Source organism: Hirundo rustica, chromosome 1 (assembly GCF_015227805.2).
Source record: "Hirundo rustica isolate bHirRus1 chromosome 1, bHirRus1.pri.v3, whole genome shotgun sequence".
NCBI classification, from domain to species: Eukaryota; Metazoa; Chordata; class Aves; order Passeriformes; family Hirundinidae; genus Hirundo; species Hirundo rustica.
The window spans coordinates 98,625,528-98,769,706 of record NC_053450.1 but is presented as its reverse complement, the minus strand read 5'-3'; the positions used below and the strand labels follow the sequence as shown (position 1 = coordinate 98,769,706).

The 144,179-nt window shown below is 43.0% G+C and overlaps 1 pseudogene; it reads right to left on the bottom strand.

Moving 5' to 3' along the window:
* Positions 1-29,574: 29,574 nt before the first annotated feature.
* On the bottom strand, positions 29,575-32,635 carry LOC120758342 (choline/ethanolaminephosphotransferase 1-like; annotated as a pseudogene).
* Positions 32,636-144,179: the final 111,544 nt, after the last annotated feature.

The window sequence follows — 144,179 nt, the reverse complement described above, 5'->3', positions numbered from 1 at the left end:
AAGCAGGCACAATTTTCTGATCCATACTGTTGCCTTCTAGCAATAGACAAAGGCTCTGAAATTTCCACTCTGTACACAGTATTAGTATACATGTAATGTATTATGTCAGAACAGGATGGTCAACTCTAAGTACAGAAAAATTACAAGTCAGCCTCCTTCTTCACAATCTATAGGGTTACAGTGACAAAAAAAATGTTTCTTTAATTTGCCTTTTTTAATGTTGACCTTCTGTATGTTATATTTTACACTTAATCTCTTCAGCTACAATGACAAGACTTACTTGGTTTTAAACAAAATCTGACATTTTCATATAATAGGATGAGTTCATGCAATGAAGTGTAAGAAAAAGCAACATATATCACATGAATTTTATCACAACAGTTGTCAGTGCTTCTGAGCTGTTCACAGCTCTTGCTGATTTGATCCCCCTGAACACAGCCTATTTTATTATATATACAAAGAGATTATAATTGTTTATTTTTTGTTTTTTCTAGGATAAGCCAGTGTAAGTACCCCCATGAACCTTATTTAATAAATCTTATCACTCCATGTGTAAAGAAGCATTAGAATATGGCAGGTAGAAATCCAATATTCAGAAGTGTTCCTCATTTTCTGTCCCACAGAATGATGCCTGGATTTGAATGAGAAGTAACAATACCCATTTTCTTTTTCAAATCCTTCTGAAAAATCTCCATTTCCTTCCTGCTATTTGGACAATGAACAAAATCTTTGGCAGTCTGCCAGGTTAACCTCTTGCCACGTAACAGCCAGGCTAAATGGGAACCCTGAGAGCATGCTGTCTCCTCGTGAGGGTGGAAAAGCCCAAACTTCCCAAGAATCTCTTATTTTAATTGCAGTATATAATCCAAATAATAAGTCTTTTCTCTGAAAAGTTCCCCTCACCCCACCGTACTTCCTTCAAGCTGGAGAAGATCCAACAAGACTCCCTCCAACCTTCTATGTGGCCTTGTGGGGAAAAAAGATCCCTGTTGCTGAGAGGTCATTGGGTAATTTAAACAGTTCTTCATAACTGAATATTTCGGGTTTATTTCCTGTTGCTGATACTAAGTTCCTAGGCTTTGCCTGAAAACATTTTTGCAAAATTTAAAGCATTTGAATGTTGCAGATAAACACTATAGTTTTTAAGAAAACAGCTACTTTACACCTCAATTCTCCCCAAATTACTTTTTAATTATAATACCCTCTTCAAGTGAGCAAGTTTGCAAATCCTAACTAAAATATCATGCAAAATTCAAATGGGAATGTGAGCTGTATATTCTTTAGAAAGCTGATAAGTGGAACATTGATAATACTATGGTTGCTATTAGTAACTTAAATAAGCCTCAGTAATCTGTTAATGTTCTTCCTATAGTATCCTAAATCTTGTTTTGTAAAGCAAGGCTCTGAAGGTGGGGGCAGGAATTTTGACATACTATTCTGTCTCTGAATCTCACTGCCTATTATTCCTGCCTGTCATTCTTAGAGGTGTATCTATCTTCCCTAGCTTACCATACAACTGTCTTAGTACCTGAGAAGCTATAGCTTCTGTCTGTATTCAGTCTGCTCATATTGTTCTTCAGTAATCTTCTTTAATACCCCCAGAGCAAATGCATATAAAGAAATAGTAAGAATTATGGAACAGCTTTACTCCAAAGGATATGGAGCTGTCAGAATGTAGATTCTTATATTCTGTGAGTACATACCTCAATAAGATGTTTGCTGCTTCCTCTTTAGGTATCGCGTACTATACACAAGTGTCGGGAATAAGGACATTGTCTGTGGTCAATGGGCACAGCACAGGAAACAGGAAGGCCCTTGTGTTTCTTCTATACTTAGAGCCAAGAGCTAGTTTCTGCACTAACAACAGGAAATGTTGAGCAATTAAGAGTCTTGCTCCAAAAATGACATTGAAAATTAGATGTTGTAATGCTCCCTTTGAATTATAGAGGAAAGGATTTAGACAAATAGCAAGTGAAACAGTGAACAGAAAATTAGCTAGGAAATAATTTCTATTAGGAAAATAGACAAGTCATTACATTTTTGTGTTTCCCACATAAAACCTTCTCAGGGGACGTCCATCAAATACTTCTGTATTGTGCATTCCAAAGCAATAATTCTTGTCCTTGCATTCTGGTAAATCTCCCTAGAGGATGGTCAGACTAAGCATGCTTACTTTACAAAAGCACAATGTTCAAGATCCAACAGGCTAATTTTTGGCCAATGAGTCAACAAAATTGAATTATTTCTACAACGTAAATCACATTGTGAGCTTGTTATACAATGTACACTAGAGAAAGGAGTAGGTAACATTTTTGTTATTTTGGAATACTTTAACTTATAAGTTAAAGATCAGGCAATGTTGTTTTCACTTCAGAGTGGAGAGAGGATAGGATGCTATTTAATCAGAAGGGAAAGGATTCATAAAACTCCACTGAATTATACTCACTTAGCTATTTAAGTGCTTAAAGATATAATAGACTTGACCCTCTGATTGAACTTAGGAAAAGCTGCTATACTCCAGTAATGAAACTCAGTTTAGTGTCTTCTTTGAGAATATTACTTTAATTAAGAAAGCCAGTTGGCTCCAGACCACCACATGCATTGAAGGGGATTGAAAACACTTGTAATTATTATTTAATAGCATTACAATTTTCTCTTGTAACATGACATGCCAGAAATGAGAGAGAAACCCCAAGCAAAATGGAGAAGAAGAAATAGAAAAAGAAAGGAAGAAGAAACAAAATTAAGAACAACTAGGAACTTAAAAGTGAATTGCTTACTCACACTCAGTAAGTGGGATTGTGACAATAAGGATGGTATTCTTCTGACCAAATGTAGAAAACAGCACTGAGTATGGTAAATGATGAATTACCATTCCTTTATAATCACTGGAGAGAAAGATACACTTCCAGGAAGCAATTTATATCCTGTAAAAGAAAACAACTGAAATAGGTCAAATACAGCTTTTTTCAGCATGTCACTTCGGGTCTGTGTTGTGTCATGTCGCAACAGTGACCGCGTCCAGGGAGGTTACAACCACTGGCAGGGAAACAGACGAGACAAGTCTTTGTTGTAAGCACAAGAATCCATTTATTCTCCCCTACCTGGGCTGGGGAGGGGGTGAGAGCAAAGAGGGGTGAAAATGAAGAGAGCGAGCAGGGGCAGGCTCGTGGGTTTTATCAGGTATTCTAGGGGAGGAGTCTTAGGTTTTGGTCAAAAGGGGGGAGATCAGATTTCAGCCTCCTCTAAACAGGACTCCACAGGTTTAACTTTTGACTATTGAATACACCATATTCACCATTGTAAAATCATGTGAGAAGCCTAGCTGTAAAGACCAAAGTAAACAGTAACATGATTGTTGCCTAAGGAATGCATTATCTCTGTACTTCTGTGCAAAAGTCTCAATAACAATGGTTGGGAAAGGCAGGATTTGAAACTACACATTCATATTCTACCCTATTGACCTTATGAACAAAATCTGTCTTACTTTTCTGGAAGAACTGTATAAGTTATCAGGAAAATAAGGTAGAGAAACTTGGAATTTTAAGTAGTTTATTTACAAGATTCCTCCACATTCTTATATTATGCCCTGCCTCATTTTCCTAAGAAAAACAAAGGGACTAAATACATTACTTGCACATTTCCAGTGCAGCCAAATCTGTCATTCCAAATACAGTTCAATTTAATACCAAGCATGCAACTCACATTTGTAATGCATTCCACAGTCAAGTATTGTAAAATATATTAAACCAAGGTGCAAAATATCTTCTCTTGAGAAAACCTCCTGGTTTAGATTTGAGTGTAATCAAGCATAATATTTATATCATGTTCAGTGTTGGAGTCCAGGGCATTCCTTTGGTTGCCCTGGAGGGTCAGGGACCTGGGCAGGGGGGTCTGGGACCCCAGCCCAGAGCTCAGAGAGACACTGGCTTTGATTTCAGTCCATGGGAAAAACTTCCTACACTGAGAGAAGGTTTACAGGCCACAAGAATGTGAGAAATAGTAGTTTAGCTTATCACAGAATGAGAAAATAATAGTTTTAGGTTCCTAGCATTGAAGTGAATGGGGACAAGACGGAGAATCTGGGGCGTTGTCTCCTTCTCCTTCTTCTTCTTCCCTCGCTCCATTGCGGCATTGATGTGGCACAAAGTAGTTAGTGAGGATTGGGTCAAAGTAAAGATGACCTTTTTAGTAATAGTGATAGACATTGGTAAGAAATAGTAAATAAGAAATACGTAGTAATTAGTATAAAAGATAAGGACAGCCCAGCTCGGGGGGAGACGTGAGGAATCCATGCAGCTGCGAACATCTTGTCGGACTCCGAGAAAATTGTAAGATAAGAAACAATAAACAAAGTATGCAACCTTGAAAAATCTAAACCTGAGAACTCCGTCTCTTCCTTCGGCTCGCCTCGGAGCTGTGCAGGGGAGCAAGGACCCTGAAACCACCTCAATGTTGGGGTAAGTCCCCGACATCTGGCGTCCCTGAGTGGACAGAAACGTCTGGCGTCCCTGAGAGTGGACGGAAACATCTGCCGTCCCTGAGGGTGCAGAAATACCTGGCATTCCTGACTGGCACTCCTGAAAAGGAACGCTGAAAAGGGTCGCAGCAACCTCTGCAGAAACATCAAAAAGCTCCCAGAACATCAAACAGCCAAGCCAACAACTCCGGAGAAGAAACACCTGTCTGGCCAGAACACCAGCTCACTCCAGTTTGTTCCAGACGATGGCTTTCCACTGGGCCCAGGAACCCATCACCCTGATATCTGCTGGACGGAGATCGGGACACCTCTGAAACGAATCGGACCACAGCTGGGGAAAGTTTCATTTTGGTAAGACCTGTGAAATTCAGAACACACCACGCGATGGGGGGAACTAGTTCCCAAGAGAGAACAATAATATTAGAAAATCTAAAAGAATTGATATCAAAATATAATGCAGCACTGAAAGATAAAGAGCTCGAAGCCCTGATGTTATGGGTCAAATGTAATTATTCACAATGTGAGACCCAGTCTCTTTTTGAGCCAGGTTTTTGGCAAGAAGTAAACAGAAATCTTTATGATAAGGCCACACGAAAGCAGAAAATACCCGCAAAGCTTTTATCAGCGGGAAGAATTATGTTAGAAGTTATAACAGAATATAGTAGAGAAAGCTGCAGAGTTGGACAGCAGCCAGGCAAACAAAGGGAGTTCGGCACACAACCAGGACACAGAGCTATCCTAACTCCGAGGTCGGTACCTCCCCCAAGGGAATGGGAAGGGGGAGGGGAAAGAACACAGGTATTTCAAGGTCCAGCAAAAACCTCGTCAGAAACCCCAAAATTAGTGCCAGGAAAACCCAAACTTTTAATACATCCAAGGGAACAGGAGGAATTTGACATGCTTTTCTTTGAAGCAGTCCCAGAACAAACCCCTCATTTGTATAGAGATGGGGAGGGGAGAATAAGTCCACCAAGGAGCCCATTTACTCCTCCGGGGTCACCGCGCCCATGTTCTCCTCATTCGCCGTTGCTCCTTTCCCTTCCCGTGGAAAAACCGGGTGCTGGGGAAGAAAATGGGGGGGGGAAAGAGGCGGGTCAGGCGCCGTTGGAGCAGCGGGGGGGCGAGGCTGCGCGGGGGACGGAGGCTGCGCGAGGGACCGAATCTAACCTATCGTGTCGAAATGCGGCGGGATGCGACGGGGCGCAATCGCAGGGTGCGTCGGGAGATATAGACGCGGGTCGCGAGGAAAAGGAGGCCGCGGGCAGAGATTTTGGAGCTGGGGGGATGAGAACAGAGCAGGCAGCTCAGCGCGCGCTGATGACGCAAGCTACGGGAAGTGAAACAGCTCAAAATATCGCGTCGCGGAGCGCCGGGAGGGACGCGCCGAGAGCGGAAGTGTCGAGCCGAGAACTACAAACCCCAGAAGGCTCAGCGGCCGGTCCAGGCGCATGCGCGGCAAGGGCAGGTAGAAGCCCAGGGCGCGTTTCTATTCGGGGGCAGTCTGATTCCGATGACGAAAATGACGGGGCAGACCTTGAGCGCCAGACAGGATGGGGCATCCCGTTGGATTCCACAGGGCCAGGACTGGCGGGGGCGGAATGGGCGGTGACGGGGCGTGGCCGAGGCGGGGAGAGTCTCGAAGGCACCACCCCCAGGCAGCAGGGGCTGCGGAGCCCGACTCCGCCCACGAGCAGCTATGACCTTGAATCGCCTGCGTGCGGTGAATCAGGGACAGCTGCCGAGGTGTTACGGACGGGCGCGCGTCCAAAAATTTCTCAGATTTTACAGGCTTTTCCAGAACTTAAAAGATACTTGAGAACTCCGAGCCCAAAGAGGACAGCTGCCAGCGTGCCGTCGTCACCAAGAGGCGGGGCAGAGAGGCAGCGAGCACGGAGATCATCAGTTGCATCCACCGAAGGATTGGTATGGGAGGATACGCCCACATTGCATCGTTTTTTTCCAATTTCATACAAAAAATCAACTTCTTCAGAACAGCGATTCAAACAAAAGCCGAGAGAACCTTTGCCAATGGTGAGGGATGATGATGTTATTGATGAGGACCACGAGATGTCAATCACAGATGAAGATATAATCAGAATCACAGCATCAGAAGGGATTCCTGCCAGGAGAGTAAAGGCACTTGAGTTTACACGACAAGCGTCGTCATTTTTATTATCTGAGGACTTTATGAACAAATTTTTTCGAAGGTTCACTGAAACAGCATTTCGCTATGATCCCACGTCTTCCTTCTCTCAGATTTTTCTTCCAGGGAAGGAAGTTTCAAAAAAATTTGAGGATGCTCAGCAAGCTCTGATTCCTGTTCAGCGAGTGAAAGAGAAAGTGAAAGAAAAAGAAACAGAAAAAGAGAAAGAAAAATAAACAGAAAAAGAAACAAAACCCAAGGAAGTGAAGCCTCCAAAACAAGTGGGTCCTGAGAAAGAAGAAGCAGCAGAGAAAGCAAAAACAAAGGAAACAATTTCAGAGGCAGGCACCGCACAGGCTTCTGCCAAGCCAGAATTTTGTCCAACAGACTGGACAGACATAAAGAAATTTGCATTGAAAGGGGATACACTTTCAATGGATCCAAAAGGCATAGCTATGCCAGTGACATATGATGCACATGATGCAAACCCAAAATGGGAGAGATTGGATCGTGAAGTCGTCAGGGATCTGATGAAAGCCGTTCGTGATAATGGATTGGGGTCTCCATACTTCAAACAACTTTTGAAAGGGACATTTAATATTTATGATTTAACACCATTTGACCTCCGATCTCTTGCAACCATGATCCTAAGCGACTCACAATTCATTCTCTGGGAAGCAAAATGGAGAAAAATTTTAAATGATTACAGAATCAAATACCAAGGTGGGGCAAATGCAGGCTTCACAGTGGCACAATTGGCCGGTGATCCACCACTTGACAGTGCAGCTCGTCAAGCCAGCTTTCTTCCTCGAGATGTTCTGACAGACATCAAAGATGCAGCCAGAAAGGCAATGGTGCAGATTCCACCAGCAGGAGTCACAGAAAGTCTTTTTACAGATGTAAAGCAAGGTCCTTCAGAACCCTTCGCTTCATTCATTGATCGTCTCACACAAGCAGTGGACAGGCAAGTCATTGATGAGGGAGTGAAGTCACATATGATCCGGTGTCTTGCATTTGCAAATGCCAATCCAGAATGCAAGCGAGTCATCAGTGCAATGCCAGGCCAACCCACCATGGCAGAAATTCTAGAGGCATGCAGCAAGGTGGGGACACCACAGCACGTTGCAACAATTTTAGGAGATCAAGTGGAAAAAGCTGTCAAAGAAGCATTTGCAAATTTTCAACAAAGACAGTGTTACAAGTGTGGCAAACCAGGGCATTTCAAGAAGGACTGCCCACAAATTACAAACAATGCAGACTCATCAGATCATTGTTTGGCATGCGGGAGAAGGAAGCGTCGTCCTGCGAGAAACAATGCAAGTGGAGGAACTCAGTCGGGAAACTCCAGGAGGAGCGCGGATCGTCAACGCGCAACGACACAAGAGATGGCGATGACTCAAGAGCAAGCTCCGCAAGGGGGACAATCATCGGGGAACAGCATTCTGACGCCCTCAGCAGGACAATTTGTAGGATCCCCAGCGATCCAGAGTTATTACCACCCGGGGCGCAATGCGATTTGGCAACTTCCAAAGTGATATGTTTTTTGGATGACAATTATGCAGTGATACCCACTGGTGTCACTGGATCCTCGTGGAAGAGGCAGGACTTTCTAATTATAGGTAAGGACAGAAGCAGTGTTTTGGGACACGTTATTTACCCTTCTGTCATTTCAGCAGATCGCAATGATGAGTTGACCGTTTTAGCGAAGCCTCATCAGCCACCATTGATCATTCCCCCGAACACCTCAATTGCCAGGGCAATTGCATTGCCACCCCATGCTGCAGAACAAGTCTTGCCAGTGCTCCGGGAACAAGATCCTCCTTCAGGTGAGCACATGGAGGTTCATGCCTCCTGGGTGAAACACATAGGCCGAGACAGACCAATTCTCGTCTGTGAATTGACCCAGGGGGACAAAACAATCGCAGTCAAAGGGATGCTTGACACGGGGGCAGACGTCACAGTAATTTCATATCTTTTTTGGCCCAAGAGTTGGAATTTAATTGCTCCCTTGAGTCCTCTTTCAGGCATAGGGGGGAACACCTTGTGTCTGCAGAGTGAAGATGCGATTGTTGTCTCGGGGCCAGGAGGTAAGACTGCAATCATTCGCCCATTTGTTGTGCAAAGACCCATCACAGTGTGGGGAAGGGACATTTTAGTGCAATGGGGCGTGAGGTTGGAAGTGGATTTTTAGTGGGGGTCACTGCGGCACTCACCACTTTGAAACTGACCTGGAAAACAGACAATCCTGTCTGGGTGGATCAGTGGCCCCTTGAGAGGAAAAAATTGAGTGCTCTCAAAAACTTGGTCAGGGAACAATTGGAAAAGGGACACATTGTACCGACAAACAGTCCCTGGAATTCCCCAGGTTTTGTCGTTCGCAAGAAAGCCCCTGGCTCATGGAGATTGCTTCATGATCTCAGAAAAATCAATGAGGTCATTGAGGAAATGGGACCACTTCAGCTGGGGCTTCCATCTCTCTCAATGATTCCGAGAGATTGGCCGCTGGTGATCATTGATCTCAAAGATTGTTTTTTCAGCATCCCACTTCATCCAGATGATGCTCCTCGATTTGCCTTTTCCATCCCAAGCGTCAACAGGGAGGAGCCTCTGCAGAGATACCATTGGGTTGTTCTTCCTCAAGGTCTCAAGAACTCTCCGACCATCTGCCAATGGTTTGTTGCACGGGCACCGTGTCCAGCTCGAGAGAAACATCCAGGAGCAAAAATCATTCATTACATGGATGATCTGCTCATTGCTGCCCCGACACAACAGGAATTGCAGAGGGCTCGTGACTGTGTGATCACAGAGGTGCAAAATGCAGGTTTGGAAATTTCCACTTCAAAAATCCAGGAAATTGCACCTTGGAAATACCTAGGATGGAAAATCACTGAACAAACAGTGAAACCACAGAAAATTGAAATTAGAACAGAAGTTAACAACTTACAGGATTTGCAACAACTTTTGGGAGAGGTTAACTGGATGAGATCCATCTTGGGGATCACAAATGATGAACTTGCGCCGTTGTTCAATCTTTTGAAAGGGGACAGTAACATCAAATCCCACAGGAGCCTCACTCCTGAGGCTCGGGAAGTCCTTGAGAAAATTGCTGGAGCCCTCCAGCAGAGACAGGCACATCGTTTTGTAACATCTTTACCTTTCTTTCTTGCAGTGTTGGGGGAAAAAATACAGTTATATGGGTTGATTTTTCAGTGGGATTCATCACAAAAAGACCCATTGTTGATTTTGGAGTGGATTTTTTTATCTTACAGGTCTCCGAGGACGATCCTCTCAAGTCTGGAAATGATAGCTCAGATCATCATCAAAGCTAGGACCAGGCTGCAAACAATGGCAGGCAAAGACTTTACAACAATTCACCTGCCTTTGAAAAAAGATTATTTTGATTGGGCATTGCAGAAATCAGAGGACTTGCAGATTGCATTGTTAGATTACTCAGGTGTTTGTACTATTCATTTCCCAAGCCACAAGCTGTTGAAAGCAAAATTAAGTTTCAGAGAAAAGCCAAAAATAAGTGAGGTGCCATTGGATGCAATAACAGTATTTACCGATGGCTCTGGAAAAACTCACAAATCAGTAAGTACATGGCAGGATGACATCACAGGGGAGTGGAAATCAGATATAAGAATAGTACAAGGGTCACCACAAATAGTGGAATTAGCAGCAGTGGTCAGAGCTTTTGAGCTGTTTCAGCAACCTTTTAATTTGATCACAGATTCAGCTTATGTAGCTAATGTGGTCAAAAGACTTGAGGGTTCACTTTTGAGAGAAGTTGACAATGAAAATTTATATTCATATCTATTGTGCATGAGGACATTGTTGCAAAACAGAAAACATAAATATTTTGTCTCGCACATCAGAGCACATTCTTCTCTTCCAGGTTTTTTAGCAGAAGGCAATGCACATGCAGACAAACTGACCATGCCAATTTCAAGGACTTTACCGAACATTTTTGAACAGGCAAAATTGAGTCATACATTCTTTCATCAGAATGCTCAAGCACTAATGGACACTTTTCACATTTCCAAAAGTCAGGCAAAGGAAATCATTAGTGCTTGCCCAGATTGTCAGCTTGTTCAACCTCCTGCTTCCATGGGAGCAGTCAATCCAAGAGGATTGCACAGTTTGCAGTTATGGCAAACTGATGTCACGAAATATCCATCTTTTGGGAAACTCAAAAACATTCATGTTTCAGTTGACACATTTTCAGGTGCAGTCTTCGCATCACTGCACACAGGTGAAACAGCACAACATGCTTGTTGACATTTCTTGCAGGCATTTGCATCTTTGGGCGTGCCACAAGAAATCAAAACAGACAATGGACCAACATATATAGGGAAAGTGCTTGACAAATTCCTGAAGACGTGGGGTGTCCATCATACCTTTGGTATCCCACACTCTCCAACAGGTCAAGCAATCATTGAAAGGACACATCAAACATTAAAATCCCTTTTGGACAGACAAAAAAGAGGGTAAGCAGACGCAACACCATACATGCGCTTGAATAAAGCCTTGTATGTGTTGAATTTTCTAAATTGCTCTTTTGCAGAGCCAACTCCACCAATCATCAGGCATTTTTCAAACAGCACGAGAGCAAAACTGAAGGAAAATCCTTTGGTTTTGGTCAGAAACCCAGAAACAGGACAAATTGAAGGGCCATTCAAATTAATAACTTGGGGCAAGGGATATGCTTGTGTCTCCACAGCAGTTGGACCAAAGTGGCTGGCGGCGAGGCACGTGAAACCGTACCGAGTCCAGACGCAAGCAGAGACAGACCCCAAGACCGAAGGAAGAGAAGTGGGCACGCAGACGTGAGCCGGTGTCAAGACAGCAGACATCCCTTCGTTCTACGTGCAAAAGAGACTTTGGGACTTGTTTTCTTGGGGGCTTGGGTGGTGTTGCATTTCTAGGGATTCCCAGGGAAAAGAAGGCATTGAAAATGAAAGAACTATCCTTGTGCCTCATTCTCTCCTTGGTTGCCTTGAGCAATGCGGCAGTTTTGCCTGTGGCTCAACCAAAAGAGAATGTTTGGGAAACTCTAGCCAATGCATCAGGTTTGGACACCATCTGCCTGACTCACTCAAGACCAGGGAAACCTTTTTCAACTTGTTTAGTGGGGTTGCCAGTGAGCAAATGGCCGATTCCAGAAAACATCCCTCCAAAGATTTCAAAGTCCATTGTAGATCCAGTGGGCCAATGGGATGTTTGGACGAAATTCCTTCCTGCGGCTCCTTTTGAACCTCAGGAACTGGAAATTCTTGAATCGGTCCAAATGCAATTCTGTGTGAAATTTGGCCTTTCTGGAGTGACAAAAAATAGAACTGTAGACGTCACCCCAAACCTCAGTTTTTACAGAAATTCATCATCTTGGTGTAATTACACTAAGATGCTGAAGAAACCATCCAATCATGTTCCAGCTCAGTTGCCGAGGGGAAATTTTTTCATTTGTGGGGACAAAATTTGGCCCGCAATTCCTGCAAATGCCACAGGTGGTCCTTGCAGCATTGGAATGCTTTCATTGCTAACACCCGACATGACATTGATGAGAAAACTAAAACAGAGAGGGAAAAGATCGGTTCAAATGTATGATCCAAATTGTGATGATGATGTTCACACATGGAGCAAGGCTCAGAGAATTGCAGTTGCAATTTTTTCACCACAGGCAGCGTCAGGAGCAGCCTTGACACAATTGGATCACGTGGGTTGTTGGTTGAGCAAACATACCCGAGCTGTCTCTCTTGCACTGAGTGACATGTTGTTAGACATTGATAGTGTAAGATGAGCAAGTCTCCAAAACAGGGCAGCGATTGATTATCTTTTGCTGACCCACAGGCATGGGTGTGAGGAATTTGAGGGAATGTGCTGCATGAATTTGTCGGATCATTCCAAATCCATTCATGAAAACATCAGACAATTGAAGGAGAGTGTCAACAAACTTGGAGAGGTAACTGGGTCATGGATGGATGGTTTGTTCAATTTGTTTGACCTTTCACCATTGTGGAAAGAAATTTTGAAGATAGTTATATATATTTTAGTAGGGCTTGTAATCCTTCTCATGATTTTGCCGTGTTTGTTTCTATGTATACAGCAAGCCATGGACAAGGTGGCCAAGGAGGTGTTTTTGGTTCAAACAGGAGGGGGAGATGTTGGAGTCCAGGGCATTCCTTTGGTTGCCCTGGAGGGTCAGGGACCTGGGCAGGGGGGTCTGGGACCCCAGCCCAGAGCTCAGAGAGACATTGGCTTTGATTTCAGTCCATGGGAAAAACTTCCTGCACTGAGAGAAGGTTTACATGCCACAAGAACGTGAGAAATGGTAGTTTAGCTTATCACAGAATGAGAAAATAATAGTTTTAGGTTCCTAGCATTGAAGTGAATGGGGACAAGACGGAGAATCTGGGGCGTTGTCTCCTTCTCCTTCTCCTTCTTCTTCCCTCACTCCATTGCTGCATTGAGGTGGCACAAAGTAGTTAGTGAGGATTGGGTCAAAGTAAAGATGGCCTTTTTAGTAATAGTGATAGACATTGGTAAGAAATAGTAAATAAGAAATACGTAGTAATTAGTATAAAAGATAAGGACAGCCCAGCTCGGGGGGAGATGTGAGGAATCCATGCAGCTGCGAACATCTTGTCGGACTCCGAGAAAATTGTAAGATAAGAAACAATAAACAAAGTATGCAACCTTGAAAAATCTAAACCTGAGAACTCCGTCTCTTCCTTCGGCTCGCCTCGGAGCTGTGCAGGGGAGCAAGGACCCTGAAACCACCTCAATGTTGGGGTAAGCCCCCGACAGTTGAGAATACTCTTGGAGCCCAGTGTGAGTTTCAGTGTGGTAAGAAGAGATTAGAATTCAGAATATACCAAGAAAAGGGAGAGGCATTTATCTGGCTTTAAAAAAGCTTGCATTTGAAGCTCAGCAAATGTTCTAAGGAGACTTAGTGATATGAGAAGCAATGAAGGTACGTTAATGTTGGGGGTTAAGTTTTCCTGTGGAATTTACCCCCCCCCCCCCCCCCCCGTAAGTTGCTAGGAGACTAAATACTGATAGTTAAAGGGTGCTTAACCCGGACAAAAGGAGTTGATCACTTAGTTTAGGGGGAGGAAAAGGCTCCCAGGAGGTGAGGGTGGGGAGTTCTTTTTTCGGCTCTCGGTTTTCTGGGAGGAGGACAGTTGAGCGACTAGTAGATTCCACAGTTAACGGAGGGATTCAGTCCTGAAAATTCTATCACCTGTTGGAGCGCCCAGGAATTCAGAGTTTTTTCGCCTTCCCTGCTGGATTTTGGGTCAGCCCGGGTCCAGCCACCGTGGCATCTCCAGCACTGCTCACTTCGCCTGCCAGGACACACCCCCTGCCTGCTGGGGACAACCCACCGTTTCCAGCCATCAGCACCGCAGTTTCCACCGTTTCGGTCTGGTGATCTCGGGGTGCCGAGACATCAGACTGCCCGGGACTCATGAGACAAAGCCCCTCATGGTTCTTGGTTCTGTTTATTATTACTACTATTGCTGTTGTTGTTTGTCTGTCCTGTTATATTTACTAGTAAAGGACTGTTATTCCTTTCCCCATAGCTCTGACTGAAAACTTTGTGGTTTTTTTTAATCTTCCAAATTATAATGACACGGAGGGAAGGATTTGAATTCCCCATTCCTAGAGAGGCCTGTCTCTCCCTAGCAGATACCTGTCTTTTCAAACCAAGACAGAATTTGGTGCCCAACGTGGGGCACAAGGGCATTGAGAGAAAAGGAATAACAGTTCTTAAGTGCCTACATTCTTGTGTACTGGCTATCATGTGGTCTGGCTTACCCTGGTTCAGGTGGCATGTGGTGGTGGCAGTATTTCTCCCATTTGCAGGCCCTTATCTAAACATGGGCCCTGTAACTAAGGCTACTATGGCTGTCATCCAGTTTGCTATATGGGTTAACAAGGTGAGGAATTTGTAGATTTTTAATTCCCTCTGGAAGGCAGGCACATGGATTCAGGGCTATCATACACTAACTGTGTGTTTCTGGAGTTACATTAACAATGGTACCTACTGTGAAGAAATGACACCAGGAGAGATATTTTCACCACCCTTCACCCAGCTCTTTGGGCCTACCCCACCAATCTTTGAAGGGTTCAAACCTCTGAATGTTAATGACATCATACAGTGGCTGGTGTTGCTGGTATGCCTGTTCTGTTTAGCATTTAGAGATAAGGGGAGACTGACCTGGATAACCACTCTGATACCTACCCTAGAGAATAAGGATACTGCCCCACAGCCTGACCCCATCCCACAGCCTGCCTGAGGAATAAACCACCCAGTTTGGGTGAAGGAGATACGTGAGATGGGCCAGATGCTGAGGGAATACCTGTCCCCTGTAGTAGCCTCATTAGCCCCAGCTGGTGGGAAACCCTCCCCCTGCCCCGACAAAGGAGAGTCTGATGGTGCAGCAATGGAACCCACAGATGTTACAACCGTCCAGGTTCCAGCTGAACCACAGGGGCAGCCACAGCCAGCAGCAGTTGCCCCTGTGGAAACAAAGAAGTGTAAGGTGAAATCAGAACACCCAGGCAACAAGGATAAGAAAGGAGGACCCTCACAACCCGCAGGGGAGTCAGAGGTTGAGATAATCACTGAGTCCCTGACATATGAAAGTCTCCGTAATCTGCAAAAAGATCTTGCAAGACGGGGACCTGAGGCTTATACAACCTGGTTACTTTGGGTCTGGGACCTTATACATACAGGAGTGCAGCTAGATAGTGGTGAGGCAAGGAATTTGGGACCCTTGACCCAGGACTCAGGTGTGAATCAGGTATTCGAAAGGGAGCAAGGGCCCCTTTCCCTTTGGGAGCAGCTTTTGATGAGTGTACGGGAGAGGTTTGTCCACAGAGACAGAATGCAGGAGCACCAGCATAGAATGTGCTGGAAGACCCTTGAGGAAGGGATCCAACAGCTGAGAGAAGTGGCCGTATTGGAGGTACTCTTTGGAGGGGTGGACAGCATGATAATGACCCCGACAAAGTCAGGTGCACAGGACAAATGCTGTGGAATCTGGCAAATCTAGGACCATCTCAATTCGCCACATTCATTGCAACCTTTAATGCCGATAACAACCAAGAGACAGTGGGTTCTGTAGCCAACAAACCCAGAAATTACGAGAGTATGATCAGTGGCCCAATGCAGGCTCAGGTCTCTGCCATGGCTAAGGAACTCAGAGAGGAGATAAGGGAGAAGATGGAGGAGGTGACAGAGAAGCTGGAGGAGATGAAGGAGGAGATGAGGAGGAACAGTTCCCATGTGGCACCGGTGCGAGTTACAGGCCCCAGAGTCAGAGCTCAACGTCCCCCAGCTAGAGAGAGAGGGTACACCCCACGAGCTGACCTGTGGTTCTTTCTGCGTGACCATGGGGAAGACATGGGAAGGTGGGATGGGAAACCCACTTCTGCCCTGGCAGCATGGGTGCGTGAGCTCAAGGAGAGAAACACTAACCCAGGGGGTTCCACTAAGATGAAAGTGGCCTCGACATCACATGACCAAGCTGCCAGGTATTATAGAAGTGAGGATATGTCAGATCCCTGTGAAGGAACCTCTATCATGTATGCCGAGGAAAGGAATAATGACCGGTGCTAGAGGGAGAGGCATGGGAAAACCGGGTCTATTGGACGGTGTGGATCTGATGGCCTGGCGCATCAGAGCCACAGAAATATGAAGCTTTGGTTGATAATGGTTCGCAGTATACCCTGATACCATCAGAATATGTGCAAACAGAACCTATTTCCATTGCCGGGGTGACGGGGGATCACAGGATTTGACTCCATTGGAAGCCAAGGTGAGCCTGACTGGGAAGGAGTGGCAGAAACATCCAATTGTGACTGGACCAGGGGCACCGCATATTTTAGGCATAGACTTCCTCCGGAATGGCTATTACAAAGACTCTAAAGGACTCAGGTGGGCTTTTGGAATAGCAGCTATGGAGGCAGAGGGCATTAAGAAATTGAATAGCTTGCCTGGACTGTCAGAGAACCCATCTGAGTAGGACTCTTAAAGGTAGAAGAGCAACGAGTTCCAGTTGCCACCTCGACAGTGCACCGCTGACAGTATCAGACAAATCGAGAGGCCGTGATCCCCATTCACAAGATGATCCATAAGCTGGAGACCCAAGGGGTGGTCAGCAAAACCCACTCACCCTTCAACAGCCCCATCTGACCTGTGCACAAGTCTGACAGAGAGTGGAGATTGACTGTAGACTACCGTGCTTTGAACGAAGTGACACCACCATTGAGTGCTGCTGTGCCGGACATGCTGGAACTCCAGTACAAGCTGGAGTCCAAGGCAGCAAAATGGTACGCCACAATTGACATTGCTAACGCATTTTTCTCCATTCCCCTAGCTGCAGAATGCGGGCCTCAGTTTGCTTTCACCTGGAGGGGTGTGCAGTACACCTGGAACCGACTGCCTCAGGGGTGGAAACACAGCCCCACCATCTGCCATGGACTGATCCAGGCTGCACTGGAAAAGGGTGAGGCTCCAAAGCACCTGCAGTATATAGATGACATCATTGTGTGGGGGAACATGGCAATAGAAGTGTTTGAGAAAGGAGAAAAGATCATCCAAATTCTCCTGAAAGCTGGTTTTGCCATCAAGCAGGAGATTGCTCATGCAGTAGTCCTTGGCCCAGTCAGGACAGGACCAGAGGTGAAGAACGTGCTCTACTCTACAGCCAGGAACAATTGGTTTGTCCTGGAGCCTTTGGCAGAAGGTGCCTGGCGAGACTCGGGGCTGACCACTGGGATTCTGGAGCTGAAGCTACAGAGGGTCAGAAGCCAACTACACTCCAACACAGAAGGAAATCTTGGCCGCCTATGAAGGAGTTCAAGCTGCCTCAGAAGTGATTGGCACAGAAGCACAACTCCTGCTGGCACCTCGACTACCAGTGCTGGGGTGGATGTTTCAAGGAAAGGTTCCCTCCACCCATCATGCCACCAACGCCACATGGAGCAAATGAATTGCCCTCATCACTCAGCGCGCCCGCATTGGAAACCCAAATTGCCCTGGGATTTTGGAGATAATTACAAACTGGCTGGAAGGTGAAAACTTTGGTCTCACAGATGAAGAGGAGCAAGAAGAAGTGACACGTGCTGAAGAAGCTCCACCATACAACCAACTGCCAGCAGAAGAAACACGCTATGCTCTTTTCACTGACGGTTCTTGCCGCATTGTAGGGATGAACCAGAAGTGGAAAGCAGCCGTATGGAGCCCCACACGACAGGTTGCACAAGCCACTGAAGGAGAAGGTGGGTCAAGCCAACTTGCTGAACTCAAAGCTGTTTAACTGGCCCTAGACGTTGCTGAAAGAGGGAAGTGGCCAAAGCTCTACCTCTACATTGATTCGTGGATGGTAGCCAATGCTCTGTGGGGTTGGCTGGACAGGTGGAAAAAGGCCAATTGGCAGCATAGGGGAAAACCAATCTGGGCTGCAGATGAGTGGAAGGACATTGCCACTCGGGTAGAGAAGCTACCTGTGAAAGTCTGTTATTTAGATGCCCATGTCCCCAAGAGCTGGGCTAATGAGGAGCACCGAAACAACGAGCAGGTAGATCAAGCTGCAAAGATAGAGGTGTCAAAGATAGACTTAGATTGGCAACACAAGGGAGAATTGTTCCTAGCTCAATGGGCCCATGATGCCTCAGGTCATCAGGGCAGAGATGCCACCTATAGGTGGGCACGAGACCGAGGGGTGGATCTAACTATGGACAGTATTTCTCAGGTTATCCATGACTGTGAGATGTATGCTGCAATCAAGGAAGCCAAGCAGGTGAAGCCCCTATGGTATGGTGGGCGATGGTCCAAATATAAGTACAGGGAAGCCTGGTAGATTGACTACATCACCCTTCCCCAAACCCACCAAGGCAAGCGCTATGTGCTGACCACGGTGGAAGCCACCACTGGATGGTTAGAGACCTACCTTGTGCCCCACGCTATTGCTCGGAACACCATCCTGGGCCTTGAAAAGCAAATCCTGTGGAGACATGGTACCCCTGAGAGGACTGAGTCTGACAACGGGACTCATTTCATGAACAGCCTTATAAACACCTGGGCTAGAGAACATGGCACTGAGTGGGTGTACCATATCCCCTATCATGCGCCAGCAGCCGGAAAAGTTGAACGGTGCAATGGCCTGCTTAAAACCACCTTGAAAGCACTGGGTGGGGGGACTTTCAAGAACTGGGAGATTAATTTAGCAAAGGCCACCTAGTTAGTAAACACTCGAGGTTCCACCAACCGAACAGGCCCCAGCCAATCTGAGCCCCTGAGAACAAGAGATGGAGATAAGGTTCTAGTGGTACACATGAGAGGAATGCTGGGAAAAACTGTTTGGAATAATTCTGCCTCCAGCAAAGACAATCCCAGCTGTGGGGTTGTTTTTGCTCAGGGACCTGGCTGCACATGGTGGGTGATGCAAAAGGATGGACAGACCCGCTGCATACCTCTAGGGGGCCTTGTTTTTCGGTGAACACTGTGACTGTGTCTGTATTCATATTCACATGTATATATATGTATATTATTTAAAGGTTTAAATTCAATATAATATGTTGGTATGGGGAAAAACTTCGGGGTGGATAATGTTGGGGGTTAAGTTTTCCTGTGGAATTTTTCCCCCCCATAAATTGCTAGGAGACTAAATACTGATAGTTAAAGGGTGCTTAACCCGGACAAAAGGAGTTGATCACTTAGTTTAGGGGGAGGAAAAGGCTCCCAGGAGCTGAGGGTGGGGAGTTCTTTTTTTGGCTCTCGGTTTTCTGGGAGAAGGACGGTCGAGCGACTAGTAGCTGCGTGAATTCCACGGTTAACGGAGGGGTTCGGTCCTGAAAATTCTATCACCTGTTGGAGCGCCCAGGAATTCAGAGTTTTTTTGCCTTCCCTGCTGGATTTTGGGTCAGCCCGGGTCCAGCCACCGTGGCATCTCCAGCACTGCTCACTTCGCCTGCCAGGACCCCCCCCTGCCTGCTGGGGACAACCAGCCATTTCCAGCCATCAGCGCCGCAGTTTCCACCATTTCGGTCTGGTGATCTCGGAGTGCCGAGACATCAGACTGCCCAGGACTCGTGAGACAAAGCCCCTCATGGTTCTTGGTTCTGTTTTATTATTATTATAATTGCTGTTGTTGTTTGACTGTCCTGTTATATTTACTAGTAAAGGACTGTAACTCCTTTCCCCATAGCTCTGACTGAAAAGTTTGTGTATTTTTTTAATCTTCCAAATTATAATGACACGGAGGGAAGGATTTGAATTCCCCATTCCTAGAGAGGCCTGTCTCTCCCTAGCAGACACCTGTCTTTTCAAACCAAGACAATTAATCATATTAATATCTCTGTACTTCTTTTGAATATAAGTTGTCAAGCCATCATTTTTCTGTATTCTTTGTCCTTTTTCTATAAAGGAAACTTCCTCTCTTTGGGATAAGGTGGGAAATATTGCATGTAAACTTTAATAAGGGGGTGTAACAGTATTGTGACACCAAGGTCTCTTTCCTGAGTGGTAATTAGGGAATATAGAGCCCATTGTTGGGACTATATAAGTAGGATTATGCTCCTCTTTCAGATTTATCACCAGCAGGTTGTACCTGCCATTCCATTGACTGGTCATTCATTATGACCAGTTTGTTTGACAAGTCTGAATAACTTGCATGACTTGAAAAATTTGGCACCTCACTACTTCAGATTCTGTATGTGCATTTCAAGTATCTGGGTCTCTGGGATATATTTGGGATAATTTTTCACTTTAAAATTAGATATTTTTAATACTATCTTTTATTTCCTGATTTTTCCTTTGTAATTCCACAAAAAACAAAAACAACTCCCCCCATCCAAAAAAAAAACCAAACAAAAACAAAACCAAAACCAAACCAAAACAAAAAAAACTTTCTGTGGTGATTTGGCTCCTTTCAAGTGTGTTTAGAGAAGGACCTTTCCAAAAGTTTTGGAAATCCAAGTACAAATCTTCTAGCAGAATGTTTTTACTTGTTAGAAAATTATTTTGTGTAACTATCAGGTCTTGTTTTCATAAGACACAAATCAAAACTCAAAGGAAAGCTATTTGTTATTCTGATATTTTGTGGAAAGAGGTTGTATAGAATTACTCAGCTTGCCCTCAAAACCTATTTTAAAAAAGAAATTTTAAACAAAATTGGTACATTTAAAACCAAATTAGAACGGTAACAGTGGAGATTTTGAAGAAAATGAAACTCTTAAAGTTACTGGTCCATTAATAAACTGGAAGAGAGCAGCAAGATCAGTTATTAAGTAACTGTGGAAAAGACTGCAAAAAGGCATCAGGGGAGAATCTTACAAATCCTGCTAATGTAGAGCCATTCTCTATACTAGGCACTAGACAATACACACTTGAGACAAACCTTGTAAATGGGGAAAGCATTACTCAGGCTTTTGTTTCATAGGAAACCAAGCTTCCTTAGTGTAGTCCTCAAGGACCTACTTGTTCCTTAAGCCAGGATATGTGTTTATTATCCAGATGATATATGCCTCTGCTTGAGAGCTAAAAAAATTCTAACTAGGAGCTCCTATTTCTCCATTCAGAATGACAACCTCTTGGGCAGATCTTTACGTGAGCTGATAATACTAGAGTTCATTAGATAGAAATCAGACAGTTCCTTATTGTGCGTGCTGCAGTGCTCATTTGGCTTTATTGTTGAAATAGACTGGTTTGTGGGATGCCAAGTCTCATATCAAAACTAGGTGGCCAAAGTTTATTTGAGCATGGTGGAAGCAATAGTTGAAGGCAGCAATAGATTGCCTCACAGATGAGCCTCCTTATCTGGTAGTATCTGCCTGCTACTACTACTCAGAATCCTTAAGTCTTTCAAGATCCTCAAATTCTTCTGTAGAGCAAAAAATCATGAAAGTGCGGTGTTTAGGGAGATGATTCAGTGGTAGACCTGGAAGTGTCAGATTAATGGTTGTACTCAATGTTTAAGTCTTTTCCAACCTTAATGATGTTTCTATGTTTCTTGATATTTTCTTTCTGTTGCCTCAGAGTTTATGCTTCTTCTATGTGGTCTACAATTAAGATATCATGGAATCATTTCGTTAATTAAAACCCCACAGCCTATTTCTAGATAGGTAGGCAGAGATTTTAAACTTTTTTCTTACAGAAGTCCAAAAAAAGTTTAGAATATGAGAAAATTTGACCTTGTCTTTGTATTTAGGCAATACAAATATGCCTGCATCTGGCAGAGAATCTATGGTTAAGAAGCCCACAGACTAAGTGACAGGAGTCTAGTTTCAAAGAATGATCTGGTTTTTGAAAGTCACCTCATGTTGAATATTTTGAATCTGGAGGTATGCAGAAAGATTACTCCTTTTCCAGGAAACACTTTAGCAAACACATAAGTGGTTTACAGATTAAGAAATCCTGTCAATAAGACTGGTTTTCAGTTGTGATGACTTAGAATGGTGAGCCATCACTTTATATTTAAAATTTTGACAGGATTTTAAATTTTAGTGCAAAGTTCCTTACAGTGCTGCTTATTCTGCTCTAAAGAGGTGATTTTTACATAAAGTAAAATTATAGGAAAAAGGATGGAGAGAAAGATCTGAAAACTATTCTGAAGTATAAAAAACCTGTATAACGTGCAACTAAATTGCCTAGGACTGCTCAGGACTGTCAAAGAAAGCACTAATGCTTGATGGAAGAGGTGATTTAAGTGGTGATTTTTCTTAATTTCTTGTAACATTTTCCTGAAGAAGTGAGAAACACCTGTGAAATTGTACAGGTAATATTTAAAATCATATTCCTCACATTATTTATGATAGAGTTTCTTCTTCTTGTCCCAAATGGAAATTGGACAAGGTGGCAAGCATACAAATAAGTCTCCATGGATGCAATGAATTTAATATGAATTTTTAGTCTTGTGACCTAGAAACAGTTCCTAGAAGATGGTGGATCGCCACAAATACCCCTTTTTATAAGTTAATTAAACTACCAGAAATAGTCATGTTGTTATGGTCCAGGATTGCCACCATCCACAGTCAGCTGCAGTATCCTACTTGCCATCATGTGTTCATGTGTTCAGCTCTCTCAGGGCATAGTCACACAATCATTTTGAAAACAGCTGGAGTGGTTTCAGATATTTCTGCCTTTCAGCTATTACTTACTGCACTGTGGCTGGAGCTTTCAGTCCTGACAGAAAGTAGTAGAAGAGGAGAAACTGAACTTCTATCTGCCATGTCACTGGTGTGCCTTAGTAAGTTCAAAGGATGCTATACTGCTCTGTGTTACAAATGTCTGATAAACTATGGCTCAAGCAAGCAGAAGCTCAGAGCAAAGCTTCTGGTCATTTGGGAATTGTTGGTATACTTTAAATAAACTCTAGATTTTAGATGTTGTTCAGGAATAAATCCTGTGGGAAACATAAGATTCGTAACTGTAACTTGTGACTAGTCACCAAACACTCAAGTGTTTGAAGACAACATGTCTTGCACTCGGTTATTTTCCTTTTCCTCCCTCCACTCTTTTGAAAATACATCAACATCACCAGCAGTTAAAGTAGCTCCTCAGACTACTACTCAAATGGGCTGCAGCCACATCAGTCCAGAGATCCCTGTATTCAAAGATCCCAGGAGAACTTTCATCACTACCTGGAAAGACATGCACATGAACATATTTTGAGTCTGAAAAAAATGTGTCTTCACATTACTTTTATATGTTGCAAGGTTTCAGTTTGGTTTCGACTATATACTTTCTTCTGAAAACAAGTAAAGGTGTCCTTATTTCTGCACCTTGACCCCTTACAATCAAAAGCCATCGGTCATCCACATTTCACCCTCTAAGCTGTCCAGCTGAAATGCTAGAAAAAAGAGTGACTACTACTAAGGCACACAGCAAATCTCCTGTCTAAATCTACTGTAATTTATCTTTTTGATGCAATACTATTCCCATCTCTGTCTCTTAATGGAATAGAGCAGAAAAAGTTCTTCCTACTTTCAGACTGAAGAAGCTGCTATATTTTGGATTGTCACTGCTTTCTACCTAGAAGAGGAGCCCTGCTGTTTTTGGAGTGTACTGCTTCTGGAGCATCCTCAGGTGCAAAATTCCACATGTCATCCTTGCACTACAAGCACTGCATAAATGACATAGAAAAGATGAAGAACAGAAAAATTACCGAAATTAATGTGATGCAGCACACTGTAATGGTATACCTTGGCCAGAATCCTGAAATCTGCCATTATTCTGCATGACATCTTTGTCTACACTGGAGAGACAAGGATCTGATCAATCAGGATCACCCACTGAATAAGGAATTAGCTGGATGGTCACACCTGAGAGTTGTGGTCAATGACTCGATGTCATCCAGAGGGACCTTGACAGACTTGAGTGGCGAGTGTATGCCAATCTCACGAAGTTCAGCAAGGCCTAGTATAAAGTCCTGCATTTGGGTCACAGCAATCCCAAGCACAAATACAGGGAATATATTGAGAGAAGGTCTGAGGAGAAAGCCTTCAGGGTGTTGGTTCAGCAGGAACTCCACCTGAGCCAGCAATGTGCGCTGGCAGCCCAGAAAGCCAAACATATTCTGGGCTGCATCAAAAAACATCATGGCCAATGGGTTGAAGGAGGTGATTCTCTCATTCTGGTCTGCTTTTGTGAGACCCTGTCTGGAGTACTGTGTCCAACTCTGTGGTCTGCAGTGTAAGAAGGATGTGGCTCTGCTGGAGCAGGACAAGAGGAGGGCCGTGAAGATGGTCAAGCACCTCTCCCGTGAAGACAGGCTGAGACTTTTGGTGTTTAACCTGGAGAAGAGATAGCTCCACAAAAGACTTCTTAGCAGCCTTCAAGTACCTAAAGAGGATCTACAAAAAAGCTGGAGGAGGAGCTAGGGAATTAGATAAGACATAACATTGTGATAACAGTGAGACACTGGCACCAGGCTGCCCAGAGAAGCTGTGAATGCCCCCTGAATCCCTGAAAATGTTCCAGGCCAGGTGGACAGTGCTTTAAGCTACCTAGTATGGTAGAAGGTGACCCTGCCCATGGCAGAGGGGCTGGAATTGAATGTTCTTTAAGATCCCTTCCAGCCCAACTATTCTATGATTCTATGAAATTGTACTGGAACCACAAATAACACACAAATAGTTAAGAGTGTCCCTTAATGCCTTCCGATGATAGGCAAGCTACAGTTAGTACATTGCTGAACATATATTATAGTTATATAAAACAAAACAATCTTCCTTTGAATTTATAAGTGACTGAAAGTAGAGTAGTATGTAGAAGAGAAGCAAATAAACTTCAGTAAGCAAGCAAAATCAAGGAAACATACATTTTATCTTTTCGGATATGATAAGCTAGCAACAAAAGCAAACAAATTACAACAGTATATTTTTTTCTCTTAACTTCCAAGTTTGAAAATATCTCTAATCTTTTAAGTTACAAAAAGTAAAACAATAAGAGATAACAAATATAGATTTTGAGTGGCAATGTCATACATGTGAAAGTGTCCACTAAAGTACTTTTTTTTAATTCTGTTTTCTTTTAAGTAAAATACTTATGAAATAACTGTAATCCAAAGCCTGTGCACTAGAAAACTTGCTTTGTGTTCTTGCTCTCATTGCCAATAGTTTATTCTTTGAAGGCCTAACCTCAGGTGCCAGCCTGTTAATGCTAGGAGACATCCTCTTGATCAATTTCCAACAATAAAATCCTGCAAAAGAGTTTCTGGGTTTTTTTTAAGATTCAAGTTTCCTTTGGAGCTTGGAGCCAAAGGAATTTGGAAAGAAATAAATTGAAATATTTTTGTTTTTACCCAGCTCAGCACGATCCTTCTTATTTATATAATAATTTAGAGTTTGAACCCTGTTTTATAGTGCTTACAGAAACAAACTGCATTTGGATTTATTTTAAACTTTTTGTTTTACACAAATGAATGTTTATTTCTACCTTTATCCAAAAAGAAAAGTTAAAAGAAAATGGCCTTTTTGCCATTTTCAAAATTATTAAATCATTTACTCTGGATGATTACATAAATCAATTCCCTAACAATGGGTTTCAGTCACTGACAATTTCATGATCAAATGAAGTAAACATCTTAAAATGCAGAATTCAAAAAATATTGCACAAGAATTTTTCACTCCAAAGCATACTTTTGATAGAGAGCTAGACTTCTTTTCCACACATACATAAAGAAATATGTGTGCAAACAAGAATGGTCATGCATATGCAGTCATGCAAAGAAAGGACTCATGGAGTCAGATACATTTTTTATTTTAGTTGCTATTAAAGTATTTTCCTTCAAGTTTCTCTAGGTTCCTAAGCTTCCCCTAAATTCCTTACAGTACATTTGCTTTGTACCCTTGTAAGGAGCTTAAATCAGAATAAATGAGAATTGTCATCTTTACACAGTTTTTTCTTCCCTGTCCTATATATATTTTCATCTCAGAAGCTGCCTTTTTCAGAAATACTCCCTCACCTCAAACTACTAATGTGGGACGAACAATTTCCAAAACTGACATTAAAAAGATGAGGGGTAGAATAATAGATAATAGGGCCAAACCCACCTCCAAACAAACAAACAAAACCCCAAAATAAATATATTCTACCAGTAGAAATGAGTATCCCTATCTTCATAGAGAATTATGTCTTTTAAATCCATTGAAATCATGTGGACTGCATTGATAATAAGCGGTTCAATTTCTAATGCCTGTGGAAGACTACATTTGAAAATGCACGGAGTATATCACATACCTTGTTTATTTCCTACAAAAAAGGGGTATTTAAAAAACTTACAGGCCTCAGTAGAGAAGAGTGGGAAAAAAAATAGAGATCTGAAAGTTCTCCTCTTTCAGTCATACTTGTAGTACATGTAGAACAACGGGAGAATAATCTGAAGAAAACATTAAAAAAAAAAATCAACTTTTTTTTTTTACCACTATGTTACTAAGCCTTTAGAAAGAGCCATGCAGTTTAACACAAAAATTCAGCATTATTTCTTCAATTATGGGAGTACAGGGAATCAGTTCTAGCTCTTTTATGGCCTCTCTAAAAGCAGTGAAAGTTTTGCTGATTTAAAAATCATGACGCTCTTCTATTTAACTTTCCTAGTTGAGAGTTTAAAATAATGAGAGTAAATACATATTTATGATTTAAAGGTAACTAGTAAACTAAAGAAAAAAGATTGATGTTAAGTATGGTCTTTAGTCTAACTGGCTATTTTATTGCACATTAATGTTGCACAAAAGAATATGACATTTAAATATGTTTTCTTAAATCAAAAGAAAGAGAAAATCAATGATGTATCTTAGAATAAGGTACACCGCTAGCTTAAATGAAAGTATTTTTAGCAAAAACAATAATGGAAACTTTCAAGCAAAGTCTCTTCAATTTTCCAGTTCTTTGAACTATGGTTCACACTGGCATGAACATGTATTTTCTGTCCCTTAACAGAACACATGCAGAGAGCTGCATCTTTTTTTATATTTGCACCAGTTAATTGTTTCCATGAATGCTACACATTCATCTACAACTTAACCAGATAGTGCAATTCTGTATAACTTGACTGTAATATTCGAGCCTTCTTCATCAACATCATTATGTCAACAACAGTCTATTACAGTTTCTGGCTTCCTCCTTGAAGAGCCAAAACAAATAAAGAAAAAGCTAAATTGACTTTTTTAAAAATCTTCAGGTTGTTCTGATCTTGCAAATAGTAACCATAAGCTCCAATTTCTTTCGTTTCAGAGTATTTTCCCATACCACTTTCTCTATATTGTCTTTCAATCAAACCCTCTTGTGTAAGTGATCTTCCAGTCTGGTAAATATATCTCAATGACTTACTGATTTCTTATGTGCTGGACTTGGTTACATGGTCCTCAGATTGAGATACATAGCAATTTTTAAGAGAAGTTAGTTTTATCTACAGCATGTTTCTAATAGAAAATTTCACAGAAACAGACGTATAACATTTAAAGTGAAAACATCAGCTGACCATATAAAGTTTTGAGACCAGATTGTAGAAGAATGCATGAAATATCCATAGGCTTTTATACAGCCTCTGCACCTTTTAAAGAAAGTAATTCAGAAAGAAAACAGAGAAATATATAAGCAAGAATTATCACCTTCCTTTCCACTTCTATTGCACACACTATTCAGGCGTATCTTGTTTAATATGCATATCCATGTTTCCTCTTTTCCATGGCATGTGAGATCCTGAGTAAGAACTTCTCAGTCTACCTGGGCTTTCACACAATTCAGAGTGGTTTCCTGAGTGGGTGTAGCTAAAGAAGAAATCATGGGGAGCAGCCGGAGTCAAACATGCTCTTCACAGAAGTAATGGTGAATGTTTGTTTATTAAGGGTACACGGGGTTCTTTTATACATATACCATTCTTGTGCCTAAGCTGTTCACGTGGCATTTTACTACTTGCTATTGGTTAAATCCTAGTGTTCACACGCTCCAAGTGGCTAAACTATCGGCTAGTGTTATCTGCATAAGCATTCCTTTGCGGTTACCTGTTTACAACTTTGCTGAGGGGTTACAGCTCATTCCCAGACTCTTCATCCTTGACAGTGCTAAGATAAACAGAATTTTCCCAGACCTCTCTATGTCCATTTTAAATCCTTCTACAATTCCCCCTTTTTCTTTTTGTGCAAGGCAAGCATTAGATACTGTCTTACGCAACATGTTCTTAACACAAGACATTACACAACTTAGTACTAAAAACCCTACTAATACAAGTAATATTATAACAAACTCTTGTTTAACAACAAACTTCAGCCATCCCGTAAACCCAAGGCTACTTAACCGATCTCCAAATACATCATCACTTTCTTTTAAATCATGTAATTTGTTCTTCATTAATTGCAATTTTTTGTGAATTGATCCAGAATGGTCAGACAGGTTCATGCAACACATTCCTTCAAACTCTTCACACCCATGGTTATGCACTAAAAGCAGAAAATCAATCGCAGCACCGTTTTGCAAAACAGCATGATTAACACTGGTAACATCCCCTGATGATCCCCTGCTCATCCAAAATTTGGCTAGCCAAATTAAATTCTGACTTGGTCCAGCATGCCATCTGTTTCAATGTGGTCATTGCTCTAGCAGCTGTTGCTCCTGGTATAAACATGGATGTTAACACTGTCCTAGCCCAGGACCAGAATTTACTATCTCCCATGTCCTTACAGTCTAACTCATGTATGGCACGTTTTCTCCGAGTGACTTTTGCCAAAGTCATCAATGCGGTTATGTTAAGGTGAAATAGGGCAAGCTTCCCTAAATAGAATGGGCCCCCATGTGGGCTAGCTGGGACTCCATTCCAAGCGCAGTCCCCACATATTAAAAATATTCCTGGTGGAAGGCGTCATGCTGGTTTGCCAGTCAAATTACATTTGGAATAAAGTTGTTGGTATACACTGCCACTCGATAGCCAAGCTGAACTTAAGGTAGCCCATTTCTGGCTATGTATATTTAGACTCTTCTCTGTGGGGGGCTCAAACGACACCCAACCTCCCTCACTTCTATTTGTAGAGCTGGCATTCATACATTCAAGGAAGTCTAATTCTTCAGGTGGTGAAGTAAGCATATCATCAAGTTGCTCTATAATTTTACACTGCCAGCCTCCATCAGCCTGGGCAGCTGTGAAACCTGATAGCCACACTGTGGCATTGCCACAGTAAAATTCAGCATTGCCTCATTTTTCACATAACCTTTAAATTCGTGAGGGCTCCAAAGGGGTGTTCCTATCAAACAAGTCCTAAACAGATCTTGGGGACTGGCCAGGCTAGAATAGAATCCTGTCCAGTCATATTGGCAAATGTCACCCATACATTAGTTCTCTTAGAAAACTGCTGAGCTAGTTGAGAAGATCCTGCAACACTTGTTGACGCCATGAGCAAAAGGCACACAATATGCGAGAATGTCTTACCATGCGGACCTGCCATAGCCCTCTTTTTTTTTTTTTTTTTTTTTTTTGTTCTTTAATGATGTTTATTTAAAAAACAAAATTAATTGACAAAGATACCACACTATTTTGCATGCCGGGCACCCCTTGGCTCACAGGACCCTGTTCAGCATGAAACCGCTTTGTCAGCAATGCACGAGCAAAAACCACCCCAGCCTGGCTCCCACCTGGCAGCTACTGCAGCCACACAACTTAGTAAGATATCTCTGGGTTTTTACCAGCTCAAGTCTTCAGTAAATAAATTCCAAGTGGACAGTAAAAAAGTATTTCGCTAAGAGATGATGAAATATTAAAATTAAAAGTAAGTCAGATTGCAGCTGTAATTATACTACATTAGAAACTCCAGTTGGTGGGGATCCATTCACCATGTAGAGAGGAATTTGTAATCTAGGTAATTACAAAGACAGAGCATTTATTTCCTGCGTGCTTTCCCAGGCTTGGAACCAACAGAGTTTACTACATGGAGAGTTGACTAGGGTGAACTTGGAATTCACTCCCTCAGGCAGGAGACTAGTTAAGGAGTGTTACTGATAACAAAGAAGAAAATGTATAACATTGATTATTATAAATTACTTTGTTCTTATCTGCTATTATTCTTTGTCTACTATAAGTCTTCATCCATTCCTGTAGAAACCCAACTCCTTCTCCATTCCTCTGTGGCAGCTCCCATCCCTAGTGGTGGTTCGAGTGCATGGGGCAGCCCTTGATGCGGAACATGTGGACGTGCAGGTGGGCAGCAATCTGGTTGCACACGCTGACACAGCATTGGAGCAGGTCAAACAAGGACAGGATCAGGGCAATCTAGAGGACAATATACTCATCAATAAAGCTGTTAAAGTACTGGTCAAGTACTGGTCAAGTACTGGTCAAGGAACAGCAATGCTGTGCCTATGAATGTGTCATATAGATACATCTCACTCTTGGTCATGTGGGCAACCACCAGTTTATCTGTGATCTTGGCAGACACAAAGCTAAAAGTCAGGGTGTAGAGGCAAGGGTGCCTCTCAAAGTGCTGCACAGCAGATTTTTTTGTGGATCACTGCAGCTAGAGGCAATCACGGAGCCAAGATGGAGAAAAGGTGAGAGGACACTTGTTCCTGCTATTGTGGATCCATTTTTGCCAATTCCACCCGTGAAGATCACACCAAAGTAGTTTGTACAGGAGAATATGGTCCCTGCCACAGTACAAAGAGCTGGGAGTATTTTCACCTGAATGTTCAGTCTTGGAATCAGAGATTGCTAAAAAGGTGGTCCTCTAATCACTGCCAGTAAATGCATGATTATTATGAAGATTTGTACTTCAGTCACATCAATTATGCTGAAGCTCAGTGTTCCTGAGACGTACATCTGCCAGTACGCACAGTAAAACGTGAATGTTGCAGCAAAACAATAAAAGAACATCCAGTCAGGGTTGGTGCCCAACTGCACAGCAATACAAGTTCCCAAAACCACAAAGACTGTGGACAATGAATCACAGCCAGGATCAAAAAGCTCTCCTAATGGAGTGCTGCTGTTTGTCCTTCTTGCTTGTTTTCCATCTATAGCATCCAGGGACTGGTAGATGAAAAGGCCACAGGCACAAGCACCAGGGAGGTGCCTGCTCTGTAGCTGTTGGGCAGTAACATACTAATAGCAGAGCTGTAAATATATTTATTAACAGTCCAATGATGGTGATCAGACTGGGGGAAATCCAGGCTGGAAAATTGCTATCTGCAGTATGAATCCAATATAACATTGCTCGAGCAGTTTCAGATTTCAAGCTGTGCTCCTTTACTGTATTTTTGCCTGTTGCAAAATTTTCCATTCATGCTGCTCATACACAGGATTACCACCTCTGAATACAACAGGACACGCTACAGGACATGCCATGTGTCCTGCGGGTTCTCACTGTCCTTCTAGTGCAGCATCACGTATAATTCCGAACCACCGAGTCACAGGTGGAGCGGGCGAAGGCGTTGCCTGGGGACTGCTTTCTGCGGTTTGTTCTCGGAATCGTTGCGTTGGAGTTAACTGGGAGCTGAAAGATGTTGGCTCATCCCGACTACTAGCGGTTGCCATGGATAATTCTTGAGCTCTTTCCAGCAGCAGCTCAGCTGCTGCATGCGCTGGCTCGTCCAGGCGTTGCATGATCGCCTGAATTTGCTCAGTCAGCTCTTTTAATCCAATCGTGGCTGGGGAAGGTGGTCAACAGCAGGGACCACCCGTTTCCATTTCCTGGTTGCCTAGTACCTCTTTGGGCACATCTGGTAAAGGGGGGGCACTAGGAGCATGCGTTGTGGCGGCAGCAGGGCTGGGCGACGCCGGGAGCGGCGGACTGTGGGCGGCTCCGGAGGCTTTTTGAAGCATTTCGGCTACCATACTACACTGGGTTGCCGTCAAGCTTTTGATCTCGGGCGGGGGGCGCCTTGCTTCCGAGAAAAGTTCTGAGCCGGTTTATTCAGGTTGATGTGGGTGGTGGCGGCAGTGGTGTGGCAGCAGCGCGCCTGGGCTTGGGCGACGGGGGGGCGGCCCACGAGCCGGGAGCGGCAAGCAAGGCGTCGGCCAGCGGCGGTGCCGGGGCGCCAGGGGTGGCGGGAGGGCATGGCAGGGGCCCTGCCCCCCTGACTTTGCAGCGCCGTGGGGTTGTTAATTGTCTACTTCCCCGCGCCCCGTTAACTAGTGCAGCACTTTTTCTGCTACCGTTTCTCCTCTCTCAGAGAGTATATTAATAAGCAATTTCACTGCAGCAGCAAACACACTCCATGCTTGCCATCTTCTGTGGGGCAGTGAAGGTAGTACTCAGCACCTTCCTCCTTTTTTCAAGAAACTGCCCCCTGCTCCCCTTACCCACACAGCCTCGCAATACGTATTTGCAATGACGACAAGCTCTCACCTCAATGCAGATGCATCTCTTGGTAAATCAGCGTCCCACCGTCCATGCTTGGGCGCCAGATAAAGAAGAAATCACAGGGAGCAGCCGGAGTCAAACATGCTCTTCACAGAAGTAATGGTGAATGTTTTTATTAAGGGTACACGGGGTTCTTTTATACATATATCATTCTTGTGCATAAGCTGTTCAGGTGGCATTTTACTACTTGCTATTGGTTAACCCCTAGTGTTCACGCGCCCGAAGTGGCTAAACTATTGGCTAGTGTTATCTGCATAAGCATTCCTTTGCGGTTACCTGTTTACAACTTTGCTGGGGGTTACAGCTCATTCCCGGACTCTTCGTCCTTGACAGTGCTAAGATAAACAGAATTTTCCCAGCACTGTACGACCTCCCTATGTCCATTTTAAATCCTTCTACATATAGGGGGTTTAGTATTTATTCTCTTCCTGTGGGAGGGAGAGATTAGGAGGAAAAAACAAAGGAGGCTTAAGCCTAGAAGTGAACAAAAAGTAGTTTTATTAACACATACTAAAAGAATGGAAAAAAAAGCTGAGAAAAAGAAAACCTAAACTAAAACAGAATGACACTTTAAAACACGCTTCTCTTACAAACTATTAACTTTCTTATTAAACAACATAGACACAACTTGAGATTTTCAGTCAGTTTCACTATTTAGACATAATCACTCATTACTTTTTAGTAGAAGAGTCTAAGATTTTTCTATGAAGACGTTTGCCACAAGACGAAATAGTCCAGTGCTCCCAATGTCACACATCTGCTGCCGTCCAGAGTTTTCACAGACTGTGATGTTCTATCAGCAAAGTTTCTCAGTGTATCTGGGGTACTATTTATGAATACTTCTTCTAGTCTAAAATCATCTTTGTCTCAAAGGCTGAGACCTCCTCTTCACCCAGGAGCAGGGGCTTTAAAATTCCCAAATAAATCTCAATTACATCAGTCCTCAATTTTGATTAGACTTAGCATTCTACCCAGCAAGACTAAGATGCTACAAAGAACAGTCAATTTCTCCTAGTTTACCTTAGAGAAGTCAGTTTCTCCTAGTTTACCTTAGAGAAGTCCAGTTTAAAATGTCCACTTCTTCAATCCTATTCCAATAATATTATCAGTTCTTTTGCTTCTAATCCACTGATTTCATGCAGTGTATTTTTCTACGTACCTTCTGTTTTCTGTCTTCTCTCTCTCAAGGAGGGGTTGTGCTTATAAAGTTCCATGTTTCTAAGAAAGAGTTAAATCTGTCCAGGCCTGCTGTGGCCATGTGCTCCCTGCCCCGGGTTGCAAGGCTGTAGAAATGCAAAGCGATGCCAATAAGAAAAATTAATGAAGTCCTTTCTTCCACCCCTCGGTCTCGGTAACATTAAGTCCACTTAATGTTACTCAAGATATTTAAAACAACCCTATAAAATAATACAATCCATACTTATAGGTCTACATATAGTAATCCAAAAATATTTTACAGTAGATCAAATATTTTTATTTTCTCTACACATGGCTGACCTTTCATGATAAAATTTAGCAGGATTAAGTTCAGTGTCCATTTCAACTCTGTGTGATGTCTTTGGTTATATACAATACATGTAACTTAGCAGACATGAAATTTACAAAATTAACTTAATAGAACTTAGCCTTGCTCAACTTAACTGAAGGTAACAGAGCATTATATTATTTGACCTTAACTAAACATAACTGCAAATTAGTACCTTTATAAGTTATAGATCTGACAAGATGTAGCTTATTCTACTGTTATTAACAAAAAAAATGAAGAAAATGAACAATACGTAGGAGAAATAACGGCATGATGGTGTTCTGGAAGGATAAAAGTCGTAACAATCATATTAAAGTCATAAGTAATTTAGTTATAAGAAAAATCCATGCCAACTGCAAATTTCATGGAAACAGAAATTTAGTAAGACTTTTTAGAATGCAGGGTTACTGAAAAAAATATAATGTGTAATTTGGGAGACTGCTGAACAGCTGAGTAGCTTCTTATGATTATATTTTGTGTAATTTCATCTGGCAAATTTGTTAACATTCTTGTTAAAGAAATCAGACTATGTTGTAGTCTTTGATAGGTAATCAGGCACTGCATTTATTGCTTTCTATCTCTCCAGCAACTGGAAAACTGTAAAAAATTGGAATTCAGTCAGAAAACAATTTTAACATAAACCTGTATCAACAGGTTTTCAAGGCATACAAACACAATATGTAGAGCTTCATTAAACTAGAGGTAGTCAGAAACCACTCTGCACTGGAGTGGGGCGGGCTATGCTGCCTGTTCTGGAAAAAAAGAGAGAGTCAGAGACTTGCTCTTTTGTATGTTTCTTTATTATCAAGCTTGGCCTTGGCGGATGTTGGAAATGAACTGGGCAGGAGACTGAGTTAACTCCTTCAATGCCTTTATTTCCAGCTCTTTTTGGCGAGGGAGGGCTCAGGGATGCCTACGCCACCGCTGCGCTGACCAGACACCGCTGAGGAGGAGGTCCCTATCGACTTTGCCACGCAGCCGCAGAGTCGGGAGCCTCGCCTCATGGGAGTCCATAGGTCTCGATTCAGGCTCCTTGGGTCTAGGGGGTGTCTCTCCGGGAGGGTCTCCTAAGTTATGGCGAGATTCCCGAAAGTGGTTAGAGGATGTCAGAGGGTACCTGAGCTCTTTCCTCACCCGACGCTGCTTTTTGTTTTCCCGAGGCTTGAATTGGCTCGTCGTTCTCAGGGGTTGTTGGTGTCTGCCGCACTTCCGTCCTGCCTGATCTCCATAATGGGCGGTGCTAGACGCAGGTGAGGAGGGGGCGAAGCCTCTAGGTCGACAGGCAGGCGGGGAGGAGCTGATAACAAAGTAGCAGGCGAGGCAGCGGTGACTTAGGCTACTTAGGGAGTAATGGGGCTCAACTTATAGTAAGGTATAGGGGTGTTAGGACTGTCTGGAACTGGGAAGCAATTGTGGAAGTACACAGAACTGGGGTCTGGGGTACAGAGAACAGTTAACATCAATACATCGAACTGGTAACTTATACATATAACATCAATACGCAGGATCCAAGCAACCAATAATTAACAATAAACAGACTAGACTCATAAAGGTAGCACCTTGGGATCTCTCATTTCTCTCAATCCCCCCTCTTTTTCTTTGATCGTGCTTTAGCTCGCATCAATCTCTTGTTCGTGGTCATACACATCTCTCAGTTCTTGGTATTGGTTATAAATTTGTTCTGCGGTACTAAGTTCTTTTGTGTCAGATGTTAGTTTTAACATATGTGTGGGCTTTTTGCTATTAATTTCAGAAATTTGGAGGCTTGCCTGTACTGCAGAGGTTATGGTTCGGATTAGGCAAGGTAGTATGCAGGGGATGAGGAGGAGACTTGCAAACACACTCAGAGCTATAAACCCTATCTTTTTCCACCAGGCCCCTTTCAATGACCAAAAGTTGTCCCACCAATCCATATTAATTAAAGGGGTCCACTCCTGATTCCCCACATATGCAACTTTTCTGATTTCTCTAGAGATGTTTCGAATCACTTCACTTTTATCATCGATTTCGAGGCAGCACTCCGATGAGTTAAACTTTCCACATATTCCACCCTCGTTTGCTAACAGGTAGTCTACAGCCAATCTTATTTGGTACACCACTGCTCTTGTTTGGGCTAATTGATAACTGATGTGATCTAGGGCCAAGGCTGTTTTATTCGATATTACCTCTAATACTGCTTGCAGCCTGATAATTCGATTTAGCATATAGATGGGAGTCCGATACCCCCATGACCCATCTTGTGCCCAAGTTGCTGGGCCATATGTTTTTATTATTTCCTCAGGTGTCCAGATCTTACCTTTCCAAGTTTGGGAGCTACCCATATCAATTACTTTTCGTTTTGGTCTGTTATGCTTTCTTAGGTTGTCATATAATGGCACTCCTAGATTGTTTCCTGATTCCCATGGTAATAAGAAAAAGGCTGGTTTAATAATACCCACGGTGCAACTACCCGCCCAGTCTCCTGGGAGATGCGTGTAAGCTTTATTCCCACATATCCAAAACAAGTGCTCAGGAGCTCTCCATGATGTGTTCTGAATGTTAAAGGGGTGTTCCCAATATTTGGATATTTCCCTAATTCCCCAAAAGGGGTTAATCCCTCTGTCCGTACATTGATGTAATTGATATCCCTCGTTATAAATACACCCAACCTCCTTTTTTCCAATTGCCTAAGTGTCTGGTTCCCTGGGAATCCATTCTTGGGTGAATTCTTTTATTATCAAAGACCTTTTGCATGCCATCTTCCCCGCTAAGGTTTTGTATCGTTTTCCCGTCCTCGTTATGCACTCTTCTCCTACTACTTTGGATTTCAGATCCCATTGTTCTTTTTCCCTTCCTCTATTACACGGGGGTTCTTGTTTCATCATTTTCCACCTCAGGATGTCTAAAGGTGCTAGACTCATCCCTTCCCAGGGCCACACATCTGACATTTGGGTGCTCCCGCAGATCCAACAATTAGTGATGTTCAATTCATGGCTTATTCTCTCAATTAGGTCAACAAAAAGATTTTTGTTAAGGGGTTCCTCTATTTCAACCTTTCTTATGGTTAATGGCTTTTCTTTCACAAGGTCCACCACTCCTTTCAAGTTATTTATTTCTTCTAAACAAAACCATTCTCTCATAGGGCATTCCCCAGTTAGACGCTGCCTAAATGTGGCAGCATTTCTGGTGATCCAATATTGCTTACCTTCCTCTTGACAGGTGGAAAGCTGGTTGATGTCAAAACAAGTGGGGTTCACATTGGTATGAACTCTGATTAAGGACTGTAGATTTTCCCCATCATAGATGGGAGAGTAGCATTTAGAACAGGCCCCTTCGGTATGTTCACTCATCATCAGGACTATTATCAGTCCTCCCAAGAGTCCAGTGTGAACCTTCCCCATCCTGCCTTGGGGTTCTCCTTGGTCTCACCTGGCCTTGCCTCTTGGGTTTCAGGGCTCTCCAGGTTCTGTCCTCAGAGTTCTTTATCTGCCCTCCCCTCACTTGATTGTTAATTTTTGGTGCTTAGTGTTCCTAAGGAGTGCTCTAGGAGAGAAATTTATATTAATATTTTTTAACCTTTTAACCGTTAATTTAACTATTCGTCTTGACTTTTCCAATAATGTCAATTAGACTCCTATTGCAACAATGTTAACAGTTACTATCAATTCCCGTTACAACACTGACGCTGTAATTTATACCAACATATAAGGTTCAAACAAATTTTTTAACCGCAGTGCTCAAATGTCTTTTGATAGTTTGCTGAATTGCTCTGGTCTTTTACCGAGTCCTTGGTTTTCTCTTGAAAGTTAATCTTAACGAACCTGGATGTGGCGTTACCGTCCACTCAGAAGGGTTAGTTGAATGATCTGGGCTTAATGGCTGGCTTGGGAGTAACACAGGTCCTTTTACTCTGGTGATATGTGTCCAGCCTCTTTCTCGCGTCCGGACTGCAGTGTGGGTAGTGAGAAGTACCTGGAAGGGACCTTCAAATTTTGGGATTAATGGGGTAGTACTCCAGGACTTAATTAATACCCAATCCCCGGGATTAATTTGGTGCACATTCGAATCGAGAGGAGAAGTTTGGGGAATATATCCCTTTTTCCTGAGATCTTCTAATGTTCTGCCAATTGTTTGTAAATATTTCTGGGCTGCGGTTTCTCCTTCTATATAATTCCCAGTACTGTAAGGGGTTAATAAAAAGGGAAGTCCAAACATCATTTCGTAGGGGGAAGCCCCTATATCTGATCTGGGTCTTGTTCTGATTCTTAGGAGAGCTAAAGGTAAGCATTTAAGCCAATTTAATTGTGTCTCTTCAATTAATTTGGTTAATACATTTTTAAGGGTCTTATTCATTCTCTCCACTCTCCCTGAACTCTGGGGATGCCAGGGGGTGTGAAGCCTCCATTTTATCCCCAATGCCTCAACAGTTTTCTGCAAAATTTGGGCGGTAAAATGAGGTCCCCTATCTGAGTCGATGTTGTTTACTAACCCATACCAAGGGATTATGTGTTCGAGAATAATCTTCACTACTACTCCTGCTGTCTCCCTTCTTGTTGGGAATGCTTCCACCCAATGGGTGAGATGATCAATCATCACCAGAAGATGTTTATAGTTTTGGACTTGAGGCATCTCAGTAAAGTCTACCTGAATGCTCTGGAATGGTCTTAGAGCTAATTCCCTCCCTCCAGGTGTGGCTTTTCTCATTATTCGCTGATTGGTCTTTTGACAAATAACGCATCCCTGGGTTACAGCTTTTGCTAGGTCGTACACTCCTATACAAAAATTCTCTCTTAGGAAGTGGTCATACAATCCCTGGGTTCCCCAGTGGGTTAGTTCATGAATTTCGGTTATAACTTTCCTGGCTAAGGGCTTATTCAAAAATTTCCTGCCATCAGGAGTTAACCACTCCCTATGTTCTCCCCGTTGCATCTTCAGCTCTTCAATAACTTTTAACTCTTTTTTATCATATTCTGGTTTTCCCTCTCTTTCCTTTTCCTCTGAAATTTTATTTAACGCTAGGATCTTAATTGGTTCTTCTGAATTTTGAGCTGCTCTTTTCGCTTCTTGGTCTGCTAATTGATTCCCTTTTCCTTCTAAGGTGTTCCCCTTTTGATGTCCCTTCACATGTACTATAGCTATCTCAATGGGCTTCAGTAGAGATGTTAATACTGACTTTATTATTTCTTTGTGTACAAGGTCTTTTCCTTTTGAATTCAGATATCCCCGCTCTTCCCAGATTTTTCCGAAGGTATGGACTATCCCAAAGGCATATTTTGAATCTGTATAAATAGTTCCCCGGTCTTTCTCTAATAAGTCCAATCCCCTTTTTACTGCGTAGATTTCACAGAGCTGAGCTGACCAGCTCGGAGGTAACTTCCCTTTCTCTATGACCTTGATGCTTTCTATAGTTAGTCCTTCCACGATAGCATATCCAGAGGCCCTTTTTCCCTCTATTACCCTTGAGGACCCATCTGTGAACAGTTTCCTCCCATGTGGTAAAGGTATACTCTCCAGGTCTTCCCTCACTGTCGTTTGGAAACTCATAAGTTCTAGACAGTTATGCTCAAGTTCTAGAGGAGGTTCTCCAGAGAGGAACTGTGCTGGATTCAAATTCTTGGAGGTTGTTAGGCTTAAATTTTCAGAGTCCATCAAGGTGATCTCGTATTTAAGTATTCGAGAGTCTGTTACCCATTCTGGGGCCCTCTGACTCAGAACTGTTTTCAAATCATGAGGTGTGTGGACCCGGATTTTCCCTTGTAAAGTCAGCTTCTGGGATTCCTCTATCAGAAGTGCAGTAGCAGCTATGGCTTGCAGGCAGGTGGGCCACCCTCGGGCTACTGGGTCTAATAGCTTAGAAAGGAAAGCTATAGGCTTCCTATAGCCTCCCCACTCTTGAGCCACTACTCCATAGGCCACTCCCCCTTCTACATTTACAAACAGATCAAATCCTTTCTTTAGATCTGGCAAACTCAGGACAGGTGCTGTAGACAGTTTTTCTTTTAATTCTTTTAGCTGGCTTTCATCTTCCTCTGTCCATTCTATGGGCTCCGGATTGGTTAATTTACCATAGAGGAATTTTACACTTTGGGTGTATTTATCTATCCATAGCCTACAATATCCGAAGAGGCCTAGGAGTTTTCTGACATCCTTTCTTGTTTTTGGAGCAGGTATCGACAATATTCCTGTAATTCTTTCAGGGCTTAATTTTTTGTATCCTTTTCCAATTAGGTGCCCTAAATAAGTTACTTCGGATTTAACAAATTGCAGTTTCTTTTGGGACACCTTTAGCCCCTTTCTTCCTAGAAAATTTAGGAGTTGTATACTTGCGGCTCTCACTTCATTTTAATATCTCTGGATATTAATAGGTCATCTACATACTGTAGAATCTGCACCTGTCCCTCGGGGGCGAATTGTTCCAACAATTCCTCTAAGGCCTGTCCAAACAGGTTCGGTGACTCCGTGAACCCTTGTGGTAGGCATGTCCACCTCAGCTGTTGTTTCCTCTTTGTCTCAGGGTGGTCCCATTCAAAAGCAAACCAGTCCCGGCTCTCTTTCGCTAAGGGGCATGCCCAAAATGCGTCTTTTAAGTCTATGATGGTAAACCACGCATGCTCTCGGGGGATTTGGCTTAAAAGAGTATATGGGTTAGGAACCACAGGATATCTGGTAACTGTTCTTTTACTAATTTCTCGTAAGTCCTGAACTAGTCGATATTTCCCTTCGGCCTTTTTCACAGCCAGGATGGGGGTATTATGGGGGGACATGCAGGGCTCTAAAATGCCTTCCTTTAGCAGTTGTTCAATTATAAGAGCTAGCCCCTTCTTCCGTTCTAGAGATATTGGATACTGCTTTACTTGGATAGGAGGGGTTCCTGGCTGCATTTCTATCTTTATAGGTGGGATGTCAAGTAGGCCGCTTTTTCCCCCTTCTGCCCATACCTCTGGGTTGATCTCTTTTAAATCTTCAGTGGTTAATTTCATAATTCTCACTTTCATCCTACCTTTTTCGGGGAAAATCCCCACTCCCAATTGGACTTGTAAGTCCCTTCCTAGTAGATTACTCTCTAGGTCCGGTAAGTAGATGAAATCAGTTATTATCTGTCGCGAGTTTCCTCTTACTTCCACCCCTTCTATGATTGACGCTGTGAATGGTTTCCCTTCTGCTCCTATTACTTCACATGTTCTATTTCCCATATTGACTCCTACTGGGAGCTTCTTAATACTGGATTGGTCCGCTCCAGTATCTACTAAAAATTCAAACTCTTCATGTTGGGGACCTATTTCAAAATTTACTATGGGCTCTTCTTGGTGGTACATTAGGTCCCCTAGTGTATAGAGCCCATGACACCCCTAATCCTCATTACCTTCCCCCTTCAACAGCTTTTCTAGGGCATCTTGCTCCTTCGTAATTGCTTCATCAAAGGTTAACTTTTGACAGTCTTTCTTCAGATGTCCCGCTTCCCTGCAATAGAAACATTTCCGATCCTCTCCTGGTCTCTTAGGAGTTCCCCAGGGTGGTAAAGTCCCTATTTTTCCCAGCCTCAGGTTTCTCCTGTTTGGGGGACCTTGATTAGGTATTGCCCCTATGCTTTCTCGGGCTACCACTACCATTATTTTTGCTTTTCTTTTGGCTTTTTCCTCTTCTCTCCTTAAATAAACTCTCAGGGCTTCCCTTAACGATTCGTTTATTCCTTTTTCTTGACAATCTTCCATCTTCTCTAATTGTCTCCTAATGTCGGGCCATGACTTAGTGACAAACTGGGTCTTCAATAATACTTGACCCTTGGAGCTGTCAGGATCCATGCTTGAGTATAGCTGAAAATTTCTTTTTAGCCTATTCAGCCAGGCAGCGGGGGTCTCATCTTTCCCTTGCATGTTATCGAAAGCTAGCCTCGTATTGCTGCTGCGGGGAACTGACTCTTTGATGCCTCTTACCATCAAGCTTCGGTAATCTTCCATACCTCTCCTATCCTCTTCCCTGTTTGGGTTCCACCTTGGATCTACTATTGGCAGTTTGTAATCACCTGGGGGACCCATTCTATTTTCCCTCTCCCAGATTCTCATTCCCGCTGTTCGGATCATCCTCACTTCTTCTGGGCTGAACAAGATTTTCAAGATGGAATTCAGCTCTTCCCAGGTATATGTATTGGGGCCTAAGAATTGGTCTATTTGATCGGATACCCCTACTGGATCTTCTACTAGGTTCCCCAGTTCTTTCTTAAAATTCCTAACTTCTGAAGCCGTCAGGGGAGCATTTACGAACCCGACTCCTCCAGCCACTCCACCCATCGGGACTTCCCTTAGGGGAAAAATTTTAGTTCTCGACCTAGTATATGGCCCTTCTGGGGTTTCTACCGCTTGGGGTGCAATCATTTCGGAACAGGGGTCGCTTTTTGGAGAGGCCTCTGTGTTGGAATGGGATAAGTTAAGTCCCCAGTTGGGTGGTGGGATTGGGACTACAGATGGTGAGGGAGAGGAAATCTGACTAACATTAGAGGAGGCTGGAAGTGCTGCTGTAGTATGGAAGGGGTTAGTACTAAAATGAGGGGGTGTAACAGGTGTACTGATTAAGGGCGAGCTTACTGAGGGGTTGATTGGAGAGGAAATGGAGGTTACGGGTTGCAAAGGGTGAGACTGGTTTACGGGAAGGGCTGGCAGGTTAGAGGAAGAAGTTAGAGGAATAGGGGTTACGGTCCGGGGAAGTTGGGAAGGATCAACAGGTGGAACTTGAGGATTCTGAGGGATAACCTGGGGTATATCAGGGTAAACAGGGGGAGGAGGTAAATGATCTAGGGGATCCCAGGTAGGGTTTGCCTCTTCCCTCTCTTTTTCACTTTTCTTTTTTTGTTCCTGAAGCTTGCATATCTTTATCTTTTCAGCTTCAGAGCTTAAACTCAACCAACAGGCAGCGTATTGTATCTGTTCTGTTTCTACTTCCCCTTGGGCTCTTAAATACTGATTTAATTGGGAACACATCCAGTGATCAGTGGTCCCATACCATGGCCACTTCCCAGGTAGACTTAAGGTTGGCCAAACTTCCACACAGTAATGGATCATTTTTATTTTACTTAAGGTCTTAGTTATTTCTTTATTATCCCACTGTTCTAACATTTTCCCAAGGGGGCTGCCCGGAGGGATGTTGGTTACTCTCCCTTCCTCCTGCTCTCTATCTTGCTTGGTTTTACTTACACACGAACCCTTTCTTACTTGGTGAACTAAAACTTCTTACGGTGCCCTTACCCGAACGGAAAGCTCAATACAGGGCAACACAAACTCAGATTATTTGACCTTCTTTTCAACTAAACTTCCTTAAGGTGCCCCTACACGAAAGTAAATCTAAGGACGGGCAACTCAAATCTTAATTCCTCATTCACTCCACAAGCACCCGAAAGTAGCCCTAGCCTACTCCTGCATGTCCCACCCCCGCAATGTGGGCTTGGCAGGTCCCACCCCCGCAATGTGGGCTCTTTGGCCGGTCCCACCCCCGCAATGTGGGAACCTCGGCGCTACTCCTGCCAGTGCTTGAAGTGCCCGAGTTGTAGTCTGGTGACTCGCCCTTAGGGCCTCAGCCACTACTCTCTAGCCAGCACTTTTCCCTCTCCCATACGTCAGGCAAATCCCCGTAGGCAGCCGGTCAACCAGGGCCCAGGGTTCCAGGTGCTACCTACTGCCAGGATTAGGACATACGGTGTGTGACTCACTCATACACCCTATTGCTGAGTCCCTCGCACTTTGGAACTCCCCTAACTTTCACACTCCTGCACCCGGGACAGCGTCCTGTCCTCCCGCCAGTGCAGACTGCACCCGGACAGCGTAGGCACCCCCGACCAGTGTTACCTACCCCCGACCAATGCAGGTCCCCTGTACCCGGTAGTGTGCCTCTCTGCACCCCCGACCAGTACAAAGCCCTCACTCACTCTGGCCCTACCCCGCACCCGGATGGCGTACCGCTCCCAGGCACCCCCGACCAGTGCAGCAACTCCCCAACTAGACAGTCTGTAGGCCCGCCCTCAGGACCCCAGCCACTAGCCTAGCCTGTGGACCCTCTTACCCCTACACCCGGATAGGAACAAATCCCCCGCCCAATGCAGGTCCCACACCCGGATAATATGCTCTCCTGGGGCCACCCCGACCAGTGTGGGAATCAAGGGCCACACCCTCTACTCCTCTTTTCGTGGGGGGGGGGTCCCAGTGGGGCCTTCCTCTCTACCACCCTATGACGTGCCACACACACCCTAAGAAACCTCCGCACGTCCGGAGGGGGGCCCGCTATGCCCCTAGAGGCGCCTCGCTCACTCGATCTTTCTCTCGCTTCCCCCGTTCCCGGCCGGCCCCCCTCACGGGAGTCCGGAACTGCGATACTAAGGGGTCCGCACTCACTTCGGGGGTCTGAGCTGCCGGCCTCCGTCTCACTCACACCTCACTCGCACGCCTCTATTCCCGCCACCGGCTTTACTTACTGGTGCTCCCCGGCGATGTTTTCCGGCGGCGTCCCTCGCTGGGTCTGGAGTCGCCAGCTGTCCCAGGAGTCCAAGGTCGGGCGGCGCCTTCCTTTCGTGGGTCCTCTTCTGGGCGTGGCAATCCCGGACGAGCCCCAAAATTGTTGGAAATGAACTGGGCAGGAGACTGAGTTAACTCCTTCAATGCCTTTATTTCCAGCTCTTTTTGGCGAGGGAGGGCTCAGGGATGCCTACGCCACCGCTGCGCTGACCAGACACCGCTGAGGAGGAGGTCCCTATCGACTTTGCCACGCAGCCGCAGAGTCGGGAGCCTCGCCTCATGGGAGTCCATAGGTCTCGATTCAGGCTCCTTGGGTCTAGGGGGTGTCTCTCCGGGAGGGTCTCCTAAGTTATGGCGAGATTCCCGAAAGTGGTTAGAGGATGTCAGAGGGTACCTGAGCTCTTTCCTCACCCAACACTGCTTTTTGTTTTCCCGAGGCTTGAGTTGGCTCGTTGTTCTCAGGGGTTGTTGGTGTCTGCCGCACTTCCGTCCTGCCTGATCTCCATAATGGGCGGTGCTAGACGCAGGTGAGGAGGGGGCGAAGCCTCTAGGTCGACAGGCAGGCGGGGAGGAGCTGATAACAAAGTAGCAGGCGAGGCAGCGGTGGCTTAGGCTACTTAGGGAGTAATGGGGCTCAACTTATAGTAAGGTGTAGGGGTGTTAGGACTGTCTGGAACTGGGAAGCAGTTGTGGAAGTACACAGAACTGGGGTCTGGGGTACAGAGAACAGTTAACATCAATACATCGAACTGGTAACTTATACATATAACATCAATACGCAGGATCCAAGCAACCAATAATTAACAATAAACAGACTAGACTCATAAAGGTAGCACCTTGGGATCTCTCATTTCTCTCAGCGGAGAGCTTACTTGCTCCCTTGGCAACGCGGAGGAGGAGGTACACACAGCTTCGCTTCACAGCAAAGCTGGGGACTCCCACCCCCCTTCACGGGCTTTCTTCCCTTGCCGAGGAGTCCATTTTGCTTTGCTGATCAGGGGTCATCCAGTGATGGGGGACTCCTTCTCAGGTCACGGCGACTAAATAAAGCTGCTTCGGCAGATCCCCGTACCCCTTGCACTAGTCTGAAGTGCGACTTCAGTCTTGGATTCTATTTTGGTTCCCTGCTTTTCAGAGTCTCTTGTTCTTGAGTTGTTCCCAGAATCCCAGTGTTCTTTTTATTTGCATATTCAGACGCTATCTGACGAATGGGAGCAGAGATACAGGTAATAAGGTGAATTCTTAATTAACAAACAAGTAAGTAAGGTGATTAATCAATATTAAAACAGGAATAAGGCAAATTCTTTATACAGAACTAGCATTAACAATCTTAATGGAATTCCTTAACAATTAAGTAACTAAAACATAGATTATTTGAATACAACTTATTTATAACACTGCCCGCAGGGAAAAAGGGAGAGTGGGGGGAAAGAGAAAGAAAACTGTTGTTTGTTGTTGTTGTTTTTTCCGGGCAGTAGCCGAAGGTGGTAAATTCAGGCCACTCTGGGGCTGGGCCAGGATCTCGGGGGTTGGCTACTTTCAGTTTCAGCTGTGGGGTCACCCTTCACGGTGGCAGAGCGGCCCCCGGAGGGGTAGAAGTGGCTAGGATCTCAGCAGCAGCACGGGGCTGGGGCGTTCCCCGCTTCCCCTGCCCAGAAAGAGGGGGAGGGGGGCGTGGCTTAGTGGCAGGATGTTAGCAGCCGCTGGGGGCCCAATCCGACCGGGACGGGGCCTTCTCTCCCTCCCCATACCTGTGCCAGGCCCCTGGGCTATGCGGCGCGAGCGGGGCCAACCCCGCCAGTGCCGGGTTACACCTTTAACGTGCGTGGAGTGAAACACTGAACACAAATAGGATTTATTTGTAAATGCCAACTACTTTGCTATATAAATTTGCTCTTCACTTCATGGGTCATTAACTTCTGACAACTGAAAGCATTGAATTAAAGTCGCTTTAAAGCTATTATGCATATCATGTCATGTTAGAAAGTAAACTTACCAATTAGAGTTTTTTCCAAGTAGTTTCAACAAACAGCATTGCACAAGAACACAAATATACAAGGGTTCTGTGTTGCATTTTCCAAAGACAATTGCAAGCAGCTAATTTTTAATTGTCAAAAAGGCTCAGCCAAAGTCAGCTGAAATATATACAAATTTTTTACCCCTCTTTCATGGCATAATGCTCAACTGTAGGAGATTATTTTAGATTGAGCAATGGCAGAAGATGAATACCACTAAATAGGGTCCTTTTCCAAATAACAGAATAAAGATTTTGAGAAACAAGTACTTTAAAGTTGTACTACACCTTACTTGACTTGTACAGCAAATAGCTTCATTGATTTTGAAAATCAGCAGGTTTATGGATGCAGCAAGATATACAGAGCCCAACAGCCCTGATACACCATATTACCAAATGCATGGACAAACCTGTACCTCAGGAACTCAGGACTGTTTTCACTACCCGTAAGTATTGCACTACAGAAGAACCTCTGCAGTAAATGCATACCATAATTTAAAATAGTCTTACACAAAGTTTTTTAAAAGAAGTAGTATTAGTAATTTAAAATCATGAAAGAGTTAATCCCGTAAATGTAAATGTTCAGAAAATCCAAAGATCTGATTAAGAAGCCTATAGTAATAGCTGAGGATTTTACATTTTATTTGCTTTAATAGTAGAAATTTGAAGAAAAATGCAGTAATGACACCCCTGGGATTAGAGATGGGTTTTTTTCCCCTAGGAAGAATTCATAACTGCATGGAAGTGGAAAGACAGTGTTAATATTGGCAAAGCTACAAGAGTCTTGATTTTAAGAAGCATGATTATCTGCACTGATGGATCAGGAACACTGTTTTCCAGCAAGTGGCAGTAGCAGCCAGCATGAAGAAGTACACACTCAGGCAAAATCATTCAGTCAGAATTCAGTGATACACCGAATTTAAAAAAAAAAACAAAAAAACAAAAAAACAAAAAAACCCACAACACCAACCACACACAAAAAAACCCCAAAACAAACAAACAAACAAAAAAACCCCACCAAACAACACCTTTTTAAAACTCTGAATAAAATTATGCAAGAATCAGATCTTTGGCTGCTATAAATTACACTCCACATGGAGCAATGTGTTCAAATTTGAGACCTTCAAAATAAGTATGTGGACCTCCTGGAATGAGTCCACAGGAGGCCACAAAGATGATCAGAGGGCTGAAACACCTGTGAAGACAGGCTAAGACAGTTGGGGTAGTTTAGCCTGGAGAAGAGAAGGTGCCAGGGAGACCTCGAAGGATTTTCCAGTGCCTGAAGGCACCCTACAAGAAAGCTGAAAAGTGAATTTTTACAAGTGCATGTAGTGATAAGATAGGAGGTAATGGCTTCAAACTGAAAGAGGATAAGTTTATATAAGATATTAGGAAGAAATTCTTTACTGTGAGTATGGTGAGGCACTTAAACAGGTTGTCCAGAGAAGTTATGGATGTTCCATCCCTGTCAGTGTTCAAGGCCAGGCTGGATGGGATTTTGACCAACCAGGTCTGGTGGAATGTGTGTCTGCCTGTGGCAGGGGGTTTGGAACTAGATGAGCCATAAGGTTCCTTCCAAGTCATACCATTCTATGATTATATGACTTCTAGGCAGATCTTGGAATTATGTGAAGGTATCCCAGCTGAATATGTGATGCAAACTAGAATCAACTCCATATGCTCCATTGATTGAATTTCAGGTGGTGGAATTAGCAAGAGTGTGTGATGAAGTAACAAAATAATTGGTTTTTCCTTGTTATGACTATCATATGATTTAAAGCATTATTGAAGATATCTAAGGATCTTGCACTTTTCTGAAACTGAGCTGGAAACAGACCTGTAATATAAACTCAAGTTCTGTGACATCATGTGTTTGTTTTTAGTAAATAGACAGTATGCAGTGGAATTTCCATAAAATAATTTATTTGATAATGAATAATTTATTTGACAATCAAATAAATTTTTTGATTTATGGCTCATGGTACCAGTCTTCTGATTTAACCGGAGTTACACAGGTAAATGAGAACCTGATCTAAGACATTGTCAATGGCAATTTTCCCATGGACTTAAATAGGATCACATCAAACCTGAACATTTTTTTCAGGGAACTAGGTTGGTAGCTCTATTCTGAAAAAAAAAAAAAAAAAAAAAAAAAAAAAAAAAAAAAAAAAAAAAAAATTTGTTCTTGGTGCAAAGCACAAGTCATAGTCACTTCAAGTTGATGGAAAGACATCCCCCCAAGATGATTAGAACCAGGTTGATATAAGTGTGATTGCAAACATGCTGCATTATTTCAGAATCCCATCGGTTTGGGCAGGTATACAATATTCTCTTCATTTTTATGCACTGCTTAAAATGCTCAGCTGAGAGATGAGTATATGATGAGCAAGCAAAAAAAATAGATTATCATTTCATTTGAAATTGAAATGGCACCATATACTTGGCTTTTGACATGGATACTGGCTTTAAAAGGTTTTATTAAATAAACAGAAGTTCTAAGTGCAAGCCTAACCTCCCTGTCTCCCTCCCCACTCACATCAGTTTTAAAAAGCTATTAAGTTACATTTGGTACTAATATTTAAGTACTGGCTTTCTTGGGAAGCAAAAAAACCCTGTATGCCAAGTTGTGCTGTGCCAAACTGCTGCCCTTTTCAAGTGATAGCAGTACCTCCTATTCTGCTCTCAATCAGCTTTCCACATTGGCAGTCTGCTGCTAAATTCCATGGAATTAGGCAGGAATAGACAGATAAAATTATCTTGTGGGCTCTGAATCGCACCAACGTGTTAGTGATTAAACAAATTCTTACTGTGCTTAGCTGTGCATTTTTCTCTTATTTGAGGATTTCATAATTAAAGTCCATAACATATGTGCAAGTCACTTTGCTTCTCTGTGCCATAGCTTTTGAGTTGTAACATTGGGATAGAAGGCTTACCTACCAGCATGCACATCTTAAATTTCTCAGGTGCTTAAATATCAGAAGAATGGAAGTCATATGTGTGCAAAGAGACAGAGATCAATTTTCAATATACACAGACATTGCTGGAGTTTTCGTCAGTAATCCTTACTCTTCCTCTTTCACATGTACATGAACATACGTGTGTGTGTGTGTGTTCATGCTTCCATTCAATTGACAGTTACAAATCAAAAGTTAATTTCTTAAGAAGCAAAGTGATAAGAATTTCCAAGGCAACAGAAGACGGAGGTATGTTGTGTTCCTCTGAGGAATGGTTTTTCCCCTCAAAATCCCCCTGAAGCCTGTGCTATGTAGTTTAAGCCTTTTTCCCTATCATACCTACTCCTGACCCTATTGGCTCAGGGCCAATATCTTCCCCTGGCCCAAAACTAGATAAACCCCTGTCTCTTCCTGCTTCTCTCTCTCTCTTCTTGGGCTCCTGGAACATAACATTGAGAATAAAGCTTGGACTGGAGCTGGGGTGAGAACCACTCTTTTGAAATCTTTATTCTGTCTCTCTGAAATATATTTCCCTAAAACCCATGAATAACTGAGCTAGCGAGAGCCAGGGGGGTGGCTAGAGGGAAGTATATTTTCAGAGGTAGTATTATTTTTAAATCTTTAAATCTAAGAGACACTATCTACAGTTGTCTGTATGCTACATCAGATAACGTTATTCTACTTTGTGAAGTATAGTGGTTCCAGGCTTTATAGTAAAGAACAATAGTAAAGAGCTGTTCTGTGGAACAGCAAGGTATTAAAATGGCACTTTTCCTGCCTGCTTCATTAGGAAAATTGAGAAGCCTTTAGCTGTGAATTTATAAAAAAATGACAGTTGATAAAAATACCTTTGAGGCATCTGAATTGTCGGCATATTTATTTCAAGATAAAGTTAGGACAGTACAATTTCAGAGAATCTGTGGTCATTCTGCGCTTAATGTATGCTTTTTGTCATATAGCATTTAGTAAAATACAATCTGACTAAGGCCTAATTTCAGCCAACGAAAATTTGTTTTGACATTCAACTGATAACTACTTCACTGAGAAAAGCAGCACACTGTTTTGGATCTTGATCCGTCAATATATTCATTATGTCTCTTTCACCAACACCATAAGTTTTTTTATTTAATTTAGATGGTTTCAGTCTTTGGCAAGAGGAGCTCTTAAAATTCTCTTTTTCTTTTGGCTTACCTTTTTGGACCTTAAGTACTTGTTGTAAATTTTCAATCCTTTTCAATTTGCCATCAGTCACCCAGATTTTTCATCGGCTAATTAAAACAAATACCATGACAACAAAATTTATTAAAGCTTATCTGTTCATTAAAACTATATCAAATATTATGTCAGACATTAGGAGTAAACATGAAAATAATGTTTCAGTTGCACATTTTAGGAAAAAATCAAAACATAGAAATAGTCTTATTTCATCTTCTCAAGGGTCTTCACAGTCCTTACCATCATCCCAAGTTTATTCCTCCTGCATTGCACCCAGTCCAACTGCTATGGTAGCTGTTGTTGTAAAGCAAAATGCAGTACAACAATTTGCACTGGTAACCCTGAAAAAAAAGAAGCAAAAATTTACTCAGGTGAGCAGAAGCTATTATTCAGAGTAGGCATGATGTACTCAGCTATTTTTAGCCTTAATACAGAGAAGCAATGAAGATAGATCTAGCAAAACAGATATTGTATGATGGTTAAAGTGATCAGCAACTCCAAAGAGCAGAAGCACAAAAATTTTCATGTTAACAAAGGGAAATTCCAGTTCAGCCTAGGAGGAACAGAGAGGAAGAAGTGAAACACAAGAAGTTAGTATTATTTATTGTGTGGTAAAACAGCGTTCCCCCCCCCCAAAAAAAAAAAAAAAAATTTGGAATTATGAAGTATCTTGGTTTTTGGTTTGACAGGATGTGATGTCCCATCTTCAGGGGAACTCCCTTCCCCTTAATGGTGTGTCATCACACAAGAGATGGCTTAATCTTCATTATCTAATTGCTAAAAAAAAAAATAGACAACTACTCATAAATAAACAGAAAATGAAGCTGTGAAAGACAAAATCTATTGTTATGCTAGAGTTTTAAAAGTAATATAAATATTCCTCTTCAGGGAAACATTGTCCAGTGATGAAGCTATCAGCCAGGCACACAAAGTGTATCTGTAGGCATGAAATGCAGGAGTGTGATTTGGGTAATGTGATCTGCACTGGGATTTGTCCAGCTCCCAAAAATATCTTTCAGTGACTTAGTTTTGTCTATATGACTAATAGCAGATTGCATGCTTTAAATTTTGTATCTGGGGATCTCAATTAAACCATTTTTAACTATAGGCAATTGAGAATATACATAGGAGAAGATAGAAGTTTGGCTGCATTCCAAGCTTCTTATTTGGGCTAGCTACTGTGCTAAAAAACCACTATTTGATTCTAGAATACTTAAGAACCCCAGAGCAAAAATTACAAATACAACTCCCCTGCTGTTCCTCTTACACATGTATAAGCACCTTGTTTGGTGACCACCTTGTGTGGTCCCTCTCTGAGTTCTGTCTCAGATGACCTTCATAAGAGTTAAGCCAAACATTCCAGAGGAGACTGGCAATTGGAAGCATACAAGTCCAGGTCTCTGGCTCGCTTAAATATCCACGTCTTCCTTCTAACAAGGAACAGTTCTCATATGTTAGAAAATAGAAGGCAGCTCAGTATAAACAGGTAATGATGATAAAGTATCAAATAACTAGCAAAACAAAAAATGCAACTACCTCTCCTTGCTACATAAAGGCCACCGAAAACCAGACTGAGCTACTGTCCTAACTTGCTACTTGTAAAATCCCTACCAAACTGCCTCTGAATAGACAAGAAATACATTCATGCTACCTCAGTACAGACCTAATTTGCTGTGTGCCTCTTTTTGGCTTGCAGACACAGTAGCCAATGTATGGGGGAAACAAAAAAACAACAAAACCTGACAAACAAAGCAAGAGGAGAAAAAAAGAAAGGGAAAAACCCACCAAAACCCTTCCTTTCAGCTTGGAAAAAGTGCACTGTAATTTCTGAAAACACTTTTCTAGCTTGTTTTATAGTCCTCAATCTTTTGACACTGTAGCTAATGCTTTTTTTTCTTTTTTTTTTTGCAACGTATGAAGAAAACAATATGTTAAGTATCACCTGTTTTGTACCGTTTATTTCTGTGGTCTGAAATATGACCTATAATATTTATTTTTTAAATTCAAATGAATTATTTCATATTTACATACATTAAAATTTTGATTCAAAAAACAATTATAGCACTTTTTCCAGTACTATGTGATTGCTTTGGCATTTGATGGGGCCTCTTTTATACCAAACAATTATGGGCTAACTTGTTATTCATAAAGAAACATCTCAAAGATCCAATTTTTCTTTGATGCTCCCATAAATTAAAACATGGACTTCCTGAATTGTGGAGACCCCTGAGCCTGTCAGGGAAATTTCTATGCCAATGCCTTGGAAGAATCTGCCATAGGCTTAATGAAAGCCTCATAGCTTAGGGTGAGCAAAAATGCTTCTCCCATGGTGATCTACAACACTATGTCAATCTGCCTCAGTTTTGCTCTCCCCATTGGTCTGTGGGCTTTGCCTACCTCTATTGTTCATGTATGTCCCTAGTTCTCAAGGTTTCTCCCTTCCCTGTTTCCCCATTGGTTGTGGTATCTCTGATGGTCTGCCCCCATGCCCCCTATAGGTCATTGCCCTTTGCCCTGCCCCTTGCCCTCAGACCATTGGTTCCTGACCCCATACTTAACCCTGGGCACTCCTCTGATCTAGGTCTTTTGTCCCTGATCCCTTCAGTGTCATAGACATAATAAACCTCCACTGGAATTTTTCATACAGAAGGCCCTTCCTGTCTTTCCTTTGCTGAGCTATTGTGGCATGTGTGTGTGCATAGACTTGGAATGATTGTTCCTGTGGCCTACTCCAAGTGGGATGTTAATTTTGAGGAACTAAGGATTTTTAGGAAAGTTAAGATAATAAGTTGCTGAATTAGCTGAAGTAGATAAGTAATCTTTGTTCGCAGTTAACAGAAGCCAGATCTTAGATAAACTACCCCGGATTTAGTAACTCCCTGCTTGTCACCTTATGTTTATGTAGCTTTGCCTGTAACGAAAAAACAAGATGCGGTAAATAAGATATAAGATAACTGCAGACTTCCTGCTTAAAGGACCTATTCAACGCAGGAAACTATAAGTTCTCCCAAGGATTCATTTGTCATGAATGCATTGAAAAGGTAGAAAGGTCAGGACGAGGAAGACTCATCTTACTTCCTCATTTTGGGTGATCCCTCCCCAGAAGAGACCCCCGACTCATTTCAAGAAACAAAGTATGCATGCTTAATAGCCTTTTTGCCAATTAGCATACGAAGCAAGGAATGGGAGGTGACAGGGGTATGAATATGCATTTGTATTTTGGGTATTCAACACTTTTGTAAAGAAAAGGCTTTGTAATTACCTGTGAATTTCGCAGTGCAAATTAGAGAAATATCCCGCTGTGCTGCCTGGCCGTAATACACATACACATTCTAACTTTAAACTGTTAGAGAGTAATACACATACACATTCTAACTTTAAACTGTTAGAGAGTTTTTGTCCGTCACAGTTGGGTATCGATACTAGATCAATACCCATATTTCTTTAATAAGTCACAAGCAGCTTCTGAAGGAGATGCTCTGAGGAAGGTACCGGCATTTCACCATCCTGCCACGGTGCTACACTGAATATTACTGGCCTTCAATTTACCCTTCAGTATTTAGTTAAAGTACCATATAGAACCAAAAACTCTACACCTACTTTGCTAATTCAGTCTTTGTGTCTTTATGGAAACAAAAATAAAAATTAATTGCATCTCATATGCCCTTGGAATTTAAGTTAAGCTAAACTTCCGCTGTCATTTTCTGATAGGGTGGTGCTTATTTAATGCAGTTGCACTAAGTTATAATGGAAAACAGACCATAATAAATAGATCCATTTTGAAAATTGATCTATTTTTTGAGAATAGATAAATCTTTTGAGAATTGCATGAGTTTCACACAAAAATATAGCTAACTTTATCTTTGCAGATGTCTGTGAAAGTAAGGTCTATTTGAAATCCTGCAAGATGGTATGACTGAGTTTATACTTGAACCATATAGCTGAACCTTGAATACAGGAATATAAACCTTATCTGCTCAGCTACATTCTTCGCAGCCATACCCTACCATCTAAATTAATACCTACTAAAAATTACTTAAATATTCTTTTGCAGATTGACTTGACATCTTCAGGTAGCAAAGTGCAAAAACCTATCATTGAGAAGTAAAACAGCTAAGGAAAGAAGAGACTGAATATAAAAAACCTTTTATAGAATGATGTTTGTAATTTAGAAATTCACAGTAAAGCAACAGTTTATGCTTTGGTCAGACACTCATTCTGCAAATGAGTCATTAAGACACTAAATCTTTCCAAAAGAAGGGGAGGCTTGTTTAGTTTATTTTATTTGTGGTTCTGGGGCTTTGGGTTTTTGTTGTTTTGGGTGGTTTTTTGTTTTTGCGTTGTTGTTGTTGTTGTTTGGTAGGGGTTAAGTAGAGGGTTGTAGAGATTTGGAAAAGTTGACTGTAAACCATTTAGTAGCTTGAAGTACAATTGTGCCTATAAAAAATTATTCTAGAGACAGAAACTTGAGTAACATATGTGTTTAGACTTTCAGGTTTTCTCCAGGCCAGTAGTTGCACTCTGAAGAGCTATTTCTATGAATAAAGTTCAAAGAATTAAGCTCTGACTTCCTCAATATTCAAATGTGTTTTCTGTGCAAAAGCAAATCCTAAAAATCTGGAAAGCATACATATACTTTACTGGCACTGATGAAGTTATTTCTTCTTCCTATATTACAAGACCCGCATTTTTTTTCTCATATCTTGCAACATTATATAATATATTCCCCAATGGGAAAACTGACCCCTAAATTAATTTTCACATTACTTGAAGAAATTCTTAACAATTGATCCTAAGTCAAAAATTCCAAAGCACTGACATATTATTATTTTTTTTAAGAATTTTGAAGGTCAGGAATATGTAAACAAACTTAAAACATTTAATTAACTTAAAACATTTCTTAGTCCTGACATTCCCACAATTCTTTAATGGATTATACAGTAAATATACTTTGCCTAGGTCACCATCCTCAAACACCTTAAAGTTTTTCTAAAATCTTGCAATGCTCACCATTTCTGGCAGTACTGCATGCAGAAAGATGCAAGCATGAGTTGCATGTCAAATATATATAAAGTGCAAGCATAGAACATATATCAAAGTGTAAGAATGATAGTAAAGACATCTTGTTAGATATAATTTACTTGAATTATTATCATGCATCACACAGCCCTTAACTGTACATATTGTGTGAAGAAAATAGAAGTAAGTAAATTCCCAGCCTTGTTACTAATAGGTCAGATTCAAACTTAAACAGACGACCCAGCCAATCTCTTTGAACCATAGATGTACCCATATCATTGGCCAGCAAGCTGGGCGGAATTAAGACCTTTAGCCAATCATTTTTGTAAGCACAGGAAATTTGAAGCCACAACAAACTTCAGCTATTGCTGCATGATCTCAGTGTGTTCTTGTCACATTCCTGACTCCGTCATCAGCGACAATTGGTGATCCTGATGCGATCCAACAAGCCACTGTGGGTAGAGTGGGGAGACAGAGAGGCAGGGGGGAATTGCTGCCTGCAGCGTGGAGAGCTGCAATGAGCAGCATGTAGAGCCATGGAATCCTGGCGGGCCAGCATGAAGAGCTACTAGCAGTGTGGACAGCTGCTAAGAATGGCGTGGGGAGCTGTGGTTTAGTCCAGATCCCTTTGAGAATTAGAGATGCTGCTGGGATGGGTGCATGGGCTTCGGTACAGGAAGACCCCGTCACCAAGGTAAGATCTCTTCTTTTTTTAATGTTATAAATCCCTGGAAACTTTTATCAAACTTGCTAAGATAGTTGGGGGGGGCTTGAAGGGGAGGAGAGTGGGCAGTCACAGCATGTCACAAAACCACTGCACAGAGCCACAAAGCATCCCCAAGTGGGGGCAACCTGCCCACAGAGTGCCCTGCTGCTGTCTGGAAACATGCCACCGCCCCCTGTCAGTGCACGTTTTCACTGAAGCACACCATAAGCAAATAAAGCGGCGAAGGCACCCTGCCCTACTGGCCTGCGTTAAATGAGGATTCTGCTGCTTCTCCATGCCCTGCCACACTGCCCGAGACTTCTGGAACCGCAATTGTCCATTCTGCTGCCACTCTATGCTTTGCCACGCTGCCCAAAACCCCTGTGACATTACCACCCAGCTGCATCGTTGTAATGGAGGGGAAAAGAACCCCACAACTAATAATAGTTGTTAGAGCAGTGTGTATTTTAACTGACATTAAAAGGGTTAACTTGAGTAGACCACCCTTTTTTGCACTCTATATGGTCTACCACACAGCATTTTAAAGGGGCTAAGCTTTTCTTTACCTCTGGGTTGGTTTGAATTCTTAGTAGTGCTAGTGGGAGAGATTGGGGCTAGGGTAAATTAACTTCTTGACCTAATCTCACAGTTTGTTGCTTAATTAAATGGTTAATCTTCTTCACTTGTCTACTTGACTGAGAGTGGTATGAAGTGTGGATTTCTTAATCTATGCTTAGGTGACGACTAAATTGTTGCACTACCTTTGAAATGAAGTGCAGTCCTCTGAGGATATTGTGGCCGGAACTCTAAAGAGTGGCAGTATTTCTTATAACAATACTTTAGTTACTTCCCAGGTTTTTACAGTTCTTGTGGGCAAGGCTTCTGGCTATCCTGAAAAGGTATCTGTTAATACTAATACTTGTACCCCCCTTTTCTTGACAATTCTGTAAAATCAGTTTGCTATTGTTCCCTAGGCCCTTGGCCTCTTCTAATTTGACCTAGTTTTGGTTTAGAAATATTTTTGGGAGTGGTCTGGAGGCAAAGGTTGCATTACTGAGATACGTGAGTGACAGTGGAGTATAAATTCTTAGCCACTATTCTTTTAATTAGGTAGTTTCATAGGGTGTCTACTTTCTAATGTGTCTTTCAATGTTCTTCTCTTACTAATGACTATTACAAATGAGAAGGGATGACTACTTTATTGTCTTCTGTAATTATTCACCCCTCTTTGTTATATGTTTCTTTTTTGGTTTTCAATATTTTTTTAATTTTTTTGTCATATATTGTCTTTCCTTTAAGGGGAATTTGTCTGTCTGGAACTAAAGCCCCTTCTGTTGTTACTTCACCTTTTGCTACTTCTTTTGCTTTCCTATCTGCCGGTTCATTTTCTTTTTTTAATTCTGAGCTCACCATTTTATGTGCTTTGACATACACGATTGCTTCTCCTTTGGTTAATTGGACTGCTTTTAATAGACACGGTAGTTCTGCTGCATGTTTGATGTTTTTTCTCTATGAGTTCAGTAGTCCCTTTTCTTTCCAAATGGCTCCGTGTGTGTGCGCTACCTCAAAAGCATACTTTGAGCCTGTATAAATGTTTATTTTCTTTTTTTTTTTGCCATTTCTAGAGCATGGGTTAACACGATTATCTTAGCTTTTTGCGCAGAGGAGTTTGCTGGTAAGGGTCCAGATTCGATGACCTCTCTGCAGATAGTGACTGTATATCTAGCATGTCATTTTCCACTGACAACATAGCTGCTTCTATCAGTAAACTACATTTTTGCATCTGCAAGAGGAATATTCTTTAGATCCGGGCGGCTGGAGTAGGTGGCTTTGATAGTTTTTATGCAATCATGCTCTACCAGTTCCCCTTGGTTCCCACGAAGGAAAGAAGCTGGATTGACGATGATGTTAGTCACAACTATTTCTACATCATCTTGCTCTACTATAATGGCTTAGTATCTCAGGAACTTTTGTGGGGAGAGCCAGTGTTCAGTTTTGACTTTTAGCACTGCTGACACTGTGTAGGACACTAGCACAAATATTTCTGGCTTAATGTGAGTTTGAGTGCCTCTTGGATGTTTAATTTGACTACTGCAATGGTCCTGAGGCACTGAGGCCATCCTTTAGCTCTTGCATCTAGTTGCTTTGAAAAATAAGCAACTGCCCTTCCATATGGGCCTAGGTCTAATATCTCTAATGGGCTAATATCTCTAGAGCAATCTTCTGTTTTTCATGAGAAAACAGAAAGAATGGCTTACTTATATCCGGAAGTCCTAAGGCTGGAGTTGACTTAAGAGCCTCCTTCAGTTGTTTGTAGGCCCTGTTGGCCTTTTTTGTCTACTGGAGGTCTTTATTCTTATTTGCAATAAGTGCATATAGAGGTTTAATGAGCAGTCCATAGTTGTAGATCCATAATCTACGCTATCTTGTTATTCCTAAAATGGTTCACAGTTCTTTTGTTGTCTGAGGCTTGGGGGTCTGACAAATTGCTTCTTTATGGCTCTGTCCAGAGTCCGTTGTCTAGCATTAATCTCATAACCTAGGTAGATTGCCTTCTGTTTTACTACTTGGGCCTTCTTCTTTGACATCTGGTACTCCTGGAGTCCTAGAAAGTTCAAGAGGTTTACCGTCTAGGCCACACATGCCTCCTTTGCTCTGGCAGCTATTAGGAGGTCAGCCTAAGACGTTAATTTTGAGGAACTAAGGATTTTTAGGAAAGTTAAGATAATAAGTTGCTGAATTAGCTGAAGTAAATAGGTAATCTTTGTTAGCAGTTAACAGAAGCCAGATCTTAGATAAACTACCCCGGATTTAGTAACTCCCTGCTTGTCAGGTTTATGTTTATGTAGCTGTGCTTGTAATGAAAAACAAAATGTGGTAAATAGGACATAAGATAGCTGCAGATTTCCTGCTTAAAGGACCCATTGAACACAGGAAACAATAAGTTCTCCCAAGGATTCATTTGTCATGAATGCATTGAAAAGGTAGAAAGGTCAGGACGAGGAAGACCCATCTTACTTCCTCATTTTGGGTGACCCCTCCCCAGAATAGACCCCCAACTCATTTTAAGAAACAAAGTACGCATGCATAATAGCCTTTTTGCCAATTAGCATACGAAGCGAGGAATGGGAGCTGACAGGGGTATGAATATGCATTTGTATTTTGGGTATTCAACACTTTTGTAAAGAAAAGGCTTTGTAATTACTTGTGAATTTCACAGTGCAAATTAGGGAAATATCCCGCTGTGCTGCCTGGCCGTAATAAACATACACTTTCTAACTTTAAACTGTTAGAGAGTTTTTGTCCGTCACAGTTGGGTATCGATACTAGATCAATACCCATATTTCTTTAATAAGTCAAGCCACATACTGTAGTAGACTTCTTTTCTCCGGTGGGGCTTTTCAGGACTCCAGATCTTCTGCAAGTTGTTCTCTAAATAAGGTAGGAGAATTCTTAAATATTTGTGGAGTACTGTTCACGTGAGTTGAGTTTTGTGCCTACTTTTCAGGCTGTCTCATTTAAATGCAAAAATTTCCTGACTGGCTTTGTGGACAGGAATGCAAAAGAGGGCATCTTTTAAATCCAGAATGGTAAACTAAATTAATTCTGGTGTTAGGCACATTAACAATGTATATGGGTTGGCTATTACAGGATAGAGATCTTCAATTATCTTGTTCACCATCTGTAATTCTTGTACTAGCCAATAGGACCTCTCTGGTTTTTGAACAGGTAGTATGGGGATATTAAAGTTGGATTGACACTCTTTTCTGTAATCTCAACATTAGAAATCAGTCTAATACTGGGCTAACTCCTTCATTATGTCCCTTTCTCAAGGGGTACTGCTTAATCCTGACTGGTTGTTTTCTTTCTTTAAGCTTAATTTCTATAGGAGTAGCATTCTTTGCCTTTCTTGGCACATCAGAGGCCCATACTCCAGGGAATACTCTATTTAGTATTTTTTTGTCACTTTCCCCTTTGGCCTTGATTTCTGTTAGCATTAGACTTAACACTTTTACATATTGTTCTTTGTTTACTCCTAGAACAATTTCTTCTTTCTTAAATTTAATGGTTACTTGTAACAGTTCTAGCAAATCCCTTCCCAGAAGGGGTTTAGGGGAGTTTGGAAGTGTTGGGGATTAGGTTTGTTCCTTTTTGTCTGAAAGAATTTTTCCCCATAAGTTACTAGGAAACAAAGTGCTGGTACTTAGAGGGTACTTGACTAACACAAAAGACATTGCCAGAAGGGAGAAGATCACACAAAGTTTGGGGGAGGGAAAAGGACAAGGATGGGGGAGCTGAGGGTTCTTTCTGGCTCTCAGCATCGGAGAAGACAGTCAGGCTGCTGCCTGCTGCGGGAGGAGTCCACTGTCAACATAAAGTCTGGTCCTGGGAAATCTACCATCATCCATTATCTGCTCATGTGCCCAGGAATTCAGAGCCCCCTTCGCCTGCCCTGCTGGAACTGGGCCAGCCCCCTCCAGCTGTTGTGGCTTCTTCAGTACTGTTCACTTTCCTGGGACACCCCCCTTGCCTGCCGGGACATCCCGCCTCTGCCTGCTGGGGACATTCTCCCTGCCTACTGGGGACACCCTGCCGTTCCAGCCACCAGCCCCAGAGTTTTCCACCATTCCAGCTTGGTGCTCTTGGGGTCCCAAGGGATCAGACTGCCCTGGGGTTTGTGAAACAAAGCCCCTCAAGGTTCCTGGTTCTGTCTATTATTAATCCTGCAGTTATTGTTGTTTGTTTGCCTTGTTATACTTCCTAGTAAAGAACTGTTATTCCTTTCCCCATAGCTCTGCCTGAAAAGCCTCTTTAATTTTCTAAATTATAATAACTTGGAGGGAAGGGATTGGAATTCCCCATTCCTAGAGAGGCCCCTGCCCCTTCCTAGCAGATACCTTCCTTTCAAACCAAGACAGGAAGATACAAGAATTTATGAATACTCTATTGCTTCTTTAATTTGTACTTCAATAGTTTGCAAAAATATTCCCTTTCAGATTGGCTGGTCGTTCCTACTACCATAACATAATCATCTCTTAAAGGTACTAAAGCTTTATTCAAAGCAGAATACATTGCTCAAGTGTTAACTAAAACCTTCTTTTTTCTCCTCTTCCCCTAGCTTCACTTTTTTAACCAGTGGGTCTGCTGGGGTAGACACTCGTAATCCCCTTCAGTCATTTTGTATATGTGCTTTTACCCCCTCTTTTCTTTGTCTCCTCTGTCCACCTCATCTTTGTTCTGGACACTCATTTTTCCAGTGGCCAAATTTTTTACAGTTTGCACACTGGTCTCTGCCCAGTGTCTGGCTGGCTGTGGCTGGCTTCATTTGGGTGGTCGCTGCTTGGGTCTGCATTTTCTTTTTCTTTCTTCTTGTACTGCTGCCACAAACTTTCTCATTCCTTGCTTGTACCCTTCTTCTCAATTGCTAAAAACTTTCTATGTTTCCCCCAACAGGACTTCTAAGTTCTTCCCATTTGGCTCCTCGAGTTTTTGGAGTTTGCGTCTGATATCACCTGTGGTTTGCCCTAGGAATATGTCCACTAGCTGTTTTATCCCTATCTCAGATGCTGGATCTAGTGGTGTGGCAGCACGTTGCATCTCTTAGACGGTCTAGGAATTCGGTGTTTCTGAGGGACCTTGTTTTACTGCATATAAAGCTGACTAATTTATAGTCTTGGGTATAGCTCTCTCCACTCTCCTTGCTATCTGCTCCTGGTAGTTTAACAACTTTTCCTTACTTATCATCTTGTTTGGGTCCCAGCCGGGATTCTGAAAAAGAAAACAGGATGCTTTTACATCTGTTTGTCTTTGTCATGACCTTAAATTATCTTCTACCATATTTAAAATCAATTGTTTCTCAGCCTTAGTGAATCCATCAAATACATATATAATATGTATAATATATAATTTATATAATATAATACATCCAATGCATCACATAATATTCCAGTCAGACCTATGTTGTTTTATTGCATATCACAAGCATTTGGCTTTGTTTACTGGGTCACTTCAATAATTCTTTGTGACCTTTTCTTATGACTCTAAGTCAATATTGGGAAAAGGTACTTTGATTATTACTGGTCAAACTGGGTCCACTACTTCTTGTAGAAGTACTTATATCACTTGCTCTCCGGTTCAAGATGCAATAGGGCCACCCAGGGCTGTTGGGACTGATGCTCCTTATAGAGCATCAGACATCTGGAGCAGGAGGAAATTAGTCTTTGTCTTCCTCTTCCTGATTTTTAAATGGATGGCTGAGCATATCAGTTTGTTCTTGCTCTTGGGTTATTGCCTGATAAACCTTATCTAATTTGATGCATCTTTGGCTGATGCTACAGGCCAAACAACACTGCTCTAGCTTTATTAGCCTTATTGTCTCTCTCAAGGACTAACACCAAGGGATTGGAGGGGGTTCTAATACCACAATCTCTTTCCATTCAGGATTATTTTGGAGGGTGAAAAACATGTTACAATATGAAATTTCTTCCAACTTCTCCTCACATCCTAAAAAAAGCATTAACTGTAGCAAGCTGTAATGGTTTTAATTCAACATAAACCGGGTGGAAACACCAATTAATGCAGTGGTTTCACATTCACTAAATTTTGGTTACTAAATTTAGTGTAGTGGTCTTAGTGTTTATTATTTTTTGGGGGGGGGGGAGAAAGATTAGGAGAAAAAGCAAAGCAGACTTAAGCTTAAAAATTAACAAATAATTTTATTAACACACACTAAAAGAATGGAAAAAAAGAAAGTTGGGAAAAAAATAAAACAAACAGAATGAAACTCCAAAAACACTCTTCCCTCCCCCTGCAAACTGTTAACTTTCCTACAAAACAGCATAGAGAGACACAACCTGTGATTTTCAGTCAGTTTCACCATTTAAACATAATCCTTCATCACTTTGGGAGAGGAGTCTAGTCTAGAGTACCATGGAGACACTTGCCATAAGACTACAACAGTCTAGTGGCTCCCAATGTCACAAATCTGCAACCGCCTGGAATTTTTGCAGATTGTGCTGTTCCACCCATTAGCAGCCTTCCCCCTGGCTACTTATGGGCCTCTCAGTGTATCTGGTTTACTGTTTAAGAATGCTTCCTCTAGTACAAAACAAAGATTCTCTTCTTCTATCTCTAAAATCATCTCTATCTCAAAAGATACAAAGACCTCCTTTTAACCCAGGAACTGAGGACTTCAAATCACTTGCTCTCTAAAATCATCTTTGTCTCAAAGGTTGAGATGTCCTTTTAACCCAGGAGCGAGGGCTTTGAGATTCTCACTTAAATCTCAATCATATCAGTCTCCAATTTTGATTAAAACCAGCATTCTCCCAAACAACATTAAGACGTTACAAGGAACAGTCCATTCCTTCATAGTTTACCCCAGAGAAGTCCAGTTAAAAATATCCACTTCCTCGATCCCATTGTCCATAGTGCATTAATTGGGTTTATATTTTATTTCATTTTATATTGGGTTTTGTAATGTTTCTTCTGTACCACCCTGTTCCCCTGGAAAATGTATCACAAGGTTTGTCCCTGCTTGGCCCCGCCCATCCCCCATGCTGGAATGTAGCCCAACTCTATTCCACTCCCACTTTGTCCCTGATTGGGTAGTGGCTTGTCCCTGCCTCTAGCCCCTTCTCTCTTGGGTAAAAGCCCTTGGGATCATGTGGGGCTCGCTCTTGCACGGGGACGGGGACCAGACTGAACTCCAGACTCTGCAGGGGCAGGACCCCTGAATAAAACTGTGATCCCCCGCAGACAAAGAGCAGACTCTTTCCTTTTGCCATTGACAGACGCCTGCTCTCTCTAAATGAAAAGGTTTGTAACCTCTGGGTAGCTTCTAGGACCCTGAAGGAAAATTCCTTCTGGCGTGGTTTCTCTCTCAAGCTAACCAAGGATAAAATGGAGCACAGGCTCCGAGGTGAGAGAGAGAGCCTCTTCAAATAATACTATCAGTTCCTTTGCTCTTCATCCACTGACTTCATGCAGTGTCTTTTCTATATCCACTCTGTCTCTTTCTTTTCTTTCTCAAGAAAAGGTTAGACCTTGGAAGATTCATGTGCCAGGAAAGGGTTAAATCTGCCCAGGCCTGCATTGGCCATGTGCTCAATGCCCTGGGCTGCAGAGACTCAAAGTCATGCTTTTGTGGGAGTGGGGGAAGCCCGTGAATGTAGTCCTCTCCACACCCTGGTCTCATCCAGGGTGGCCCGACTCAGAGTTGCCACAAAGCTGCAAGATTTCTTTCTCCCCTTCCAGTGGCCAAGCTGGGCCATGGCCTGGCCCCCTGGCACGTGGCCAGCACTGCCAAGCTGCAGCCCCCCCCCCCCCCCCTCCCCCGCTGGCAGCCAGGGGAAAGGGGGTTCAGCTGTCCTCAGCTGTTCCCCGTGTGGGCAGCGGCTCCCAGAGACCTGGCCAGGCCAGGGCCAGCTGCCCAAGGGCTGTGGGGCCTGAGCTGGGCCCTCCTCTGCTGTCCACGATATTACTTAGTGACTGACCCAAAAGCAAGAGAGTGACCTGCAGGAGATCAGGTTTTTTTATCTGGGTACTTCCCAAAGTCGCATTTGGCATTCTCAGTGGTCAAAACAAATGCCAATATATCAGACTAGCCTTCTGATAGGTCCCTGTCCTTTCTAAAGCAATTCCCAGGTCTTGACCTGGAAAATCATTCCACATTCCTCTATAACTAAAAAACTAAACTGTGCTAACCCATGACATAAGCTATTATAATCTAGTGTGCCATTAGGGGGCCACGTAGCCCTATTATCTCAGTGACATGAGCGCCACTATTGCATACAATACTTGATAAAACTTTTTTTGTTTTCTGTGTCCCCAGTGCCTACAATATCTTTCTAGTGTGCTAAAACACATCCTAATGGGCTGGACCTGGGTATCCCTTTGGGTTTTTTTATCTCATTATTCTCTCTTTCTTGTTTTGTTTCGCTTCCATTCAAACTTTCCTTCACACTTTTGCGCGGTCCTTTCCTACTCCTCTTCCCTTATGCTCTAAATTTCTGGGATTAAGTAATATTTTTCCACACAAAATTCTAAAATTTCTGGCTCACGGTCTCTTTGGTTAAGTTGCTAGCACTGGGAACACGTGTCCTGCCTTCTGTCAGAGGAGTAATACTAATGCCTCCCCCAGGTCTCACACTTTACACTAGATGCTGCCCTTTCTTAGAAAAGCAAGGTATTCTTCTACTTGTCTGGATGTTCAGGTTCTTTGGGCTAGGTTGCTCTCAATCAAGAGCCACTAGTTCCCTTCTTTTATCCAGTTATTTACTGGATTAAAAACTCCCAGAGGTCAAGTCCAAACCACGAGGGAGGGGGGTCTTTTTTTCCTGTTTCACTACATTTACGCCCCAGGGACAAGCAGGAGACCACTCCGCTCCTTTTCTGTAGTTAATTTGTGGAAGGGGGAGGTAGCCGTAGAAGAGTAGAAGAAAAGAGGAAAAAGGCTACACTAGTATGATTAATACAGAAAAATAGAAGGGTATTATTTTGTTGCAGTTACCGCTTTTAGGCACAGGAGGATGGTATTACTACAGAAATGCATTTGAGATGCACTCGATGGACAGGCACACGGCACGTGGTGTGAAGCAGGAGAAGGTTCAGTGAGCCGTCAGTCAGTAGTGCTGACCAGACAACATACGGGCACACGGCGCGAAGTAGGGGGGGAGGTGCGGTGAGCCAGCAAAGTAAGCACCCCTTGTTTGTCTTAGTAGCGCTGGAATGTGGCACTGAAAGAGGCAGCTTTTCACTTTTTGGCTTCTCTGGAGCAGGGTGCTGGGTACCAGGTAGGCAGAGCAAGGAAGTAGGGAGTGCTCCTGCTGTGTCAGAAAGGTGCTGGGGACGCCAGAGAAAAAATGGGGCAGAGAAGCAGAGCACAGGGGATAGTCCCCTTCACTGCCAGCAGTACCAAGGAGCAGTACAGAGGAGCAGCCCCTGCCCTACTGACTTGGAGAGTTAGTGACGGCTCAGCTTCACTCTCTCAGAGGTGGCTTAGCCTGTGGTGCAGGGAAGCGAGCATTCCACCGGCTCTGCACGACTCCTTGGCCTCACTGGTACGGGAAGAAATCGGTCTGCTTGGCCACCTTCCTGTGGTGTCCCATACTTTGTTCACTCGCACACCCCACCTGGAAGTGAAATGCATCCCTCAGTTCCCTTCAGCTCCCTTTCTTCCCTTCTCACCTGGGAGTGATTGATAGGAATCTTAGGAATTACACAATACACAGCTTTCCTTACAGTAAACAGTCCAAATGCACAATACAAAACACACAAAACTAACACAGCACTTGCCCTGAGTTTTTCTAGACACTTCAGCAACCAAAAACAAAGCCTCTTAATCCCTAAAACACAATACACATACACAACCAGAACAAATACGTCGGAACACTACACTCGTCTATAAATTAGCGGCACTTAAGACAAAGGTTCACTCAAATTACGTTTAGGACACCTGGGGAATGAGGATTCTCTCCTTTCTTCAGCACTACACTTCCCAGCGTGCCTCACTCACACTATTCACTACTTCCTCCCAGCCATCTCAAGCACACATGCAATCAATAACAATCAACAAAGTCCGGACTATACAATCACAAAATCACCAAAACAGGGATTCTCTAGGCCTACCCTGAAGGCCTCTAGTGGGTCATCGTACCCTCAATTTGGGAAGTCCTTTTACTGGCTCCCATGAGGTCTCAGCTGGTATCCCTCCACCAGCTGATATCCTTCCGCCAGGGGTGGCTTGCAAGCTAACCCCCCCAGGGCGCAACACCGCCTGCATGGATGTCTCTCAAGTGTTTTACCGGGGCCCTATCTTAGTGTACACTTTTCCTTCTAGTTTAAGACATACTTTTTTCTATGATGGCACAGCAGATCCTTCTGTCCCCATGGGTGAGTGCACGAGTAAGACATTCCTACAGGGAAGTTCCTGGGGTCGCCCGGGGAGTCCCAGCTTGCTGCCGCTCCCCACAGCCAGACAGAGGGCTTTTCTACCTGGCTCACCAACTGAAACAGGACAGAAAAGAACTCCACAACTAATAATAGTTGTTAGAGCAGTATGTATTTCAATTGACATTAAGATATGTGGGGAATAACTTCACCAAAGACATGTACAAACACTAGAGGGCTTGCCCCACCTATTATTCCTTGATGTCTTACATATGCATGGCATTGCAAAGTCCGCTTCATACATATTGATTCTCTGGCCTTGCTTGTCCTTGCCTTGTATGGTAATTAACTCCACGCCCATCTCGGCATGCTCAGTTCATCATGGTGGTCTCAGGGTCTTCAGAAGATGAAGGAAAAGGAGTCTTCTGTAGCAAACTTTTCACTTTTATCTCTCTTGCATGTGTGTCCTAGGGTGACTGTGTATCCCCCAGTCGTCTATTGGGTGCAAAGGGGAGGGGAAGCGCAGTTTGTTTTTCCCCAGGAAAACTCTGCTTCTCGGAGTGACCTTGAAGCGGGGGAGTTGGAACACTGCAAGACTAAAGAAACTCTGTTGTTTTTCCCCGGCAGTTAGTTAGTTAGTTTAGTGCTAGCATAGTTAGACGCTGTAGAATAGCTGAAGCTTTTTGCCTTTTTTCTTTCTTCCTTTTTTTCTTTTTTTTTCCCTCTTCTCGGAACTGTTCCAACCTCTCCGGACTAAGGACCTAGGGGAAGCACCGGGGGGCCTCCACAGGGGACCCACCCCACCAAGACCAGCCCTGCACATGTCCTTTTCTCTCAGTGCCAGCAGAGACGGAGCGGTGGAGCACAGTGACTGTCTTCAAGAGGAGACTTTCTCTTTTTAAGTTCGTTATCCCTCTGTAAGCGGCACGAAGCTCTTGTCATCAGGTATTGTGCTGGGAGTGCTTTGCCTGTTTAATAAACAGGTTTTTTCCACTTCTTTCAGAGGAAGTCTTTTCCCAAACTGGTTGTAGGAGGGGAGGGGAGGGGGGCCCGCGGGAGGGTTTCTCCCAAAATCTGCCTGAAACCACAACAAACTTCCTGGCACCCAACGTGGGGCATGAGAGAGTGGAAAAACCCTGTACTGATTGGTATTTAGCAGTCAGTAACTATGCTGCTTGAATTCATATCTCTTGGGGTGGGGGCCTTGATGTGTTTTGGATCCTTAGGCTTCTTTGAGGTCTTAATACCTTTGTGTCCTTAGGTTTATTTGCATATCCAGAGATAGCCCCAATATTGTCACTAATACACAGTTTTTACAGTAGAGGGACACGGATTAGAGTAGCTATTGGCCTTGGTTTAATGATAATAATTTGTAGGAAGTTTATAAAGGTGCTGAGATCTTTTCCTAGTATGTATGGGTCATGGTTATGGTTATTCACCCTGTTTGTGGGAGGAGGAGCAGAGGATGAAGCATTGCAGTCTTCCGTTTCCTTCTTCTCCTCTGAATCAGTTAAAACATTGTTGGAGAATGTTCAGTTTCCCCTGAGTGTTAAAGAGACCATCTTTCTGGTATGTCATCTGGTAAGCCTGCTCTATACAGTCTGCAGCTTCTCTAGAATATGGGCTGAGATTTCTAGAGGGGCTGATGAAGCTCCTGACCCAGGTAGAGGAAATCCTGAGTGGTGTGGAGAATGGGAGGATATGGGCCAGCTCCTCAAGGAATTCTCTGACCCTGTAGTCTGGGATTTTCCATGGGAACAAATTCAGAATCCAGTGGAGCTGGGGAAATACCTGAAAGTGAGGTACCATGATGGCTGTAAGGGGGAAAAGATCGCTGCAGTAAGCTGGGCCCTAGCATATGCTTATCGCACATTGCTAGATACTGTAGGGCAGCAGACAGAGGCGGGGGGAAGGGATACAAATCAACAGCTACCCCAGTCACTCAAGCTGCAGCCAACACCCCAGTTATGAAACCAGCAGCTAAACTAGAACCTGAGCCTGAGTTGGCAGCTAAACCAGACAGTAAGCCTAAGCCCCTGGCAGTTGCTCCGGCAGAGAAGCACACACTCAAAACCGATCGACCAGTGGACGATGACAACCCAAGAGAAGGACCTTCACCAAAATCAGAAGCCAAAGCTTCTAGCACAGGATCAGAAGCCAATATTGATTCCTTTTCCCTGAAGGACCTTTGGGGCCTAAGAAAGGATTACCGGCGACAACCTGATGAATCTATAATTAGTTGGTTAGTCCATCTTTGGGATGCTGCAGGCGAGGCTACAATTCTGGATGGCACTGAAGCGAGAAATGTGGGATCCCTGTCATATGATCCAGTCATCGACCAAGAGATGATGAGAGCGGCTAGTCCTTGCAGTCTCTGTGTACAGGTCCTAGGAAGTGTGGCAGAAAGATATTTGTGTGCAGATGATCTCTATATGCAGCAAACCCCATGGAAGACCATAGAACAAGGGATTCAACGCTTGAGAGAAATGGCAGTGGCAGAGATTGTCTTCTCAGATGATATAAACACTAGGAACCCAGACTTGGTATCATGTACATCTGTGATGTGGCAAAAACTTACAGGACTAGGGCCATTAGAATACGCTTCTGCTTTAGCAGTAATGAAGCGGGAGGACATGGAGGAGACTGTGCTTGATATGGCGAAGAAGCTCCGAGCATATGGAGATGCTGTGCATGGCCCAACACACACCAGAATCACAGCTGTAGAAACATGTCTACAGAAACTAGAGGATAAGATAGATGAGAATCATAAGAAACTCAGGGAGGGGATTAGAGAGGACCTTCTCCAAATCTCAGCAGTACAGATCAGAGGTTCTGGTACCCAGCGTAGACACTCCCCGGGTAGGGAGAGAGGGTACACTCCATGTGCTGAGCTGTGGTTCTTCCTGCGGGATTGCGGAGAAAATATGAACAGATGGGATGGAAAATCTACGGCTGCCCTGGCACAATGGGTGTGTGAATTGAAGGAAGGCAAGGCTCAAAGAGGGAGTTCCACCAAAAGGGAAGCGGCTCCAGTTTCCCGTAGCCGAACTGCCAGGTATGATGATGATGACATGTCCAATCCCCTTGAAGGAACCTCTAAGACATATGCTCAAGGAAAGAAGGATAACCAGTCTTACAGGGGCCCTGCTTCTAGCCAGGTAGAGACTAGGGAAAACCGCGTATTTTGGACTGTGTGGATTCGTTGGCCTGGCACATCTGAACCACAAGACTATGAGGCCTTGGTTGATACTGGTGTGCAGTGCACATTAATGCCATCAAGACATGTAGGGGCAGAATCTATCTCTATCACCGGTGTGACGGGAGGATCACAAGATTGTACTTTGGTGGAAGCAGATGTGAGCCTAACTGGAAATGAGTGGAAGAAACACCCTATTGTGACTGGGCCAGAGGCCCCATGCATTTAGGGCATAGATTACCTCTGAAGTGGGTATTTCAAAGACCTGAAACTACTCAGGTGGGCATTCGGGATAGCAGCTGTAGTGACAGAGGGCATCCAGCAATTGAACACCTTGCCTGGACTGTCAGAGAATCCATCTGCAGTAAGACTCCTGAAAGTACAAGAGCAATGGGTACCAATTGCCACTTCTACAGTGCACCGCCGACAGTATAGAACAACTTGAGATGCTGTGATTCCCATCCATAAGATGATTCAAGAGCTGGAGAGCCAAGGGGTGGTTAGTAAAACCCACGCACCCTTCAACAGCCCCATTTGGCCTGTGCACAAATCTGAAGGAGAATGGAGATTGACTGTGGATTACCGTGCATTGAATGAGGTGACACCACCACTGAGCACTGCCATGCCAGACATGTTGGAGCTCCAGTACGAGCTGGAGTCCAAGGCAGCAAAATGGTATGCCACAACTGACATTGCCAATGCACTTTTCTCCATTCCTTTGGCAGCAGAGTGCAGGCCTCAGTTTGCCTTCACATGGAGGGGAGTGCAGTACACCTGGAACCGACTGCCCCAGGGATGGAAGCACAGTCCCACCATCTGCCATGGGCTGATCCAGACTGCACTAGAAAAGGGTGATGCTCCGGAACATCTACAGTATATTGATGACATCATTGTGTGGGGGAACACAGCAGCAGAAGTGTTTGAGAAAGGAAAGGAAATCATCCAGATCCTCCTGGAGGCCAGTTTCGCTATCAAGAAGAGTAAAGTTAAGGGACCAGCTCGTGAGATCCAGTTCCTGGGAGTAAAGTGGCAAGATGGACAGCAGCAGATTCCTACTGATGTCATCAACAAGATTACAGCGATGTCTCCACCAACCAATAAGAAGGAGACACAAGCTTTCCTAGGTGCTATAGGTTTCTGGAGGATACATATTCCCGAGTATAGTCAGATTGTGAGCCCTCTTTACCTGGTCACCCAAAAAAAGAACGATTTCCACTGTGGCCCTGAGCAGCAACAAGCTTTTGCCCAGATCAAGCAGGAGATCACTCATGCAGTGGCCCTTGGCCCAGTGAGGACGGGACCAGAGGTGAAGAACGTGCTCTACTCTGCAGCTGGGAGCCATGGCCTGTCCTGGAGCCTTTGGCAGAAGGTACCTGGGGAGACTCGAGGTCGGCCACTAGGATTTTGGAGTCGAAGCTACAGAGGGTCTGAAGCCAATTACACCCCAACTGAGAAGGAAATCTTAGCAGCAGCAGAAGGAGTTCAAGCCGCCTCGGAGGTGATTGGCACAGAGGCGCAACTCCTCCTGGCACCCCGACTGCCTGTGCTAGGGTGGATGTTCAAAGGGAAGGTCCCCTCCACCCATCATGCCACTGATGCCACATGGAGCAAGTGGATTGCTCTTATTACACAGTGTGCCCGTATGGGTAAACTGAATCGCCCTAGGATTTTAGAAATAATTACCAATTGGCCTGAGGGTGAAAATTTTGGTCTCACAGATGAAGAACAAGAGCAAGTGACACGGGCTGAAGAGGCTCCACCATACAACCAATTGCCAGCAGAGGAGATGCATTATGCCCTTTTCACTGATGGTTCCTGTCGTATTGTAGGGATGAACCGGAAGTGGAAAGCAGCCATGTGGAGCCCCACACGACAGGTTGCTGAGGCCTGCTGAAAGAGAGGGGTGGCCGAGGCCCTACCTCTATATCGATTCATGGATGATAGCCAATGCTCTGTGGGGATGGCTGAAGAGGTAGAAAGAGGCTAATTGGCAGCGTGGAGGGAAACCAGTTTGGGCTGCTGAGGAGTGGAAAGACATTGCTACCAGGGTAGGGAGACTACCTGTGAAAGTCCGCCAAGTAGATGCGCACAGCCCCAAGAGTAGAGCTAATGAGGAGCATCGAAACAACGAGCAGGTAGATCGGGCAGCAAAAATAGAGGTGTCAAAGATTGATTTAGATTGGGAACACAAGGGAGAGTTGTTTTTAGCTCGATGGGCCCATGATGCCTCAGGCCGTCAGGGCAGAGATGACACCTATAAGTGGGCCTGAGACTGAGGGGTGGATCTAACCGTGGACAGTATTTCTCAGGTTATCCACGACTGTGAGACATGTGCTGCAATCAGGCAGGCCAAGCGGGTAAAGCCCCTATGGTATGGTGGACGGTGGTCTAAATATAAGTATGGAGAAGCCTGGCAGATTGAATATATTGCCCTACCCCAGATACGTCACGGTAAGCGCTACGTGCTCACAATGGTGGAAGCCACCACGGGGTGGCTGGAGACCTACCCTGTGCCCCATGCTACTGCCTGGAACACCATCCTGGGCCTAGAGAGGCAAGTCCTGTGGAGGCATGGTACCCCTGAGAGAATTGAGTCAGACAACGGGACTCATTTCAAGAACAGCCTTATTAACACCTGGGCTAGGGAACATGGCATTGAGTGGGTGTGCCATATTCCCTACCATGCACCTGCTGCAGGCAAAATGGAGAGACACAATGCATTGTTAAAAACCCAGTTGAGAGCATTGGGTGGGGGATCTTTCAAGAATTGGGAGCAGCATTTGGCAAAGGCCACCTGGTTGGTCAACACCCAAGGCTCCACCAACTGAGCAGGCCCCACCCAGGCTGAGCCTTTGCATACAGAAGATGGAGATAGAGTCCCAGTGGTGCATGTCAGAGGTCTGTTAGGGAAGACAGTGTGAATCAAGTCTGCCTCAAGTACAGACAAACCCATTTGTGGGCTTGTCTTTGCTCAGGGACCAGGTTGCACATGGTGGATAATGCAGAAAGATGGAACAACACGATGTGTACCTCAGGGAGACCTGATTGTTGGGTGAGAATCATTTGTAAACATCCCTGTCTGCTGGATGCTATTGCCATTGTCTGTCCATTAAACCACGCAGAATGAAATAGAAGGAAATGTGTGAGAGGGTATGTGTTAAGTGTTGAAGGTATGAGCAAGTGTTAAAGGTATGAGTAAGTGAGAGAGGAATCCTGCTGCTCTGCAGCCTGGGGCCTGGATTCAGTGGCTTAGTGTGGAACGTGACAGGAGCATGATGGATATTGCTTGTATTTTATTTTTGTGGGGAGAACGGATGGAATTTTTATGTGGATAAATACATGATGTGGAATATATGTTGGTTTTGTCCATAAGTCGACGATATGGGGATAAGGGGTGGAAAATTTCCTAGGGTGACTGTGTATCCCCCAGTCGTCTATTGGGTGCAAAGGGGAGGGGAAGCGCAGTTTTTTTTTCCCCAGGAAAACTCTGCTTCTTGGAGTGACCTTGAAGCAGGGGAGTTGGAACACTGCAAGACTAAAGAAACTCTGTTGTTTTTCCCCGGCAGTTAGTTAGTTAGTTTAGTGCTAGCGTAGTTCCAACCTCTCCGGACTAAGGACCTGGGGGATGCACTGGGGGGCCTCCACAGGGGACCCACCCCACCAAGACCAGCCCTGCACATGTCCTTTTCTCCCAGCACCAGCAGAGACGGAGCGGCGGAGCACAGTGACTATCTTCAAGAGGAGACTTTCTCTTTTTAAGTTCGTTATCCCTCCATAAGCAGCATGAAGCTCTTGTCATCAGGTATTGTGCTGGGAGTGTTTTGCCTGTTTAATAAACAGGTTTTTTCCACTTCTCTCTGAGGAAGTCTTTTCCCGAACTGGTTGGGGGAGGGGAGGGGGGCCCCATGGGAGGGTTTCTCCCAAAATCTGACTGAAACCACAACAATGTGTTTTGACCCTTTTGGTACTTTTATAAGGCAAGAAATCAGTTTCTGCTGGCTAAGAGTCTGTGTTTTTCTCTTAATCTGCATTCTTAGCTTTGTTACCTTGTTGTCTTTAGGTTAGTCTTCCTTCTTGTCACTTAGGGGCCCTAGATGCTTGTACTGCTTTAAAATATATAAAGGGTAACAGGCACAGTGCTCGATATTTACTAAGTGGCATTTAAAATGTCATTTTCTAGGCACTGTTTAAAATACATCTTAAAATACAGTGTATGCTTTTAAATTTACTCTAAAGATCAGCTAGAATTTCTAAACTTCTGTCTCAATGTCATACCCAGAAGCAACAGCAGGTCAGGGGTTCCCACAGCTGCTGCCACCACCACGCAGCGCTCACCACCACTGCAGGAGCTGGGACTTTCCCTGGATTATACACCAGTAAGGTACTCAACATACATGGGAGATGACACCTTCACCACTGCTGAATCAGCATGGCACTGTAGTTTTCCATTTGACCCAGGCAGATTCAGCCACTCCAAAACCGCCACCTTAGGAAGCCCTGAACAAGCTGCCACTATGCCAGGACTGGGAGAGCCTGGTTCACTTCCTACTTATGCTGGCTTGAAGGCAAAACCAGCGAGAAACTCCAGGTCAGAAAAAACAATTTAATAGGAGAGAAAGAAAAAAGGTAAAATAAAATAAAATAAAACACATGCAATAGTACAAAAGATCACTGACAGAGTCAGAATACAACCTGAAACCATGGTGGTAGCAGTCCAAATGAAGTGGTCTTGTTGAAGCAGTGTTCCCGCAGAAAGGTCTGGTAGCTCTTGTCCTCTGGGAATCCAATGGGTAAGGCTAGCTGTGCTGTCCCAAATCCCAGATTATATCTAGATGGGAATTCTTGGCTCCTCCCCCTGGGCGGAGCATCTCACAATGGGCTGATCTCATTTTATCAGTCTTGCAATGGGTCCTTGATTGCCCATTAAACAGAGATAGCTCCTGGAAGGAGTTATCTATGAGTCATGCAGCAGGGCATTGATGGGTCATTAACAGAAGATAGTGTGCAGGGAGGGGGCAAGGGAAACGCTGCCCAACCTAGTTTCAACATCTCATGTAGATGATGATAGAATACGTACTTTGGGCACGTCTTACATTGTAACCTAGGACACCGCTGCTGGCAGCCTGCGCCATGGCCATGGTCTCCATCCCGGCTGACGCCTCTGACATAGCAACCCAGGGCCAGTGGGTCCTCCGACAGCTACCAAAAATCCCATTTCTGTCTCCTGCAGCAGCAGGGGGCGGCAATAGCAGAGCCAAGCCCCTTTAAATGGAGCAAAGCCATGCTCCCACTGTGACTCAAACCGGGTACCACCATCAACAGACTACATTGCCTAGGAACCACGGCTGCAGTCTCTGTCCCTAACACAACCTCTGAGCCAGCCATGATCTCAGCTTTGGAGTACTTATGACCTACACAACTGTAATGAAAGTCTGTTTTGTGGAATTGTTGCTATCTCCCTTGGACTTTTTATATCTCTTTATGTGGCTACACTGCATGAAAATCTGGTTTTCCAGTATCAAGAGAAATTTAATAATTTAATTCAGAACCAGGTGTGGACTTTATTATTCCTATTGCAAACAGATGATTCAGGCTGCTTCCATGCAGCAAGGTTTCCATGGTTTAATATATGACAATTTCTATACAGGATTCTTCCAATACAGTAATACCTAGCGTCTGCTTATTTTATATCTACACTTTGTTTGGATGTGTAGTGGTTTCATGTTTACTAAAATTTGGTCTTGGTACTTATTCTTTCTGTGAGAGAGAGACTAGGAGAAAAACAAAGCAGGCTTAACTTTAGAATTAACAATTAGTTTATTAACATACACTAAAAGAATAGAAAAAAAGAAAGTTGAAAAAAAAAAACCCTAAAACAGAATGAAACTTTAAAAACACTCTTTCTTCCCCTTACAAACTTCACTTTCTTACAAAACAACATAAAGAGACAAAACTTGTAGTTTTCAGTCAGTTTCACTATCTGACAATAGTCTTTCATCAGTTCATAAGTGGAAGAGTATCTTTTAGTCATGGATTCCACTGACAACTTAGAACAGTTCTCTTGTGGGTTTTAAACTGTCACAAAAACAACCGCCTGGAGAAACTTGCTTTTGTGACCCTCCCAGGAGCAGTTTCCTAAGCTGCTTATGGGTCATGGGTCTTAGACTTTTGCATACTGGGGTGTCACTTTTTAAAAATGAATAACTCTAAAGCAAAGGATTCTTCACCTCAAGGTACAGAGATATCTTCTCACTTCTTCACTGGAGCAGGGGGCTTCTTATTTTTATCTCTGTTCAAGCATCTTATAGGATATTACTTAGTTCATTACAAACACTTTTGCTCAAATCTACACACAAATTAAAACAATCATCTCCCCAAATGCATATTTTTCCTATGATTTAAAGGAATGATCTAAATATAGAGTTCATTTCTATGGCTCAAGTAAGAATAAAACAGCCAACTTTTCAACTCTCTGTCCCAGTAGTCTTTTCACTCTTGCTCTACTGACTTCATCCTGTTGTTCTTTATGTTCACTCTGTCTTTCCTTACTCTCTCAGAGAAAGGCTAAGCTCTGGAAGCTTCATGTTACTAAGAAAGAGTTAAATCTGCTTGGAGTCTTTGTCTCTCCCTCTGTAGCTCGTGGTGTTAGATGTTCAATGCCGAGCTGATGAGGGAGGAAGAACTCACAGAAACATCAGAGATTGGAGTATTCAGGCAGTCCGGAATCACAAAAACCAGGCAGGATCATAAATGCTTTCTCAGCCCAGCCCTCGGTGTAAATTGGGGTGCCTTCAGCCCAAATGGTGCCTATAGCTCTTATCAGGGGCCTAGCAGAGATTTCTCCCTGCTCCAGAGAAGTCTGAAGAAAGTAGCTGTTGCAAAACAGCAACCTCTCCTTTCCCCTGCCTTTCACCTGGGAGCCGATGGAATCTAGCCAGGCCTCAGACCAGCTCCGTCCCCAAAAGGGGGAGCAGCAGGCCCAAGTCGATGTTACCTGTCTCTCTCAGGCCAAAGGAAGAAGAAAAATGACTCACCTACAGGAAATTCATGGGGTTTTATATGGTACTTCCCAAAGTCACAGCTAACAATTTCAGTGCTCAGAATAGATGCCAATATTTGTTGGGGAGGAGGAAGCCAAAAAACCCTATAAATATGATTGCCTATATTCTGAGAATGAGAAACCTGTAGGTGAGATAGAATTGAAAGTAAGTTTTGATGTTTGAGATGTATTAGATACTGGATGTCTGGGAAAATAGTTATGTGACCATCTGAAGGTTACCTGCAGCCAGACCCAGGTCAAATGGAATGTTCTGTCTCACCTCAATGTATGGTTCATCCCACACCTGTAACCCTCCCCCGAAGTATCAGGTATCTGTAACCCCATTGGCCCAAGCCCTGTTCCAGCCCACCTTGAAGACCCCTGATAAGGGGTCCTAAGGGGGCTGGATGCGCTCTTTGCTCTTTGCTTGCACCCTTTCCCGAGGACTTTCCTCTCTTGGAATTTCCTCTCCCTACGTCTCCCTTCCCCCACCTTCCTAGGCCTTGCCAGAAGCTGCAGCCTGGCAGCTCAGAGCAAGGCCTCACATCCCTTACAATAAACCTCATCTTCTAAAACCTAACTTCAGAGATCTCTTGTCTACATTTATCTACACCGTCCTGGAGTCCTCAACAGCAGGAGGAAGCAATTTCTACAAATATTCCAACTAACTCTCTGATAGGTCTCTGTCTCTTCCAAAGCAATTCCCAGGTCCTACCTGGAGAATTATTCTACATTCTTTTATAACTAAAAAGCCAAACTGTACTAACCTATGACAGGATGTCAGATAGTTTATGCCATTGCTCTATGTATAACAAGCTGGCTTCTTGGTGGAACATAGTTCTCAGGATTATTGTCAGCTTACTGGTATATTATAAACAGTTGGTGAAGCTGAAGTGTGTTGTCTGAGGTACAGGAGCAGAGGATAACTTGCAAAACCTTGATAATAATTTATTTTCAGGTTTATAACAATTATAATCTCTTTTCTCAATCTGTTTTATAGCTCTAAAATTTATTTTTAATCTATAGCTATTACCCAATACTGACTCTTACAAAATGAAGCTTAAGTACTACAGCATTTAAAAGGAAACAAAAACCCAAACCAAAAGGAATGCTTTGTATTCACTTGTCTAATGAGGTACCATCAGGTGAAGTAGACTGAAACCAAGATCTGTGATTTTTTCTACCAGATATTATTGTCCATATTGAATTAAGCCAGCATTGTGCTCACCACCTATGCAAATAACAAAGATTATGTTGTATTGACGATTGATAGAGAGTCAGGAAGACTCATTTGGTGATCAAATTTTTGGTGAGAAAAAAGGAACCCCTTTTATCTTATCCCCTTTTTGTCCTTTCTTAAGATTGTTCAAGGACCAGCCAAATAGAAGACACTCAGTTGTTTTGTCTGCACTCCACTTTGCAAATATGGCTATTTTCGGATTTCCTCAAAACTTCCCTCCTGAGAATAGGGAGGTGTGGACTATCCTTTTCTTGTGGCTTGTTATAATTAAAAATTCAATGACTTTATACCTTATTTACACTACACTTTTGCCAAAAGGGCTCTGTGATATCACCAATTTTCATACCCTTTATACTGACATAAAACCCAAAGTTCACAGTTTCCTTTACAGGTAGGACAAAAAATGTCATCAGCTGTAGTCTGGCTGGGGTTCCTCCTCTTCCTCCTCTCCTGTGGGCTTGGTGGCATCAGCTGCTGGTAGGGGTTCTTAGAATGGCTTTACATTCTTTGCAGGAATCCAGTGAGGTCCTCATTCTGAGGAGATACAAGCAAAGCCCCTCCCCCAAGTGATCAAAGGGTAAGGGTCACGGATTTAACAGATTCTGAGTCACGGATTAGTACTGGTGGTTTTTCCTTGCAGGAAAGTGATGTGGATTGAAGGTGATTTTTGAAAAGAAAAAAAAAAAAACAAAATGGAAACAAAAACACAGGGAACAGCCAGAGTCAAACACCTTCTTCACAGAAGTAGTGGTGAATGCTCAGTTTATTGAGGGTACACAGGGTTCTTTTTTACATATATCATTCTTGTGCATAAGCTGTTCACATGGCATTTTACTACTCACTATTGGCTAGTGTTATCTGCATAAGCATTCCTTTGTAGTTACCTGTTTACACTTTGTTGAGGGAAAAAGCTGGTTCTCAGGCTCAGTGTCCTGGTTCTCAGGCTCATCGTCCTTGACAGTGCTAAAACAACAGAATTTTCCCAGCATTGTCAGGCCTCTCTGTGTCTGTCTCCAAAAATCCTGCTACAGTGGATGATGCAAAATGCCTAGTCATAAGGGGATTCAAGTTTGTCATTAAACAGTTCAAGAAATTAAAAACATACAGGGCTTTGCATAGCCTTTCAGCTGGTGTGTCTCAGCTCCCCCCTTCTGTGGTACCAGAAGATGTTTGAGGGAGCCATGGGCACGCTCCATAATGGACTGCCCTGTGGGTGAGTGTGGTATGCCTTTTTTGTGGGTGATACCACATAAGGAGAAAAAATCTGCAACTCTATGGGAAATGTATGCAGGTCCATTGTCTGTCTTAATCTGTTGTGGAATTCCTAATGTGGCAAAGGCAGCAGCGAAATGTCGAAATGTCAGCAAGCATCCTTTGCTGTCTCTCCCACATGAGCTGAGGCAAACAGAGCACCCAAATATGTATCAATAGAAGCACGCACAAATTTCAAGTAGCCGAATTCAAGAAAGTGTGTTACATCTGTTTACCAAATTTGTAGGCTCTGTAAACCTCTCGGGTTGACTCCTGTGTTCACATTAGGAAGGGAGCAACACTTACAATCAGGACATGTAGTAATGATGTTAGAAGCTTGTGCTGGAGTTAATTCAAAAAGTCTCACAAAAGCCCCAGCGTTCTGGTGAAAAAAGGAGTGGCTCAGCCTAGTTTGTGTTATTTTCTTAGGCAAGACATGCTGCACTGATAAGATTAACAAGTCTGCCTTGGGGTTACCTTCAGTCAGAAAGCCTGCTAGATTGGAATGTGAGGTAATATGCATCACAAAGTAAGGAGCCATCCTTTTGTCTAACAAAGTAATCAGCAGTTTCAACCCAGAAAAACTTCTAACATTTTTCAAGACAGAATTCTCTGCTCTATGCACAATACCTGAAACATATGCGGAATCAGTAACCAGATTAAAAGATGTGTTGAATTTTTGCAGCACTCTGACCACAGCAGCTCATTCTACGATTTGTGGAGACCCTTCAACAACAGCAATATCAGATTGCCAGGTTCCAGTTTCAGAATCCTTACATACAAACACTGATTTATGGGATTTCAAGAACCATCTGTGAATATTGTCTTAGCTCACAAAGGAGTCTCCCTTCTCTTTGGCTTGGGTAGTGTGAAAAGTGCATATTATATGGCTCTATGCAAGATATTTACTATACGTGTTATGTTGTATTGATTGTTAATGTTGTATTAATATTTTGATAGTATGGTAAATGTAGTTTTGTAGTTAAAATGTAGTTTTTATATACCAACCACAGAAAAACATAAATCTTTCAGAGAAAAAGAATTTCCTACTTCCTTATCAGAAGAGACCAACTTCTCCTGCCTTGCTCAGCCCTCAAGACACCATAGAGATTAAAGGAAAAAAAGTGATACTAACCAGAGACAATTCTTTGTTTGAATGGAATTTATGCATCATGTATGAAATGTATGAATATTCAACAGGCTATTGCTTTTAAGAGATAATCCTTTGTTAACGGGGGTCCTTCTTCGGAGCTTTTTTGCTCTGGGAGGCACCCAGACGTCTGTAACTTTGTTTTTATTGTCTCATATTGTCCTAACCCTAATTGTTCAGGTTTTTTACTCTAATTCTACTTTTATAACCATCTTATTTACTATTAAACTTTTAAATTTTTAAAAACAAGTGATTGGCGTTTTTCACAGGGAGTAAATTAAAAGAAGAGCTTAAGCATTTGTGTTTAGGTGGATGGATAGATATCTGCCCTGGGTAATATGCTAAAGCAATTTGCAATTTTTCAGGCATCTCTAGCAACCAATTCAAATAAGACATCGTGAGATCAAAATCTTTCCCAGCCAAGGAGGTCAGTCTTTGATGAGCTTTGACAATCAACATGGCCATAAGTTCATCTTGCATGGAAGTAGTCTTGGGCAAAAAGACCCATTTGATAATTAACAGAGGGTCTGCTTTTGTGAGTCCCACTGAAATATTAAGGCATGAAGTTGCCTGCTGGGGTTTAAAATGATTAGCCACAGTGGCAGTTCTTGAGCCCACCGAGCTGATTGCCTCTGAGAGATAGCATCTGCCACTTTCTGAAGCCCAATCTGCGCTTCTTTGTTAAATATCTAGGTGACAAAAGGTCAGGCTCTCCCCTCAGGAGGGCAAACAATGGCTCCAAATCTGCATTTGAAATCCCAAGCAAGGGACAAACCCTAATTCTTGCTTCCAGCAATTTCTGTGTATCATGTAAAGTTCTGATTTCAGTTGAAATTTGCAAGAGTTGTGCCAAAATAGGATGCATGCCTATTCACCAGCCCAAATATTTCCAGGGAGAGGTCTTTTAAACCTTTTCAGAAGCAATGGTCAGGCCCACTGATGTAACAGCCTGGCAGACAGTCTGCACTGCTTCTTCCTCTTGAACCATAGTTTCTGCAGAGATAAGGATATCATCCATGTAATGATACAACAGAACATCGGGCATTCTTTCCCAGACCGGACTCAGAGTTTTTGCCACATACCACAGGCATGTGGTAGCACTGTCTCGCATTCCTTGAGGCAATACTAACCAATGATAGTGTCTTAGTGGTGCTTGCATATTAATGCTCAGCACAGAAAAGTTAAATTTGGGCACATCGTCTGGATGCAGTGGAATATATATATATATAAAAAAACTCCTTTAAATCAATTACTGTTAGATGCCAATTATGCATCCCCCAGTTATAGGGATCCCCCAGTTATAGGGATCATGGAAGGGGAAGAAAGCCCCCGTTATAGGGGTCCCATTCCCTCAATTGCCTTGTTTATTTTCCTCAAGTCATGCAACAGCCTCCACCCTCCAGACTGCTTTTTAATTACAAACACAGGTGAATTCCAAGGGCTATTAGATGGTATTATACGTCCTTTTTTCAGCTGTTCTTGTACAAGTTGTTGTAATACGCGCAGTTTTTCTAAGGACATGGGCCATTGGTCTACCTAAAATGTATCAGAGGTTTTCCAAGTCAGTTTGGGGGTGTCATGTGCCCCAATGACCCTTATACAAAATTCGACTGCATGAAAATTCCCGACTGAGATAGAACATCTCTCCCCCACAAAATCAGTGGCTCAGACAGCACAAAAGGCCTGACAGTAGCTACCCTTCCCTCAGGCACTGTAATTTGCACCAGGTGTTGGCTCTGATAGCTTTGACTGTTACCGCCCACCCCTGAAAGGACCTGGGGGACAGGCATTAATGGCCAATCATTAGGCCATTGACATCAGTAGATAAGACTAGTATCTTCACCTGGTATCAATGAGCTGGGTTAGAATTAACTCCTTGCCTTTCAGAGACAATTTGCATTGGCATGTGGGACACTGAGAAGTGATGCATTGCGTCCAGAAAATTTGTGGCACCCCTGTTGAACCAAACCCGCCTCCCCTCTGTGTAGCTACTGGGGGTGCAGATAAGGGGGCTGCCGAGAAAAGTACAAGCTGAGCAATTTTGCTGCCTGCCAGGACCACACAGGGAGGCTGTGGAGTCCAAGCCATGATTTTTATTTCCCCAACCATGTCAGAGTCAATAACTCCCAGTTAAACAAACACTCCTGTTACTGAGGTAGAAGATCTACCTAAAAGCAAAGCATGGTAACCCAGTGGTAAAGGTCCACAAATCCCTGTGGGGAGACAACATACTGAGCTATCAGTCAACATTACTGTGTTACTGGTTGATACATCCAATCCTGCGCTTCCTGGAGTGGCTGCACGTAGGTCTATGATTGACCAGGTGGTGAGGGCAGGGCTGTCTGGAAGCTGAAGGTTGGCTCTTGCAGCTGCCGCTGAGTAGGCTGTGGGACTTGGGTCTTCATGCGTTGCCATCCTGCGCTGCAAGATGAGCTTCCTTGCAAAGGCTGGCCATTTTTGTGAAATTCAGAGTGACAGGAATTAGCAAAGTGAGGACCTTTCTGGCAGTGAGGGCATACACTCTGTGTCTTTGGTTTTTGCACCTTTCGGCAGTCTTTTTTAACATGCCCGGGCCACTCACAGCCAAAACAAACTGACTGCTTTCCGGGTATTATTTTCAAAGTGGCAAAAGCATCAGCTATGCCTTGGCCAACGGCTTGGTATGTTACTGCTGTAGTGTGCTGCAATGTCCCCAGGTGGTTGCAAGCTTCAGTCATTTGAAGCAGTGTGGGCTAAGGGTTTTCGAGAGGCATTTACAGTCATCGTTAGCATTTTCTACAGCCAGTTTGAGGAGCACGATTTCCCTTGTCCATTATCAATCTGTCTTTCCAGTGTTTGTTTTAATCTGTCCACAAACTGCATATAGGGTTCTTGGGGAGCCTGTTTAACATTTATGAAGGATCTTTGTGGGTTTTTGGCATCAGACACTTTAAGAAATGCAGAAAAAGCTGCCTCCGTGATCCCTTCCAGGGCTTTTCTCAGTAAGGCAGCCTGGCCATTAAGATCGGTATGCATCCCCTCCCCTACTAAGTGGTCAATAGTTAAGGCAACCAGGGCTTGGTTTACGTGCCCTGCATATGTTATTATTAAGTTCTCCAGTCTTCTTTTCCATTGTGCCATGAATATTGCATATTGCATTGGGGTGAGCAAATGATTTGCCAAGAATTTAACGCCATGAGGAGTCATGAGGTGAATAGCAAAAGTTGCTTTTAATAAATTACTGAAGAAAGGGGACCCCAGACCATATTCTGCTGCAGTACAGCGCAGTTCCTTAATTTCTGAGTGGTTCTAGGACTCCCATTGTGGATTCCCCCTCCTTGGGCCTAGTCATATGGGGGCTACAAAAATTTCTGCTGCAGCATCAAAGTCTCTGTCCTTAAGGGCTTTCTTTTTTATCTATAATTAATTGTTATGCATATTTGAAGGGAATAAGTCCTGATCTTTTTTGGGGCTGGGGTCAAACGGCTCATCATCACTGCTAGAGTCAGAGTCTGCATAAGCAATTAGCATTCGGCAGCTCTGGGGTTGCTGGTGGGATAGCAGTATGGCTGTAGGTGGCGACTGCGCTCTATCCCTGGCATTTGTGGGGGATGGGGATGTGGATGGGGGACAGGGAGCAGGACCTGGGAAGATCTTGGTTTAGCACGGCCATGGGGGCCATCTCCGTGGTAGCCTCACAGGTTGCCTCACTCCTCCACTCTTTTTTAATTGCGTCCATGACTGCCCTCCCAGCAGGGAGCAAACATAGCTCTGGCTCATGGCCAGGCAGTGTAGCCAGGTCATAGAGTTTTACAGTGACCGTGTCCCAGTAGTGGAAAGTAAAAATAGAAGAAGGGGTAATATTGGGGAACATGCATGACACCTATCATAGGACCAACTTAAGATCCCGTTTAAGGATGGGGGATCACTGCTTGCTCAGGAGGCGTAGCATGGTTTCATAGACATCTCTCTCATCGAACATTCCCTGTCCCTGTTCCCCTGGCTCACCTGTCACATTGCAGCGTACAGGCGATTGTGGACTCAGTTCCAGAGGCATCATCAATTGCTCTCAGCTAGATGGTCATTCTCCATTCACACAGAGCACCAATTATTGATGATTGATAGAGAGACAGGAAGACTGATTCAGTGATCAGAATTCGATTTTACTCAGGTTTTCTGAAAGCTTATATAACATTTCAAGAAGGTTAATAATTTTCCACTACAATCATCAGGTTAAAAGATCATACAGACAACTCATACATTCACAATGTGTTTTGCTTGCAGAGGGTTGATTGAATCTCTTCTCTTCCCGTAAGGCAGGTTTAATCCCATAACCTGTAATCTTCAAAGCTCTGTTTGTTCCTTCCATGGCATCTTGGTTATCAAACCAGCCATGGTTAAGTCTGTTTTACTCTCTGTCTTGTGTATTCCCACAATGTTGAATCAATATCAACTCTTCTAACTTCCAAAAACCCCCTTGAAAATCACATATTATAAGGACATTACTAATACAAAGACGTGACGCTTTTGATCATATGCCAGGATATGACCTGTAAAACCTAACCAAAACAAGGAGATGTTTCCTTTAATATTTTTGAATTGGTTTGATAAATGGTACTTTCAAAAACAGTTGTATACCTCACTAAACACAAAATTATTCCTACAGCTATGGGTGTGTTACACCACACCGGTATTCCCCATTCGGTAATAAGACAGGCCATCCTAGAGCCTGCACACAGCACTTTAAAACTTATTTTTTTAAAACAGAAAAAGTGGGAATGCCTAGTGCTACCTATACTCTAAATCACTAACCACTATTAGAAGGATTTTATATATTTAAAGAGATGACAACTAAACATTTTTTTCTGTTTAAAGAGATTAATCATAGACCTAACCTAAGACAGATTGTTTTCTGTGTTGGCTGGTTTTCCCACGATTCCAAGGTTGAAATGTTTCCTGTTTGTAGAGTTAAGTTCTAAGTTTGTTGTTTCTAAGTAATGAGACTTTGGCATACCATTTTAAGAACTTGTATTGTTGGTAATCCTGCCTGACAGCTCATTGGAATGAATGTTACAACTTCAGTGGTATATAGGATACATCACTGACTGAGAGGGGCTGGGCTTATCAAGCTGGGAGGAATCATCTGTATCATCTTACTGTCTTTGTCATCCTATCTGAAAGGAGCTCCACAGAAGGTGACAAAGAACACTTTGCATTTTTTAAACAGAAAAGGGGAAAATGTGACAGCTATAGCTGGTCTATAGCTGCACAGATAATTTGACTTAACAGACACCAACTGAACCAGCCTAGCTGGTTAGAAGACAGAAGTAAACAAATTCACAGGCATGTTACTGATAGGTCAGATTCAAACTTAAACAGGGGACCCCAGCCAATCCCTTTGAACCATAGACGTACCCATATAATTGGCGAGTGAACTGGGCAGAGTTAAGACCTTAAGACAATCATGTTTGTAAGCACAGGAAATTTGAAGCCCCTATAAAATAGGATGCTCAACAATAAGCTTTGGCTATTGCTGCATGATCTCAGTGCATTCTTGTCACATTTCTGTCTCCGTCATCAGTGATACCTCTCAAATTTTTCACAGAAGAAAATCAAAACTTGAGCTAGTTTCACATCAATTTGCTAATAACACTAATTCTTGATCTCACCTATGTTTCACAGATAAAAATCAGAGCTTCCTTCCATGTTGTCAGTAAAGGTCAGTGTGAGGAGCTAATCTGATTTGTCTCGACACTGATTGTCAGAGGCCTGTGAGGGTAGGGGGTGCACACATGCCATTTGCAGGAGGCAGCTAGAAGACGATGGACTTGTCTCTGGGGGGATTTTGCCTGACAACAATTACATGTCTCACATGGGGGACAGGCAGTCAGCAGGGGAACACCAAAGACACTGTACCCTCCAGAGCAGCTTCTCCAGTCAAATGATGAAAGGTCTCCACTAATGGACTGCAGTGGAAGGTCGGACTGGGCCAATGGTCTCCTGTCAGCAGGGAAGATTTTGGGAGCAGCCAGGGGACACAAATATTAACTGTGTCAAAAGCTCTTGGTTCAGAGACTTGGTTTTTTACAGCTTGGTGACATGAGCTTTTTTGAGTCTTGTCTTTTGGGCTTTTGGGGTCTGGGGGCCTTTTGGGTCTTATGTTTTTGCTCCAGCCTGCTGAGGGGCTTCTTTGCCCTGGCCTTAGCCTGCCTTTGGTCTTTTTACCTGGCTCCAACTTGCCTTTTGACTCTCCTGCCCCAGCTGGTGCTTGCTTACGCTAACATACTCGCTTTTCTTCCATCTCGGTACTTGGCAGGACACCAGCTGACCTCTGAGCCTTGTGTGTAGCCTGTATGCTGCCTACCACTTCACCTTTCCCAGCCACCACATATCCTGCCTCCTTGTGTCCCTGACTGCCTCCCTGCCACTTCATCCCTGCGTCCCTGCCTGAGCCACCTGTGTCCAACACCACCTGCCTCTGATCCAGCCCACTGCTGTGATCCTTGCCACAACGCTGCTCTTGACCTCCTGCCCAAGCACCCCCTGACTCACTACATGTCTGGCCACCCATCCCTGCAGTAGCTGTGCCTGTGGAGCCATACTCCTCTGAGAGCACAGGCTCCCCCATAGGCAGAGTGCACACACCAAGACAGAATGTTGTTGATGTCCTGTCATGTGGACATCAAAGCACTCCCTGATCCACTGGTGGTAATGCCCACTTTTTCTCTCTTTCTCCTCTCTCTGCCAGCCTCCCCCCCCTGCCCCCCCCCCAAATTCCTTTTCCATTTTTCTTCCTCCTTTTCTGTCTTTTCTAGACCCCTTTAGTGGGGCAGCTCTTTTTTTTTTTTTTTTTTTTTTTTTTTCCTATCCTTTTTTTCTAATTTTTTTTTTTTTTTCATTAGCAGTAAACAATTCTCAGATGCAAGGTTGTCTTAGCTGACTTAATTTCATTCTAGATCATCTATTTTAGAAGAACTCCTTGTAATTTCCCGTAGTGGAACATGATAGTCAGATCTAAGAAATCACATCTGTACAATCATCTATTCCATATTTTCAAATACATGTTTTGTTCTTTTTATTTTAACTAGTAATACATTTACTTTTCCTAGACTTAAAAGCTGGGAGTATAATTTTTATAATTTTGTATTATTTTGTATCATGTTGTTTTTCCTTCATGTTCCTCGGGGATATTTTGAGGGTATAAAGTGGGTACTACGACTAAAGATCCTTTTTAAAAAAGAGATCACATAATTAACCAAGTGAGTTAGAGGACTGAGTTTTTCAAATTTCTTACTGTACATATTGTGGAATGGCTGATACAATTACATAAACCAACAATGGGTTAACCAACATCTTCATGTTATTTGCATGCAATGGGTACATTCCATAAGCCATATTCTATGTATTTTAAGCTATCAAAATACTGACCTCATCTAAGTTTGGCTCAAAACTGAGTAGTAGTATTCCTCTTACCATCTTTTCACTAAGCACCACTGTCAATGCAGAACTTCAGCAATTTTTCATGTTTCTGTGCAAATCACAGGACATGCTAGTGCAGACCCAAAGCAGTAAGTGGTTTCAACAGTTACCTGAAATCTAAAGATGAAATATGAGCTCACCTTTTATAACTAACTTTCAGGTATGATGAAGACTTCTAGATTTTTGGAGTTTTGAATTACTCTTTATTCATTTTCCACAATTATGAAAAACATATATCTTCCTTAAAGAGATTTTGCTTAATCTGTGACAAGACATGACAAGACAAAGAAATCATAGACAAAGTAGTTGCAAAACAAATACTAGAGATTCTAAAAGGGGATCTGTTAGATTATGCATAGTATGTAATGTATTTACCTAATTAAAACAATAATAAATTACATTTGCCAATTTGTGGATCTAAGATTCCTTTTTAAAAATTCCTTTCATGCTGTACTAAAACCTGGTACTGTTCAACAGTTATAGAAATGTCTACAAATTTATGTTTCATTCCTTTCTCCTGTCTGATCTTTATTTAGTTTTTTTTATTCTTTTCTTTGTCTCAGTCAAGTTATGAACTCTACAGATAGAGGCCTAAGACAGATGTTTCTGAAAAAGAAATCTTTCCCACCATACACTTGCAAGGCAAAATTGAGTAGAGTCATACCTTACAAAACCTGTAACAGGCACTGTTTTATGATTTTGGGACAGATTTAAGAGTTCATCTTATTTTTGGCAAACTTAATGGAAAAGACTAGTAAATGTCAATATCCTAAGATTTTTAAAAATCAGAACTGATTTAATTGCTGAAAATCACTCATATTTTGCAGTGTCCTTTTGTAGTTATTCAAATGGAACTAAAATGACACTATAATAGTAAATTCCCATAAGAAATCAGAATCTACCCCCTAAGTAGTTTACACTATTCATGTAGGAAACTTTGCCCATTAACCCAGTTTACTAGGAGGGTTGCTTGGTTTCCAAATTTAATAATTTTTCAGTCTTTGACAGTTTTCTAGTACAGAATTACTTCCTTGTTATAGACGTATGTAAAAGAGCCACCATGATATTACAATATTTTATACTACCTTTTTACCTTTCCCAGCATTTGTTATGGTGCTCTGCAAAAAACAAAAGGAAAATGGTTATTTCTTAATACCTCTGGACCCATGCAGATTCTGCAGTTCCCCAAGTAGCATTATTCTAACCTTTTTCACATTAAAAAGACCACAAAAGGAAGTAGATTTCCCAATACTTTCTTAATGTAGCCAATCATTTCTTTCTGAGAAAATAGGAGTACATGGAAGGAAAATCACGAGTTCCTAGTTTTATCATTTAAAAAAATCTTTAAAATTAAAATAAAAGTATATATATGTCCTGGTTTAGGGCAAATTTGGGAGAAAACCTCCAAAAGGGTTCCTCTAGAAAGCAGATTCAAACGGCACCTTCCCCAACTGGTTTGGGAAAGGACTTCCTTGGACAAAAGGGGGAAAAAGCTGTTTATTTAACAAGCAAAGCATTCACTAACATTAAAAATGCATAATAGTAAACAATAAAACCTCTTGCCGTAGAGATGGCAAGTTCAGGAAGTCCTTGCATGAGGTGTAGCTTGGCTCACTCAGTCTCTTATAAGTCCTTCTGGCACTGGAGTATCCTCTTGTGTCCTAGCCCGAGTGGGCCACAGGTGTAAACTCCCAGTGCTTTTCTGGGTTTTTCAGTCCAGCGCAGGTTTGAACAGTTCCAAGAAAAAGTCACAGTCCAGGTAACTTCTCTGCCTCAGCTAGCTAAAAAAATCTCTCTAAAATCAAAGGAGAGCTCTCTCTGGCTGTCTATCTGTGCTGTAAACAAACACAGTCTGTGTGAAGGATGCAGGGGAGCAAGTGCAGTTTCTGATAACAAATTCCATGCTTCCTTTTCCCCCCTTCATGCTCGGAACCAGTCTTAAAGGTGCAGAACTTAATATCCAACATAAACAGAACAGATTATTGGGGATACAAGCATTATAAAGTCACCTCAGGGCATTCCAGCCCTTTTCCCCATACCATCAGCTTACTACTAAAATGAATATATATTCTAACTCTGCAAATATATACATTTATACATACATACAAACATACATACATACTTTATTTATTTATATATACAGTATACAGCTATATACAGACAATGGCAATTTCAGCAAACAGTGATATTTACACATAGTTCTCACCTAATAATCAGATCTCCCTGAGGTACATATCATGTTGTCTGATCTTTCTGCATTATACACCATGTGCAACCTGGTCCCTGAGCAAAGACAGACCCATGGATGGGTTCATCTGTACTCAATGCAGATTTGATCCAAACTGTCTTCCCGAACAATCTTCTCACATGTACTACTAGGACTTTGTCTCAATCTACTGTATGCAGATTGGGCAGGGCCTGCTTGGCTGGTGGAATCTCTGGCAGGTGTTAACTAACAAAGTGGCCTTTGCTAGATGCTGCTTCCAATTTTCGAAAGATCCCCCACGGTCACAAGAAAGGAGCCGAGTATCAAACGGACATCAATATGATTAGGTTTGATCTCTATTATTCTAAAAAGCCTGTATTTATGTGGTTAAAGGCTAAAGCAAGTACTGCTAAACAATAGCTGATAGGTTAAAAGCTCATGTTCACACACTTCAAATGATTGTCCATTAGTCCACGTCTTTTGGCTGCATGGTCAGTTTGTTCTGTCTTGCGATCAGTATTTCTGTCTTCAGCATCCATGAGAAGGACCAACAAGTTGTTACATGTCCTCAGCATCCATGAGAAGGACCAACAAGTTGTTACATTTGCTCTTTTCTTGCTAATTCAGGCAGTGCAGGAACAGCACAGGAACAGTACAAGGTCTCATACTTTTCCATTGTTCAAACCTCCTATCACAAGATTGTGGCCTTGCTCTTCTAAAAACTCTTCTACAATTCCCCCTTTTTCTTTTTGAACAATCCATGCTTGATTCGCTACCTTCTCTAAACCTTTCTTCACACAAGATAGTGCCAGGCAGAACAATCCACGCTTGATTCACTACGTTCTCTAAACCCTTCTTCACACAAGATAGTACCAGGCATCCAACAAGAACAAATACTAGCAAATATCCACAAAATTGTAGGCCTTCTTTAATTACTTCTTTCGGCCAAACCAATTGGTCAACCAGCTATCTAACAGGCCTTGTTCTTGTTGGATACTCTGAATGTGCTGTCGTAAATACTGCAATTTCTTATGAATGGATTCACTGTGATCACTCAAATTCATACAGCACATTTCTTCAAAATCCTCACATCCATGTCCCTGTGCCAACAACAAAAAATCAGTAGCAGCTCTATTTTGTAAAATTGCATGCTTTAAGCTATTTTGATCCATTAACAGTTGTTCTATCACCATGGTAGTTGTATTTGCTTGCTTTTCAGCCCAACAAGCTAAGCGTGTTAAATTCTTCAAAGCATTTCCAGTAGCTGCACCTGGTGTAAATATGGCTAATAGGGTTCTAGCTGTAACACTCATCAAATTGCCTTTATCATTACATTTTGGTGCTAATCCTAATAATTTCTTCTTCCTTTGCACATGATAGGCCATGGTCATGTTAAGCCATTGTCTCATAGAAGGGGCTAACAGTGTTAGTTTCCCCAAGTAATGTGGACCTCCAAACACATTTGAGGGAATTCCCTGCCAAGCGCAGTCTCCACAAATTAAAAACACATTTGAGGGAAGAGCCTTGGAAGTGCCATTGTTCCAAAGACTCTTCTGACTTTTGATAGTTTCCATTCCAAGGCATCCAAAACCCTGAGGTAATTTGGAGGTAGTGTTACTTCCACAATAGCTATTTGTGCCTTTGAATGTGTACCACGGTGACGTGGAAGTCACATTTGTCCATCCTGGCCATTTATGTGACTTACCAAATTGAACACCTGCAAATGTAGACCTGCCAAATCCAAAACCTGTTTGTGAACAATTTTTTGATGAATTGCCAATGGGTTGAGACCCTAAAAGGTCTAATTCTTGTGGGTCTCGTGGCAATGGTTTTGTTAATTTAGAAATCAATTCAGCCATACAACAAGCATCTCTTTTTTACAATTGCCTGTACTATAATTTCTGAACTCTGACACATTTATCCCAGAAATCCCTATCAGACAAGTTCTAAAAGGGTTTCTTGCAAAAGTCATGGATAAACAGAAAGAACTTTGGCCTGTCTCATTTGCTCATGTAACCCACATGTTCTGAAGCACATCTGGTTGGTGGAGGTTGCAACTTGTTCTGCACCACAATAGACACATGACCATCCCAAAATGAAGTGCGCAAGCTTGCTTCTACAATAGCACAAGCTTTGTCAAGTTCCCATTTTAAATAAGCTAGAATGATCTCTATTTTCTGGCATACAATTTCTCAAATTCTGCTGGCCACCAAGCCCTATATAATCTCTACAATGTTGCTCAAATGTCTCCTGACTAAAAACTTCATGATAATCAAAACAAATACAATGAGATCAAAAGAAGTGATGTGCTATGTCTTTGAAAGGTATTCCAACAGCGACCACAGTGCAGAATTAAAGTTACTACACAGCAACAGTGACTACAACCTAAAGGACAACTGTCGGGGGCTCTTTTTGTGGGAGTTGAAATTCCCCGGTATTCAGGTGGTTTTAGCGTCTTTTTTGCCCTCTGCAAAGCTCTGAGCCAAACAGATGAAAGAGCCGGAGTCTTCAAGGTTGCATGCTTCGTATTTATTGTTTCTTATCTCACAATTTTTTCAGTGTCCAGCAAGATGTTTGCCGCGGCTCGGACATCTGGTGACTCCTCCTGTCTCTGAGCTGTCCTTATCTTTTATACTAATTGCTACGTATTCTCTATTTACTATTTCTTACTAATGTCTATCACTATTACTAAAAAGGTTTTTACTCTGACCCAGTCTTCACTAACTACTTTGTGCCAACGTTACTGCAGAAATGGAGTGAGGGAACAAGAAGGAAGAAGAAGGAGACAATGCCCCAGAATCTCCATCTTGCCCCATTCACTGCAATGCCAAAAATCCCAAACCCACTGTTTTTTCACTCTGTGATATACTAAACTTCTATTTTTCACACTTTTGTGGCCTGTAAACCCTCTTGCAGTGCAAGAAGCCTCTCCCATGGAATGAAATCAAAGCTAGTGTCTCTCTGAGCTCTGGGCTGGGGTCCCAGACCCCCCTGCCCAAGTCTCTTGACTCTCCAGGGCAACTAAAGAAATGCCCTAGACTCTAACAGACAACACTCTCTTAATTCTGCTGTTAATGCTCTCCTTCCAAATGACTCCTTGTTAAACATTCATTTTGCTATGTTTTCAGGAGACAATTTTTGGTACTGCAACAAGTTGATCAGTCATGCAACTGATTCAGCGAGACACAGTCTTCTTCTCCACTGTTGTCTGGTTTCGGCTTCAGCCAAGCAGGTCATGTAAATCTGCTGGGCACCCACAATGGGCTTTTACCTGTGGAGACACACATTATCCACAGCTATTAAAAAGAACTGGTGCAGGACCTTCCCAGATCCCCATCTTAGGGTTCTGGTAGGTTACAACCAAATCAGGAATACTTCGTGGCCATCCACTTTTTACAGTACAGTGATGAATAACAGGGAGTTCTTCACGTCCTTCTATTAGACATAGAAAGTTCATTGTGAACAAGACTTTGTTCAGTCTCTGGTGAGGATCTTTTTCTTCTCCTTTCTGCTTCAGCAAATAGCTTTTCAGGACCTGATGGGTGCACTCAATGACAGCTTGACCAGTAGGAGAGTGTGGTATACCAGTGATTTGTTTCACACCCCATCGCCACCTTGACAGTTTCACTGATATAAGCAGGACCATTGTCTGTCTTTATAGTTTCTGGAACGCCTATAACAGTGAAACAGGCAGTGAGGTGCTTACATACATGCTTTCCTTTTTTACCTGCTTGAGCAGTGGCCCACACCATTTTTGAACATGTGTCTACAGATACATATAAATACTTCACCCTGCCAAACTCTGCTATATATGTAACATCCATTTGCCAGATCTCTAATGCTTTGAGACCTTTGGGGTTGACACCCAGACCAAGGCCTGGTCCATGATGACAACATTGTGGGCAGGCATGAACAATTCCTTGTGCCTCAGCATGCGGAAGTCCAAACTGTCTTCACAAATCTCTTGCATTCTGATGGAATACATCATGACTGTTTCGTGCTTGACCAAACTGATCTTGAGGAGGCATGTGCCTTACTGTGCTCACAAGTGCATCAGAGCGAGCATTTCCCTCTCTTAGACCTTGATCCCACGGATGACTTTGAATGTGGATGATACAATATAGTTCTGTGCTAAGTTTGACTGAATTTCTGAGCTGCATAAACAACTGCCCTAATCTTGCGGTTTTCATCTCTCTTAGCAGAGCATCTTCAATTCATTGTGCTACTCCAACAGCATAAAGAGAATCAGACACCACATTCAAAGGTTCTTGATGCCAGGTAGACATGGCCCAACACACTGTTGAGAGTTCCAAGGTCTGAAGTGAATCTCCAACACGTCCTTGGAAATATTGAGATCTCCAGACATCTCCTTCCTTCCAAACACACACTGCTTTGTGCAAGGTTTTTCCAGCATCAGTAAATACAGTTCTTCCTTTTACAGGTTGTTGCACACTCTTTGGCCGTTCAATCCACTGATTTTTCTTGATTTTCAGCCATAGAGATCCTTTTGGTTGTTCAGAGTGAACCACACCCGAATACTCTTAACAGTGCTTCTTGCAATGGATGTGCGTGTTGAAGCTGCCATGTGAGGTCTTCTGCCTGGACAGGTATACTGATGTCTGCAGGCTCTGTCCCAGAGATCTCAACAATTCTATTCCGCCCTTTTCGAATGACAGCTCCGATAGCTTCTGTTTGAGTTAAAATACTGACAGGTGGCGAGGTGGGCAGAAAAATCCATTCCAAAATGAAAAATTCAGGTTCACATCTGAATTCTTTCTTCTTACTTTGCTTCTTGCAGTCAATGTCAATGGCATCAATGGCATCTGATCCTGGGTCACATTCCCCCTTTTTCTTTTGTCATTGACAGATGACTGCAAAAGGACTATTTTCTGAATTGACAGTCAAGAGAGACAAAGGTACTTCTGGAAGTCATTGAGAGGTCCAACCTGTCTGGAGCTTTCGGCTTAACATCAACGGGCACTCTCACTGTTGAACAGGTAGTTGACAAGATTGAACAGCATCATGATCTCTCAAAAGAGGCAGCAATGGGTGAAGGTCTTTATTAGTAATTCCCACAATGGTCCGCACCCATTGCAAATCTCCTAAAAGCTGTTGAGCATCTCTCAGAGTGGAAATGTTTGTGGAGAGAACAGTTTTCTGTGGATATATCTGAGAGTCAGAAATGCTCCACCCCAAATACTTCCATGGTGCAGTTTGCTGAATTCTCAGGAGCTACAAGCAGTCCTTTGTTTGCCAATAAGGCGCAAATGTCTTTGAGCTTTTGACTGCTAAATGTCTGCTGTCATGCAAATAAGATTTCATCCATGTAATGATAAATGATGGCATCATGAAAACACTGACAAACTATTTTCAGGACCCAAGCGAAATAAAGTTGATCAAGCGTGGGCAAGCTTTTCATGCCTTGCGGGAGGACCACCCACTCAAATCACTGTGCTGGTTCTTCTTTGTTCACAGATGGCACAGTGAAGGCAAACCATTAAGTATCTTGAGAACAAAGTGGAATAGTGAAAAAACAGTCTTTCAAATCAATATTTAATAAACACCATTTTTGTGGCAACATGACTGGAGATGGTAAACCTGGTTGCAAAGTTCCCATTGCTTGCGTCTGTGAATTGACTTGTCGCAAGTCATGCAACAGTCTCCCCTTGCCTGACTTCTTGGGAATCACAAAAATGGGTGGGTTCCGTGGGCTAACTGATGGTTTTATATGTCCAGCAGCTAGTTGTTCTGCTTCTAATTGCTGTGCAATTTGCAGCCTCTCAGTTGTCACTGGCCACTGATCCACCCAAACTGTTTTTTCTGTGAGCCATTTGAGGGGTGGAGTTGGAGGCTGCTCTTCAGTGGACTGTTCTAAAAAGGCTGAAGTGGTGCAGTTGTGATGACAACTCCAATTTGTGACAATACATCTCATCCAATCAATCCTTCTAAATTTCGTGGCAAAGGCATCACATATGTCGTAAAACTACTGTTTGTCCTTCAGCAAAATAAAACATTATTGAATGCACGCTGAGTTGAGGAGCAGTTGCACCACCCACGCCTAACACTTGTCCTGGTGGTGTCTGGATTGGCCATTCATCAGGCCATTTCTGCTTACTTAGAATGGTTATATTTGCTTCCGTGTCAAGCATCACTGTAATTTTCTTTGTGTTTCCCATACATGTGATGGTAAGAGTCTGTATGGGTCTATGTAACACTGACAGTGTAAAACAAACTGCTGGTCCTATGGAACCAAATCCTATAGTTCCTCGCCATTTTTTCCAAAAGTCTTCTTCATATTTTTGACTGGTACAGTGTGGTTGATTGTTAAAGATTGCAATTATTTGAGTTATATTACTTCCTTTGGGTACAAACATCCGTAGATTTAAAGTATAAGCCCTGATACATATTTGTCCTTCAAAATTGCAATCAATGACACTTGGAATTACAATGAGTCCTTTTTTACTAGCTGATGACCTTCCTACTAGGATTCCACCAAGAATACTGTCTCGACTAGATAAAGGGCCTTTAGCATTTGATGGAATTTTCTGGACTGCAGTATTGGTTAAGGTGGCGTCTACTGTGGTTTCCACATCCACTCTGAGGCTCCCTCTGGTGGCTGGCCGTTGTGGGTGTAAAAATCCCAGATGGGCTAGTGCTGTCTTCGTGCGGCCTCCTTTCTTGCTCTTGGCTCCATTTCCAGATTTTCGACAGGCTATTGTAGCATGATTATTGACTTTACATTTGTCACACCAGACAGTCTGATTGCAAGCCATCCGTAAATGTCCTGACTGTCCACATCGATAGCATAGTCCTATAATTCCTCCTTGTCTCTTCTTGGGACAAACAGTTGTTGAGCATCATTCTCCTGTTTTCAAAGTGGCTGCTATTAACTTGGTCTGTGATCGCATTGCTTCTTTCACTACTTCTGCTATCGTAGCAGTCTGTGATTGTTGCTTTGCTCTGCTGACATGTAAGATCAACAGGTGATCCTTGCAGTAAATTCACTAAGACGGACTTCACTTTGCTGTTGACATTGTCAAATGCAAGCACTTGAAAGAGATGATCTTTCATTTCAGTTGGCAAGTCTGGATTATCTTTAATTGATTCCCACAGACGATTAACAAAATGAGAGAAATTTTCGTTGATTCCTTGTTTCACATTGGAGAAAATTGGAGCTTTTTTATCTTGTGTTATACTAAACAAAGCATCTTGAGCAAGTTGAGCAGCCTAATGATGCAGAGCTAAAGGATATGACAGTTGAGTTGATGTAGATGCATAATTTCCTCTGCCTGTGATCATGTCTGCAGTAATTCCATAAAAATCGACCTTGAGGCTGCTGTTTGTTGGCCTCTATTTTTGTCTTTCTGTACCATTCAGTTTCCCACATTAAAAATTCAGATGGAGTCAACAGCAATCTTACTAAATTCTGACAGTACGAGGGGCCATAACATCTGCTGTGAAGATCCATGACAAAATTGATTTTGCAGCTTCAGATTTCAATCCATGCTGAGTGACTGTTTTGCTTGTTGCAGAATCTTCCAATCATGTGATCTCCATTCAGCTACTTGATTTACATGATCTATTATAACTGACAAGTGATTGCTGCAGCAGCTTGCCATTCCCCTTCAAGTATAGCATCACAAATGACTCCTGACCATTGAGAAGATGAATTTTTTTGTGCTTGCATTGAATTTGACTGTGGTGCATATGGTTGAGGTCAACTTTCCAAATCCAAGCCTCTTAGTTCCATTACATTTTGATATTACTCTGTGCAGGCTGTCCAAGAAGGAGCTGTTGGTTTTTCTTGATGCTTGTCCTGTCCTTGTCGCTCCACAGCAAGGTTTTTTTTAATTTTTCTAAAACTTTTTTCATCGTAGCTTCTGTTGATCCTTCTTCAGGCTGACGTGAGACTGCCGGAGTTTGTGAGCCTGATTCATTTGGTGACTGACTTGAACTGCTGGATCCACTAGATAGCAGTCATGGATAATTTTTCCGAGAATCACAGCTTACTCATTCTCCCCGGCTTTTCTGCTTCTCTGGAAAAAAAACTCTCAGCAGCTCATTCCTCTTTTTGCTCAGTCTCTGTCGGCATCAGTGCAGACACTTCCTCCTTTTCTTTTATATGGTGTTGTACATCAAGAACTGCACGACTGGGTACTGCAGCCATGCCCCTTATAGGTTGCATATGGCCAGAACCAAAAAAGTTGCAAGTCCAGGTTTTTTCTTCTCAGCAGCCATGGAGGGTTCCGGGCTTAATGTTTGTGCAGCAGTCTTAGCTACCTGCTGCTCTGTTTTCATTTCACTCGGTGTTTCAGTCACTAACTTCCAAATGCTCCGGTAAGTTTGAGCTTCTTTCCCTGCTTTTCCACCAGCTATTACCATCTCCTATATACATTCCCCCACTCCTTGCTATGCTGCAAGGCTAAACAGCAAAGGCATCTCTTTTAATTGCCCTTGCTTCTGTGCCCACTTCACTAAAGCATGAAGGTTCTTAGCTTTTGCTAAGAGCTTCTGCTAGAGAGAATGCTTTCCAGCAGCTGAACTGCAGCCTCAAGTTCCATGATTGCAGTTCTTACCACGCAGAAGTTTGAGGTGCACTTCTCAGAATCCAGCTCCCACTTTTCCTCGGTGAGGCCACTTCTGTGTCTCCTTTCTCGCAGCTCCCATCTCTGTCATCCAGAGTTTGAAGCTTCACTGCCAATCCTTCATCATGTCATGGTTACCATTTTATCACAAGAAAGGAGCCGAGTATTAAATGGAACTCAATATGATTAGGTTTGATCTCTCTTTATTATTCTAAAAAGCTTTTATTTATGTGGTTAAAGGCTAAAGCAAGCACTGCTAAACAATAGCTGATAGGTTAAAAGCTCATGTTCACACACTTCAAATGATTGTCCATTGGTCCACGTCTTTTGGCTGCATGGTCAGTTTGTTCTGTCTTGCAATCAATATTTCTGTCTTCAGCATCCATGAGAAGGACCAACAAGTTGTTACTCCTTTCTTGTTAATTCAGGCAGTGCAGGAACCGCACAGGAACAGTACAAGGTCTCATACTGTTCCATGACAGCAAGGATTGTTCAAACCTCCTATTACAAGATCGTGGCCTCGCTCTTCTAAAAACTCCTCTACACCCCACCCAAAGTTTCAAGGTGGTTTTGAACAGTCCATTGTACCTCTCTACTTTGCCTGCAGCTGCTGCATGATAGGGGATATGGTACACCCACTCAATGCCATATTCCCCTAGCCCAGTTTTTGTTAAGACTGTTCTCGAAATAGGTCCCATTGTCTGACTCAATCCTCTCAGGGGTACCGTGCCTCCAAAGAACTTGCTTTTCAAGACCTAGGGTGGTGCTACAGGCTGTAGCATGAGGCACAGGGTAGGTCTCCAACCATCCAGTGGTGGCTTCTATCATTGTCAGCAGGTAGTGCTTATGTTGCTGCATCTGGGGCAGTGTGGTGTAATCAACCTGCCAAGCCTCCCCTAACTTGTATTTGGACCACCACCCACCATACCATAGGGGCTTCACCTGCTTAGCATATTTGATCGCAGCACACATCTCACAGTCATGAATAACCTGAGAAATACTGTCCATGGTTAAACCTACCCCTCAGTTTCATGCCCACTTATAGGTGGCATCTCTACCCTGATGCCCATAGGCCAATTAAGCTAGGATGAACTCTAAAAGCCCTCCCTTGTGTTGCCAATCTAAACCTATCTTTGACACCTCTGTCTTTGTAGCCTGATCTACCTGCTTGTGGTTTCAGTGCTCCTCATTAGCTCTACTCTTAGGTACATGGACATCTACACGGTAGACTTTCACAGAGTTTCTGTACCCTGGTAGCGATGTCTTTCCCCTCTTCAGCAGCCCTAATTGGTTTTCCCCTGTGCTGCCAATTAGCTTTTTTCCACTTCTCCAGCCACCCCCACAGGGCTTTGGTTACCATCCATGACACATTGCAGAGTTAGAGCTTTGGCCACTTCCCTCTTTCAGCAATGTCTAGGGCCAGTTAAACAGCTTTGAGTTCAGCAAGTTGGCTTGATCCACTTCTTCCTTCAGTAGCTTCTGCAACCTGTCATGTTGGGCTTCATATGGCTGCTTTCCACTCTCATTTGATCGCTATGATATGACAAGAACCATCAGTAAAAAGAGTGTAATGTGTTTCTTCTGCTGGCAGTAGGTTGTATGGTAGAGCTTCTTCACCACATGTCACTTGCTGTTGTTCCTCTTCATCAGTGAGACCAAAATTTTCACCTTCAGGCCAATTTGTAATTATCTCCAAGATCTTGGGGCAATTTAGTTTTCCAATACGGGCACACTGTGTGATGAGAGCAATCCACTTGCTCCATGTGGCATTAGTGTCATGGTGGGTAGAGGGAACCTTTGCTTTGAACATTCAACCTGGCAGTGGTAGTTAGGGTGTCAGGAAGAGTTGTGTTTCGGTGCCTATTAGCTCTGAGGCAGCTTGAACTCCTTCATAGGCTGCTAAAATTTCCTTCTCTGTTGAAGTGTAGTTGGTTTCTGACCCTCTGTAGCTTCGACTCCAAAACCCTAGTGGTCAGCCTTGAGTCCCCCCAGGCACCTTCTGCCAAAAACTCCAAGACAGATCATAGCTCACAGCTGCAGAGTAGAGCACATTCTTCACATCTGGTCCTGTTCTGACTGGACCAAGAGCTACCACATGAGCAATCTCCTGCTTAATCTGGGCAAAGGCTTGTTGCTGTCCAGGACTCCACAGGAAACTGTTCTTGTTGTGAGTGACCAGGTAGAGAAAGCTCACCATTTGGCTGTACTCAGGAATATGCATTGTACAAAAGCCTATGGCACTTAAGAAAGCTTGTATTTCCTTATTGTTAGTCAGTGGAGACATTGCTGTGATCTTGTTGATAACATTGGTGGGAATCTGATGCAGTTCATCTTGCCACTTCACTCCCAGGAACTGGATCTCTTGAGCAGGTCCCTTAATTTTGCTCTTCTTGATGGCAAAACTGGCTTTCAGGAGAAACTGGATGATTTTCACTCCTTTCACATACATTTCTGCTGCCGTGTTCCCCATCAAATGATGTCATCAATGCACTGTAGATGTTCCGCAGCCTCACTCTTTTCTAGTGCAGTCTGAATCAGTCCATGGCAGATGGTAGGACTGTGCTTCCATCCCTGGGACAATTGGTTCCAGGTGTACTGCACACCCCTCCACGTGAAGGCAAACTGAGGCCTGCATTCTGCTGCCAAAGGAATGGAGAAAAATGCATTGGCAATGTCACTTGAGGCATACCACTTTGCTGCCTTGGACTCCAGCTCATATTGGAGCTCCAGCATGTCTAGCACAGTAGTGCTCAATGGTGGTCACTTCATTCAAGGCACGATAATCCACAGTCAATCTCCATTCTCCTTCAGATTTTCACACAGGCGAAATGGGACTGTTGAAGGGTGAGTGTGTTTTGCTGACCACCCCTTCGTCTCCAGCTCACGGATCATCTTGTGGATGGGAATCACAGCATCTCAAGATGTTCTATACTGTTGGTGGTGCACCGTCAAGGTGGCCGTTGGTACTTGTTGCTCTTCCCCCTACAGAAGTCCTACTGCAGATGGGTTTTCTAATAGTCCAGGAAACATATTCAATTGTTTGACAACCTCTGTCTCTACAGCTACTACCCCAAATGCCCACCTGAGTCCCTTTCAGTCTTTGAAATACCCACTTTGAAGGAAGTCTAAGTCCAAAATGCATGGGGCCTCTGGCCCAGTCACAATAGGGTGTTTCTTCCACTTATTTCCAGTAAGATCACATCAACTTCCACCAAAGTAAAATCCTGTGGGCACCAGTGTCGACCAAGGCCTCATATTTTTGTGGTTCTGAAGTGCCAGGCCAATGAATCCACACAGTCCAAAAAACATGGTTTTCCCTAGTCTCTACCTGGCTAGAGCCAAGTCCCCCTCTCAGCCTGGTTATCCCTCTTTCCCTGGGATTTGTCTTGGAGGTTCCTTCAAGGGGATCAGACATGTCATCATCATCATACCTGGCAGTTCAGCTGCAGGCTAGTGGAGCTGCTTCCTTTCTGCTGGAACTTCGTCTCTGAGTTTTGCCTTCCTTCATGCACCCATTGTACCAGAGCAGCAGTAAATTTTCCATCCTACCTCTTCATGTTTTCTCCACAATCACGCAGCAAGAACCACAGTTTAGCTCGTGGGGTGTACCTTCTCTGTCTAGTTGGGGGATGTCTACGTTTGGCACCAGAACCTCTAATCTATACTGCGAAGACTTGGAGAAAGCCCTCTTCCATCTCTTCTCTGAGCTTCTTGTGATTTTCCTCTATCTTATCTTCTAATTTCTGCAGATGAGTTTTCACAGCTGCGATTCTTGCATGTGTTGAGCCATGCAAGGCATCTACATATGCTCGGAGCTTCTTCACCATATCAAGCATGGTCTCCTTCCTGTCATCCCACTTCATTATTGCTAAAGCAGAAGCGTATTCTTGTGGCCCAAGTTGTACAAGTTTCTCCCCATCATGGATGTACACAGTAACAAGTCTGGGTTCCTAGTGTTTAGATCATCTGAGAAGACAATCTCTGCCACTGCCATTTCTCTCAAGTGTTGAATCCCTTGTTCTATGACCTTCCACAGGGCTTGCTGCATATAGGGATCGTCTGCACACAGATATCATTGTGCCACACTTCCCAGCATCCATGCCCAGAGACTGTGAGGGTTAGTCCCCCTCATCATTCCTTGGTCCATAATTGGATCATGTGACAAGGATCCCAAATGTCTTGCTTCAGTACCACCCCAGAATAGTAGCCTTGTCTGCAACATCCCAAAGATAGACTAACAAACTAATTATAGATTCATCCAGTTGTTGAGTATAATCCTTTCTTAGGCCATGAAGGTCCTTCAAGGAAAAGGACTCAATAGTGACTTCTGATCTTGTGTCAGTTGCTCTGACTTCTGATTTTGTATCAGGAGTTTTGACTTCTGATTTTCTGTCATGAACTGGTTTTGAGGGTCCTTTCCCCAGATCATATTCATCCACTAGTTGATCAGTTTTGGCTGTGTGCTTCTTTCCCACTCCAACTGCCAGTGGCTTAGGCTCACTGTCTGGTTTAGCTACAACCTGAGTGACTGGGGTAGCTGCTGATTTATCTCCCTGCCCCCAGCCTCTGTCTGCTGCCCTACAGCATCTAGCAGCACTCAATAAGCATATGCCAGGGCCCAGCTTATTGCAGTGAGCTTTTTCTCATTAGAATCATCATGGCAGTTTTCTTCTAGGTATTTCCCCACTTCATCTGGGTTCTGAATTTGTTCACATGAAAATTCCCAGGCTAGGGGATCAAAAAATTCCTTCAGGGTTCAGCCCATTCCCTCCCATTCTCCACACTGCTCAGGATTTTCCACACCTCGGTCTGCTCCTCAGTCAGGTGCCTACATCAGCTCCTCTGGAACTCTCAGCCCTCATTCTAGACAAGCTGCAGACCATGTAGAGGAAGCTACCCAGAGTAAATACCAGGGAGGTGGTCTCTTTACCACTCAGGGGAAATTGAACATTGTCCAAAAGAATAACAGATGAAAAGGAAAAGGAAAAGGAAAAGGAAAAGGAAAAGGAAAAGGAAAAGGAAAAGGAAAAGGAAAAGGAAAAGGAAAAGGAAAAAGGAAAAGGAAAAGGAAAAGGAAAAGGAAAGGAAAAGGAAAAGGGAAGGGGAGGGAAGGGAAGGGGAAGGGGAAGGGAAGGGGAAGGGGAAGGGGAAGGGGAAGGGGAAGGGGAAGGGGAAGGGGAAGGGGAAGGGGAAGGGGAAGGGGAAGGAAGGAAGGAAGGAAAGGAAAGGAAAGGAAAGGAAAGGAAAGGAAAGGAAAGGAAAGGAAAGGAAAGGAAAGGAAAGGAAAGGAAAGGAAAGGAAGGAAAGGAAAGGAAGGAAAGGAAGGAAAGGAAAGGAAAGGAAAGGAAAGGAAAGGAAAGGAAAGGAAAAAGGAAAGGAAAGGAAAGGAAAGGAAAGGAAAGGAAAGGAAAGGAAAGGGAAAAAGGGGAAGGGGAAAGGGAAGGGGAAGGGGAAAGAAGAGAAAGAAACCAGTTTCCTGTGGTTGCTAATCCTTATACCTTATTGAGCCAGATATCCCCAGAATACACTTGGTATAGCATATTGACCTAAAAGATGCCTTTTGGGCCTGTCCTTTAGATGAGAATAGTCAGGACTATTTTGCTTTTGATTGGGAAAACCCAGAAACAAGGAGAAAACAGCAGTTGCAATGGACGGTTCTTCCTCAGGGATTCACAGAATCTCCCAACCTGTTTGGACAGGCTTTAGAAAAATTATTGCTAGAATCTGACTTGCTGGGTGAAGTGAAATCAATACAGTATGTAGATAACTTGCTGATTGCAGGGAAAGATTTGGAGAGGGTAAGGATTGCTACAATCAGGCTCCTTAATAATTTAAGATCAAAATAACTGAAGGTTTCCAAATCTAAACTGCAGTTTAAAGAACCTGAAGTAAAGTATTTGGGCCACTGGCTAAGTCAAGTAACAAAAAGACTAGATCCAGACAGAGTCAATGGAATATTAAATTTACCTCCACCAAGCACTAAGAGGGAAGTGAGGCAGCTGCTGGGACTCTTGGGGTATTGTAGACAATGGATACAGCAAGAAAGTAAAATTTTTATATGAAAAGCTAGCAGCAAAAATGGGAAAATGGGAAACAGGAGATGATGAGAAATTAGAAAAATTGAAGGATGTTTTGATCCAGGCACCAGTATTGAGTTTACCTAATTCAGACTAGCCCTTTCAATTATTTGTAAATTGTGGAGATTAAACAGCGTATGGGGTGCTCACCCAAGGGGCGGGGTGGGGGGGGTGTGTGACAGGAAACCAGTGGGATACTATTCAAAATTATTAGGCCCTGTGAGCAGGGGATGGCCCATATGCTTACAGGTGATAGTGGCTACTGCCTTATTAGTGGAAGAAGCTAGGAAAGTAACTTTTGGGGCACCATTTACTGTGTACACTCTGCATAATATACAAGGAGTCATGTGCCGAAAGTAGATAACCAAATTCTGAAATATGAGGCCATCCTAATCCATTTGCCAGAATTAGATTTGAAAGCAACTACTGCCCTGAATCCAGCTCAATTTTTGTATGGGATAGGTAGTGGGGAGGAGATAACACACAGCTGTGTAGAATTAATAGACCTACAAACAAAGGTGAGTCCAGATTTGAGTGATGTAAAATTACCATCAGGAGAACAGTATTTTATAGATGGCTCATCCCAGGTGATGGAGGGGAAACGAAAATCAGGCTATGCCATAACAAATGTCAGTTCTGGAGGTAGGAAAGTTGAGCTGCAGCTGGTCAGCTCAGGCATGTGAATTATATGCTTTACTTAAGGCACTAGAATTGTTAAAAGGGAAGGTAGGAACTATTTATACAGACTCCAAATACGCCTTTGAAATTGTACACACTTTTGGGGAAATTTGGAAAGAGAGAGGGTTAGTAAGTACTCAGGGAAAAGGGCTCATTCACCAAGAATTAATTTCCAGAGTACTGGAGGTCCTGAAAGAGCCGAATGAGATAGCTGTAGTGCCTGTGAAGGGACATCAAAAAGGGCTAAGCTACCATGCTAGGGGAAATAACAAAGCAGACCTAGAAGACAAAAATATTGCTTCTACCTCAGGAGAGGTTAAGTCATTAAACATGTTGAAAGAAACTGAAAGAGAGAAAGTTCCAAATAAATATAGCATACAAGAGGAAGAGGTTGTACAGAAATTAGGGGCAAAACAAGACCAAGGAAGGTAGGTTTCACCAGAGGGTGGAGAAGTTTGGCCTAAAGCCTATGCATGACAAATTTTAGGTCAGCTACACCAACACACTCATTGGGAGACTAGAGCCTTGTGTGATAACTTTTTAAAGTATTTTGGTTGCATAGGTGTATTTGAGCTAGCTAAGCAGGTCGCACATGGCTGTCTTACCTGTCAGAAGGTTAACAAAATGGTTATGAGGCAGACTCCAGGAGGAGGAAGGAAGATAGCCTATAGACCTTTTGAGAGATTACAGGCAGATTACACCCAAAAAACAGTAGATGGAAATACTTGTTGGTAGTAATAGATCACCTTACCCACTGGGTAGAAGCATATCCAGATACGAGGGCAACTGCTAAGTTTGTAGTAAAAGTACTGTTAGAGCATATCATTCTCAGTATGGGATGATACGGGCAATAGACTCAGATCAAGGGTCCCATTTTACCACAAAGGTGGTTAAGGATTTGGCAGGGGCACTGGGTATCTCTTGGGAAAACCATACTCCATGGCACCCCTACAGTTCTGGTAGAGTAGAACGAATGAACCAAACATCAAAGCAACAGCTTACCAAATTAATGCTGGAGACCCAGTTGTCTTGGGTCAAATGCCTACCATTGACCCTACTGAACATCAGAACTCTTCCAAACGCAGATATGAGACTTTCAGCTTATGATGAAAGATGATATATGATGAGAGATGACATATGGTATGCCCTATTCTCAAGAGATGCCTCTAACCGCAGAAGCAGTAGAAGATATAACCAAACAATAATATATCCAGACCATGGGGTGGCATGTCACCAAGTTAAGGGAAAGAGGAATTCTAGCCTAAACGGGACCACTAGGGTTCAAAATTCATAAGACACAACCAGGAGACTGGGTAATAATTAAAAGCTGGAAAGAAGACACTTTAATGCCAAAATGGGAAGGTCTGTATTTGACTCTCTTAACAACAGAAACGTCAGTGAGAACAATGGAGAAAGGGTGGACTTACACATCAAGAGTCAAAGAACCAGTAGAACCACCAACATGGCAGTGGAAAATCACCTCACAGCTTGGGATCTACCAATAACATTGGAGAAGAAGAGAAAGTGAATGTCAAGGAGACACCATAGGAAGAATCACCTAGGACCAAGGGAAGAGGAATGTGCTACCCCAAATTGTGACTGCAACCCTTGGGGCTATTTCAGATGCATAATATGTAAAGAGTTGTGGTATGTCCATTTATGGTGAGCCAGGGTTCCAAGAGTCTTTGTTTAAATTGCATAAGTAAGATCCAGAAGGAAACAGATTGGGCCTTGAAGATATTAGTGACAACATGTCAAATACTCCTGGATGGTAGGGAATGGTGAGAGCTATGGGTGAACGGGACTAGAAACATTTTGCAGGCAAAAGCAGATCTTGAAGGAGTGGAATGCGACCTCGACAACTGGGTGCCAGAAACCTACCAGGTAATGACAAAGAATTGGGAGAGAGTCAAGTGGGCAAGGAAAACCAAAACGCAACAGAAGGGGGCAAGACCAGATTACCCCTGCCCTTCCTGTGAAGAAGATGCAGACCCCAACTGTTGGTGGCAATTCAATAGGTTGGTGGAACAGAAGGGTACTGTACCCCTACTCATAATTTTTGCCTTAAGACTAAACTCAGCCTGGGCAGGGCCAGGCACCCAGTGTTACCAAACAGTCCAATATGGATGAGGAGTTACATCCATCATGGTAGCACACGCTCATATAAATGCAAAATGTTATGACCAGAAGTTGCAAAGTTGTACTGAGGATGGACAGGAATTTTGGATGGGCTAAAACAAGGGAAGAGAAGGATCAATAAATGGCTATGTATGTCCCAAGGGAAAGGAATATATATGTTTCACCAAATCAGGTATGTGGGGATAGACTGGTGGGGGGGGAGTGCAGGATCAGTATAAAGAAAATTTAGTTCAAAAGGCAATAGAAACTGTAAAAAAAAAAAAAAAAAAACCAACATGACCTGAAAAACCAGGTTCTAACTTGTGTAAGAACCAGAAGAAGAAGAGGTCCAAGTTAAATTTGCCCAGCTTAGGTCATAATTCATTCCTAGACTTAATGCAGCAAATAGCAACAGAATTAAATGTTTCTGGTTGCTGGATTTCTGGAAGTTTCCATATGACAGAACAGTGGCCATGGAGGGGTGAAGGGCTAGATGTTGAGCTCTTGGGTTTGTTCCTTTTTGTCTTAAAGACTTTTTCCCCATAAGTTACTAGGAAACAAAGTACGGATACTTAGAGGGTACTTGACTAACACAAAGACCTGGCCTGGACGATCACACAAAGTTTGGGGGAGGGAAAAAGACAGGGCTGGGGAGAGCGGGGTTTTTCTTTTTTTTTTTTTCTTCCCTGCTCTTGGCATCATAGAGGCACAGTTGGGCGGCTGTTGCTCTGTGAAGAGTCCACTGTTAACGGAGGGTCCGGTCCTGGGAATTCTACCACCATCCATCATCTGCTGGAGTGCCCAGGAATTCTGAGCTCCTTCGCCTGCCCTGCTGGAGCTGGGCCAGTCCTGCCCAGCCATCGCAGCTTCTTCAGCACAGCTCACTTTGCCGGGACATTCCCCCCTTGCCTGCCAGGATATTCCCCCCTGCCTGCCAGGACACCACACCCACCCCCACTCCCCTCCTCCCCCCACCTGCTGGGGACCCTCGCCATTCCAGCTACCATTCTGGGAGTTTCCTACCATTCCAGCTTGGTTCTCTCGGGGTCCCAAGGGATGAGACTGCCCCAGGTTTTGTGAAACAAAGCCCCTCGAGGTTCCTGGTTCTGTTTATTATTAATCTTGTAGTTGTTTTTGTTTGTTTGCCTTGTTATACTTACTAGTTAAGAACTGTAATTCCTTTCCCCATTGCTCTGATTGAAAATCAGAGTCTTTAATCTTCTAAATTATAATAACTATGAGGGAAGGGATTGGAATTCCCCATTCTTAGAGAGGCCCTGCCTGTCCCTAGCAGATACTTGTCTATAATAAATGATCAAGCCTAATTTAGTGAATCAAAATATAAAGTTTTATTTTGAGACTTAAACTCAGTCTCTAACAGCCACAATTAAAAGGAACAGTGTTGAACCCCGGGTTTCAGCGCTGGGTGAACACAGAAATGGACTCTATCGCTCCAAATCCACCCTGTTCACATAGTATGTCTCAAGCTGCTGGTTTATATACAGTCCTTCGCTAAGGATGAGTAGTTACCCTACTCCTCATGCCCCTTCTGCTTCATCAGATATTCATGTCCATGTCTCCGGTCAGTTGAGTAGATTTCCTGAGGTGGAACAATGTCTTGATTGCTTTCTCCGGAGTGGTGTTTAGAAATGTAAAACTCAGCTGGAACAGATAAGATAACTATCTGGTGTTGATCGCTGCGTCATTAGCAGGTTCATCTCTGGGGGGAACACGTCTTATCTGGTCACTCCTTCTATTCACTGAGTAAATGAGTCTTCTGATGGTTTCCTGGCAGAAACCCCCCCTGTTTCTGAATCCTCCGTGTCCCCCTTACATTCCGCTTTTCAAATCCCAAGTACATTTTATATTTTACAAAGTTTAATTCAGACCGAACGCCAATTAGCTTTATATTACATATCACACTGTCTTTCAAACCAAGACATGAGCTAATTCTAAAATGGAATAAAAGTGAAACTACCAAACCAGAGGACCATCCTGAAGGATGGGTACTAACAGCTTCAGCAGTAGGGAACAAATGTCTGTCCGGAAGAGGAAAGGATACATTTAAAACAAAAGTAGGAGAGACTCCCTGTAAGAGGGTATATACCACAAACTCTACAGTCAATTGGTGGTGGCGAAAGACACCCGAAGGATATCTGAGACCAACTAATAACCATAATTGTACAGCAAAGAATCAAGGTTATTTTGATGCAATAGGAGCACTGGAAATCCTTTCCAGGGAGTAGAAAATCTAAAAAAAAAAAATTTGGGAAAACCTCCAAAGCATCACAATAGATTGGGACAGTCCAGAAAGTATGTTTTGGATTTGTGGAAATGGGCCTATAGTAGGTTACCTAAGGACTGGAGAGGCACCCATACAATTGGGATAATACAACCAGGGTTCTTTTTGTTACCAAAAACACAACACAGGACATTGGGAAAACCAATATATGAGCAGATACACCGAAAATGGAAATGAGATCTAGCAGGAGGGACTCAAGCTTGGAGAGATGAAGAATGGCCACCAGAAAGAATTATTGAGTACTATGGGCCCGCTACCTGGGCTCAGGATGGAAGCTAGGGATACCGAACCCCTGTATATATGTTAATCCATATTATTAAATTACAAGCAGTTGTAGAAATAATTGCTAATAAAGCAGCAAGAGCCCTAGAACTACTAGCAAAGCAATTATCTCAAACCAGGGCAGCAGTACATCAGAACAGGCTGGCCTTAGATTATTTATTAGCTGAAGAGGGAGGAGTATGTGGAAAATTCAATGCATGTTGTTTGGAAATTGATGACAATGGGGAGATTGTTTCCAAAACTGCTGAAGACATTAAGTGAATTGCACATGTGCCTGTCCAGACCTGAAATTCAATCCTCCAAGATGACTGGTGGAATCAGTTATTTCGAGGAACATTGTGGAAAAAGGTAGGGTTTATGATACTGTGTTCACTATTGGGATTATTATTTCTACCCTGTCTCATCCCATGCTTTATTAGACTCACATATCCTGTCATTCAAGGCATGCAAATACCAGCCATGCCTGTAGATCTAGATTTAGCCCTTCCAGGGAAGGCACACAAACTGATTATTTTAACCAAGAAAATAAGGAGAAAGCTCCAATCCAGAAAGTGCTTTGTGAATGTTCCCAGCCCTGAGTTGTTACTTTATCCTGTCTTCATCAGTGAATGAGTTTAGGGACTCTCAGATCCCCATTCAGGGTGTGGTGGTCTTCTCTGCAGCTTCCGTAGTGCAGTTTTAAAAGCCCTTCATGAAAATGTTTAAGTCATAAACTATAATATTTCAGTCTCTGACAGAAGGAATTCCCCAACTGTTTCAATAGCCAAACTTTTTGAACAGTATAGAGTTTCAATACTTTTCATTTCTGTGAGTAGAGCATGGTGGTGGACAGGGTTAAACATAAAAAAAATTGAAATAACCAGATGAATCTGAAGTGAATTTACAGAACCTTGAAAAGTCCTGCAGAAAGAACTAAACAAATTACACAAACAATAAAAACTATCTATTCCAAGTATAGAAAGCATCCTGTAGAAGATTCAAATTGATTCATTCAATAGGGCTGATACTGTTGTCTATTCATAGCACTTAGCATACATTTCTTTATTTCCTGTATTTCCTTATATTATGTATCATTTCTATGAACTTCTCAATCGCTAATAAAGCATTCCTCAATGGGCTAAGAAGATTGGAAAAGTAATCAGATATATACTGTCATGCTCTGCTTACAAAGCTGGAGAAAAAAAAGATGGGACTTTTATGGACTCTACCTTCCCAAGTAACTGCTATGTGTGATGAAGTCTTAATTTCCAAGCAAAGACTAAAGTCTGTCTGTAGATGGGAAGTACTAAAGTAACTTTTTGGTTCTGCTTTAGCACACAGCTTCTGCTTTACCTATTAAGACATCTAATCTCAAGCCGTAATTTTTCCTACTTTTGTACTCTCACTGTGGGGAAATGAGTCAGTGGCTGTATGGGGCTCAACTGTGTGTCAGGGTTAGGCCATAACAGCTGGGTTAGCAATGTGATGCTCCTAAATAAATGTATGTTGCAGTCATGAAACAATTACAGTGCCTCTAGTATGGATGTTCTAGGACTACACTACCTTGTGTAAGTCTAAATGTACTTAACAAGGAGAAAAAGCAAAACCATGAAGATTTGCTCAGTCTCACACTCTTAACACATTTTGTTGCTTAATTTTCATGCTTATCCCTCATTCCAAAGGTTTAGATCTGGTCCTAGAGAATCATGAACTATCAATAATGTCAAAAATGTCTCAACTGAGGTATGCTGGGGAAAAAAAAGTGAAGAATTTACACTATTTCTTTCACTGTATGGTAGCAGGGACAGATATTTATTTTTAAGGCTATAAATCATCTTTCGTGGTCACTGGTCTTCCTAAAAATAAGCACACTAACATACACCTGTGAATAGATCATCTTTCTTTTTTTCTATTCTTCTCAGATATTCAAAGCAGAGAAGACCATGTGGAATAAGTACATAAACATTAATGACAAACTACCTAAGAAAATAATAGTAAATTAAAAAGATACGGATAAACTCTTTCTTCTCCTTCTGTTAGTTATTCTGCAGGAAGGCTAACTCCTATTTCCCACCAGATACCTCAAATTTAAAGAATCTCACAGTTATTTATTCCCCTCCAAAATATACAGTATACATGGTCTAAGTGAGAAGTCCCCTTGGCAGTGATGACATTCTGTGAAATTCCAACACAGAACAGGGCTTTCCATATATGACTTAAGGCTTCATTTTAGTGCATTTCATTTTTATGCATTTTGTGCTGTACAATAAATCCTAATATAACATATTAGGATTTTAATCTCAAATTTTGACTCCAATACTGGTTCAGGCTAAAGCGGCATTCTTGGTTTTGGTCAAAAATTCCTGCTCACTGTCTAAGAAATTTCATATTGTCTAAGGTTCTTATAGTCACATGCCATTAACATAACTTTACTATTCACCTCACCCTAATATAAGTGAAATGTCCAAAGGCAGGCAAAGTAGAAACAGAGGCCAGTAAAGATATTGTATCATTTTTTCTTTTATTGTATGTGTATCTTCTATAATTTTTAAAGAAACCTGTATACAGTAATACAATACAATAATCTCTTTTGACTTCCTTCCTACCTGCTGGCTGATAGGTACAACGCTCCTAATCTGTGGGTTAGAATAAAAGAGTCAGTCAAGATTTATAAATTTTGCCTTGTTAGTCACTCTACAGGCTTTCAAATAGACAAAATTGTCTTTAGAGTAGGTGCAAGATGTTGGCAGCAGGAGAGCTGCAATGATAGGGCTCTAGCAGGAAACTAGAGTGTCTGAGAAAGGGGTAAGGAAAGGTGTTATTTTTAAATTTGTCTTTATTTCTCAGTACTCCAACTACTGATTGTTTTTAATTGGCAATGAAGTATTAAGGGTTGGCACAATTTTGTTTTCTATAGAAAAATTTGAGATGTTTTTCCCTGCCCAGACCATGCAGTGGTTTGGGGGGAGGGAAGACAGGGACCTATCAAAAAGCTGGCCAGGATATTGGCAGCTAAATTGACCAATGAGAAATGTTGATGCAACTTTGGAAGGGACATTTAAAACTAATCTGCTGCTGATTGGCGCTCTCTCACTTTGGAATCAGCTATGAGGTAACATCGTGGGCGGCCAGGCCAGGCCCTGGTTGGGCCCTGCTGCCCATTTGGGCAGCTGGGCTGGGCCCAGCCGGGCCTCTGAGGGCCGCTTCCCGCACAGGGAGGGCCTGGGCTGGCTTAGCCCCTTTCCCCTACTTGCTGGCAGGGAAGAGGGGCGGCTGCAGTTTGGCAGTGCTGGCCACGTGCTCGGGACAGCGGCAGAAGGAGCCAAACCATGGCCCAGCTTTATCACCGCTGGCAGCAGAGAAAGAAAACCTGCAGCTTCGTAACAACTCCAAGCCGCGCTGCCCTGGATAAGACTGAGGAGTGGAAAAACAGGACATCTACCAGCTTCTTCCATCAGCACAGCTTTGAATTTTCTTCAGCTCCTGCAGCCTCAGTGCTTGCATGTGGCCCCTGAAGGCCTGGGTGGATGCAACCCTTTCCTAGCAATATGGAACTTTTAAAGCACAATTCTTCCTTAAGAGAAAGAAGAAAACAGAGGGGTACATATGGAACAGACACAGAATGAAGTCAGTTAGATCAGAAGTGAAAGAACTAATAATATTGGAATAGGATTGAAGAAGTGGACATTTTTAACTGGACTTCTCTAAGGTAAATTACGGAGAAATGAACTGTTCTTTGCAGCATCTTCGTGTCATTGGGTAGAATGCTATTCTAATCAAAATTGAGGACTGATGTAATTGAGATTTATTTGGGAACTTTAAAGCCCCCGCTCCTGGGTTAAAAGGAGGTCTCAGCCTTTGAGACAAAGATGATTTTAGACTAGAAAAAGTATTCGTAAATAGTACCCCAGGTACACGGAGAAGCTTTGCTGGTAGAACATCACAGTCTGCGAAAACTCTGGACGGCAGCAGATGTGTGACATTGGGAGCACTGGACTATTTTGTCTTGTAGCAAATGTCTTCATAAAATTTTAGAGAGGCTCTTGTCCTAAAAAGTGATGAGTGATTATGTCTAAATAATGAAACTGACTGAAAATCTCAAGTTGTGTCTTTCTATGTTGTTCAATAAGAAAGTTAATCGTTTGTAAGAGGAGAGAAGCGTGTTTTAAAGTGTCATTCTGTTTTAATTTGTTCTCTTTTTCTCGTTTTTTTTTTCCTTCTTTTAGCATATATATATGTTAATAAAACTATTTTTTGTTCATTTTTAAGCTTAAGCCTGCTTTATTTTTGGGTTTTTTTCTCTTAATCTCTCCCTCCCACAAAAAGAAAATAAATACTAAAACTCCTACATTAATTGGTGTTTCTGCCCGGTTTTATTAAATTAAAACCATTACATGAAGTCATTTTACTCACAAAAAGCCTTTTTTGCCCACAAAAAAGACTGGTAAGCCTGTCTTTATGCATACCCTCAAGCCTTCTCATTCCTGCTCTTTTTATATTCTGCCCCATCCTGGAGAAAAGACGGGATGAGCTAGCAGCTGGCTGGGATTTTGCCTGTTAGCTGAGGCTAAGCCACAGTATAAGAAGTCATAAAAATATTTGGCTTCACTTAGATGTTTGCAAAATATCTTTTCTGCTCTTAGGAAGAGGAAACCATACTGGGCTACTCTGTACATCAAAACTTCAGTCCTTGTCATCATTATAGTCACTCCCCTGAAATATAATAACTAACTAACTAAATAGATAAGAATGTTACCAAACAAGTTCTATTTCTTTAAAAGGGGCCCTAATCAACAGTGGAGGAAAATGTTGGGATTTAATCAACAAGAAGGGTGATTTATTCCATGAAAGAGATAGCAGTTAACAAGCAAGCTCTGGGTGATATCCATGTGTTAGAAAAATGTTTAGGGTCTGTCATGCTTCAGTGCTCTCAAACCTGGGAGAGGAAATTAAAAAGTCCTAGAAGTGAAATTTATTGTTGAGACCTGGGTACCAAGGATGCAGAATTCATAAACCACAACGACAAGTTACAGAAACCAGACATGAAGAGGAAACTAACTAAGACAATTACTGGGATTTTTCATATCTGGTAAAAGTTAATAAAAAGACAAAACATGTGGAGTAATTGGCATGAGAAGCAAGAAATCAATTACCAATAGAAGACAGAATACTAATTAATGAAGAAAACTACGTAACTTGTTAGCCAATGAACACTAATACCTTTGTTCGCTAATATCTATAATTAGTTAAAACCTTTGATAATTAATGTACATGATTTGTGGAGGGATCCCCATATAGCTCTGAACACTGAATAAAGTTGACTTTCTAAGCTAACAAACTAGTTAGAGACTTAATTTCCCAGTTCTCAGTGGCAGTACTATATGTTCTACCCAGCCTGAACATGAGGTTCCTTTGTATGCACTGGATTATGCTAATGTTGAAGAAACTTTCTTGTCTGCCTCTTTGGCAGTCATGCTCTCACCACTTAAAACTGTTACTACTGGGACTGAAGCCCCATCACAAGTGCCTCCAGTAAGGCAGTGGGTGCCCTGCTTGACTCCCTACACATTCCACTCACACGGACAGACAGGTTTCCCTCACCCATTCAGCCCCAGGTTTCCTGTAGCAGTCACAGATGTCTGGTTCCTTTAAGTTATGATTGAGCCTTTTATTGTGGTGTATCAGCACAACAACAGGCTTGTGCTGGTGCTGCCTGGGAGGGACCCCAAAGAGAGAAATCTCTGAGCTTTTGTTTCCTTACAGTCTGTGCACATGTTCCAATGGTGATTTTGGGATCTGGAATCTTCATTTGTTGCCAGAGTCCCTAAGTGATAGACCAGCTTGCCCCCAAAGTCCCTGTGTGTGCACCCTCAGCTGTGCAAAGGGCTGGTGACAGCTCATTGCTGGGGCCTCCAGCCATTTCCACTCACCCAGGGCACAACCTGCAACTTGCACTGCAGCTGATCACTGAGCTGCCTGCGCTGGGTGTAGTCTTCAACCATATGCAGATAAAATGGGTCACTATCTTAGACATAAGAGCTGCTACCTAAAACAGAAAGACACTTTTCCCCATCTCAGGCCACAATCCCCACTAAGATGTGTAAAACTTTAAAAATTATTTTACCCAAATACTACAATTGTAGTATTGGCAATTCTACTCTATTTTTTTCTTAATTTTTTTTTTTTTTTTTTTTTTTTTCATGGAGTCACAGTCTTTGACTGCATTAGGAAGCGGTACAGCACAATAAATGTAGTTTTGTACAGCACAGCACCTGGTGCTGATTACTTCATGTCCACAACACATGCAGTTGGAGCCTTTATTTTGGAGTAGCTTTAATGTGACCACAGGGACTGAGCACCTGTTAGTTAGTGATCAATGTGCTTTAGATGTACTTTTGGAGCACATTTTCTGATGTAACTTGAGGGGGCAGGGGGATGGAGCAGGAGGGAAGAAGGAAATAAGTAGTTCCTGCACTCCAAGACTGTTTCAGGATATGAACCAAAATATTGCAAGATAAAGTGCATTCTTGATGGAGCCTTAAACAGTACTGTGTGTTAGTTATTCAAAGAAAGTGAAAAGAATTTCAAGAAAAAATATGTGCAGCAAAATAGGAATGTTGTTCCATTTCTATTTCTTCATATGCAATTCCACTAAAGTCAACTTTAGTAAATATGTCAGATAAGGCATGGTAAAAAATCCTTTCCCTTTTATTCTGTATGCCACATATTTGATGCTTAAAGTCATGAGACCCAGTATAGTTTGTAGATTGGATCCCCTATATTTCCTGGCATATCCAAGCTCCCCATTAAAATAGGTATGTAGTTATTTGAGTGACATGATGTCCAAAAATAACAATTTTTCTACAGTAGGAAATTGAAGAAATTACTACAATATAATGCAAATTATTTAAATAATTATATCTTAACAGATATATAAGTTTCTGGATAGTTTAGTCCTCCTATAACCTGGTACTACTGATTTCTCCAAATATTTTTAAACCACAATCTTTCAGGCAAAGAACAAATAAATACCTGTATTATGCAGCAAGATGAAATAATGGACATTCTGTACTCAAAGTAAAGGGGACACTTAGGAGCATGGCTATTTCTTCTTTCTTAAAAGGTTGCCACTTCATTGGTAATAGAAGATTAGTATAGTCATTGTACACCAAGATGTACTATGGTATCCATCATTTGTATGTGTCAACAGATGTGTTACACAAAAGCCTGCTAAGGTAATTACTCCATTTTCAAAAATATCTTACCTTGGAGTCACTGACAGGCCTGGGAACCATAGCTTTAAACAAATGTGGACTACAAATTGATTTATTTTTGTCTTGTGCAACATCACCACCAAGTAAAATTTAGCATCTGTAAATAGCCTCTGTGTCTAAGTGAATGGACTCAACTTGAGTGGAGAATTATAGCTGGCCCCTCTCCAGAGTCTGAGGCTTCAGGCTACATTCCTAGGATTTGCTGTGCAGGGACTCTTTTTTGCTGTGACTAGTTAGTTCTCTGTTAGAACTCATGGCAGAAAATCAATGTCCTTTTCATATTACTTGCTGTGTTTTCTTAACCTCTCAGACCTCAAAACCCAGAGAGGCCATATTTCATTCCAGCTATATATCATACTGGCAATTTCCTGTTGATTAACAAATATGCTACTAATGTTTACTAGTGGTCCTACCCTAATCCTCATGTGCATTCACCACTTCCTGACTGGCAGAGATAACAATGTGATCTGTCCAGGGAATAGACCAGACACGTGTTCCTGGCTCAGCTAACTTGGCAACTGTGAGACATAAATAAAATATAAAAATATCATCATGTTGGGAAAAGGCTAAGAAAATTGTTCTAACACTTTCTTTAGGATCGAGTAGTAGAAAAGAAAAGATGAGGGTAGGGGAACTCTGATCCTTTCTTCTTTTTCCTCCTCTGGTCTGAGTAGAAAACAAGATTGCTACTACAAATTCAGTAGGACAGTGGTGGTGGTACCACACCTACATTTTATCCTCCAAAATGACACATACAAATGTGTGATTCGACCCTCTGAACAAGAAGATGTATTACTGTTGGTAATGCTGCTTGATACTTGGTTAGGAAAGTGCAGACTTGGAAAGTGTTAGGACCTGATCCTAATAAGTTTTTTACAAATCCTCCATGTCTTAGTCTTATAGGGGAGTGAGGTAGACATGATCATTGCAATCCCAGTTCCCAGCAGTTTTTTCTCCAGAAATCCCAGTTCCCAGCAGTTCAACCAAGGCAGCAGCAGCCTTATCTCTCTGTCAACTTATCTCTCTAAGCACCCATGCACTATTACCTAAAGATCACTGAAGAATTGAGGGTTTATTTTGCTGTTGTGGTTTGTGTTGTGTCATGTTGTGTCAGTCCATGATTCAGGATGGCTTCCTAAAATTATGAAGAAAATATAACTAAAATATTGACAGCTTATTTTCCAATAAAAGGCTGGTAGAAAATCAAAATCTGAAGCATGTAGTACACAGCTGTGATCTACCACTCAGAATAGCAATTTTTTTTTAAGACACTTTTCAATGCTAGAAAAAGAATCTTCTGTTCTTCTAGTTATTTTGCCATCCCCAAATCAGTAAGACATTGATTTGGATTGCTGTACTATGAAAATAGCTACAGGGAGAACAGATTGTTACCCTAATGGTTTTGTGAGGCCTTTGCAATCAGGCACTCAATAAGATTACAAGGGACAGAACTTCTTAAAGACCATTTTCTTTTGTCTCACTGATTTTTTCTGCTGTGCCTAGCTGCTCTAGTGTAGATTACCAATATATGAAGTACAGTCACTTTTCCTAATTTCCTGGTTATTACTGAATGGGGAAGTGAGGTGCACATGGTGCAGATTCCAGGCCAGAGCAAGAAGACCTCCTTCTTCACTTTCTGTATTGGAAGCACAGACTTGTGGGTCAGCCAGAAGAAGATTGTCATTATTGATTCCATTTAGCCACATATTCTTTATTTCCCCAATGCATGGCTTAAAGTAGATCTCCTGATTACTTTCTAATGCAATGATTCCCAGTCTATAACAAATTAGCTACATCTAGATACCCAGAAACAAATGCTGAAGCATCATTGCAGTGTGCTGTCCATGTGGTTAACTGAAGATGTGTTCTTGATCTGAGGTTATTTGAATCAAGCAGCTTCATAGGAAGCTTGTCCTTCAAGCTCAAGGACATCCATATTCTTTAACTACAATTAAAACATATTACTCAAACATTCCTATTCTTCTAAAATTATTCCTAGAAACCATAGCTTCCCATACATCCTAGACCATTCCTAGCTCAATCCAGTCATCATGGCATTTGCAGTTCACTCATGCTATTGCAGTTCTTTTTCCTGCTCCCTGCACTTACAGTAAAAATGTATAGCTTTTAAGTATTAAATTTATAAAGAAAAAAAAAAAACAACAAATGGTTGAAAGACAGCTGGGTACCCTTTAGCAAGCACAATTACTTCTTCTATCCTAAAAACATTAGGTTTTGCCAGAAGCACAGCTGCCAATAGCAAGCCAAACACATAAGTGCCTCTGTTTCTTACACCATCAAGCCTTCACCTAATTTCTCCAGCACCACCTGGAAATGTTAAAGCTGGCTGAGGTAAGAGAAATAATAGTCTTTCAATAGGACACTGAGAAGATAAGGGTTTTGTTTGAAAAACAAAGGAAGTATATACAAAAAATTATTTTTAAGCTGTTGCCAGGTGACCATTCATCAGAGAAGCCTTGCTCAAACCACATCAGAATTATCTAACAGCTGTGAATCACCATCATGCCAGTTCCCCTGCCTTTTCTTGCTACAATGCTTCCAATTGTTTTAGGTCAGATTGAACTAGAGTCAGAATGGGAGCTATCTCTTGTCAAAATTCCTTACTTTCAAAGTCCAGTAATATACAGTATAGTAATTTGCGCCTTATTTTAAATGGGCAAATGATAAGGCAGGTAATTGTTTTTTAAGCTTTTTTTCTTCATTTATCTACAGTCTAGCAGTAGAAAATACTTTTAAGATTCTTTATGAATGAGGGACACCTATTGGACAAAATACACCATTAAAAAATCCACATTTCCCTGGAGTTCCATAACCATTTACTCCAGAACACTGAAGTTAAAACCAACCACAGCTTCCTAAAAAAAAAAAAAAAAAAAAAAAAAAAAAAAAAAAAAAAAAAAGGCGGGGGGGGAGTGTTTAAGAAAAGGCAAACAATACATGGTTTTTGCCTTCAAAGTCCTCAGTCAAATCAAAGTGAAGTTTTTACTGAAAACAAGTGAGTTATCAGAAAATTAGTCTCATTTTCCTGTCTTGAGAAGTAGTCAACAGAGAAGTGAGCAAAGACAGGAATTATTTTTCATTCAAATATAGTTTAATTTCATTTTTAGACTTACTGTATCAAAGCTCTCTTAGAAAGGAGCTTCATCTCCAGTTGATTTCCAGTTCATGTTGGTGTGGGGTTGTAAGGCCCCACCAAGTTGTAAGACTCGGTTGCCAAGATTTTTAACATGGCTTACAATTGTTCATGTACTCTGACTTAGACATATGGTAGAAATACTGACAAGCTATACTCAAGATGCCAAAACAACAAAAAAGAACTATACTGGCAATTTTAGAAAATCAAGAAAACTTTGGCAAAAGGTTTAGTGCAATATTGTCTTGGTTTGAATGACAGGTATCTGCTAGGGAGGGGCAGGGGAATGGGGAATTCCAATCCCCTCCCTCCAAGTTATTATAATTTAGAAAATTAAAGGGGCTTTTCAGGCAGAGGTATGGGGAAAGGAATAACAGTTCTTTACTAGTAAGTATAACAAGGCAAACAAACAACAACAGCTACAGCATTAATAATAAACAGAACCAGGAACCTCAAGGGATTTATTTCACAAAGACTGGGGCAGTGTCATGGGTTAGTACAGTTTAGTTTTTTAGTTATAGAGGAATGTAGAATGATTTTCTGGGTCAGGACCTGGGAATAACTTTAGAAAGGACAGGGACCTATCAGAGAGTTAGTTGGAATATTGGTATCTGTTTTGACCACTGAAAATTGTCAGCTACGGCTTTGGGAACTACCATATAAAACCTCTTAATTTCCTGTAGGTGGACATTTTCCTTCTTCCTTTGGCCAGAGAGAGACAGGTAACATCGAGTTAGGCCTGCTGTTCCCTCCCCGCCCCATTTTGGGGGGGAGCTGGCCTGAGGCCTGGCCAGATTCTATCGGCTCCCGGTTCGGGGAGGGGAAGGGGAGTTTGCTGCTTTACAACAACTACTTTCTCCAAACTTCCCTGGAGCAGGGAGAGATCTCTGCTGGGCCCCTGATAAAAGCTATGGGCACAATTTAGGCCAAGGCCGCCCTGATTTACACTGAGGGGTGGGCTGAAAAGGCAGTTATGATCCTGCCTACGTTTTTTTTTGTGATTCCAGGCTGCCCGGATGGTCTGATCTCTGATGTTTCTTCATGAGTTCTTCCTCCCAAAAAACTCTGGGCAAATTTAACCCTTTCCTGGCAACATGAAGCTTCCAGAGCTTAGCCCTTCTCTGAGAGATAAAAGAAGGGGACAGAGTGAACATAAAGAAGAAACAGCATGAAGTCAGTAGAGCGAGAGTGAAAAGACTATTAGGACAGAGGGTTGAAGAGTTAGTTGTTCCATTCTTACTTGAGCCATGGAAATGAACTCTAAATGATTCCTTTAAATCATAGGAAAGATATGAATTTGGGGAGATGATTGGTTAGATTTGTGTGTGGATTTGAGCGAAGGTGTTTGTGATGGACTAAGTAATATTAATCCTATAAGATGCTTGAACATCTTAGAGATGAGAAGTGAAGAAGTAAGAAGATATATCTGTACTTTAAGATGAAGAATCTTTTGCCTTTAATTATTCATCTTTAAAAGCTGACACCCCAATATGCAAAAGTCTAAGACCCATGACCCATAAGCAGCTTGGGAACCTGCTAATAGGAGAGGCCACAAAGGCAGGTTTCCCCAGGTAGCTGTTTTTGTGACAGTTAAAAAAACCACAAGAAAACTGTTCTAAATTATCAGTAGGATCCATGACTCTAAGAGAGACTCTTCTCCTAAAGAATTGATGAAAGACTCTTGTCAAATGGTAAAACTGACTGAAAATTACAAGTTTTGTCTCTTTATGTTGTTTTGTAGGAAAGTTAACAGTTTGTAAAGGGAAGGAAGAATGTTTTTAGAGTTTCATTCTGTTTTGGTTTAGGTTTTTTCCCAACTTTCTTTTTCCATTCTTTTAGTGTGTGTTAATAAAACTATTTGTTCATTTTTAAGGTTAAGCCAGCTTTGCTCTTCTCCTAGTCTCTCTCCCACAGAAAAAGAGTGAGTACTAAGACCAGAATTTAGTAAATGTGAAACCACTACATTAATTACTGTTTCCACCCAGTTTTCAAAATTAAAACCATTACAGGCAGTCTGATCTCTTGGGGCTCCAAGAGCACCAAGCTGGAACAGTGGAAACTCCTGGGCTGGTGGCTGGAAAAGCAGGATGTCCCCAGCGGGCAGGGGTGATGTCCCGGCAGGCAGGGGGGTGCAGGCCTACAGCATAGCAAAATGAGCAGTGCTGAAGAAACCGTGGTGGCCAGACAGGGCTGGCCCAGATCCAGCAGGGCAGGTGAAGGAGCTCAGAATTCCTGGACACACGAGCAGATGATGGTAGATTTCCCAGGACCAGACTTTCTGATGACAGTGGACTCCTCCCACAGCCAGCAGCAGCCTGGCCGTCATCTCCGATGCCCAGAGCAAGAAGAGCCCCCAGCTCTTCCAGCCCTGTCCTTTTCCTGCCCCAAAACTCTGTGATCTTCCCCCTTCCTGGCCACCTCCTTTGTGTTGGTCAAGCACCATCTAAGCACCAGTACTTAGTCTATTAGCAACTTCTGGGGAAAAAATCCATAAGAAAAAAAAGGAACAACCCTAACCCCCAACATTATCCACCCCGAATTTTTCCCATACCAACAAATTATATTGAATTTAAACCTTTAAATTATATACATATGTACATGCAGATATGTATACAGACACAGCCACAGTGTTCACCGAAAAACAAAGTCCCTTTGAGGTATGCATTGGGTCTCTCCATCCTTTTGCACCACCCACCACGTGCAACCAGGTGCCTGAGCAAAAACAACCCCACAGGAGGGATTGTCTTTGCTGGAGGCAGAATTAATCCAAACAGTTTTTCTCAGCATTCCTCTCATGTGTACCACTAGAACCTTATCTCCATCTCTTGTTCTCAAGGGCTTGGATTGGACAGGGCCTACTCAGTTAGTGGAACCTCGAGTGTTCACTAACTAGGTGGCCATTGCTAAATTAGTCTCCCAGCTCTTGAAGGTCTATCCACGCATTTCCTTCAAGATGGCTTTAAGCAGGCCATTGCACCGTTCAACTTTCCCGGCTGCTGGCACATGATAGGGAATATGGTACACCCACTCAATGCCATGTTCTCTAGCCCAGGTGTTTATAAGGCTATTCTTGAAATGAGTACCACTGTTGGATTCAATTCTCTCAGGGGTACCATGCCTCCACAGGATCTGCTTTTCAAGGCCCAGGATGGTGTTCCAGGCAGTAGCGTGGTGCACAAGGTAGGTCTCTAACCATCTGGTGGTAGATTCCACCATGGTCAGCACATAGCGCTTGCCTTGGCGGGTTTGGGGAAGGGTGATGAAGTCAATCTGCCAGGCCTCCCCATATTTATACTTGGACTTCACCCACTTGGCCTGCTTGATTGCAGCACATGTCTCACAGTCATGGATAACCTGAGAAATACTGCCCATGGTGATCCACCCCTCGGTCTCGTGCCCACTTATAGGTGGCATCTCTGCCCTGATGACCTGAGGCATCATGGGCCCGTAGAGCTAGGAACAATTCTCCCTTTTGTTGCCAATCTAAGTCTATCTTTGACACCTCTGTCTTCACAGCCTGATCTACCTGCTTGTTTTGGTGCTCCTGATTAGCCTAGCTCTTGGGGACATGGGCCTCTACATGGTGGACTTTTTACAGGTAGCTTCTCTTCCTGAGTGGCAATGTCTTTCTACTCATCTGCAGCCTAGATTGGTTTCCCTTACGCTGCCAGTTGGCCTTTTTCCACCTGTCCAGCCAACCCCACAGAACATTGGCTACCATCCACGAATCAGTGTAGAGGTAGAGCTTTGGCCACTTCTCTCTTTCAGCAATGTCCAGGGCCAGTTGAACCACTTTGAGTTCAGCAAGTTGGCTTGACCCACCTTCTCCTTCAGTGGCTTGTGCAACCTGTCATGTGGGGCTCCATACAGCTGCTTTCCACTTCCGGTTCATCCCTACAATGTGGCAGGAACTGTCAGTGAAAAGAGCATAGAGTGTTTCTTCTGCTGGCAGTTGGTTGTATGGTGGAGCTTCTTCAGCACATGTCACTTGTTCCTGCTCCTCTTCATCCATGAAGCCAAAGTTTTCACCTTCCAGCCAGTTTGTAATTATCTCCAAAATCCCAGGGCTATTCATGTTTCCAATACAGGCGCGCTGTGTAATGAGGGAAATCCATTTGCTCCATGTGGCATTGGTGGCATGATGGGTGGAGAGAACCTTTCCTTTAAGCATCCACCCCAGCACCGGTAGTTGGGGTGCCAAGAGGAGTTGTGTTTCTGTGCCAATCACCTCTGAGGCAGCTTGGACTCCTTCATAGGCAGCCAAGATTTCCTTTTCTGTGGGTGTGTAGTTGGCTTCTGACCCTCTGTAACTTCAGCTCCAGAATCCCAGTGGTCGGCCCCGAGTCTCGCCAGGCACCTTCTGCCAAAGGCTCCAGGACAAACCAATTGTTCCTGGCTGCAGAGTAGAGCACGTTCTTCACCTCTGGTCCCATCCTGACTGGGACAAGGGCTACTGCATGAGCGATCTCCTGCTGGATCTGGGCAAAGGCTTGTTCCTGTTCAGGGCCCCAGTGGAAATTGTTCTTGCAGGTAACCAGGTAGAGAGGGCTCACAATCTGGCTTTTCTAAGGAATGTACATTCTCCAAAAACCTATGGCACCTAGGAAAGCTTACATTTCCTTCTTGCTGGTTGGTGGAGACATTGCAGTGATCTTATTGATGACCTCAGTGGGAATCTGACGCCACCCAACTTGCCACTTACTCCCAGGAACTGGATCTCTCAGGCAGGTCCCTTGACACTGATCTTCTTTATGGCAAAACCGGCTTCCAGGAGAATCTGGATGATCTTCTCTCCTTTCTCAAACACTTCCATTGCCATGTTTGCCCACACAATGATGTCATCGATGTACTGTAGATGTTCCGGAGCCTCACCCTTTTCCAGTGCAGCCTGGATCAGTCCATGGCAGATGGTGGGGCTGTGTTTCCACTTCTGGGGCAGTCTGTTCCAGGTGTACTGCATGCCTCTCCACCTGAAAGCAAACTGAGGCCTGCATTCTACAGCCAGAGAAATGAGAAAAATGCATTAGCAATGTCAATTGTTGCATTCCATTTTGCTGCCTTGGACTCCAGCTTGTACTGGAGTTCCAGCACGTCCGGCACAGCAGCACTCAATGGTGGAGTCACTTCGTTCAAGGCATGGTAGTCCACAGTCAAGCTCCACTCTCTGTCAGACTTGTGCACAGGCCATATGGGGCTGTTGAAGGGTGAGTGGGTTTTGCTGACCATCCCTTGGGTCTCTGCTCACAGATCATCTGGTGGATGGGTATCACGGCATCTCAATTTGTCTGATACTGTCGGCGGTGCACCATTGAGGTGGCAACTGGAACTCGTTGCTCTTCCACCTTTAAGAGTTCTACTGCAGATGGGTTCTCCAACAGCCCAGGTAAGCTATTCAATTACTTAATGCCCTCTACCTCCACAGCAGCTATTCTAAAAGCCTACCCAAGTCCCTTGAGGTCTTTGTAATAGCCATTCCGGAGGAAGTCTATGCCTAAAATATGCGGGGCCCTTGGGCCAGTCACAATTGGATGTTTCTGCCACTCCTTCCCAGTCAGGCTCACCTCTGCTTCCAAGAGAGTCAATTGCTGTGATCCCCCTGTCACCCTGGCAATTGAAATAGGTTCTGTCCCCACATGTTCCGATGGCATCAGGGTACACTGCTAACAGGTATCAACCAAAGCTTCATATTCCTGTGGCTCAGATGTGCCAGGCCATCGGATCCACACCATCCAATAGACTCAATTTTCCCGTGCCTCTCCCTGGCTGGAGGCAGGGCCCCTCTAGCACTGGTCATTATTCCCTTTCTGGCCACACATAGTAGAGGTTCCTTCACAGAGATCTGACATATCATCCTCACTTCTATAATACCTGGCAGCTTGGTCATGGGATGTTGAGGCTACCTTCATCTTAATGGGACCCCCTCGGTTAGTGTTTCTCTCCTTGAGCTCACGCACCTGTGCTGCCAGGACAGAAGTGGGTTTCCTATCCCACCTTTCCCACCTTCCCATGTCTTCCCCATGGTCACGCAGAAAGAACCACAGGTCAGCTCGTGGGGTGTACCCTCTCTCTCTAGCTGGGGGACGTTGAGCTCTGACTCTGGGGCCTGTAACTCGCACCGGTGCTACATGGGAACTGTTCCTCCTCATCTCCTCCCTCATCTCCTCCATCTTCCCCCTCATCTCCTCTCTGAGTTCCTTAACCATGGCAGAGACCTGAGCCTGCATTGGGCCACTGATCATACTCTCATAATTTCTGGGTTTGTTGGCTACAGAACCCACTGTCTCTTGGTTGTTATCGGCATTAAAGGTTGCAATGAATGTGGCGAATTGAGATGGTCCTAGATCTGCCAGATTCCACAGCATTTGTCCTGTGCACCTGACTTTGTCGGGGTCATTATCATGCTGTCCACCCCTCCCAAAGAATACCTCCAATACTGCCACTTCTCTCAGCTTTTGGATCCCCTCCTCAAGGGTCTTCCAGTGCATTCTGTGATGGTGCTCCTGCATTCTGTGGACAAACCTCTCCCGTACACTCATCAAAAGCTGCTCCCAAAGGGAAAGGGGCCCTGGCTCCCTTACGAATACCTGATTCACACCTGAGTCCTGGATCAAGGGTCCCAAATTCCTTGCCTCACCACTCTCTAGTTGCACACATATACCTATAAGGGCCCAGACCCGAAGTAACCAGGTTGTGTAAACCTCACGTCCCCATCGTGCAATATATTTTTGCAGATTTCAGAGACTTTCGTATGTCAGGGACTCAGTGATGATCTCAACCTCTGACTCCCCTGTGGGTTGTGAGGGCCCTCCTTTCTCATCCTTGTTACCTGGGTGCTCTGATTTCATCTTATACTTCTTTGTTTCCACAGGAGCAACTGCTGCTGGCTGGGACTGCCCTTGTGGTTCAGCTGGAACCTGGACGGTTGTAACGTCTGTGTGTTCCATTGCTGCACCATCAGACTCTCCTTTGTCGGGGCAGGGGGAGGGTTTCCCACCAGCTGGGGCTAATGAGGATACTACAGGGGAAAGGTACTCCCTCAGCATCTGGCCCATCTAACATATCTCCTTCACCCAATCTGGGTGGTTTATTTCTGAGGCAGGCTGTGGGACAGTATCCTTATTCTCTAGGGTAGGTATCAGGGTGGTTATCCAGGTCAGTCTCCCCTTATCTCTAAATGCTGAACAGAACAGGCATACCAGCAACACCAGCCACTGTATGATATAATTAGCATTCAGAGATTTGAACCCTTCAAAAACTGGTGGGGTAGACCCAAAGAGCTGGGTGAAGGGTTGGGAAAAAATTTCCCCCAATGTCATTTCTTCACAGTAGGTAGTGTTGTTAAAGTAACCCCAAAAACACACAGTTAGTGTATGATAGCCCTGAATCCATCTGCCTGCCATCTAGAGGAAATTAAAAATCCACGAATTCCTCACCTTGTTAACCCATATAGCAAACTGGATGACAGCCACAGTAGCCTTAGTTATAGGGCCCATGTTTAGATAAGGGCCCACAAATGGGAGAAATACTGCCACCACCACATGCCACCCAAACCAGGGTATGCCAGACCGCATGATATCCAGTACACAAGAATGTAGGCACTTAAGAACTGTTATTCCTTTTTCTCTCAGTGCCCTCATGCCCCACTATTGGGTTCCAAATTCTGTCTGGGTTTGAAAAGACAGGTATCTGCTAGGGAGAGGCGGGGCCTCTCTAGGAATGGGGAATTCCAATCCCTTCCCTCATAGTTATTATAATTTAGAAGATTAAAAAGGCTTTTCAGTCAGAGCTATAGGGAAAGAAATAACAGTCCTTTACTAGTAAATATAACGACAAACAAACAACAACAGCAATAGTAGTAATAATAAACAGAACCAAGAACCCTTAGAGGCTTTGTCTCACAAGCCCCGGGCAGTCTGATCTCTTGGGACCCCGAGAGCACCAAGACAAAACAGTGGAAAAACTCCAGGGCTGATGACTGGAAACAGTGGAATGTGCCAGCAGGCAGGGGGGTGTCCCAGCAAGCAAAGTGAGCAGTGCTGAAGAAGCCGCAACGGCTGGACAGGGCTGACCCGGCTCCAGCAGGGCAGACGAAGGGCTCCAAATTCCCGGGCGCTCCAGCAGATGATAGAATTCCCAGGACCGGACCCTCCTTCAACAGTGGACTCCTCACGCAGCCAGCAGTCACCCGACTGTCCCCTCCAAAACCAAGAGCAGAAAGAAACCACCCTCAGCTCCCGGAGCCCCCGAGCCTTTCCCTACCCCCTAAACTAAGTGATCTACTTCTTTGTGTGGATCAAGTGCCCTTTAAGCATCAGTATTTAATCTCTTAGCAACTTATGGGGGGGAAAAATTCTATAGGAAAACTTAACCCCCAACATACGGTATTTGACAAGCATCATGGTGAACGTTTTTTCTCTCTAACTTCCTTGTTGCAACTTTCATCTACTGCTTCTTGTACTATCAACGCACACTCTTGAGAATAATCTTTCTATCTTCTTTGCAGGTAGGTATGGACACCAATAAGATCTGTCTTTAACCTTCTCTTCCTAAGGCTGAAGGCATTTTGATATCTTAGACTCCTTTACCATATGCTGGCAACCATCTACTTTGATGTGCTCCATCAAAGCTGGAGTTTTTCCCTGCCTGTCTTTTGACCTGAATTTGTGCACAGTACTCCACATACAATCTCACAAGTATCACAGAGAGGTAAAACCACTTCCCTCAATCATGAGCACATTACTGACTTGTTGCCGTATTCTATTAACCTTCTGTAAATGTTTACATTTTGTAGTGGAATCTTCTCACACCTGTAACATAAACAAGAGTTGTTTTTTGCATTCCTTTCTGATGAAGGACAACTGATGGACTTCTAGCCTGGCCAGTGGGATGGAGAGGTGGTAACCTTGTTCTCCAATCCCTGGTCATTGTCCAGAATCTATATAAAGTAGGTAATCAAAATAAAGTTCTCTTCTTTGTTCTGAACAGCTTGAGCATGAGTATCATTCTTTCTTCGTGTCCTCTAGCAACACTGACTTGTGTTCAATATATCTTCCACCAGTAGTCCCGATTCTGCAAAGCCTCTTTCCAGCAGTCTGGCCTGTACTAGTGCATAGGTTTATTCCATCCCAGACAAAGGATTTTTGTACCTTCCTTTATTGAACAAACTCAAATCTGTCTTACCTGCCTCTGCTGCACATAACAAGTAGCAACTTTATTGATAGAGACCAAGGTGGTCTTTATTTATGCCTTAACATATGTTACACACATGAGGTGAAAGATTCCTATAAAGACTGCTAGCATCCCCATCCCTGGAGAGGCTTCACCTGGCAACCAATAAGAGTAGAGAAAGCCTCCACAATAGGGCAAATATCCAGATGCCTGCAAAGAATGCCTGGATGGCTGGGAAATCAAGCTGTGGGAGGAACCTTAGCACATTAGAGCAGCTAAGTAAGACAGAATTAGAGCAATTTTGCTTTGGGTGTTTTGGAGGGAGAGGGGGCTTGTTTGTAGGGCCCATTTGCCCCCCCTCCCCCACCTTGCCTTTTCCTCCCCGTGGTCTTGCTTCATCATTCCTGTAAATCATCTTATCATAGTGATGACCTTGTGCTCCGCTGCCTCCCCGATGGAGTGGGTGCTGCTGCAGCCCATTGCCCCCACCATGCTTCCCAGGCACAGCTGCTGTCACCACCAGCCTGCATGCAGCCGAGTCTGCAGCACGAGCCCTCTTGCAATCACACCACGACTGCTGCTGCCACCACGTTTCCTGCGCTGCCTGCCACACCAGCCTGCCATAGCACTAGCCCATAGCAACCAGCCTGCCACCACCACCTCTACTCGATCGTGCTTGCAGCTGCCACACATCTACCCTGGGAGCTTGCAGATGGTCCAGGACTATGCTTGTAGCCATGACAGCCTGTTTCCCACCAACTGAAGGAACGTACAGCTGCCTGTTGTTTGGAAATCACACCTTGCAAGCCACGGGAGCTACACAAACACACTGCAGTTCGCAGCATGCACGCTCTTCCTGCTAAACTGCTGCCAACTAAGAGCTGGGGTTCTTGTGGTAACGCTGTACCCTGCCATCTGTTTCTTTCCCCATATCTCTCTTTCCTCTGTCTCTGCTCCTTTTCCTATCCCCCTTTAATAGGAATACTTAACCCTTTTTTTCCTTTAATCAATAAATAGTTCTCAAATAAAATATTGCTGTGTTTGTGCTTTATTTTTGTCTGAGAAATCTATCAAAAGTATCCTCCCTGACTCCCACTTTTATAGCAGAACGGGATACTTATTCATTCTGTATCATCATGGTGAGACAATTACTGTTCTTATAAAGCATGTTTTGCTGTCCTAAATTCTTTAATGAATGCTAAGCTTCTTAAATAATAAGAAAACTATCTTTCTATCATTCTTCAGAAAGTCTTTAACTAGCATTTTGTTAAAGATTCTGGGAATAGAGTATTTCACTGCCCAACACCCAATGTGTGGTAATACTCATGAAAAGACAAACCTGTAATGAGAAGTCACATTTATTTGCTATTAAATCACACTGATGCAACAGTTTAAAAATACAAGCTCAGACACAAAGCAATTGTTCATGTAACCAGACAACAAACCTTCTCCAAGGTGTACTGGTCTACAGCCATGAGTATTTATTTGCCAAACAACTGGACTGAACTCCTTCAAAAAAACAAGCAAGTAAACCACCCATATGCCACATACTACATGAAGGCAAGAACTTGTGAGGCATATGCCAAAGTGCCCTTTCAAGACCATCTATACTTTGAGTGAGAACGTATTTACCATGGAGTGCAAAGAGAGAAGGAAACAAGCTTGGAATATTTTTGTATTCAGGTCCAAAGTTTTGTATTCAGGTCCAAAGCTAAGGTACAAAAGGGGAACGTCTGGAAAAACATTGCTTCTAAGAGGCAGCATCTATTTTGATTAATCCATCTCTCATACGTGGTGCAGTCAATAAGTCTGTTCCTGAAATTATATATAATGTGGCAGTAATCTAACGACTAGCTTTACCTCTACAGCTGGGAGCATCTCTACCGAAGTACTGTACAAGGACGCAATTCTCATTAAGAGACAAACAGCAAATGATATTGAAGATGCTGATTGCAATTCTACTTTCAAAAAAAAAGAAAAATATTTTCTTACTAATTTGAAATATAAAGCTATATAAGGTCTTCTTTCTGTACTTTGCATTTCTCAGTAGAAAGATGTGCTGGAATTAAATCAGTTACAATCATAGAACAGTTTCCTTCTAAAGAGGAACAGCTCAGTCTTATTCATACCTTAAGCCAACTGATACAGACATTTAGAAATGCTGTCAAGCTACAGTGTTTATTTCTTTTTTTAATAGAAGAAAATAATGTTTTTAAATTATAATGTGTCTTAGATTATGTAACCTAAAAATGTCTATTGTATTTCATCTGTTGAAAGCTCTTTTTGGGAGATGTTTTATCCTTCTAACTCCAGGACAGAGGGGAGTGGATGTCTTCTGATAATATGCCAGTCATTAAAACCAGGTGGGGCAGTGTTTCTTACCTCTTTCACCACCCATCCATCCTCCAGGGGCACATGTTCCGATAATGGGCCATTAGGGCCCACCAATGACATGACACATTCCATCATCCCATTGTGAGACGCTCCACACAGTGGGGGAGGAGCTAACTGTTCCTAGCTAGATAAAAACTGGGACTGAAGACCACTAGGTACCCAGTTTTTCCACTGGATTTCCGAAGGAAGACTGGACCCATCTTGTCACCACTGGACTTTTTACAGGATCATCTCTACTCCACAGAACCACATCTGTTACTCCAGGAGGACTTCTTTGGACTGCTTCCAACACCCTGATCACCAAGGTGCCAGGTCATATCCCTGACTCCTTTTCCAGGATTTTTGTTTGCTTGCTTGCTTGTTTTTTTGTACTACTACATTTGTATTTTTTTTTTCTTATTGTCTTTTTTTTTTTTTAAATATTCCTAGTAAAGAACTGTTACTCCTATTCCCATATCTTTTCCTGAAAGCCCCTAATTGCAAAATTATAATAATTTGGAGGGAGCGGGGGGGGTTACATTCTCCATTCCAAAGGAGGCTCTAGCTTTCCTTGGTAGACAACTGTCTTTCAAAACCAAGACACAATGAATGAGGGTGTAATACTATGATTTTATAGAAAACAGATACTTAACAGCCTTCTGTAAGGCCTTAAACCTTAAACCTACCACCACCAAATACACCACTAAACTATGTCCCTATATGTCACATCTTTGCATCTTCTAAATAATTCCAGGAATGCTGACTCAACCACTAGCCTAGAGAGTCTATTCTGATGCATGACATTCACAGTAACCTCTTTATCATACAAAATGATCTGACAAATAATACCCGTTATGATAAAGTATTTTAAGTGAAGCAAAATATCCCAATTGCTATTGTATAATCTCTGTTCTCTGTAGCAAAGCAGCTGCAAAACTATCAAGTGTCTTAAAAAATATAGAAAAGAACATGACACTATTCTGGAATTTTCAAGCTAATGACAATTAAGTTTATCATTAAAATCAAGATTAATGAGCCCAATAATATATCATGTTTATTTAGCTACTTAAATCAAATTGCCATCTTTGCCTTGCACTGTGCGCTGTGCCAGACACATGTTGGGGGTTGGGTTTCTTTTTTACTTATGGAGTTTTTTTTCCCATAAGTTGTTAGGAAACTAACTACTGGGGTACTTCTGGGTACTTAAGAAAAAACAAAAGAAGTTCCTAAAGTAGGGAAAGGAGTGCGGCATCTGGCTACACTTCTTTTGTCTCTGGGAGTTTCCCTCAGAGGGGGAAGATACCTCGAGTTTTGGGGGGAGGTAAAGGACAGGACTGGGGGAAGCTGCACTCTCTCACTCCTGGCATCGGAAGAACAGTTGCTTACTGTGGGGAGAATTCACTGTCACCGCCAGAGTCCAGTCCTAGGGACCTATAACCGTCTGTTCGTGTGTCCAGAAATCCTGAGCTCGCCTTCTCCTGCCCTGCTAGGAGCCAGGCCGCTGCTGTCCCTACCCCACTGATTCTTTGGCACTGCTCTGGGTCTTTGCTACACTGTAGTCCCACACTGCCCTGCTCTGCCAGGACATCCCTCACGGCAGTTCCAGCTACTACCATGGAACTTCTGACACATCTTGTGGACCAGCCCAGGATTTCTGCTCATCCCTGCCATTCCAGTTTGGTGCTCCTCAGAATCCTGCAGGGGCACCGAGATCAGACTGCCCCCAGGGTTTTGTGAAGCAAAGCCTCTCCTCCATCCCTTCCTGTCTCGGATGAGAAGGCTGTCACAAGGTTCCTGGTTCTGTTTTGTTGTTAATGCTGTAGTTGTTGTTTGCCTTGTTATACATTCTAGTAAAGAACTGTTATTCCTATCCTCATATGTTTTCCTGAGAGTCCCTTAATTTCAAAATTATATCTCAGAGGGAGGAGGCTCCTGCCCTCCCTAGCAGACACACTGCCTTTCCAAACCAAGCCAGAGTTTTGGTGCCCAACCTGGGGCCTGAGAGCATTCAGAGAAAAAGGGTGAAAAAAGGAATAAACAGTTCTTGAGTAACCTGATTTTTTTGTGTGCGTGTGTTTGTGTGCTGGATATAGAAACCTTGTTAGGTCTAGCTTACCCTGCTTTGGGTGGCATGTGGTCATCATTTCTCCCATTTGTAGGCCCTTATCTAAACGTGGATCCTATAACTAAGGCTACTGTGGCTGTTAGCCAGTTTCCTTTATGGATTAATAAGGTGAGGAATTCTTGGACTTTTAACTTCCTCTGGAAGGCAGGCACATGGATACGTGGCTATCACACACTAACTGTATGTTTTTGGAGTTACTTTGATAATGGTACTGTCTTGGTTTGAAAGACAGGTATTTGCTAGGGAGGGGCAAGGCCTCTCTAGGAATGGGGGAATTCCAATCCCCTCCCCTCAGTTTATTATAATTTAGAAAATTAAAATAGTTATTTCAGGCAGAGGTATGGGGAAAGGAATAACAGTTCTTTACTAGTAAATATAACAGGACAAACAAACAACAACAACTACAGCAATAATAATAATAAACAGAACCAAGAACCTCGAGGAGCTTTGTTTCACAAACCTGGGGCAGTCTGACCTCTTGGGCCCCTCCCCAAGAGCACCAAGATGGGACAGTGGGACACTCCAGGGCTGATCGCTGGAAAGGGTGGGTTGACCCCAGCAGGCAAAAGGGGGGTGTCCTGGCAGACAAAAAAGGGCATGTCACAGCAAAGTGAGCAGTGCTGAAGAAGCCACAATGGCTGGACAGGGCTGGCCCAGCTCCAGCAGGGCAGGCAAAGGGGCTCCGAATTCCTGGGCACTCCAGCAGATAATGGATGGTGGTAGAATTCCCAGGACCGGACCCTCTGTTAACAGTGGACTCTTCACACAGTAAGCAGCCGCTCGACCCTGATGCCCCGAGGAGGAAAAAGAAATCCAGCTCCCCCCAGCCCTGTCCTTCTTCCCTCCCCCAAACTCCGTTTGACCGTCTCTCTCCCGGCCACATCTTTTTGTGTTAGTCAAGTACCCTCTAAGTATCAGCACTTAGTTTCCCAGTAACTTATGGGGAAAAATTCTTTAAGACAAAAGTAACAAATCTACTCCCCAACAGGTACCTACTGTGAGGAAGTGACACCAGCGGGAAATTTTCTCCCAAACCTTCACCTAGCTCTTTGGGTCTACCCCACCAGTTTTCAAAGGGTTCAAATCTTCTCTAAATGTTGATGATCTCATACAGTGGCTGTCCTTGCAGACAGGGCTTTTCTATTTAGCATTTGGAGATAAGGGGAGACTGACCTGGATAACCACCCTGATACCTACCCCAGAGAACAGGGATGCTGCCCCAGAGCCTGACCTCACCCCACAGCCCACCTCAGAAATGAACCACCTGGATTGGGTGGGGAATCTGGTGAAGGAGATACATAAGATCGCCAGGTGCTGAAGGAGCACGTTTCCCCAGCAGGTGGGAAGCCCTCCCATTGCTCTGAAGAGGGAGAGTCTGCTGGTGTAGCAGTGGAAACCGCAGATGTTACAACTGTCCAGCTTCCAGCTGAACCACAAGGGCAGTCACAACCAGCAGCAGTCGCCCCTGTGGAAACAAAGAAGTATAAGATGAAATCAGAGCACCCAGGCAACAAGGATAAGAAAGGAAGACCCTCACAACCCGCAGAGGAGCCAGAGGTTGAGATCATCAATGAGTCCCTGATGTATTAAAGTCTCTGTAATCTGCAAAAATATATTGCACGATGGGGATGTGAGGCTTACACAGCCTGGTTACTTCGGGTCTGGGACCTTATAGGTATATGTGTGCAACTAGAGAGTGGTGAGGCAAGGAATTTGGGACCCTTGACCTGTGACTCAGGTGTGAATCAGGTATTTGTAAGGGAGCCAGGGCCCCTTTCCCTCTGGGAGTGGCTTTTAATGAGTATAAGGGAGAGGTTTGTCCACAGACAGAATGCAAGAGCACCATCATAGAATGTGCTGGAAGACCCTTGAGGAGGGGATCCAAAAGCTGAGAGAAGTGGCAGTATTGGAGGTACTCTTTGGGAGGGGTGGACAGCATGATAATGACCCCGACAAAGTCAGGTGCACAGGACAAATGCTGTGGAATCTGGCAAATCTAGGACCATCTCAATACGCCACATTCATTGCAACCTTTAATGCCGATAACAACCAAGAGACAGTGGGTTCTATAGCCAACAAACCCAGAAATTATGAGAGTATGATCAGTGGCCCAATGCAGGCTCAGGTCTCTGCCATGGTTAAGGAACTCAGAGAGGAGATGAGGGAGGTGAGAAAGGAGATGAGGAGGAACAGTTCCCATGTGGCACCGTCGTGAGTTACAGGCCCCAGAGTCAGAGCTCAATGTCCCCCAGCTAGAGAGAGAGGGTGCACCCCCACAAGCTGGCCTGTGGTTCTTTCTGCGTGACCATGGGGAAGACATGAAAAAGTGGGATGGGAAACCCACTTCTGCCCTGGCAGCACAGGTGTGTCAACTCAAGCAGGGAAACACTGAGGGAGTTCCACTAAGATGAAGGTAGCCTCAGCCTCCCATGACCAAGCTGCCAGGTATTACAGAAGTGAGGATGCTTTGTCGGATCCCCTTGAAGGAACCTCTACAATGAATGCCCAGGAAGGAAATGATAACCAGGGCTCGAGGGGCCCTGCCTCTAGCCATGAAAAAGCACAGGAAAACCAGGTCATTTGGATGGTGTGGATCCAATGGCCTGGCACATCAGAGCCACAAAAATATGAAGCGTTAGTTGATACTGCTGCACAGTGTACCCTAATGCCATCCAGACATGTGGGGGCAGAACCTGTTTCCATTGCTGGGGTGACAAGGGGATCACAGCAATTCACTCTTGGAGACCAAGGTGAGCCTGACTGGGAATGAGTGTGACCCAGAGGTCCCATATATTCTGGGCATAGATTTCCTCCAGAAGGGTTATTACAAAGACCCAAAGGGACTTGGGTAGGCTTTTGGGATAGCTGCTGTAGAGGTAGAGGGCATGAAGCAATTGAACACCTTGCCCAGACTATCAGAAAAGCCATCTGCAGTAGAATTCCTGAAAGTGAAAGAGCAACAAATAGCAATTGCCACCTTGATGGCGCACCACTGGTAGTATTGGACAAATTGAGATGCAATGATTCCCATCCACAAAATGTTCCATGAGGTGGAGAACGAAGGAATGGTCAGCAAAACACACTCACCCTTCAACAGCCCCATTTGACCTGTGCACAAGTCTGACAGAGAATGGAGATTCACTGTGGATTATCGTGCCTTAAATGAAATTACTCCATTACTGAGCACTGCTATGCCAGACATGCTGGAACTCCAGTACAAGCTGCAGTCCAAGGCAGCACAGTGGTATGCCACTACTGACATTGCTAACACATTCTTCTCTATTCCTCTGGCTGTAGAATGCAGGCCTCAGTTTGCTTTCAGGTGGAGGGGCGTGCAGTACACCTGGAACCAACTGCCCCAGGGGTGGAAACAAAACTCCACCATCTGCCACAGACTGATCCAGGCTGCGCTAGAAAAGGGTGAGACTCTGGAACATCTACAGTGTATCAATGACATCATCCTATAGCAATGGAAGTGTTTTAGAAAGGAGAGAAGATCATACAGATTCTCCTGGGAGCTGACTTTGCCATCAAGAAGAGCAAGAGATCTGCCCAAGAGATCCAGTTCCTGAGAGTAAGGTGGCAAGATGGACAGCATCAGACTCCTGCTGAGGTCATCAATAAGATCACCGCAGTGATCAGAACTGCCAACCAGCAAGAAGGAAATGCAAGCTTTTCTAGGTTCCATAGTACATTCCTGAGTACAGCCAGATTGTGAGCACCCTCTACCTGGTCATTTGCAAGAAGAACGATTTCCACTGGGGCCCTGAACAGCAACAATCTTTTTCCCAGATTAAGCAGGAGATCACTCAATCACTCATGCGGTAGCCCTTGGCCCAGTCAAGACAGGACCAGAGGTAAAGAATGTGCTCTACTCTGCAGCCGGGAACAATGGCTTGTCCTGGAGCCTTTGGCAGAAAGTGCTTGGGGAGACTCGAGGCCAACTACTGGGATTCTGGAGCTGAAGTTACAGAGGGTCAGAAGCCAACTACACTCCCACAGAAAAGGAAATCTTAGCTGCCTATGGAGGAGTTCAAGCATCTTATTTCAGCATCCTGTCAAGATTTCATAGTAAGAAAGAAAACAATCAGATATTCTGTACTCACTGTCTCAGTGAGTCAAATATATGAGGACAATATGAATTCACCAATGCAACTTCAGAGAAGTCAGTATGAGTATCAATGCAAATCTACATCACATATAAGTTAATTTGCCACAGCTGGGCTTTTTTAACATTTAGAGTTAGCTCTGATTGAGCCAAGTCAGATAATATCTGTGCTAAGCTGTCATTTACATTACAAATAGAAACTCAGTTCTGCTTTCTACTGTTTAAGAGGAAACAGACACATGAATCTGCTAGTAGTATTTACCATGTGGAAGTGCCCGGGTGTGCTCGTTAGCAGAAGAGAGGCCTGAGCTACCCCAGGCCAAACACAACTGGTTTCAGATAGCTCCAGTGGCCTCAGTGCCTCTCAGCTCTCCAGCCTTGAGCCCCACTGGGGAAATACAGCTGAGAATGGGCAGAGCTCTGGCCAGCAGAGGAGTAGTGAGGGAAAAAAGAAGAAACAGCTTGAATTAACTTTCCCCAAGTCACATCTGTTTTGCCTGTGATAGTAATTAGTATGTGTCCTCCTTGTTTTTGCCTTGACCCACAATATTTTTTTGTCATTTTTCTCCCTTGTCCAGGTAAAGAGGATGCACAAAAAAGAACAACTGGATGAGGATTTGGCAGCCAGGCAATGTCAGAAAGTATCTATTGGAAGGATTGATTATCTAATAAAATGATTATTTATTAAAAAGCCAGTGCTACAATATGTGTACACATAGAAACAGATCAACAGGTATTTGCCAGGGTTGCTAAAAGAACTATTTTGTTTTTAAATTATGGGTTTAAAAAGAAAATTCAATACTTAAAGAATAGACAAAGGAAGAAACTATTGAAGTAAAAGGAAGGGGAAACACTTCCATATTTTAGATTAAGAGGAGGACTGACACCAACAATTACCAAACCATAAGCCTAACTGGAGAACTGATATTAGAGAGAAAAGCCATTATTTTATGTTCATGGTCCACAGAGCCATGGGAGCAATTATATTCATTCTTAGTCAGAATAAAAGAATGCCTCACATGATGCTAATGCTATCCAGGTTTCTGACAACAGTTATTAGGTCCATACTTCAAGAACAATGATCAGCAAGTCTGGATCTGTAAGACTAGAGAAAAAAGGTCATGTATCAAACATTAGCTGATTTTCTCTTAAAATTAAATATCTGAGGCAACCTTACACTGTGTAAATTGTATAACTAATTGTCCTAGGGTAACTTTATGATGCCTGTATCCCTAATCGTCTGTTCTGTTTGTGCTGTATATTGAGTCCTGTGCCTTTAAGACTGGTTCTAAGAGCAAGGAGAAGCGCGGAGTTTGTTTTGAGAAAACTACCTGACTCCTCCACATTCTTCTGCGGACGGCGTGTCCGGCGGAGGCTTGGAGAGACTGCAGGACAGAGATCTTTTTTTTTTCTTTGCTTTTAGTTAGTTTCAGCTAGCTAGGGCAGAGAATTTCCCTGGACTGTTTTTTTTTCCTTTTTCTTGGAACTGTTTAAACCTGCTCTGGACTGAAAACCCAGGGGAGCACTGGGGGCTGCACCTGCGGCCCACCAGGGCCTGGACCTCGGCATTTTCCAGCAGCGCCGGAGGGACTGGGACTGAGGAGACGCTGAGAGAGAGCCGAGCTACACCCACGGCAAGGACTTTCTCAGTTTGCCATCTCACTTCAGAAGGAGAGGTTTTATTGTTTCATACTATTCATTCTTTATACTTGTATGCACTTCATTTGTTTAGTAAAATAGTTTTTTCCACTTTTCTCCAAAGAGGGTTTTGTTTTTTTTTTTCCGGACCGGTTGGAGGGAGGGGCCACGTGGGTTTGCTTCCTTAGAGGGATCCTATACAGGGGTTTTCTCCCAAATTTGTCCCAAACCAGGACACTAATTCATATTGGCATGACTATAACTACTAAGTACTGAACACACCACAAATTAACTGAAGAAAAGCAAGAAAACTTCCAATTTGTAGAAAGAAATACAGCATACAGTTAGCTGTTATCCATCCCTATATCTCTTGTTCTGTAACAAAAGGAGGAATAATTAACTATTATATTCTTAAATGAAGCTGCTGTGCATAAGTGTCTGGTCAAAAGTGGAAAATGGAACATCCTAGGCAGTATGCAGTTCAGTAGAGACACACAAATCCCTGCCTCAGAAGATTTGCAATTCTCTTGTCAGAGAGGCAGATGGGCTTAAACAAAGAAATGTGATTTGGGAAAACAAGGTTAACAATGGAACAGGTGTTTGGCATAAAAGCAGCTGTATTAAATTTGTTTGGTAGAGAAGATGTGAAGCCCTTGCAATTAGGAAAATCTCCATTTTGGGGATGCCCACTGTACTTCAGGTCATAGAACAAGACAGTAGAGAGTCTCAGCTGAAAATGTAATTTGTGGAATAATTGGAAAGGGAGAGTAAAACTCAATAGCTAAGATGCTTTCACTTCCTAGTGTTTGGAAAGGAAACAGTAAACATCTGCTTGCTTGAGATTTACAGCAAGACACTTCATACACTGTTTAAAAAAAAATATCCTTCACTGGCAACAGGGTAGATGGAAAGCCACGTATTGATTTCTATTAACTGTACTGCATATTTTCCCTTTTCTAGAGTGAAAATTATGTCCAGTAATAATATTTTTTTCTCTTCTAGTGATTTTTGGTTTACTATTTTACTGTAAGTAATTGTACAACAAATTTACGATGGAAAACCTTACTCTCTGCATGGTCCCCCGTCCCTCCCCCTTTAAAAAACTGCAGAAATTTCTTCACAGTTTTTCTGATCACTCTCAGTGATTTGGTCAGAACTTCACTAGGGCCTGTGGGCACTTGATGTTTTAATCACCATATAAATGAGGTTGCAAGGGTTCTATCCCAGAGAGCATTAGCTTATATATGTGCAGCTACTCACCCTTCATTGCAAGGTCAAGTCTCAGACTCATGTATCAAAACCAAGCCAATGTTTGCCTAGTCTCACCCTTATCTTTGCAATATGAGGTCACTGGCTTATGACTCATTTATCAGCTGCTGCTGATTTGTTTGTTTGTTTTTCCTTTTATTGCATCAAATGTTTCTTAGATGTCTCTAAACTTTGTTTTCATTTTGTTTATGTTTTTCTGAAAATGTGTTTTCCTATAAAGGTTTCTGAAGCAGTCATTCTCTCTTCTTTCCCAGATCTGTGTGTTTTGGAACACAAAACTCAACTAGCAACCTGTCTACTGCCAGATGTTGGATATCATATTGTATGTAGCACAAGGGAAAAATATGTCCAGAACCACAGATTTCTAAGAACTTAAGTCACTTATTCCAGGAATAATATTCCTGGTGTACACCATTCTGAAGCAAAGGCTAGTGGGTGCTGTTTGTTCACGTATGTTTACAGCATGGATCACAGTACCTCAAGCTGTGCATTATTAGATCCAGACAGTTTATTCACTTACTAAGTCATATTTTATGGTTTGTGTCTGGTATAACTACTCCTTGAAAAGCCAGTGTCCTTCATGTCTTTCATGTCTGAAATTAACCAGACCTGTAGGCAGTTCACTTTCTGTGACATCCATTATGCCAACCAGTACTGCTAACAAAAGTTTAAGGCATTTAACCAAATTTCTATGAGAAGAAAAGAATAGTGGTTCAGTGACAACAAAAAAGACACACAGACAAAACATAAAACAGATACTCACTTGCTTAGTGTTACAAAAACAGTGTCTGAAAAACAATTAACTCATGAATCAACATTGTTACCATGCAAGTGTCACTTACTTAATGGATTAATTCAAAATTAATCTGATCCCAAAGATGAAGGCTAGAAACAATTCTTTCTAGTTTGTAAACCTGTTTCTCCCAACTATGCTTTATATTCTGGTAACATCTGTATGATATAGCTATGTGTCATGGGTTAGTACAGTTTAGTTTTTTAGTCATAGAGGAATGTGGAATAATTTTCTGGGTCAGGACCTGAGAATTACTTTAGAAAGGACACGGATCTATCAGAAGGATAGTTGGAATATTAGCATCTGTTTTGACCACTGAAAAATGTTGGCCATGACTTTGGGAAGTACCATATAAAACCCCTTGATATCCTGCATGTCAGCCCTTTTTTCCTTTAGCCAGAGAAAAACAAGTAACATGGAGTTAGGCCTTCTGCTTCCCCCCCATTTTGGGGGGGAGCTAGCCTGAGGCCTGGCCGAATTCTATTGGCTCCCAAGTTGAGGAGGAGAGGTTGCTGCTTTACAACATCTACTTTCTCCAAACTTCCCTGGAGCAGGGAGGGATCTCTGCTGGCCCCTGCTAAGAGTTATGGGCCCCATTTAGGCTGAGGCCTCCCCGATTTACACCAAGAGGTGGGCTGAAAAGGCATTTATGATCCTGTCTGGGTTTTTTGTGATTCCAGACTGGCCGGGTGCTCTGATCTCTGATGTTTCTGCGTGAGTTCTTACTCCCCTCACCAACTGTGGCCTTGAACATCTAACACGATGAGCTACTGTGAGAAGGAAAAGACTCTGGGCAGATTTAACCCTTTCCTAGCAACATGAAGCTTCCAAAACTTAACCCTTCTCTGAGAGAGAAAATGACAGAGTGAATGTAAAGAAAATAAACAGCATGAAGTCAGTGAAGCGAGAGTGAAAAGACTATTGAGACAGAGGGTTGAGGAGTTTGTTGTTCCATTCTTATTGAACCAAGGAAATGAACTCTGTATTTAGATTATCCCTTTAAATCATGGGAATGATATGCATTTGGGAAGATGATTGGTTAGATTTGTGTGTGGATTTGAGCAAAGGTGATGGACTAAGTAATATTAATCCTATAAAATGCTTGAACAGAGATAGAGCTGAAAAGTCCTCTGTGACAGTGAAAAAGTGAGAAGATATCACTGTACCTTAAGATCTTAAGATGAAGAATCCTTTGCCTTTAGAGTTATTCATCCTTAAAAGCTGACACCCCAATATGCAAAAGTCTAAGACCCATGACCCATAAGCAGCTTGGGAACCTGCTAATAGGAGGGGTCACAAAGGCAGGTTTCCCCAGGTAGCTGTTTTCATGACAGTTAAAAAAACCACAAGAAAACTGTTCTAAATTATCAGTAGGATCCATGATTCTAAGAGAGACTCTTCTCCTAAAGAATTGATGAAAGACTGTTGTCAAATGGTAAAA